Source organism: Adiantum capillus-veneris, chromosome 10 (assembly GCF_014529385.1).
Source record: "Adiantum capillus-veneris isolate H3 chromosome 10, ASM1452938v2, whole genome shotgun sequence".
NCBI classification, from domain to species: Eukaryota; Viridiplantae; Streptophyta; class Polypodiopsida; order Polypodiales; family Pteridaceae; genus Adiantum; species Adiantum capillus-veneris.
The window spans coordinates 128,359,910-128,504,088 of NC_140940.1; the positions used below are offsets into that span (position 1 = coordinate 128,359,910).

General features: G+C 42.7%; 2 protein-coding genes across 4 annotated transcripts; one reads left to right on the forward strand and one right to left on the reverse strand.

Moving 5' to 3' along the window:
* The first annotated feature begins 2,263 nt into the window (after positions 1-2,263).
* On the forward strand, positions 2,264-51,350 carry LOC147449636 (Vacuolar protein sorting 55 (VPS55) family protein). 3 transcript variants are annotated; one of them, XM_086522037.1, is made up of 5 exons: positions 2,264-2,408; positions 2,635-2,686; positions 48,863-48,902; positions 50,616-50,700; positions 50,790-51,350. In XM_086522037.1, the coding sequence occupies exons 2-5, from the start codon at positions 2,654-2,656 to the stop codon at positions 50,971-50,973; spliced, it is 342 nt and encodes a 113-aa protein (XP_086378163.1). In that variant the 5' UTR covers positions 2,264-2,408; positions 2,635-2,653; the 3' UTR covers positions 50,974-51,350. The 3 variants fall into 3 exon arrangements, with proteins under 3 accessions (XP_086378163.1, XP_086378165.1, XP_086378162.1); XM_086522036.1 differs by lacking the exon at positions 2,264-2,408 and adding an exon at positions 2,465-2,556; XM_086522039.1 differs by lacking the exons at positions 2,264-2,408; positions 48,863-48,902 and adding an exon at positions 2,433-2,556.
* A 46,671-nt stretch (positions 51,351-98,021) lies between these two features.
* Positions 98,022-106,054, reverse strand: LOC147449637 (thermosome subunit gamma). The gene is made up of 5 exons (XM_086522040.1): positions 105,503-106,054; positions 100,323-100,360; positions 99,224-99,506; positions 98,848-99,134; positions 98,022-98,742 (listed from the first exon to the last, which is right to left on the reverse strand). Exons 1-5 carry the CDS (start codon positions 105,893-105,895, stop codon positions 98,295-98,297), a joined length of 1,449 nt encoding a protein of 482 aa, XP_086378166.1. The 5' UTR covers positions 105,896-106,054; the 3' UTR covers positions 98,022-98,294.
* Between the last annotated feature and the right edge of the window lie 38,125 nt (positions 106,055-144,179).

A 144,179-nucleotide genomic window follows, 5' to 3' on the forward strand; every position in this document is an offset into this window, starting at 1 on the left:
AATATAGCAACTAAATTCTTCCATAGTAGGGGCTTAAAGGTAATCGACCACGAGGCCTCTCTTGAAGCCTTGAAGTGTCAACATCATTGAAACCTTTAACTTGAGATGATCTCCTAATAATATGAACGATCTGCCTGCCATGGACAAGGCATGTTCTTGTTATCTTGCATTTGATACTAATGTTAGCAAGTTGGGTAACCTTGTAGACCGTAACCAAGCTCTAGCCATGAGAGAGGGTCAAGGCTTGAGATTTCCACCACCCAATAATAGAGTAAATAATGCTAAGAATACATCTCATTGATGCGCTATAAGTAGGTGCTTGCCTATCCATACTGGCCCAGTCGCTTGCGTCCTCTGTGACGATGTCCTCACCCTTGAATGCTAAGCATATTGTCTTGCACATTCCAACACACAGTCTCACTTGGTCCAGCCTCTAGTAGCACTCGGTTGCACAACAATAATGGTGCATGTTGGTTTAGAGTCTACGTTATAGATATTGATGATGCTTCCAAAAAACTTGACAAAAGCGTCCATCTTACTGGAACATGAACTTCAAAGGTTGCACATAATTTTTAATGGAAGAAACCTCTTAGGATGAATTAGATCATGACATATTGATATCATTTGTTTGTTAATTTTGTGTGTATTTTACACATTATTTTTATGTTTTTGTCTCTTCTTATCAGTGTTACCTTTTCATAAACACTTCTTGTTTTACGCGCAAGTGTGGTTTCTTTTTCTTGTTTTACGACTTTAAAATCAAGTAGCATGTAATATTCCCTTCGCTCATGGCCCACTCCTTCATCTTTGCCCCCTCCCTCTTGTGAAGCGGCCACAACCCTTGATTCATTGGGTACCTTTCTCCCACACCCACTGACTCGCAATCTCCTTGTGAATTCTCTAACCCGTGTCAAACATCTTTTAAAAAATCACTTGGGGTAAGGGAATAGGTAAATGCATATGGAGAAAGGCCTTCCCATTTTCAAATTGCACTGAAAGGTGTACCTGTTATTACAGCTTGCATTCAAGCCAAACAGTTGGCAAGGAGGAGGGGGGCACTCTTGTTGTAGCATATTGTAATTGGTAGTAACCCATATCTCTTGAATTGCATGGATGAGAGAGAGAGAGAGAGAGAGAGAGAGAGAGAGAGAGAGAGAGAGAGAGAGAGAGAGAGAGAGAGAGAGAAGTGGCCATAGCACTTGGCACGTTGGAGACCTTTCTCCCACACCCCGTGATCTTGACTCACAATCTCCTCGTGAAGTCTCTCACCCATGTCAACGTCTTTTGAAAAGCCATAGGCAATGTGAGCATAGGTAGTTGCATGCTGAGAAAGGCCTGCCCTTTTTCAAATTGTGCTCAAAGGTGTACCTACCGTAGCTTGCCCAACCTACATCCAAGCCGAGAAGCTAGCAAGGAGGAGGAGGAGGACACTCTTATTGCAGCATATTGTAATCTGCATGGATGGGAGCGAGAGAGAGAGAGTTTTGTGCGAGTCCTTTCCTTATATAGAGACCAATGAGTAGGATCCAAATTCCCACTAGTTGGGATTTAAAATGAATTGGAGGGTGCCTACTTAATGTATACTTAATGGCTTCAAAAAAAAAAAAAATCACTACCTACATATTGCAAGGACACTCTAAAGAGAAGGAAAGGCCGAAGAGAAAATAAAGGAGAAGAGAAACACAAATGTACCATAGTGCACTAGACCACCTCTTTATATGGATTCAAAAAGTTTTTTGACTTTCCAATTTCATGTGTCTTTTCATTTCCTAAACTCACCCTTCACTTATGCATTTAGGATGTTTTGAAAGGATTTTTAATTTTTGAGATTGGGGGGCCTTAATGACTTCAAAAAATATATATTCACCACCTATACAGTGCAAGGACACTCTAAAGAGAAGAAAACACTAAAGGAAAATAAGCAAAAGAAAAGCACAAATGTATAGATGTGCACTCGACCATCTCTTCTTTATATGGACCTAAAAAGTCTTTTAACTTTCCATTTTCATGGTCTTTCCATTTCTTAAACTCACCCTTCACTTATGCACTTAAGATGTTTTGAAAGGTTTTTAATTTTTTCGAGATTGGGGAGACCTACTTGCTGAAGTCTGTATTATAATCAAGCCTTGGGTTGAGTTTATAACCTAACCTTGAGCTGAGTTGAGATTGGACATCTCAGGCAGTTCCACCATTGGGTCATCGACTCATCAAGTTCTCAGTTTACTGACTTGATCCGATGGTTGAGACTGCCCATGATCCGTGATGCACAATCTCAGCCATTGATCCTCATTCAACAATTTAACACCCCCCCTGACAAATATTGTGTATAGTTAGCGCGATTTCTCTAAGTCGTACCTTCTGTCTTTGTCTGCAACGCGGGAGGTGAAAAATGGCGATGAACATTCAGAGTAAGCTCCTTCTCTCGTGAAATGCCTGCAATGTAAGGAAAGCACGGGGTCTTTCCGCCTTAAGCTTGTGATTTTGTGTGTTCTCTGATTGTCTACTGTTGTGCGTTGTTGTGCGCGGGGGGTTGCTTCTACATCTATGCCATGCAGCGTAAGTCCTCAGGCCATATATCTTTGCGGGTTGTACTTGACATGCCATGCATATGTAATATCTGTTCTGTCTCCGCAGGCTTGCTGGTCTAGCTCTCATGTTCTCTGTTGGTGCTCTCATGCAAGTTCTGGTTAGTTTCTCTTGCATCTTCACATCAAACGTGTTCATATCCAGAACTTAGAAGGAACAATTTTGCCATAGGGTGTGTATGTTTTCATAGAACAAAAAATTTGATCTCTTTGATTGTTCATTTTTCATGTCTAGTATGCTTGAATCCTTTTGAGCCAAGTGAAGACTGTTAAAAGGATGTAGTCTTATGTGAATCCACAATTTTTTCAACAAATGAAGGATCATGGGGTGGTATGTTGGCTATGAACTTGTATGAGCACTTATTGATTTGTGGATGGTATAATAATCAAGGGAACATCAAACCTATTAAGAACTCAAAGAGCTTCTCATGGGATGCTTGACTTCTATCCTAAAGTTGCATTCAGACAGGGCAAAATAGGAAGCTGTAAAGACATAAGATGCTAGAAGTTTATGACGTGGCTGGCCGACGGGTCCTAAACCCTTTAAAAATAAAGCCTTGCGAATTCCTTACTGACGTGGCTAGCCGTACGGATTCTTGAAAAATGCGGAGCTACTGACGTGGCCAGCCGTACTTAGGGGTGCTCTGTTTTTGGACCCCCTTGTAATCATTTACAAGCAGAGCCAAGGCCTCTTCTGTGGCAGATTAGCTTGGGAGCACTGCAAAGAAAGGATCCTTAAGACATTGTACCTTGTGAAGCATCAATAATAAAGAAATACCAAAAGGGTCACCAATCTTTGTCACAAAGTGATGACGTGGCATGGTGCAAGGACAAAAGGGGGCTTAAACCCTAGCAAAAGAGGCAGAAGAGGTTTTACTAACGTATAGGACTCTTCCAAGTGACCCAGAAGGGGAGTTAGATTTAAAAACCTAACCCAAAAGTTGTCCAACTTATGGTACACCAATCGAGGGGCCTAAAACTTCAAATATAAAAGCTAGAACAAAGATTTGCGTAGCCAGTTGATGACGTGGTAGGCTATATGGACGCTTGCGATTTGCGCCATGAATTGTGATGACAGCTATTGATGTGGCACACGGTACGGATAGCCCATGGGGAGCTAGCTTTTGAGACTCCAGATGATTTTAGGACTTGTGCTTCATGTAATTGCTTTTGGGCAAGGCTAAGGGCCTTCTAAAGAGTGCTAGAGACTCTTCTTCTGGTTGATTAGCCTAGAGCTTGCCAGAGAGAGGACTTTACTTGTAGCACACATGGATTCAGTCGACGAATCTCACCACAAGAAAGTGTCGGACTCAATCACTTGGGCGACGAAGAAACCAACGGGGATTCCAATGGAAGCCGCTTCTTTTTCAAAGAGGAGCTTATGAAAGAATTGAGATGCAGCGTCAGCAGCTGGTCGACAATTGTGCTCGACAGATGTTACGGAACTCCAAGGATCCCCAGTACGTGAAATTCTTGACAAAGCATCCACTTGACGAGGTGCACTCCTGATGGCATGCCACCATCCATTCACCTCTCAAGCTGGCTCTAAAGAAGCAACCTACATTGGCGGGATCTAGACGGAGAGTGTACTCAGAGGATGGCACGCCTATGAAAACGGAAGGGTAAGGAGTGGCTTTGTCCAAAGCTAAGTATGCGATACTATGGAATTTTTGTCAAAGGTGGCAGCGGAAGATGCAATGAAGACAAGAACTGGCTCGCGCTCCGGTGGACACCTCGACTCCGATCTAAAACACCTGCAATGCCAAATACATGAACAAGGCAACATGTGGAGAAGAGAGATCATTGAGGTAGAAAGAGACAGGACATCTAAGAATGAGAGAGAGGGAGAGATGCTCTGTATACTGATAACAAGTTGCTCATACAAGTGACCAAGGATGCCATGCTTCATATGGAGTCATAGACTGCAAAGCTTTCGTAGGACATGTGTTTAAGTACATAAGTAGCACACATGATGGCCTCAAGCCAAAAATGAATGTGGCAAAGCTTGACTTTTGACCATAGCCATCTCCGTAAGCAACCTGTTTTCCTTTCAGCAACATCATTTTGTTGAGGTGTATACGGCACTGTGCAATGGTGTTTTATCCCACGACTAGCTAGAAATGCATTAAACTCATGAGACATATACTCCCCCCTCGATTTGAACGGAGGGTGTCTATAGTACATTTAGAGACATTTTGAGCCATAGCCAAAAATTGCTTGAAGCACATAAACACTTTGGACTTAGCTTTAAGTGGATACCCCCATGCATGCCTGGAGTAGTCATCAATGAAAGTCACGAAGTACAGGTAATTTCCCAAGGACGGAGTCTGCATGGGCCCACAAACATCACTATGCACAAGCTACAACCTGCATCTAGCCCTAACTGAACCATTCTTTGGAAACTTCGATCGTGCATCTTACCCAAAATACACCTTTCACAAACATGCTTCACAGGTGCTTCAAGAGGTGGCAAGTAGAACCCTAAAGTCTGTCGAGTATATCATTGATCCTCGTAATGTGGAAGTTTGTTATGGTTCATTGTTTCTTTATTTTGGCCTCCGCTAACTCTGTAAAGTGGCCGGTTTGATGGTGTGCTACCCGTAAATCAATCATGAGATCTTCAGGACGTGAAGGAGGCAACTCGTCTGGTACGCCCTCAGAGAAACAATCAACCTATGTTTGCAAACAATCTTGTCGTTTCTTTTCGAGGTCAAACTAACTCGACCTTCAATGGTCATCGAGTAAAAAGAAACTGGATTTCATCAAGTGGGACGGACTCGCCTTTCAGTTTTTCCGTCAAGTACAATCTCTTTGTCACGAGGACGTGGCAATTACTAACTTGAGTTGTTGGTTTCTTTCCGATGATTTTTGTTTAATTTTTGGGACCCTCTTTTTGAAGTTGCAAATGGTAGGACATTGTATAACCAGTGTGAAACGGTCGATGGTCGCGAGTTTCACCCGCAGTCGGGAAGGGCAGGTCACCACGAGCTGGTTGGGCTAATCGGCACTGGAATCCGAGCAGTAAAAGGGTGTCTAGTTCAGTTGAAAGTCATTTAGGTCCCTCGCGACACTTATAAGTTGGTGGGTACTAGGGAATTAACTCAAAAGAGGCAAACTTGACACATGGCGGCTCCAGATGCATCTGCGATATTTGCATGAAGAGGGGGCGTCCAAATTGAGAGAGGGGGCTGATTTGACTTGCAGTGTGTGCTACAGTGTGTGAGTAGTGGGTGTAGGTGCTCACAGCTTTAATGGAAAGCTTGCCTTCTCCCTTGCTCTATGTAGCGTGACGATTTGCTCTCGCACATCTCTCTCTCCCCTTTGCACATATGGTAATGCCCCTCTAGTTGGGCTTCTCAGATGACCATGTACAATTCTGGGGGTTTTATGCGTGTTTGCCAAGGCAAGAGCCTTCCGTATAGGAACGAGATTAGCTAATTGCTAATCCCCTTCAACTACGCGCAGTTCCATCGTGAAGGAATGCGAAAACGGAGAGTTTTCTCGCGTGAAAACTTGTCCGATTTGAAAGGGAATCGTCCCATTGCGTGCGGGAGCACCTCAGACACGCGCAAGGGTGCTCGCTCCGCTCAAAATGGTCCAAAACAGAGAATTACAGCCTGCTGTGTTTTTCTGCAGGTTTAGGGTTTCACACCTAAACTATTGCCAGGGGAGCCTCGAAAAGGCCTTGGGATGCGTGTACAGGGCAATAGGAACCTAACAGTGGCAAACCAGAAAATTACAGATGCTGAAATTGACCTGCAGCTCACTGGAAAGCTTCCATACCGCAAGGGAAAGTGTCCTTGACGTGTACTTTTGACCTACAAGGATATTTGCGCCGTTATGTTGGCGACATTGGGTCAAAAACCTGCAATTACAGCCATGGACAGGTTTGGCCAGCTTTGTGAGGGTTAGGTGCCAGTGTTCGGATCGTTTATTTGCCAAGGGAGCCTCGGGAAAGTATTGGGTGCTTGTACAAGACAATTTAGAGAGATTTCCCGCGAGGAATCTCGTCTAATTCAAGGGGCAAGTGACCCTACATGTGTGAGAGCTCCAAGGCTACCCAGAAAAGTGATCGGCACGCGGATCGGAGCGCAAAACAGAGAATTTAGCGAGCTGCAATTTCTTGCCAGGTTTTGCAAAGAGCTCTAAAGTGCGTGGAAAGTCTATGTTTGCTTGGGATTTTGTCCGTGGAGACTTCTACTGTGGTTATGTTGCCGAAATCGGATTGGAGTAGAGGAATTTCAGCGCGATAAAAGTGGAACAGCTTGTAGAAGTTTACAAGTTTTTCTCAAGTATAATGAGAATAAAGAAATACTGAAAGGGGCGCCAGTCTTTGGGGCCAACAGGGTGTCGTTGTCTACTTGGTAGCGCTCTAGCTGCCAGCAGGCCGTGGTTTGTCTTGAAGTGTTGAACTCCAGTCACAGGCTTATTCGTGAAGTTCCTTTGTGTCATAAAGTTAAAGTAAAGAGTTTCGGGTGAAAGCCTACGTACACCGCCCCACGGGCCGGTTTCACTCTTTGCCCTTGTCATTCGTCAAAGTCACTTTCTTAGCTCGATAGTCAACCACCGCGTGGTTCTTGTAGTACCAAGGGATTCCTCAGAGGACATCACACCCTTCCAAAGACATGATATAATAGTCCTTGAGCTCTAAACACCCTTGACATTGCCAATGATCGATGTAATGGCAACATCCCGTCCGGGTGCCGCTAGAATTGCCTGTAACAACTTTGGACACTCCAAGTCAAGATTCTACCGCGACATAGCAGAGATTCACTTCAAAACAGTTCACAGTTTACAATTGATTCAACACGGCCCGGCGGAGTTCCGTGCCTAGAGATATTGGCCCCAAAGATTGGCGCCCTCTTTTTGTATTAATCTGAGTTCAAAGTACAAGAGAGTGCGAGGGTTCTCACTCTCAGACTCTGCGTCCAGATGCTCTGAGTTGTGAAGGCCCTGCCCACCTATTTATTTGTTACAAGGGATGCCCAAGAGCATAGCCCCAAAGCTGCCAACTTTTAAAAGCCACTTAAAATAAAGCAACTAATTCCAAAAGCTTCTCAATCTTGCGTAGAATTCAGCCAGCCCAAAAAGCTCGAATTCCATACAACTTGGCCGCTTTTTAGGACGCAAATCGCGGAGATCCGTACGGCATGCCACGTCACCAATCCGCCGCATTTCACCGATTCTGCCACGTCAGCCTATCTCCGCAATTCACGGGCTGCCAGCCGGGGGGTGTGTGTGTACTCTGCTGCCCCATGTCCAGGGCCATGCCACGTCACCTATGTGTGACATACCCATTTCTTGAAAGCATTGTAATCGCCCTCGATTACCCCTGCAAAACAGACAGAGGCTATAAATTGTCTTAGCACAAACATTGACTGTTAGTACCGACGCACTAGGAACAACACTCTAGCACATGTACCAATCGACAATCACATCACAGGACCTAACAGGACATCACATGACAAATCACATTCAAAAATCATTCCAATCTCAAACCATGATTAATCGGCAACATATTTAGCAATCGTATCTAGATCCAGTCGGGATCTCTCATTAACTAATCCTTAATGCAATCATGTCTATAGAGATTATCAGACCAAAATGCTACAGTCATTTCGTCTATTAGTTCCAGTTCAGAGTCATACAACAGAATACTGTCCGCTCAACAGTATTCCTGAAACCCAAAGGGACATCAATGACTACATCAAATCAAGGTATCAGGGCAATCTATCGACAAAGGAGCGGAGTGACTCCCCTCTTGTGCATACCCGTTACACTAGATTCACCCATGCTGAAATTGGGGTTCTATCGGAGTAGACTGTGCTAAACCGAATGCTTCAAGGTAAAGGTTCACAATCTTAGGAGTATCTGTCAGGTCCTCCTCCATCCACTTCGCATCCAATGGGGGATAGTTCTTGAATTTAACCAAGAACCGCCTTATCGCTTTACCTTTTATCTTTCTATCTTTATGTGCCAATATCTGTTCTGGAACGAGTATCTCCTCGTTTTCCTTCACTTCAGGTTGCTCATCTGGCTCCCCATCATCGGGCACATCGCCTTTAAAAGGCTTCAGGAGACTCGCATGAAAAGCATTGTGAATCCTCCATGTATCGGGCAGCTTCAGTCTAAAGGAGACATCATTTATCTTTTTTTTTTAATCTGGAAAGGTCTATAGTATCTCATGCTAAGCTTTGGAAAAAGCCGCTCCTTTCCCTTTTTCTTTCTCAGGCCTGCCTTCTCAAAACGTAAGAGCACCCAATCGCTCTCCTTTAATTTCAAATCGCGACGATGTCGATCTGCTGCCTTTTTGTGTCTTTCCTGATATTTCTGTAAAGCCTCCCGGACCTTGTCAAAAGCTGCGTCCAAGTCCCTCGTATACTGAATCTTAGCTTTCATGCTTAAGAAGGGTGGAACCTTCGGAGCACCTTCAACAATCTCAAATGGTGCCTTCCCCGTCGAAGAATGAATCGTGTTATTGTAGGCAAATTCCACCAAGGGCAAATACTTTTCCCATTGAGACTTCTGATCCAAGATGTAAGACTTCAATAAATCCAGTACGACTGAATTTGCAATCTCCGATTGCCCATCTGTCTGTGGGTGGAAAGATGACGAGAAGTGCAACCGTGTGCCAATGTTCTCCCAAATAGCCTTCCAAAACAAACTCGTGAATCGAGGATCTCTGTCAAAGACAATTATCTCAGGCATGCCATGTAATCTGAATATCTGGGCAATGAACAGTCTCGCTAAGTTATCTGGCTTGATTGTTTTCTTCACTGGAATGAAATGAGCTTGCTTGCTAAATCTGCCAATAACAGTCCAAATACCATCGTGCCCACTCTGTGTCTTCGAGGGATCAAAAATGAAATCCATTGCGATACTTTCCCAGGGGCGGGTGGGAATGGGTAAAGGTTGTATAAATCCTTGTGCTTTATGCCTGTCAAACTTGACCTTTTGGCATACCAAGCAACTGCATACAAAATCGTCCACATCCTTCTTGAGTCTCGGCCAATAGAAGTATTTTTCCACACCTTTCAAGGCGGTATCAATGCCGCGGTGATCCGTAAACGGTGGACAGTGGCGTTCAGTTAGAACCTTTTCCCTCAACGGCTCTATAACGCACAACATCATTTTCTTCATCAAGTAGCCATCCCGAATGGAATATCCCGCTACTACCTCCCCATCCTATATTCGATTGAATATATCTGCAAAATCTGTATTTGTGGCATACTGATTGACCATATCCTCGAAGCTTCTATGGTGTATCGCGGAAATAGCCAGAACCAACGTCTTCCGGACAAAGCATCTGCCACCAAGTTCTTCTGTCCCTGCACATGGACAATCTGGAAGTGAAACTGTGACAAAATGTTCGCCCACCGCATCTGCTTTTCCGATAGCTGCTTCTGTGACAAGAAGTAGTGTAAACACCGATGATCTTTGAAGACCGTAAAATCGGCTCCGAGTAGGTAATGTTGCCATTGAGTGAGAGCATGGATAACCGCCAAAAGCTCTTTCTCATATATATGTGTTGTCAATTCCGGCCTTGAAAACAATTGGCTCTCATAGGCAATGACATGGCCTTCTTGCATTAAGATCGCACCCAAACTACGACCACGAGCATCACAATATACTTCGAATGACTTCTGCAAATCCGGCAAAGTCAAAACTGGTCTTGTAGTCAATTTCTCTTTCAATGTCTGAAAGGCAATCACCTTTCTGTGGGTCCCCACGAGAAAGGGACTCCTTTCTGTGTCAAGATATGCAAGGGGAAGCAACCTCTACAAACTTTCTAATGAACCACCGATAGTAAGAACATAAGCCCAAGAAGCTTCTAACTTCATGGGCATTCTTCAAATCGGGCCAATCACGAATAGTCTCAATCTTGGCCGGGTCCATCTACACTCCTGCTGCTGAGACGATGCGTCCAAAAAGCGTATCTCTGGTAGGAAAACTTCACTCTTCTTTGCATTAATCACCAACTTGTGATCTCGCAATGCCTGAAAAACTTGTAGCAGATGGTCTCTATGTTCTGCCTCATCCTTGGAGAAGACAATAATGTCATCAAAGAAAGTGCCCACAAAAGATCTGTACTCTCTAAAAATCCTGTCCATCGTTGGGTTAAAGGTCGCTGGAGCATTGGTAAGGCCAAAAGGCATCACCAAAAACTCGAATAAACCGAAGGTCGTCTGAAAAGCTGTCTTGTAGACATCTCCCGTGGTGATTCGGATCTGATGATATCCGCTCTTCAAATCGATCCTGCTGAAACAAGAGGATCCCTATAGTCGGTCTAGAATATCATCAATCCTAGGAATCGGAAATCTGTTGTTCTTGATGGTGATTTTGTTGAGAGCTCTATAATCAATGCACATTCTCCAAGATCCGTCTTTCTTCAAAACCAACAACACTGGAGAGCAGTAAGGTGAAGTATAAGACCCTTTTCCAAGAGGCCTTTCACTTCGTTCATAATCTCTTCATTCTAGGCTCGGCTCACACAATAAGGTGGCCGGTTCGGTGGTGTGCTTCCAAGTATCAAATCAATGGTATGATCCTCAAGACGAGCTGGTGGCAACTCGCTTGGCAGACCCTCCGAAAAGCAATCGGCATGAGTGTGGAGAAAATCTTGGCATTTTTTTCCTAGGTCAGACATATTTGTCCTATGTTCATTATTCAACTCATTATTCAACTCCCAGGAGAACATCACAACCTTACAAGGGCATTATGTAGAAGTCCTCGTGTCCCAAATACCTCTGACAATGCAACCGAAGTTTGCCAATGATAGGTGTAATGGCCACGTCCTTGCCGGGTGCCGCTATAACTGCCTTTGACTGTGGTCCCATCCGATCGGGTGTAATCTAGAGCCGCGTCGCCAATTCAGGTGAAATGAAGTCTGCCTTGGCTCCTCCATCAAAGAAAATCAGGGCTTCTTGGTCTTTCACTTTGCCCCAAGCTCGGCAAAGTTCTGTACTTTCATCAATCGTGCTTGGATCAGTACCCATGCAATCTGGAACCAGTCCTGCTTTCATCTTGCCTTTTTGTCCATGTTCCTCAGCTGCTTTCAAACTCTTTGGCCTTTCTTCATCTTGTTCTTTCCGTGCCTTTTTAGGGCACTTCGCAGAGATGTGCCCATGTTCCCTGCATCCAAAACACTTCCCCTCTTTGATGTAGTTGGCTCTCTCCCAAAGAGTTATCCGGGGTCGTGCATCCTTGTCTTTCTGTTCTTGGGGGCTCTTCTTCTTTCTACTTTCATTTTTAGAAGTCTGTTCGGTTCTCTACGTCATGATCTCATCTGTGGGGTAAGTTAGACTGCCTGAATGTATAGCAAAGCCCCGTTTCGCATGACTTATCAGTTCTTGAATAGCATCTGACTTTTGTTCTAAGCAATGATCTCGGATCTCTGTAGGAAGTCCGCAACTAAACCGCTCAATTTGTTCTTTAAACGAGATCTTCTTAAATGAAGAAGCGGGTAGAAAAGAGCTCCAAAATCTCTCGCAATATGCGTCCAAAGTATCTTTCTTGGTCATCCTCATCTGGAGATGATTCCAAGCAGTTCGTATGTCTCGTTCGTACTCCCAAGTCAACCAAGAAGAAATAAAAAGCCTTTAATTTCAGTCATTTAAATGGCACTTTCTTCTTCAATAGAAGAGTGGACCACCATGTTCGAGCATTTCCATTGAAGTAAGAGGTAGCCCTCCGAATCTTGGAGTGCTTTGAGTAATGCCCTCCAGAGAAAGCCATATCAAACTGTTGTATGAAGGCCAAAGCCCTCGAAGCTGAAGGAGTACGAGCGGAAGTGCGACGCGAGAGAGAGTGCGAGAAGAAGAGCACGACGATATGGTGAACTCGCTCTCCTGTAATGTGTAGAGCATAGTGAGTTCTTATTAGGTTTTTACAAAAGAATATGTGTACATACCTGGCGGCCTGTCCACTTACCTGGGCGACCACATTGGGCTTTATACCCCAACAACCTCCCACTTAAAGTCCAATGTGGTACTTTAAGTGTGAGAGAAGCTACTATACAAGCTAATATACAAGAGATGTAGAGAAGTGATGTACTACCCTACACCTAACTGCTTGCGAAAATGCGCAAAGCTCTCTGAGGGAAGTCCTTTTGTAAGTAGATCAACAGGATTTTCTGTGGTGTGAACTTTGACAAGCTGAAGTTGCTTATCCTCGAGCATTTCCCTGATGAAATGATACTTCACATCCACATGCTTTGTCTTTGAGTGATAAACTGGATTGCGAGCCAATTGTATAGCACTTTGACTATCACAATATAACACAGGCATCTCTTCTTTGATTCCCAAATCTGTTACTAGTCGATTAAGCCAAATTGATTCTTTGCATGCCTCTGATGCTGCAACATATTCAGCCTCTGTAGTAGACTGAGTAACACAATCTTGTAATCTAGAACGCCATGATACTGCTCCACCAGCCAATGTAAAGACATACCCTGACGTAGACCTTCGGTTGTCTAAGTCACCTGCATAATCTGAGTCTGTAAAACCCTTTCCACTTAGCTCCTGACTCCCATAGCATATACGCATACTCTTTGTAGCTTTCAGGTATCTCAATATTCCTTTCACTGCCTCCCAATGTTTCTTGCCTGGGTTTGACATGTATCGACTTACTACTCCCACTGCAAATGCAATGTTTGGGCGAGTAGCAATCATTGCATACATCAAACTACCCACTGCAGACGCATATGGAATCTTATCCATTTCAGTCCGTTCTTCCTCAGACACAGGACAATCTTGTTTGCTAAGTTTCACATATGGTGGCAATGGAACACTCGGTGCCTTTCCCTTGTCCATATTGAAACGTTGCAAAACCTTGTCAATATACTCTGTTTGAGATAACCAAATCAACTTCTTTGATCTGTCTCTCTCAATGCGCATACCAAGTATATGACTTGCCTCACCCATGTCTTTCATGTCAAACGATTTTGCCATCTTTGACTTCAAAGCTGAAATTTCTTCCAAGTGCTTGCCAGCAATCAACATGTCATCCACATACAAAATAAGGATCAACCAACTACCATCCTTAGCCTTCTTTGTATATAGACAGTGATCGAACTCACTATGTTTGTAGCCTTGAGAAAGCATAAACTTGTGGAATTTATGGTACCATGCCCTCGGTGATTGTTTTAAGCCATAAAGACTCTTTAACAACTGGCATACCCAATCTTCCTTGCCTTTCTCAACAAACCCTTTGGGCTGCTGCATGTAAATTTCCACATCTAAATCACCATGCAAGAACGCTGTCTTGACATCCATTTGGTGCAACACCAAATCTAATATGGCAACCAATGCAAGAAAGCATCTCAATGTAGTCATCTTGACCACCGGAGAGAAGACTTCCTCAAAGTCAATGCCTTGTTCTTGCTTAAAGCCCTTGGCAACAAGCCTTGCTTTGTACTTTAGCTGACTATCATGAGCGGTGATCTTATACCTGTAAACCCATTTACAAGGTAGAGCCTTTTTGCCCTGTGGTAATTTAACTAGCTTCCATGTCTTGTTTTTATGCAGAGCTGTCATCTCTGACTGCATGGCCAATTGCCAATTCCCGGAGTCCGTCATTTGCACTGCTTCCTTGTAACATGAAGGCTCATTGCAATCAGTCAACATGACATAGTTCATAGATGGAGCAAACCTATCAGGAGGTCGCGTGACACGTCCAGATCTACGCACAACAGGTGGCTCAGGCTCAGCCACAACCTGTGGTTCCACTCTATCCTGTCCTTGCTCCTCTTGAGCCCTGACATTTTGGCTTGCACGTGCAGGTCCATCTTCTTGGAAGATAACTCTTCTAATCTCCTCAACCCTCTCTGGTTTAGAATGATATTTGGATTCATTAAAGTGAACATCATTGCTGCGGACAACCTTTCTGGATTCGGGGTCCCAAAGTCTGTACCCCATCTCACCAGAATTACCATAGCCTAGAAAGATGCACTTTCTACTCTTTGGCTCAAGTTTGTTCCTAAATTCCTTTGGAACGTGAGTATATGCCTCACAGCCAAAGACTCTGAGATGCTTGTATGAGGGCATTTTGCCTGACCATACCATCTCTGGCACTGAATCCTTCTGCAAAACCTTGCTAGGAGATCTATTTACAAGATGAACAACTGTTGATACAGCTTCAGCCCAAAACCCATTTGGCAGCTGTGCATTAGACAACATACTTCTGACCTTCTCTTGTATGGTCCTATTCATCCTCTCAGCAACACCATTTTGAGGAGGATTGTAAGGAGCAGTAAGTTCACATTTTATACCTTTTGACTCACAAAAGTCCTGAAAGGCCTTTGAAACATACTCTCCACCATTGTCAGTGCGTAAGCATTTAAGCTTCTTGCCACTCTGATTCTCCACAAGTGTCACAAACGTTTTGAAAACACTAAACGCTTCATCCTTGTGCTTGAGAAAGTAAACCCATACTTTCCTCGAGTAATCATCTATAAATGTCATAAAGTAAGAAGCTCCCCCTAGAGATAGGTTAGGCATAGGTCCACACAAATCACTATGAACAAGTGCCAACTGTGTATCTCTTCTACTGCTTCTATGCTTATGTGGCTGCTGCGTTTGCTTACTATACAGACAATGTTCACAGAATTCAAAATCATTAAATGAAAAGCCAGGCAAATAACCAGAACGAGACAAGATTTCCATTCCCTTCTTGGACATATGTCCTAACCGGCTATGCCACAAAGAAACGTTCCGCTGCTCGGTTACATTGATTACATTTTTAGAGACATTTGATACATAAATCATGTAAAGTCCTCTAGACTTTACTCCACGTGCTACTGTCATAGAACCCTTGGATATCTTCCACATGTTCTGTCCAAAAATGGTGACGTAGCCAGCATCATCAAGTAAACCTGTGCTGATCAAGCTCTTTGTAATTGCGGGAACATGTCTCACATTCTTCAGCATGAAAGAAGAGCCATTCTGAAACTTCAATTGAACATCTCCAACACCTAAGATCTCACATGTCTGCCCATTGCCTAGCCGAACATGATCTTTAGTGGTCACATAAGAGGTAAACCACTCCTTGTTTGGAGACACATGAAGTGATGCCCCTGAGTCTATAATCCAGTCACTCAGTGCATTTTTATCAGATGCTGTAAGAAGAGCTGAGTCCATTGTATTCTTCAAGAAGTAGATGTCTCTTGACATTAGACTGTCATCCTCTGCAACAGTGTTTGTCACATTTATTTCTTGAATCTTCACTGAGGACTTGTTCTTCTCACCATGGTCTTCAGCTTTCTCTTTGCCTTTTTCTGCTTTCCATTCTATGCAGTCTCTTTTCATGTGACCCTTCTTGCCACAATGGTAGCATTCTATGTCACTCTTGCCTTTAGCACTGCAGGACTTGCTACGAGACTGATTCCTCTTTCCACCTTTGTACTTTTCTTTGGTCCTTCCCCTGACAACTAAGGCTGTTCCTTTGCCTTTGTCCATTGTCTTTCTGTTGGTTTCTTCAGTAAGCAGACTTCCTTCTAGACCTGCTATGTTCAAACCATCTGGAGGTGCAGAATTACTCAAATGTGCGAAAAGTGTCCCAACTTTCCGGCAATGTGATCAACAGGAACATAGCTCTAATAGGTTCATCAAACTTGACACCTTGAGCTGACAACTGACTGTAGATGGTGTTGAATTCATTCAGATGATTGGACATAGGGGTCCCTTTTTTCATCTTCAAGTCAACAAGCTTCTTAAGCCAGTATACCTGTGAAGCTGCACTCTGCTTCTTATAAAGATCACCCAGCTTTAACCATGCTTGATAAGCCGACATCTCGTCTGCTACATTGAAGTAAACGCTTTCTGCCAAAGTCAGCATAATGGTAGAAAGTGCCAATTCATCCATTTCGCTCCATTCATCTTCATCCATATCTTCTGGTTTTATCCCCTTGAGCTTTATAGGTTTTATCTGCTTCTTTTGTACCAACACGTGCCAAATCTGCTGCTTCCACAATGGGAAATTGGTTCCATCCAACTTCTTGATATTGTAAAGAGCAGTGTCCTGTGATCCAGCCATAGCTACGCTTCACAGTGGTTTACTTTCCTCGGAAAAATTCGGCAGAGTTTCCCCTGTAAACTGACCTCTGAACCAATATCAACCTATCAAATGAACCAAGAAAGCTTTAGATTTTGCATAAATTTCAGCAGAGTCTCCTTTGTAAAATGGCTCTGGTGTACTAAAAAACAGAACAAAAAACAGCTCAAAAAACACTCTCTCTCTGACACTATAAGCTGCGGGTAAACCTGTCCTGCACCTGTACTGTCTCTGACTGTCCTGTCACTGTCCTGTAAGCATAGACTGCGACAATGCCTCAACGGCAATAAAGCAAAGATGCAATCCCAACTGTCTAACTCACAGTCAATACATCCTAGCTGCCTATCTAAGGGTGCTCGAGGGATCGCTCCAAGACCTGTATCACCGAAAGGATCTCAACATTCGAGAATCCCCCAGCTCAATAAAACCTCACTCGACCCTCAACAAAGGCTGCAGTAAATCTGACAGTACATAGACTTCCCACAAAGTCATACATCCACAAATTTCCCACTGTATGCTGTAACCGCTGCGGCGATTGTTTGCTGCGTGAGTCACAGCCAGCAAACCCTCAACAGACATACATCATCTCTGACAATACATCCATGTGGAAGTACCTGCAATGTCAGGATGAAATCTGGAATATCAAGCAGCAAACACAAGCTACCTGATGAACTAGTGGATGTCGCCTACAGTCTGTGTGTAGATGCGCCCGTGTCGTATGTGACACGCCTCCAAGAACTGTGAGCCGTCCTTCGATGTGTAGACAGCCACAAATCAACACTCTGGGAGTGTCGATATCCTCAACACCTGCAGTCGTAGGCCGAAAACCCCAAATTTGCAGAGTCAGATCTGCACCCGTTGAGACCACGTAGTCGAAAATGGCCTGCGCAGACCTTTGTCGAAGCCGAACGGTGGCCGGGATGACCACAGGATTTGGGGCCGTGTCTTCGCCTGTCGAATTTCACTCCAATCTGAGTTGGTGACTCTAGCCTCCTGCAGTGCTGCCCCGAGCCTCGATCTGAGCTCTGATACGAGTTGAAGGAGTACGAGCGGAAGTGCGACGCGAGAGAGAGTGCGAGAAGAAGAGCACGACGATATGGTGAACTCGCTCTCCTGTAATGTGTAGAGCATAGTGAGTTCTTATTAGGTTTTTACAAAAGAATATGTGTACATACATGGCGGCCCGCCCACTTACCTGGGCTACCACATTGGGCTTTATACCCCAACAGAAGCATCTCGGAATCCAAAAAAAGTGTCAAATTTAATCGACTGTCCACCTTCTTTAAATTCTCGAACTTTCTTGCTTTTATCCTTGAGAAAGTCATACTGGTTGGCTTTATAAAAGTGCTTCTTCTTTGCATAAAATCTGTGATCGTCGGAGTCCGAACTATTCGAAGACGAGTCCTCTGTAGAATTGCCAGAAACTGGGCGAAACTTAGGCTTCTTTGCTCTTTCCAAAGCTTTGCTTTTTGCTTCGCTTTTTCCCTTTCCTGTCTTCTTCGCTCGAGTCAAAAGAGCTAGAAGAACTGTCGGAAGAAGAAGAAGAAGAAGAAGAAGAACTCGATACTCCTTCAAATCGCACATGCTTCTTCTGCTTTCTTGTCGAGGCAAAAGTAGATTGACGACCCAAATAACCCAGGAAGTCATTTCCTTTCTTCTGCTTTTTGTCGTGCTTTTTGGCTTTGTTTGTATCAACCACCTCTTTCAATTCTTTCTCTATAAACATCCTCGGAGTAGGAGGTTTCTTGAGTGCTGGTTTGAGGGGTGGCTCTGTGGCTTTTTGCCACTGGGTGTGCACTTCGTCGAAGGATGTCTGAGTCAAAAATTTAGTAAATTTCGGATTCTTCGCAAGGTTGATCATCATCTTTGTCGCATCGTCAACCAATTGTCGACGTTCCATCTCTTCAATCTCCGCCTGAGTAGGCCGAGGCGGGCCGTACTCTTCGTGAGAATCTTCTTCGTGATCTCTTCTAGCATCCCAAGATGCTGAGGAAGTCGATTGTTCATTGTTGGAAACCATAAGTGCCGCGAGAAAAGGATCGGATTTCCCGATAGAAGAGAAATCGGCCGCGCTCTGATACCACTATAACAAAGTTGGACAATCCAAGTCCAGATTCTACCGCGACACAACAGAGATTCACTTCAAAAGAGTTCACAGTTCACAATTGATTCGACACGGCCCGGCGGAGTTACGTGCCTAGAGATATTGGCCTTAAAGACTGGCGCCCCTTTCAATATTTCTTTTTGTATTAATCTGATTCAAAGTACAAGAGAGTGGGAGGGTTCTCACTCTTAGACTCTGCGTCTAGATGCTCTGAGTTGTGAGGGCCCTGCCCACCTATTTATTTGTTACAAGGGATGCCCAAAAGCAGAGCCCCAAAAGCTGCCAACTTTTAAAAGCCACTTAAAATAAAGCAACTAATCCCAAAAGCTTCTCAATCTTGCGTAAAATTCAGCCAACACAAAAAGCTGGAATTCCGTACAGCCTGGCTGCTTTTTACGACGAGAATCGCGGAAGTTCGTACGCATGCCACGTCACCAGCTCGCCGCATTTCACGGAATCTGCCACGTCAACTTGTCTCTGCAATTCACGAGACTGCCAGCCAGGGTGTGTGTGTACTCTGCTGCCCCATGTCCAGGGCCATGCCACGTCACCTATTTGTGACACTGCCTCCGCCTTGGCCTCAGTCTATCGGGTGTAATTCCAAGTCGAGCCGCCAATTCAAAGAAGTTGGCCTTCGCTCCTCCATCAAAGAAAAATGAGGGCTTCCTGGTCTCCCACTTTGCCCCATGCTCTGCAAGGTTCGGTGTTTTCGTTCATCTGATCAAAGTCGGCGGTCCCCACAAAATCTGGTTCCTGTCTTGCTTTCGTCTTTCCTTTTCTTCCGCACTCGACTGTTGCTTTGTAACTCTCTGGCTTATCTTCTTTTGGTCCTCTGGTTCATCTTTTTTTCAAGAGTTCTTGTCCATCTCTTTCTGCGAATACACATTTCACTTGTCTGCACTCGTCTATACTTCCAGCTTTCCTCCTGACCTGAGAGGAGAGTCAATGGCCTCATGCCATCTAGTATAAATCTCATGAGTCAGGTAATTCTTCAGGTGTTTCGCCAATCTTGGGTCTCTGGAGTACTTAATCAATCTGTTTACACATATGCCAATCTGCAGTTGATGTTTGTACTCCGTTCTAGCAAGCTTTTTCCGCCAAAAAATTTGCCCAAATCTTCATTCTTTTCTTCAATTCCTGTGCCGAATTTCAGCTTTTCTTTGCCTTCCCATTGAGAGGTGTTATCTCTGTCAGATTCTCCACGAGAACCCATGTGTAATCTGGGATTTTTTATGGCTTTATGCCTTGTAAGACAGAGCAATGAAGACAATAGCGCGCTCGATGCGCGATGTACGAAGGGTGGGAGTGGCTAATAAGTCCGGGGTCGGGACACAGATTCTTTCACAAAAACTTGCGTGTGCTGCAAAAAAAAAGGATTGGATCCTCTGTAGAAGGAAAAATCTTTCTGTGCTCTGATACCACTGTAACCCGCTTGGACACCTCAAGCGAGAAATCAATAGCAACACACTAATAGAAATTTCATAATCATTGAACTTTTTAAAAGAGAGAGAGTCGAAACGGCCGGGCAGAGTTCCGACCCAGAGGTATTGGCCCCAAAGTCTGGCGCCCCTTTCGGTATTTCTTTTTCATTAATAATTGCATAGTACAACTCCTGAGGGACCCTTGCTCTGAGCCTCTGCGTCTGCTCCCCAGAGTGAGGCCCTAAGGGCTCCTTATAAACATTACAAGGGATGCCAAAAGCAGAGCCTGAAAAGCTTGTGACTCAAAAGCATTCAACCCAAAAAACAATTGGTTCCAGAAAACCGCCAAAAAGCAGCCAACGCAATTGACGAAAATCCGTACAGCCTGCCACGTAGCATGTCAACGCAAAAAGCGGACGTATGTACTGATGTCACGTCAATAGTCCGTACAATGGCCATGTCAACAGTCCGTACAGTGTCTGTCAGCAGTCCGTACAGTCTGTCCACGTCAACAGCCACATCATCTGTTCTGTTCGCAGGGTCATGCCACGTGATCATTTTGTGACAGCATGTCAACGCAAAATCCGGAAATCCGTACAGATCTACCACGTCATCAGCTATCCACGCGTGTGTGTGGGCTTGCTTTATTTTTAATGTCTTTATGTCACTTGGGCCCCATCGGACGGGGTCGTATAAGCTGGTTGGAACTCTTCTTTAAAAATACGCCACTTGGTAAGACTTTGTAGGTTGGTACACTTCTTCTGCTGCTGCTTCTGCTTCTTCACTTAGGGTTTAAGCTTCTCGGCCGGGATCTGCAAGTTGGCTCCGTTCTTCAGTGGCTTGACACATCAGCAATTTGTGACACCATGTCCGGGCATTCCCTTATAGATTGACACCGCTCTTTGTACCTTGGAATGCTCTGAGTAACGCCCTCTTGAAGAGGCGATGTCAAACTGTTGAAAAAAAGCGAGGGCTTTGTGGGTATCCCTAACGGCTAAAAACGTATCAAACTTTAGAGCCTGCCCACCCTCCTTGGCCTTCTTGCCCTTATCCTCAAGATGGTCGTACTGGTTTGCTCGCTACAGATATTTTCTCTTCGTCGTGTACATCAGCTCATCGGAATCTGAACTCTCGGAGGACAAAAAGTCCTCAACCGAACTGTCTGAATGCTTACGCAAGATTTCCTACGGGATTTGTTCTTCTTTGCCTTCTTCTTGCCTTTCTTTTTTTTTTTTGAGTCTTTCTCCGCTTCCTGTCTTTTTTGTTGTCATCAACTTGTTCCAAAAGCAGGTTGTACGACAAACTTGCGATTCGCGCTGATTGGTACCACGTGGCAGCAATACGGATTTCCGTAGTATGTAGTGACATGCTGACGTGGCTGCTGTACGGATTTCCGCCAATTGCGTTGATTGCTTTTTGGCAGTTTTTGGGACCAAATGCTTTTGGAACAAGTTGCTTTTGAGTTTAACTGCTTTTGGGGCATCCCTTGTAAGAATAAATAGACCCTAGTGCATAGTTACCTGGAACGGGAATGGGAACGGTAGGGTGCGGAACGGGTCGGGAACGGGGAGGAGGAGGGGGCCCCGGAATGGGAATGGGGCTGGAACGGTCAATTGAAGTAAGGCTTGAATTACCTCCATTTGGCTTAGTCCCAAATCGACTCCTAAACACCCCCAAAATTGCCCCCAAATCTACCCCCAAACCTGCCCTCAAACTACCCCAAATATGTCCCTCAAACAGCTCCAAATCTGCCCCCAAATGTCTACTTTTTTGCCCCCAAATGCCTACTTTTGCCCGTTCCGCCCCGCGTTCCGCCATTCCACCTCATGTTCCGTCCCGTTCCGAAACACAGTTCCGGTTACACCCTGCTCCGGAACGGTGTTTCGTTCCCGACTCCGTTTCGGGAACGGGACTCATCCGGAACGTCGTTTCGGAACGTTTGGGCTGCGTTCCGCCTGTTCCCTGTTACACTACCCTAGTGGCCTCACTCTGAAGAGCATCTGGACGCAGAGTCTTGAGAGCAGAGGTCCCTCGGGTGTTGCACTTTGCTCAAGCATTAATATAAAAATAAATACCGAAAGGGGTGCCATATTTTGGGGCCAATACCTCTGGGCACGGAACTACACCGGGCTGTGTCGAGTCAATTTTTAAAGTTGTGAAGTATTTTAAGTGATTCTCTTGTGTGTCGTGCCAGATTAGCGACTTAGGGTGTCCAATCTTGTTACAGTGGTATCAGACCATTAGGCGTGTGCTTTTCTCAAAGCATACCGGTCCTATCGAAGAGCAGATAGGGCACTTGGTCCCTTTGGAAATTGTTATTGAAGAATCTTCGTGAGTATTTTAAGTGATTCTCTCGGGTGTCGTGCTAGAAGAGCGACTTGGGCTGTCACGTGCACATCTAACCCTATGTGCAGGTGGACAAGCTACTTCATGTCTAGGGTTCAGTTCAACCTCGGAAGTGTTATGGTACCTTTGTGCGTCTGTTCGCAGGCCGTGCATGTCCATGCACTTAGAGTAGTTGCATATCCTCTGGTTGCACATAGCATGATCATCAGATTACAGTCAATAGCCATCATGAGCATTTTGCAGTGCACAGAACCCATTTTCCCTATTTTAGTCATTTTTCACTTATTATTAATAAGCGACTTTGTTGGGAAACTGGGTAGGGCAAATTGGCTAAGTTACTATATAAGGAAACTAGCGCTAGCACTTTCTGGCAGAAGAGGCAGCAGGAGTCCACAAACTCACAGGCACCTTCTCAACAAGACTGACAGGAGGAGCGTTTCCAGCCAACAGCAGATCAAGACCAGCATTTTGGCAACAGGACCAGCCAACAGGAGGCCTAGCGTTTCCAGCCAACAGCAGATCAAGACCAGCGTTTTGGCAACAAGACCAACCTAGCGTTTTTCACAAGATCAGCCCTGGCGTTTTGCAGTTTGCAGACCAGATCAAGACCAGCGTTTTGGCAACAGGACCAGCCTAGCGTTTTTCACAAGATCAGCCCTGGCGTTTTGCAGTTTGCAGACCAGCCCTGGCGTTAGTAGACCACAGAAATCAGCCTAGCGTTTTTGCAATTGCAAATCATCCTCAGCGTTTTGTAGATTCCTGGCGACAGGATCAGCCCTAGCAGTAGCGTTTTCAGTTTTCAGCACTTAGACTGTGCAGAACCAGCCCCAAACCTTGCAGATCTCACCTTCCCGCAGCAGATCCTCGCCGCACGGTCAGATCAGCCAGAGTTAGCAGATTTAGCCCACTTTTCGCAGATTTCAGCATCTGCGTTTTCAGCGCATCGTCGTCGCGTCGTCGTCATCGTTGTCCTTGCCGACATAGAGTCAGAATTCACTAGATAGAAGATTTGCAGATTTCAGCCCGTCTTGTCGTCGTCTTCATCGTCATCGACATCGTCGGCAAGTTCATTGCATTATGACCATTGTACCAGATTGTGCAATCAATAGCATAGAACTCTCTCACCATAGAGAGTGGGGCCCTTGAAGGAGGGTTTGACAACATTCTGGCGTCGTATTCTCTTCTCTCTTTCTCAGTTTCAGCATCTTCATTTATAGTGTCATTCACTTTGTTTGTGGTCATTTGCACTCTCTCACTAAAGGAACGGAAGGCTCTCCCTTCCATAAGTAAAAGGAACCCTTGAGCATAGTTCGGAGCACTCATCTTGAGCAAAGTTCAACATTCACTTTCGCTGCACTTACATTGGTATCAGAGCTTTGGCAGTGTTCTGTAACACTCAAGGAAAGAACCGCAAGATTTTTTTTTTGCATGTTGTGTCGCACGTAACCCAGGTCCACTTGGGTGTGTCGATTCCTAATCGTGTTTTTGAAGAGTGACAGGAAACCCAAGAAAGAAGGGTTTGTCCGGCCTCCCCTTGTTCCTCTTTTCACTCATTGAGAGCGAACCGTGCACTTAGCGGCCGGCCAATCGACGTGAGGTGGGAAAAGCAACCTTGGAGTGAGCGCAAGGCCACCAAGGGGTGCGTCCGCAGGGAAGAGTAGAGCTTGGGTCAGAGAAGATCCTTCTCTAACACAGATTGCAAGCTAAAGAAAGACCTCAAGAACCTCAAGAACTCAAGGACTCAAGAACCCAAGAACCTCAAGAACCCAAGTTCCTCGTGGACTCAAGTACCAAGAACTCAGTGTATGGTCATCACCCGAAGCGGAATGGATACTTTGCGTTAAGGTGATGAGCATGAAGATGGTGAAGAAGAATTTTCCCCACCAGGAGGTTTTTCCGACCCTCCCCTTTCCCCATCTACGCCACCGTTTGCACCAAATCCTATGGAGGCTTTGGTCAAGACGATGATGGACATGATGGTACAACAAGAACTGCAATGCGCAACCTTGGATCGCGAGCGTGAGCAAGCGCGCTTGGTGGCCGAGGAAAGAAAGGCAATCTTGGATCACGAGCGCGACGAAAGAAAGGCAATCTTGGATTGTTAGCGCGAAGAAAGAAAGGCAGAATTGGATCGCGAGCGCAAAGAAAGAAAGGCAGAATTGGATCGCGAGCGGGAAGAAAGACGGTTAACCTTGGAGCGTGAGCGCGAGCAAGCGCCCTTGGCGGTCGAATACAAACGAGCGGCCTTGGAGTTAGATCGTGAGGCATAGAGAGACCAACGCATGCAAGAGTTGGTCCTATAGGTACTCACCTCGAAGTGTCTTCAGTGAAAGAGGTTGGTAGTTCATCAAGTAGCACGAGCAGAGATTCGGACTTCAACAACCCTGTCACTGAGAAGTTGACGTTCAGTAAGTATGATGGTAAGATGGATGCTACTATTATTCATTCTTGGTTGTATCAATTTAATGCTTACTTTGCGACAACCAAGAAGACAGCAAATAGCAAGGTTTTGACGGCAGCTATGTACCTTGCCGGTGATGCCATTAATTGGTACCACGCATGGCAAGAGGCACATTTGACCGCGCACCTAGAGGAAGCCAAGAAAGGGGCACCCCTTTCTTTCAATTGGGTCGACTTCCAAGACAAGCTCAAGGCGCGGTTTATGCCACCAGAGTACCTTGCACGGTTGAAGGACGATGGACCTTTCCAGATAAAAGAAAAGATAAATGATGTCTCCTTTAGACTGAAGCTGCCCGATACTTGGAGAATTCACAATACTTCTCATGTGAGTCTCTTGAAGCCTTTTAAAGGCGATGTGCCCAATGATGGGGAGCCAGATGAGCAACCCGAAATGGAGGAAAGCGAGGAGATACTCGTTCCAGAATAGATACTGACACATAAAAATAGAAAGATTAAAGGTAAAGTGATGAGGCGGTTCTTGGTTAAATTCAAGAACTATTCCGAATAGTATCTCATGCTAAGCTTTGGAAAAAGCCGCTCCTTTCCTTTTCGTTTTCTTTAGGCGTGCCTTCTCAAAACGTAAGAGCACCCAATCGTTCTCCTTTAATTTCAAAGCGCGACGATGTCGATCTGCTGCATTCTCATGTCTATCTTGAGATTTCTCTAAAAGCCTCTCGAACCAAGTCCAAGTCCCTCGGGAATTGGCCGGCTTCAAAAATAAAATCTTATCTTTCGTGCTTAGGAAGGGTGGAACCTTCGTAGCACCGTCAATAATCTCAAATGGTGCCTTCGCCGTCGAAGAGTGGATTGTGTTATTGTAGGCAAATTCCACCAAGGGCAAAAACTTTCCCCACATAGTCTTCTGATCCAAAGAAGAAGACTTCAACAAATTCAGTAAGACTGAATTTGCAATCTTAGATTGCTCATCTGTTTGCGGGTGAAAAGATGATGAGAACTGCAACCGTGTGCTAATGTTCTCCCAAATAGCCTTCCAAAACAAACTCGTGAATCGAGGATCTTTGTCAGAGACAATTGTCTCAGGCATGCCATGTAATCTGAATATTTGGGCAATGATTAGTCTCGCTAAGTGATCCGGCTTGACTGTTTCTTCACTGGAATGAAATTAGCTTGCTTGCTAAATTTGTCAATAACAGTCCAGATACCATCGTGTCGACTCAGTGTCTTCGGGAGATCGAAAATGAAATCCATTGCAATACTTTCCAAGGTTGGGTGGGAATGGGTAAAGACTGTAACAATCCCTGTGCTTTATGCCTGTCAAACTTGACCTTCTGGTATACCAAGCAACTATGTACAAAATCATCCACGTCCTTCTTGAGTCTTGGCCAAAAGAAGTATTGCTCCACACCTTTCAAGGTGGTATCAATGCCGCGGTGACCCGTAAATGGTGGACAATGGCATTCGGTTAGAACCTTTTCCCCCAACAGATGTGTAATGCACAACATCGTTTTCTTCATTAAGTAGCCATCCCGAATGGAATATCCCGCTACTACCTCCCCATTCTGTATTCGACTGAATACATCTGCAAAATCTGGATCCATGGCGTACTATTCGACCATGTCCTTGAAGCTTCTACGATGCATCGTGGAAATAGCTAAGACCAATGGCTTCCGGGACAAAGCATCTGCCACCAAGTTCAAATGTCCTTGCGCATGGACAATCTGGAAGTGAAATTGTGACAAGATGTTAGCCCATCGCATCTGCTTTCCGATAGCTGCTTCTGTGACAAGAAGTAGCGTAAACTCTGGTGATCTGTGAAGACCGTAAAATCGGCTCCGAGTAGGTAATGTCGCCACTGAGTAAGAGCATAGATAACCGCCAAAAGCTCTTTCTCATAAATCTGTGCTGTCAATTATGGCCTTGAAAAACAATCGGCTCTCATAGGCAATGACATGGCCTTCTTGCATTAAGACCGCACCCAAACTACGACCACAAACATCACAATATACTTCGAATGACTTTTGCAAATCCGGCAAACTTAAAATTGGTCCCGTAGTCAATTTCTCTTTCAATGTCTGAAAGGCAGTCACCTCTGTGGGTCCCCACGAGAAAGGAACTCCTTTTTGTGTCAAGATATGCAAAGGGGAAGCAACCGCTGCAAACTTTCTAATGAACTGCCGGTAGTAAGAACATAAGCCCAAGAAGCTTCGAACTTCATGGACATTCTTCAAATCGGGCCAATCACGTATAGTCTCAATCTTGGCTGGGTCCATCTGCACTCCCGCTGTGGAGACAATGTGTCCCAAAAAGTGTATCTCTGAAAAGAAAAATTCACTCTTATTTTCATTGATCACCAACTTGTGATCTCTCAATGCTTGAAAGACCTGTAGCAGATGTTCTCTATGTTCTGCCTCATCCTTGGAGAAGACTATAATGTCATCAAAGAAAGTGCCAACAAAAGATCCGTACTCTCTGAAAATCTTGTCCATCATTCGGTTAAAGGTCGTTGGAGCATTGGTAAGGCCAAAAGACATCACCAAAAATTCATATAGACCAAAGCTCGTCCAAAAAGCTGTCTTGTAGACATCTGTCGGCGCGATTCTGATCTGATGATATCCGCTCTTCAAATCGATCCTGCTGAAACAAGAGGATCCCTGTAGTCGATCAAGAATATCATCTATCCTTGGAATTGGAAATTTGTTCTTGATGGTGATTTTGTTGAGAGCTCTATAATCAATGCACATTCTCCAAGTTCCGTCTTTCTTCAAAACCAACAATACCGGAGAGCAATAGGGTGAAGTACTCGGTTGGATAAGACCCTTTTCCAAGAGGTCTTTCACTTGGTTCATAATCTCTTCATTCTGGGCTCGGCTCACTCGGTAAGGTGGACGGTTTGGTGGAGTGCTTCCAAGTATCAGATCAATAGTATGATCCTCAGGACGAGATAGTGGCAACTCGCCTGGCAGGCCCTCAGAAAAGCAATCGGCATGAGTGTGGAGAAAACGTATTCGACCTTCAATCATCATTCAGTTTCCGAAACATATTCGACCTTCAATCATCATTTAGTTTCTCTCCAGAAAAACGAGTAAAGAAACTGAATTTCATCAAGTACAATCTCTGTGCCCTTCATTTGTCAAAGTCGCTTTCTTAGCCTGATAGTCAACCACGGCGTTGTTCGTGTGGTACCAAGGGATTTCGAGGAGGACTTCACAACCTCCTAAGGGCATTACATAGAAGTCCTCGTGTCCTAAACACGCCCAATATTGCAAATGAAGTTTGCCAATGATCGGTGTAATGGCAACATTCCGTCCGGGTGTTGCTAGAACCGCCTCCGCCTGTGACCTCAGCCTGTGACCTCAGCCTGTTGGGCGTAATTCCAAATCGACCCGCCTTTTCAAGTGAAAAGAAGCTGGCCTTTGCTCCTCCATCAAAGAAAATGAGGGCTTCCTGATCTTTCACTTTGCCCTAAGTGCGGCAAAGTTTTGTACTTTCGTTCATCTGATTCGGTTCGGGCCCCACACAATGTGGTACCAGTTCTGTTTTCATATGCCAATTTGTAGTTGACATTGTACTCCGTTCTGGCAAACTTGTCTGAAAAAAATTGTCCAAATATTCATTCTTTTCTTCTGTTCCCGCGCCGAATTTTCAACTTTTTTTTGCCTTCCCATTGAGAGGTGTCATCTCTGTCAGATTCTCCACAAGAACCCATGGTTAATCTGGGATTCTCTATGGCTTTACGCCGTGTAAGACTTTGTGAAACGTGGATCTCTATCAGAAACTATAGATTCAGGCATACCATGTAATTTGAAAATCTATTAGACAAACAGGTTAGCCAAATGGTCGGCTTTAAGTGTCTACTTCCCTTGGAATAAAGTGGGCCTGTTTGCTGAATTGGTCGATAACTGTCCAAATGCCATCATGCCCACTCTGAGTCTTGGGAAGATCAAAAATAAATTCCATTGCTATACTCTCCGAAGGTTGGCTAGGAATAGGTAAAGGTTGTAGGAGACTAAGTGCCTTATGCCGAACAAACTTGACCTTTTGGCACACTAAGTAGCTGTGAACAAGCTTGTCCACATCGTTTTTGAGCCTTGGCCAATAAAATACTTCTCCACACCTTTCAAGGCGGTCTCAATGCTGCGATGGCCTGCAAAAGGTGGACAATGGCACTTTGTCAGAACCTTATTCCTCGATCTTTGAGTAATACACTTCCCCCCTTCAGAGCATAGCCTGCAAGTGTCTCCTCACTCTGCAACTCGTCAAAAATGTCTGCAAAATCTCGATCGGTTGCATATTGATCAACCATATCCTCGAAGTTGTGATGGTGAATCACCGAAATACCCAATATATGTGGCTTGCGAGACAATGCATCTGCCACCAAGTTCTTCTTTCCCTTAACATGGACGATCTAAAAATAAAACTGCGACTTAATTGCCCTTGGTGCTTAGCTGCCTCAAGGGGAAACTTTCCAGGAAATTTCCCAATTATTGTTGGGTAGCACAAGAGATGGCAGGTGGTAGCACTGATCCCAATTATTGTTGGGTAGCACAAGAGATGGCAGGTGGTAGCACTGAGCTTTTGGAGCAGCGAACAAAAAAGAGAGAGAGAGAGAGAGAGAGAGAGAGAGAGAGAGAGAGAGAGAGAGAGAGAGAGAGAGAGAGAGAGAGAGAGAGAGAGAGAGGATGTTACCCTTACTAATTTGATAGTACACTAAAATCCAGTGTATATTTTATATGGTTTTAAAGCACATAGGGTATGTTCACACCTTGAGTTAGTGGTGTGAGTTTTTACATAAAGAGTGAGGAGAGGGCCTTTACACCCAACAACCTCCCACTTAAAGGCCTGAAGTGGTATCTTTAAGCTAACCAACTCCCACTAACTGTATGCAATGCTCATGCTGAGCCTTTGCAAGACTCTTAGTAAGAGCATCAATAGGGTTATCTTGGGTTTTGATCTTAGTCAGTGTGACAAGACCATCATCCAAGACCTGTTGTATGAAATGGTACCGAGGTCCGAACATCTATGTGTTTGGTACGGCATGAAACATGGCATCCTTAGCCAGATATACTGCACTCTGGCTGGAGCATGTGCTGGAAGACCAAAATCTCTGACTAGACGACCAAGCCAAATAGCTTCTTTGACAGCCTCTGTGGCTGAAATATATTCAGCCTCTTGATTTTTGAGTGTCAAGATCTCTTGCCATGTCTGAATGTCAGAATCCTCGTAGTTCCATTGTACCCTTTCCATAACATATACATTTCTCCTGTGTACCTTTTAAGTACCGAAAAATGCATTTCACTGCTTCCCAATGTGGTTTGCCAGGATTAGACATAAATCTACTGTCAACTCCCCGTGCATGAGAAATGTCAGGCCGTGTGGCAATCATGGCATACATCAAAGATCCGCAAGCTGATGCATAAGGTATACCCTTCATAGCCTTTGCAGCTACATATTCTTTGTGTCAAATCAATTTTGCTAAGCTTCGTATGTGGTGGTAAAGGCACACCCAGAGGCTTAGCATCAACCATATTAAACCTTTCAAGTAATTTGCTAATGTACTTGTCTTGAGAGAGAAATAACAAGCGTTTCTCTCTCTCTCTTCTAATCTGCATGGCCAAAATGTGTTCAGTTGCCTCCAAATCTTTCATTGACAAGGCTGAATTCAGCTGCCTTTTAAGAGCATTGACAGTACTCTTATGCTTGCCTGCAATCAACATATCATCCACATATAAGACTAACACAATGAGGCTTCCATCTTCGGCCTTTTTTGTGTACAAGCAGTGATCCGAATGGCTGCGTTTAAATCCACGGTTGAGCATAAAGGTGTCAAACTTTTTGTACGAGTGTCTTGGGGCAAGCCCATATAAGTTTCGTTTTAGTATGCATACCAAATGCTCTTTTCTTGGAATGAATAGCAAGCTCCCACTTACTCTTGTTCTCACATGATTGTGCCTCTTTATATGCTAGAGGCTCATTTTCATTTGTCAACGAAATGCAATCCAAAGATGGTTGAAACCTCTGTGGTTGCCTTCTGACACGTGTAGACCTTCTTACCCAATGGTCCATGTTTTGTGGCAATGGCACACCATTATTAGGTGGCTGATTGTCAGCATTTCTTTGCTGCTATAATCTATTTTCAGCATGTTCTTCATCATGTCCTACCCCATCTGGTGCATCCATTGGCTGTCCATGATCTTTTGGCAGTAGCACAACGGGTTGCTGCTCATTTTCAGCATCATTAGGAACAAAATCTTCATCTAATGGCTGATTTATGGCTGGCTGTTCATGCTAAAATTTGACCTTCTTCTTGTCAAAATCACTTTGTGTAGCATTATTCAGCAACTTTGCGTCATTAAACACTACATCTTGGCTGCGTACAATCTTGTTGTTCTGAGGTAACCAAATTCTATAACCCATCTCTCCCACATGTCCATTCCCCATGAAGATGCCCTTGATGGACTTCATGTCAAGTTTTGTCTGCAGTTCTACAGGTACATGCACAAAGTCCTCACAGCCAAAAACACACAAATGATCATGTGAAGTAGGTTTGCTTGACCAAACCTCTTCAGGGATGTCATTCTTTAAAGCACAATTTGGAGAGAGATTGCATACCTGAACTGCAGTTTTAAGAGCCTCTCCCCACAACTCCTGTGGGAGATTAGCTGTGGACAACTTGCGTCTGACTCTCTCACAAAGTGTGGGATTATATCGTTCAGCCATGTCATTTGATTAAGGGTTATAAGGAGCCGTCAGCTCTCGCTTAATGCCATGCATCTCACAAAACTTGTTGAACGCATTAGAGACATACTCGCCCCCATCATCCGTTCTAATTGCTTTCAATTTAAGCCCTTTTTGTGTGGTAACAAAAGCATGGAACCGTTTGAAAGCATCGAACATTTCATTTTTGCCCTTAACACATACACACATGACTTTCTACCAAAATCATCAATGAAAGTAGCAAAGTACTGTGCACCCCATATGAATTAACATGCATAGTGCATACATTAGAGTGTACCAAATCAAGAGCATTAGACTTCTTAGCGACACATCAGAATAATAAGAAGACTTCACATGTTTCCCATGTATACAATTGTCACAAATTGATGACGTATCAAGCCACTGAAGAACGAAGCTGACTTGCAGATTCCGGCCGAGGGGCCTAAACCCTAGAAGTAGCAGAAGAAGTTGAAATTCTCACCAACTTACATATCCTCACTGAGTGGGTCTCTTTTTAAAGAAGAGTTCCTACCAACTTATGGGATGAATGTTTGCGCTTTGCTCAAGATGAGTGCTCCGAATTGTGCTCAAGGTTCCTTTTGTTCTTATGGAAGGTAGAGCCTTGCGTTCTTAATGAGAGAATGCTATGATCACAAACAAAGTGAATGGACACTGTGCGTGCAAGTGTATGAGACTGAGAGATAGAGAGAAGAGAGATATGACACCAGAGACGTTGTAAAACCCTCCTCTGAAGGCCCCACTCTCGTCTGCGAGAGTGGTCTACTTATTGATTGCACAAGTGGTACAATGACAATGCATGGAAATTGATGCAACTTGGGACTATGCCGGTGACGACGACGGGGATGGCGACGACGACTTAAGGGCTGAAATCTGCGGTCTTCTATTTGCTGTCCATAAAAACGCTCTGGCTGAAAATCTGGGACTGTTTCGGGACTGCTGAAAACGCTGTTTTGGCTGCGTTTTTGAAGGCTGACAATGACGACCTTCTGCAATGTCTAGGGCTGAATCTGCTGCTGTTCATGAATGCTGAAAACGCTGCCTTGTTTGCTTCACTGAAGGCTGAAAATCCAAAAAACCCTGGCAGCCTTGTAGCATTAGTGTAAACGTTGGGAATCTGGGGAGGTTGGCGATGAAGCAAAGCTAAAAACGCCAGGCGAGGGGGTGGTGTGGGTGATGACCAAAAACGCTAGGCTTAGGGGATTCTGGGGCTTTTCGCTTGGCGAGCACTTGCTGAGAGAGGGGAGTACCTGTTGCCTGGGGCCCTGTTGTGCTCCTTGCTCATCTGCCAAAGAACGCTAGCTTTGGTTTGCTTATATATTTTCTTACCCAATTTGCCCTACCTACTTTTGTTGGGAAGTCACTTAAAAATAATAAGTGAAAAGTGTCAAAAATAGGAAAAATAGGCTAAATGCACTGGAAAAAACCCCTAACTGATTCTAATTGATTGTGATGGGAATACTAATGATCATATTGTGTGCAACCAGAGGATATGCATCTATACTGAGTGATTGGGCATGCACGGTCTACGAATAGACTCACAAAAAGTGCCAGATCACTTCTAAATCTAGACTGACTGGACTGATTGAACCCTGTTATGGTGTAGCTTGTCCACGAACACACAGGGTTGGATGTGTCACGTGACATCCCCTGCTTTTCAAAGTGAGGTACTGGTACCGAACTGTATCTGTATGGCGTCGAGGGAGATCGCCAATAGCATCCGGAATCCTGGAAGGGACTCTTCGCCGGCCCACTTTGATGTGTGGGTCGTGCGGTACTTGAACTTCATAAAGGTCTGCAACGCTTGCTTCTTTGGGCCGCGCCGAAAGCGACAAAGTCTTGTGCGGTTCCTTCAATGCTTCAACTTCGTCGAGAGTCATCCTTCTTCCGTCTTCAAGAATCTCCATGGCTGAAAATTCCTGAAACCACTTCCAACACAAAAACATGAACATACCTATTCCATGTAAAGTGAGTGGAAAACATCTTGTTTTCCTCAAAAGACTGTGCATGCAATGTAGATGAACAAAGAGATGGAGTGCCAAACCGTTCGCCACACACACGCAAACAATGAGATCGAATCTTTCTCTTATGATCTAGAGCAATCAATTGTGGCAAAACACAATGGAAATGCCCATGCTTGGTGCTCATACTTTCATGTGCTCGTTCGGAAACTGTGTCATGCCAAGGAAGAGACATGGAATGTGACTTCCTTACATACTTACTTTTCAGCTTTTCATGAAAAATCCGCATACATTCGTGCTTATCCATGAGAGAAACGTGCTCAACATACAATATTTCATGCCTAGGAGAAGGGGTCACATAAAGATGCTGACTAAAATACAGGAAACGATCACGAATGAAACATTCAAACAATGCGTGCGTATCAATCATGCGAACACATAATACTTCCTGTGAGGGTTCTTTGGACCTAGGCTCGAGAGCCAAGATCGCTTCTTCCTGAATGATCAAATCGTCCTGTGGGGGTTCTTTGGACCTCGACTCGAAAGCCAAGATTGGTTCTTCGTGATTGATCGAATCTACAACAAGGTTAGCTTCGCTAGAAAAAGTATCCACTAACACATCATCCTTGTGAACAATCACACTATCTTCATGCAACTCATCATGCTTGTGAGAAATCACATCTTGATCATGCAAATCATCATACTTGTCTTTATTATCCAAATCATCATGCAAATCATTGTCATGCAAATCCTGTGTGTCATGCTTTGGAGAAGAAGAGACTGAGAGAGTCTCCTTTTCCCAAATCTCTTGCATCTGTGCCTGAACTTGAGAGAAGAGTCGCAAGAACTCTTTCATGTGTTGGTCGCTCTTTTCTTTGATGGCTTTGTTCTCGCAATCAAATTCTGCTTGTCTTGCTTTGTTCTCGCGGTCAAATTTGGCTTGACTTTCTTTTTCTTCCAAGCGTGCTTGCTCGCTCTCATGCGCTATGGCTGCCATTCCTTCTTTGTATTCACGATCTATGGTTGCCCTTCGTTCTTCGTAGGCCTTTCTTTCTGCTTCTCTTTCTGCTTTTCTTTCTTCGCGTTCTAACTTTCTTTCCATAAATAACTGCCTCAACTCCTCCATAGGATTTAGTGCAATCCTTGGCGTAGATGGGGAAGGGGGAGGGTCGAAAAAACCTCCTGGTGGGGAAAATTCTTCTTCGCCTCTCTCATGCTCATCACCTCCAAGCGAAGTATCCATTCCGCTTCGAGTGATGACCATTCTGCAATCGTGGGTTCTTGTGGTCTTGAGTTCTTAAGTTCACGAGGAACTTGGGTTCTTGTGGGTCTTGGGTTCTTGGGGTTCTTGAGGTTCTTGAGGTTTTCTTTCGCTTGCAAATCGTGTTTGAGAAGGATCTTCTCTTCACCCGAGTTCTACTCTTTTCAGCGGGCGCACCCCTTGGCGGCCTTTCGCTCACACCAAGGTTGCTTTTTCCCACCTCACGTCGATTGGCCGGCCGCTAAGTGCATGGTCCGCTCTCAATGAGTGAAAAGGGGAGGTTGGACAAGCCCTTCTTTCTTGAGATTCCTGTCACTCTTCAAAAAACACGATTAGGAATCGATACGCCCAAGCGAACTTGGGTCCGTGCGACTGCAACAAGCAAAAAAATAAAATCTTGTGATTCTTGTGGTTCTTTCCTTGAGTGATACAGAACACTGCCAAAGCTCTGATACCAATGTTAGGTGCAGCGGAATGATTGTTTGCGCTTTGCTCAAGATGAGTGCTCCGAACTGTGCTCAAGGTTCCTTTTGTTCTTATGGCAGGTAGAGCCTTGCGTTCTTAATGAGAGAATGCTATGATCACAAACAAAGTGAATGGACACTGTGCGTGCAAGTATATGAGACTGAGAGATAGAGAGAAGAGAGATACGACACCAGAGACGTTGTAAAACCCTCCTCCGAAGGCCCCACTCTCGTCGGCGAGAGTGGTCTACTTATTGATTGCACAAAGTGGTACAATGACGATGCATGGAAACTCATGCAACTTGGGACTATGCCAGTGACGACGACGGGGATGGCGACGACGACTTAAGGGCTGAAATGTGCGGTCTTTTATCTGCTGTCCATAAAAACGCTATGGCTGAAAATCTGGGACTGTTTCGGGACTGCTGAAAACGCTTTTCTGGCTGCGTTTTTGAAGGCTGAAAATGACGACCTTCTGCAATGTCTAGGGCTGAATCTGCTGCTGTTCATGAATGCTGAAAACGCTGCCTTGTCTGCTTCATTGAAGGCTGAAAATCCAAAAAACGCTGGAAACCTTGTAGCGTTAGTGAAAACGTTGGGAATCTGGGGAGGTTGGCGATGAAGCAAAGCTGAAAACGCCAGGCTAGGGGGTGGTGTGGGTGATGACCAAACTCTAGGCTTAGGGGATTCTGGGCTCGCCAAGGGAAGCTTAGAGAGGTCTTGCTGAGAGAGGGGAGTACCTGCTGCCTGGGGCCCTGTTGTGCTCCTTGCTCATCTGCCAAAGAATGCTAGCTTTGGTTTGCTTATATATTTTCTTACCCAATTTGCCCTACCTACTTTTGTTGGGAAGTCACTTAAAAATAATAAGTGAAAAATGTCAAAAATAGGGAAAATAGGCTAAATGCACTGGAAAAAACCCCTAACTGATTCTAATGGATTGTGATGGGAATACTGATGATCATGCGGTGTGCAACCAGAGGATATGCATCTATAGTGAGTGATTGGGCATGCACGGTCTACGAATAGACTGACAAAAAGTGTCAGATCACTTCTAAAAATCTAGATTGACTGGACTGACTGAACCCTGTTATGCTGTAGCTTGTCCACGGACACATAGGGTTGGATGTGTCACGTGACATGGGACCCCGTCCGATGGGGCCTAGGAACCTAAAGAGATTAAAATAAAGCAAGACCTACTTACACACATAGATAGAGGTGTGTAAAAGATGATGACGTGGCAGTTGTACGGATGCTCGCGTGGCAGCTTGTACGGAATTCCTTGATTTTATGTTGGCTAGATGACATGGCAGCTTGTACGGATTTCCGTGATTTACGCTCGGTAGTTTTCAACGCCAACTTTTGAGCTAGTTGCTTTTGAGTTTCAATCTTTTCATGTAAGCTGCTTTTCAAGGCCAAGGGCCTTTAAATAAGTGCAAAGGGCTCAGTCTCTGGCACGCTTCAGTGAGAAGGTGCAGAGCGCGAGTACTGACATTGTACTGAGCTTAAGTGATATAAAGTAATACCGAAAGGGGTGCCAAGGTGTGGGGCTAATACTCTCTGAGGTCGAATTCCGCCACTCCGTGTGGCATGTGCTCTCTCTCTCTCTCTCTCTCTCTCTCTCTTTTTCAGTTTCAGTTGTTATTGAAGTGCTAAAAGTCTGTTCAATCTATTCTTTTCTATTGGCACATGGTGCCTGTAACAAACTTGGACAATCCAAGTCAAGATTCTACCGCGACACAGCAGAGATTCACATCAAAACAGTTCACAATTCAGACTTGATTCGACACGGCCCGGCGGAGTTCCGTGCCTAGAGATATTGGCCCCAAAGACTGGCACCCCTTTCGGTATTTCTTTTTGTATTAATCTGAGTTCAAAGTACAAGAGAGTGGGAGGATGCTCACTCTCAGACTCTACGTCCAGATGCTCTGAGAAGTGAGGGCCCTGCCCACTTATTTATAGGTTACAAGGGATACCCAAAAGCAAAGCCCCAAAATCAAAAGCTCTTAAGCTTTTCAAAATAAAGCAATTAATCCCCAAAAGCCTTGCTAAATCTGCCAGCGTAAACTCAGCCAGCATAAAAGCAGATTTCCATACGCATGTCAGGGCTTTTTACGGTGCAAAAAGCAGGATCTTCCATACGGTCTGTGAGCAGAAATTCCGGAATTGCCACGTTAGCTTGTCTCTGCGTTTTAGGGTGCTGCCAGCTAGTGTGAGTGTGTCCGGGCATGCCACGTCGCCAGTTTGTGACATATCCCCCTCTTGAAAGCATCGTAATCGCCCTCGATTACGCTTGCAAAACAGACAGAGGCCATAAACTGTCCTAGCAGACACTGACTGTTAGTACCGATGCACTAGGAACATCTAACACATGTACCAATCGACAGTCACATCACAGGACGTCACTTGACACCACAAGACATCACATTACAAATCATAAAAAAAAAATCATTCCAAATTTGATACCATGATTAATCGGCAACGTATTTAGCAATCGCTTCTAGATTTAGTCGGGACCTCACAGATACCCGATTAACTAATCCATATTGCAATCATGTCTATAGAGATCTATGAGATCGAAATGCTGCAGTCATTTCGTCTATCAGTTCCTGCACTTAAACAAGTCAAGTACAAACCAATCAGTATCATTTTAGTATCGGGAATTCCAGTTCATAAAGTCATACAACAGAACACTTTTAGCTCAGCAGTATCCCTGAAACCCAAAGGGATATCAATCACTCTATATCAAATCAAAGTATCGGGGCAATCTGTCGACAAAGGAGCGGAGTGACTCCCCTCTTGAGCATACCCGCTGCACTAGATTCGCCCATGCTGAAATCGGGGTTCTATCGCAGTCGACTATGCTAAACCGAATGTTTCAAGGCAAAGGTTCACAATCTGAGGTGTATATGCCAGGTCCTCCTCCATCCACTTCGCATCCAATGCGGAATAGTTCTTGAATTTAACCAAGAACCGCCTTATCACTTTACCTTTAGTCTTTCTATCTTTATGTGCCAGTATATGTTCTGGAACAAGTATCCCCTCGATTTCCTCACTTCGGGTTGCCCATCTAGCTCCCCATCATCGGGCACATCGCCTTTAAAAGGCTTCAAGAGACTCACATGAAAAGCATTGTGAATTTTCGAAATATTGGCAGCTTCAGTCTAAAGGAGACATCATTTATCTTTTCTTTTATCTAGAAAGGTCCATAGTATCTCATGCTAAGCTTTGGAAAAAGCCGCTCCTTTCCCTTTTTCTTTATTAGGCGTGTCTTCTCAAAACGTAAGAGCACCCAATCGTTCTCCTATAATTTCAAATCGCAACGGTGTCGATTTGCTGCCTTTTTGTGTCTTTCTTGAGATTTCTCTAAAGCCTCTCGGACCTTGGCAAACGCAGTGTCCAAGTCCCTCGTGTACTGGACGGCTTCAAAAATCTTGTCTTTCGTGCTTAAGAAGGGTGGAACCTCGGAGCACCTTCAATAATCTCAAATGGCGCCTTCCCCGTCAAAAAGTGAATGGTGTTATTGTAGGCAAATTCCAGCAAAGGTGAAACCTTTCCCATTTCGTCTTCTGATCCGAAATGTAAGACTTCAGCAAATCCAGTACGACTGAATTTGCAATCTCAGATTGCCTATTTGTCTGCGGGTGGAAAGATGACGAGAACTGCAACCGTGTGCCAATAAATAGCCTTCCAAAACAAACTCGTGAATCGGGGATAGGTAAAGGTTGTAACAATTCCTGTGCTTTATGCCTATCAAACTTGACCTTCTGGCATACCAAGGAACTACGTACAAAATCATCCACGTCCTTCTTGAGTCTCGGCCAAAAGAAGTATCGCTCCACACCGTTCAAGGTGTTATCAATGCCGCGATGACCCGTAAATGGTGGACAGTGGCATTTGGTTAGAACCTTTTCCCTCAACGGCTGTGTAATGCACAACATCGTTTTCTTCATTAAGTAGCCATCCCGAATGGAATATCCCGCTACTACCTCCCCATTCTGTATTCAAATGAATACATTTGCAAAATCTGGATTTGTGGCGTACTGATCGACCATATCCTCGAAGCTTCTATGATGTATCGCGCAAATAGCCAAGACCAACGGCTTCCAGGACAAAGCATCTACCACCAAGTTCTTCTGTCCTTACACATGGACAATCTGGAAGTGAAACTGTGACAAGATGTTCGCCCACCGCATCTGCTTTTCCGATAGCTGCTTCTTTGACAAGAAGTAGAGTAAACTCTGATGATGTGTGAAGACCGTAAAATCGGCTCCGAGTAGGTAATGTCGCCACTGAGTAAGAGCATGGATAACCGCTAAAAGCTGTTTCTCATACATCTGTGTTGTCAATTCTGGCCTTGAAAACAATCAGCTCTCATAGGCAATGACATGGCCTTGTTGCATTAAGACCGCACCCAGACCACGACCACAAACATCACAATATACTTCGAATGACTTGTGCAAATCCGACAAAGTCAAAACTGGTCACTTAGTCGATTTCTCTTTCAATGTCTGAAATTCTAGCATTTCCCTTGAAGAAAGAGGTAGCCCTTCGAATCTTGGAGTGCTCTGAGTAATGCCCTCCAGAGAAAGCTATGTCAAACTGCTGTATGAAGGCCAAAGCCCTCAAAGCATCTCGGAATCCAGAAAAAAGTGTCAAACTTAATTGATTGTCCACCTTCTTAAATTCTCTAACTTCCTTGGTTTTATCTTTGAGGAAGTCATACTGGTTGCCTTTATAGAAATGCTTCTTCTTCGCGTAAAGTTTGTGATCGTCAGAGTCCGAACTATGTGTAGGACTGTTAGAAACTGGGCGAAACTTATGCTTCTTTGCCTTTTTCTTGCCCTTTCCGAAGCTTTGCTTTTTGCTTCGCTTTTTCCCTTTCTTGTCTTCTTCGCTCGAGTCAGAAGAGCTAGAAGAACCGTCAGAAGAAGAAGAACTCGATACTCCTTCAAATCGTACATGCTTCTTCTGCTTTCTTGTCGAGGCAAAAGTAGATTGACGACCCAAATAACCCAGGAAGTCAGTTCCTTTCTTCTGCTTTTTGTCGTGCTTTTTGGCTTTGTTGTTTGCATCAAAAAGCTGGGTAATCTGCGTATCAACCACCTCTTTCAATTCTTTCTCTATAAACATCCTCGGAGTAGGAGGTTTCTTGAGTGCTGGTTTGAGGGTGGCTCTGTGGCTTTCTGCCACTGGTTGTGCACTTCGTCGAAGGATGTCTGAGTCAAAAATTTAGCAAATTTCGGATTCTTCGCAAGGTTGATCATCATCTTTGTCGCATCGTCAACCAATTGTCGACGTTCCATCTCTTCAATCTCCGCTTGAGTAGGCCGAGGCGGGCCGTACTCTTCGTGAGAATCTTCTTCGTGATCTCTTCCCGCATCCCCAGATGCAGAGGAAGTCGATTGTTCATTGTTGGAAACCATAAGTGCTGCGAGAGAAGGATCGGATTTCCCGATAGAAGAGAAATCGGCTGTGCTTTGATACCACTATAACAAACTTTGACACTCCAAGTCAAGATTCTACCGCCACACAGCAGAGATTCACTTCAAAACAGTTCACAATTCACACTTGTTTCGACACGGCCCGGCAGAGTTCCATGCCTAGAGATAATGGCCCCAAAGACTCGCGTATTAATTGGAGTTCAAAGTACAAGAGAGTGGGAGGGTGCTCAATCTCAGAATCTGCGTCCAGATGCTCTGAGAAGTGAGGGCCCTGCCCACTTATTTATAGGTTACAAGGGATGCCCAAAAGCAGAGCCCCCAAATCAAAAGCTCTTAAGCTTTTCAACATAAATCAATTAATCCCCAAAAGCCTTGCTAAATCTGCCAGCGTAAACTCAACCAACATAAAAGCAGAGAGGGGTATCCTGAAATGCTTGCGACGGAAACCCTAGCAGATTACGACTTGAACATCTCTCACCAGGTGTCTCTTCTCAAGTTGATAACCTTGGAGGTTCGGTGTGATTGCTATGACTTGGGACTACCATCACCGCCACAAGACACTGTCTGTCCAAGAACTCAGTGTCTTGTCCAAGAGCTGATGGACCATGCAGTGGTCGGCTACGACCTTATGGAAGGAAGCTAACCCTAATTTTGGTGTAGGTTTCAAGGTGGAAAGTCGATTGACTTTCGAGAGCGATTGATGTCGAGATTTCTTTTTAACTTTGAATTTTTTCTGAGAATTTGTCTGAGCACTTGTTTGGTGATCCTGTTTGGAATCTGTTTGCAATGGATGGTATCTGTTTTAAACTTGTCTTGGTGCCGATTTGAACTGTTTGACTTTGGTTTTAATACTGGTTTCATTGATTGGTGATTTTACTCCCGGGTGAAGAAGTGAGAAATACTGTTTTGGTATTGTTTGAACCTCGGAATGACGCAGGCCGATGTTTGGGGAGCGTTCCGTTGTATGTTTGAAAACCTCGGAACGACGCAGGCCTATGTCTGGGGAGCGTTCCGTTGTATGCTAGAAAACCTCCCAACAATGCAGACCGATGTCTTGGGAGCGTTTGGTTGTATGCTTGAACCTCCAAGCAACACAGGTTGCGGTCTAGGAGGCATTTGGTTGTAAAAGGCCTCTATATCTCTCGGCCCGGACCTTTTTAGGTTATGTGGGAGGAGTGATGAGGAAGTCGTTGGATATCTCTCGGTCCGGACCTTGTTAGGTTATGCGGGAGGAGTGTTCATCGGTGACTTTATGCTTCTATGTCTTGTAACATGCATATGTGAGCATTTGTGTTGCATTGATGTGCCAACCATTGAATATTCCTAATTGGATGAGATTGCCTGGGAATGTAATTTTAGTGCATCAAGACATTCGTGGAAGATCAGTGCGATCTAGGTGTGATAGCTAATTTTACTACGCTGGAATATCAAGAGTTCCAAGTTGGAGGAAAGAAGAAGCCAACTCCTTGATCAAAAGAGTCGAAAGGAGAAGCCAACCTCTTAACAAAAAAGAGCAAAGTGATTGTCCCTCAGAATTTTTTTTAAAGCTAACTCGAGTTGTTTTGCAGATATGCTGTAATCGCAGACGATTACTTTCTTTCAAGAAGGGGGGATGTCACAAATTGCTGACGTGTCAAGCCACTGAAAACGTAAGAGCCGACTTGCAGATCCCGGCGGAGGGGCCTAAACCCTAGAAGCAACAGAAGAAGTTGAAGTTCTCACCAACTTACAGATCCTCGCTGAGTGGGCCTATTTTTAAAGAAGAGTTCCCACCAACTTATGGGACCCCGTCCGATGGGGCCCGGGAACCTAAAGAGATTAAAATAAAGCAAGACCCGCCTGTACGGAATTCCCTGATTTTATGCTAACCTATTGACGTGGCAGCCTGTACGGATTTCCGTGATTTACGTTGGGCAGTTTTCAGCGCCACTTTTGAGCCAGTTGCTTTTGAGTTTCAAGCATTTTAATTGCTTTTAAAAGCCAAGGGCCTTTAAATAAGTGCAGAGGGCTTAGTCTCTTGCAAGCTTCAGTGAGAAGGTGTAGAGCGCGAGTACCGACATTGTACTGAGTTCAAGTAATATAAAGAAATACCGAAAGGGGCGCGAAGGTTTGGGGCCAATACTCTTTGGGGTGGAATTTTTCCACTCCGTGTTGCGTGTGCTCTCTCTCTCTCTCTCTCTCTCTCTCTCAGTTTCAGTTGTTATCGAAGTGCTAAAAGTTTTTAAAGTTTGTTCTTTTCTATTGGCACGTGGTGCCCATGTTGTGTGCCAAAGTTCCATTTGGGAATGGACTTCCGCTATAGCAAAAAACGAGCATGGTAATGCTTTGCAATACAAATAGTACAAAGTCCCCTTCTTGCTACAATCAGCATAGAACCCTTGTGTACTTTCCAAGACCCACCACCAAACATACTGAAATAGCCTTTAGCATCCAGCTACTCCACAGATAGTAAACTTTTCTTAATGCCAGGGACATATCATACATCGTGCAAAATCAGCTCTTAGCCATTTTCAAGAGCCAAATGAATGGTGCCAACACCCTCTATCTCACATGCATAGTAGTTGCCCAAGTAGACCTTGTATGAAGAAAACGTCTCCAAAGAGGGAATAACATGAAAAGAGGCACCACTGTCCACTATCCAAGATTGGGACAACCCATCATGGGCTGAAAGTAAAGCATCAATCACTTCCCTTTTGGTGATGTGCATGTCACCTGCTGTTGCCATAACATTTCCATCAATGTATGAGGTTGCAACAAGCACTTCTTCGGTGTTAAGAAGCTCTTCAATGACCACACTAGATGCTACATTTGCTTTAGCAACTTCTTTTGAGGAAGAGTTGTCATTATCTTTCTTATCATCCTTTGTTTTCTTTCCTTGTTGTTTCTTTCTTTCTTGCTCTTTCTTGTAGTATCGACAATCGGACTTTTTGTGCCCTTTGCGCCCACATTGATAGCAAGTCACATCCTGTTTTTTGCCCTTGCTTCTATTCCTCCTTTTGCCTTCATTGGTTGCATTTCCCCTCTTTTCGGATCTGCCTCTAACTTGATAAGCTGAGCCATTGCTTTGACTTCCTTCTCATTTCTTCATTCAGGATATAACCTCGAATACCATCAAAGGTTAATGCAAGGTTGTTGCTAAGTGAAACAACCAAAGATTCCCAGCTATCAAGCAAAGTCATCAACAAGAAAATAGCCTTTAATTTATTGTTAAAGTCTGGCAGGCCTGAATTGTGCAATTGACTCAAAATCCCTGTGAAAGCACTCAAATGCTCAGATGCTTGCTTAGATTCATCCAACTCTATGTTCACAAGTTTACACATAAGATGCACTTGATTCACAATTTCATAGGAGTTGTATTTTAATAAGTTTCCTTCAGCTTATTCCATACAGCATAAGCCGTATCAAGATGCTTAATGTCTGTAAGTACATCATCAGACCCAACCATTTTAATGTATGCAATGGCCTTCTTATTGAGTCTAGACCAATCCTCATCTGGCATGGTTACAAGCTTAGTTTCCAAGAGCGCATCATCGCAATCTTTGAGAAAAAAAATGCCTTCCATTCTGTCCTTCCACAGTTCAAAGCCAGTGCCGTCAAACCTCTTGATTTTAAAAAGGGATTTAGTGTCACTGCTACTGGAAGCATTAGTAGCCATAATTTAGCAATGCACTAGAGAGTCGAGACACCAATGCTGTAATTTTCAACAGCAAATAACCAACTGAATATTCGGCCAAGAACAATCAAATTTCCGAGCAAGTTAGAGAGCAAAGATCACATGTACAATAGTAAAAGTGATAACTTTCAGCAGAGAGACTGAAAATTCAGCATACAAAACATGCATACATTGCCAACGAGTGGCTCCCACTTTAGCAATATCACCAAGAATGCATTTGCAACAATCCCAGATCTGCAAATGATCTCTAGAATAACTGCAACATGGATATTCAGCAATTTAATAGCTTGATGAGAGTTGTCCAACACATGTACTGCATACATAAAAGTGCGTATCAATTTCTGATACATGAATCAACAATAAATCTTTGCAATTTCTTGTTGGGGTCAGCCCGACTTGGGCGCCTTGTATGTGTGAACATGATGTAAAGAGAGCCTTATTTATAGGCTTAGAAGATCTAATGAGAACTCTCTTTTCATTTGCTCCATCGGTGCCTTATCCCCTATCCCCTCTCTCTCTCCTTGCTCAATGTCGCGTGTAGGCTTCAAGCCCTTGTCTCTTGGAGCTTCTGCTCCCTACATTTCTCCACAATCTCACACGTGGGAGGTAAAACCACAATTTACCATACAAAATGTTGCATCAGTAATGTCCCCAAAGTGTATTACACCTATCAATTGTGCCAAAATTCAGAAATTTCAGCAAAATCCCCAAAATTTCTCGCGTCAATTTTATCAAAATCCACAATTTCAGCAAAAGCCCCAAAGCTTCTTTGACGAATTTGCTCCAATTGCATTAATACATGATCCCTTGAAAAAATTATGAGCAATTTCTACAAAGTTTCAGCAAATTTTGCAAATGCCCCAATTTTTTGGGTTCAAATGTGCACAAATGTCAATGAAATTGACTCCGCAAATTGAAATTTCACTTGTACATGAAAAGCCCCAATTTTTGTGAAGCTTTTATGCACAAAACCTGCAATTTATTGATACAAATTCTTTTGTTGTGAAAGAATAACGCTGAAGCTGAAATTTCCCACGTGAATTGAAGTCTGACTTATCTTGCATGTGAGGGCTTGACCTGCCATGACCCCGAAAACCACTTATTCTTGCAGCATTTGGCTATCGCTTGCTGTTGCTTGTGCGTAGAAGCACGCGAACCATGCTCCGATACCTGTTTTCTGGGTAGTGCAAGAGATGGCAAGTGGTAGCGTTGAGCTTCTGGAGCAGCGAATGAGAGAGAGAGAGAGAGAGAGAGAGAGAGAGAGAGAGAGAGAGAGAGAGAGAGAGAGAGAGAATGTAGACGTTGTTACGCGCTCTAATTCGATAGCACACTAAAATCAAGTGTATATTTCATATGGTTTTAAAGTACATAGGGTATGTTCACACCCCGAGTTAGTGTTGTGAGTTTTTACATAAAGAGTGAGGAGAGGGCCTTTACACCCAACGATTATGGCATAAAAAGCATTCGAAAAAATATATATCCCTTGCTCCCTATTCTCCATGAATCGCTTGCAAAATAAACATATTCGAGAATGTGAAATCCCTCTTCCTATGGTGTGTGTGTTGAGGGTACTGCCATGTCCAAGGGTGGCTCCCAAGAACACCCTCGCACGAATGGTAGCAATGGTGGCCGAGAGATAAGCTAAAACTTGAAAAACACACCCAACAACCATGTGACTGTTGCTAGCATCAACCTCCACACACGAGAATCCATATGCAAATCACGAGAAGAAAAAAAAGGCTTACAAAAGATTCTCAGCATTGGCTTGCATGTGCCCCCCTTGCTCTCTTCTCTTGCTAGTATCGTCCCGTACCACCCTATGTAAGAGGGCAGAGAGCCTATCGGGCTAGGGCATCAGGGCCTCACGAGCTCTAATGGTTTTTTGCACGTTGCCATGATGTATGTACGAGCAGGAAGAAGCTCTGATACAATGTTAGTCCCTCGTCGCTAGTCTGATCCATCTTGTACACATGACATGACACAAGCCATACTCACACAAGACAAGCTTAATATGGGCTCACCCCCAAGCTTAGGAGCCTATAGCTAACGGGCTAGCCTCTATCGCAAGGGTTGGTGTCCCATACCCCTGTGGGTAGAGCTGCCAAGGGCCTAGAGTCCAAGTGTGGCGATCTCACAAGATGTCTCACAAATTATTTAAGGACTTCTTAACCACCTTTCTTGACCTTCCTTAAACTAAGGATGCGTTCACACTGGTCGGATATATTGCAGGCGACCATCTTGATGTCCGAGGACGCAACAATAACCTTCTGCAACAAGTCTAGCTTTGTAGCGATCAATCTCACCATTTTGCTTACGTTTCAACTTGTAGACCCACTTCGTACCGATGGCCTTTTTGCAAGGAGGCACATCACATAAAGTCCATGTTTCATTTTCAATGTGTATCATATTCTGATTGCATTGTAGTCATCCAATTTTTTGAATTTTGTGGTTTATTGAAAGAAAGAGGTTTTTCTTCATCACATAAACTAGAAACAACCAAAGCATAACAATCGGATGCATATGATGCATGGTGAGAACTTGAACGAGTACGATTAGACATTGGTGCATCCAATTTACTGTCAAGCAAAGTATGCACCATCCATTTTGGCATACCCCATCTGCATCAGACTTCAATTATAGGCTGATTTGTAAAATTTTGTGAAACCTCCATAGGTTGTACATTTGCCTCGCTGGAACTGACATTCAAGTTTCCACCATTAAAAAGAGGCAATAAAGTGTCGTAAATGTCTTTTGAGCTTACATTATTTTCTTTGGTAAATGATAACAAAGGCTGAAGAGAATTTTCCACAAATCCAACATCTCGTGAAACCAAGATACGTTTTGTTTGCGGATCGTATAAGCTGACCTTTGCTTTCAAGATTGTAACCAACAAAAATGCATTTGACGGCCTTATCATCCAATTTTCTACGCTTAAGCAACCAAAAACGCACATGTGATCAATAGATGGCTTCTTACCATGCCATGTTTCATAAGAAGTCGTAGACTGTAAAGCTTTAGTAGGACACATGTTAAATACATAGGTAGCACACATGACAATCTCAAGCCAAAACGAATGTGTTAAAGCTTAACTCTTGACCATACATCGTGCCATCTCCGTAAGCGACTTGTTTTTCCTCTCAGCAACACCATTTTGCTGAGGTATATACAATATTGTACATTGGTGTTTTATATCCTGTGACTAGCCAGAAATGCATTAAACTTATGAGACATATATACTCCCCACCTCGATTTGAATGGAGGGTGTCTAGGTGTTTTGGCATGCCTAACATCCGTCACTTCAATTTGAGAAAGAAGGCAGTGATTGTATGATGTCTCAGAGCTTGAACATACGAAAAACGTTCTAAACAGTTCCACAGCTTTTTTAACATAGATGCCATGACAGTACAGTAATTGTAATGAGACAATGGCAAATATGTGACAAATGGGTTGTGACTAACAAAAATGATTTTTGCTTGATCTTGATCCATTTTTGTTGTTATGATGCGATAGACGCATGTTGTTGCGTGTTTGGTCATGCATAACATCTGTCACTCCAATGTGAGATACATGCTCTGAGACATAGATAATCACTGCCTTATGAAAAATGTTCTGAAAATTCGTTGGGTGTGAGAGCTTTTTTAATATATATGCATGACATTACAGTATAAGCATGAGACAATGGCTGCATGCGAGCTATATTTGAGTTTGTTTTTTGTAAATGTTTCGTCTTTCCATTGTTACCTGGAATTGGGAGGTGATTTCAGAGTAGGGTGTGAAACATTTTTGGGCTGGGGATAAATGTCTCTCATGTCTTGGCCCTAATAAAGGAGTTTGTCCTCACGATTTTGCATCCTGGAGCTGTGTGCAAGACATAGGGCACCGTTGTGCTTAGCTGTGATCAGGAGCAGTCTAAAATGAATACACATGGGAGCCGTTCAGGGCTGACACATATTTTACTTCAGTTTGCAACTGTGAGATATTGTGGTGCAAGTCTTTCACCCCCTTCTGTGGTAGCTGAGGCTCGTAATAGCTAGAGCTTGACAATATTAATTGAAAAGCCAGAATTGTTGTGACATTGGACAAGGTTCAGAGTATTTCTTCAGATGAAATATTATCGTACTGATGAGAATAACTTGTGAAGTCCACATCTATTAGGATAGAGAGCTTCTTTAGCAAAGCATGCCATACAAACCTCTGTCAGGTGAATTTAGACTTTTAGTCACTTTTGGTTTACGTGCTGAATTCCAAAAGCATTCTTTTTATAATGCAAAAGTTTTTAGAAGTTCAAAGGCTCTGCATGATGACACAAGCTCATCACCGTACCCTCACATTGACAAGGCCAATCTTTGCCTGGTTTTCCTATGTATATGTTTTTGTGAGCATGTGTTCTTTTGCACTGTGTAGGCCTGTGCTATTTACAATAACTGGTGGCCCATGCTGACAGGTAATACAAAATTCTCTCTCTCTCTCTCTCTCTCTCTCTCTCTCTCTCTCTCTCTCTCTCTCATATATATATATATATATATGTTATGTGTGTGAAAGAACAGGCCTGTCCCCAGAGAGAATACAATGCTGGATACAACCGAGCATCCATGATGCCAGATGATTGTAAAACTATAGAAACTGGTTCTCTAAAGAAGTGGAGAGGACTCCCAGCAGCTTCTGAAAGGTAGGTTGACTGCACCAAAGGGGCTAGAGAAGAAGCGCAGCTGGAGTTATCCCAAAAGATACTGCAATCACTCTGACAGCAGGTGAAGATGAGTGTGAAGAAGCCTCTTGGGAAAACACTAGGCGGACTGCATAATAAACTACACAGAGGCTCGCAGACTGGAATGTGTCTTAGGGGCGATACTTTGCCAGCAAATTGCCACTAGAGAAGCTCAAAAAGGAAGAACATTGATGTTGAAGCCAAGGAAACATGCCAAGAGGGTGACCCCTACAGAATGCTTGTGGAGAGTCAGCACCCCACCCTAAAGAAAACTGAAAAAAATGCAGCAAAACTAACACAAAAGTCAAAAACTGAAAACAACGGATGATGAAAGGGAGGGAGAGAGGAAGGGGGGAAAATTGATCACAACAGGAAAGCAAGCATGCCCCAAATCCCTGAACTCACCCTCACTTGTACATGAAGCGACACTTACACCCACACCCCATGCACAGACCAACACACATACAAGACAGATGTGAAGCACACAGGGTGACACATGGGAACAACGGTGGCTGGCCACATGAGCAGCGACAAGGGGTGCGTCGTGCACAAAGGGGCTCTAGCAAACCATTTATGTAGGAGTGCTCCAAAATTGGAAATGCCTATTCAATGGACTGGTCGTCCGGACACACAGGTCATGTGAACATGATCACAAAATTGCCGGAACTAAATTCCTTGGCCTCTATAGAAAAACCATGGTTCCGAAGACGTAGTAGCAGCATGTCCACGTGGCACATAGAGGCATCTTCACATATTGTAACTGTACTCCCCTATGCACAAAGTTCCACATCCATTAGAGTAGAGCTCCATCCCCCTCTGCCATCATACTCATGTAGTACACATGTACACACAACCCCACATCAGTCTTTTATTTTATTCTGTAACTTTTGTTCCTTTTTCTGGATACCTAGAGGACATGTCACACACACATGTACATTGTTTTGTCTCATAGGCCGATTTCAGCCTCTAGAAAACGCTAATAAAGCTCTCTCTCTCTCTCTCTCTCTCATAGCAGGTCTTGAGTTCAACTCTCGTCAGATAGATCTTTGAGGTCTCTTGGGATAGCTTCCTACGACATTAAAATTCTCTTCTTTCGGCGGGTGTGTGTGTGGGTGTGTGAGTGTGCTAATAAGAAGAGGAAAATGGTATAACCTTTTTGTCACCCAAGTGTGGTAGATTGGTTATGCTATTTCCCTCTTGAATACCATGTCTTGAGTTCAACTTCTCATCGGATAGATCTTTGAGGTCACTTGGGATAGCTTCCTACGACGTTAAAATTCTCTTCTTCCTCTCTCTCTCTCTCTCTCTCTCTCTCTCTCTCTCTCTCTCTCTCTCTAGCTGTCTCTCCCTTCTTCGTAATCAAACAGAGAGAAACTTCTGTTTTATGCTTTAAATAAGGCAGCATTGAAACTAGAAACCATCTCTTTTTCTTCTGTTTTATGGTTGCAGTTCTAATGTATATCTTGGTACCCATGCCTTGCTTATTCTTTGGTGGTGGTTCGGTCGATTTCATAAGTTCAAGAGATGCAGGAGAGTAAGTGACATTGCAATGGAGTCATTAATGAGCATTCCGTTTTGTCATTCAACTGAAGCTGATACAAGTCTCTTGTTTCTTGAAACCAGCTGGGGTGATGCTGCCAAATTCCTAACTGGGTTTTCAGCAGTTGGGAGCATTGCGATTCCTGCTATCTTGCACCATGCAGGGCTCATCAAAGCCGGGGCAATGTACATTGAGTTCGCGTCATTTTTTATTCTACTCTGCACAGTGCTCACATTCAACCAAGTTAGCAGAGATGACAGCTGGTGAGAAATTTGTAATGTGCCTTCTTCTTTGACGAGGTGCATTTTGTATCAGCACATGAAAGACATCCCAGATTTTGTGTAGCAACAAAGGCTTTGTTGTACATAATACGTCAGCCTATTGAAGCTGTTCTTCCGTCGTATAATTTATGTAAGGTGATGGAAGATGACATTGTGAAAGGTTATGTGCTTGTTATACAAAGTAAGGCCACTACTGGCTTTGGGTTGCAGCAGCCTCAAGTTAAATGCTGCGGTTGCCCATGTACACCAAATTGCAGAACATCTTCCTTGTGTCCCAATCTTTGGTTCAGGAAGGGGACCTGTTCATCATTTTTTTGTAGCTATTTTACCTTGCATAAAGTTTCTTTTGTGACGATAGACAAATCTTATGCGTGAGACACAAGGAAACTTTCAGATTAGGACTTCTTTGTGTGAGAACAGTCGGTGGTAATGGCTACGGCCTCTATGATTTTTGTCCTTGTGATGGGAAGGCCAAGAAGACTTTTGTTCAGTGTAGATGTTGACAAGGTTAACGTGTAATGTGGTTGGTCTCAATGTTGGATTTTCCAGCCTTGGTTTGGTGTCAAGCCCGTGGGAACATACCCTTACAGCAAGCAGATATAGCTCCAGTGTAGGTGGAGTTTGCATGGTAAGTTTTTCAACTTTATATATGTAAGGTTTTTAACGAGGCAACATAGTGCGTTCTATTTTTATACTCTCTCTCTCTCTCTCTCTCTCTCTCTCTCTCTCTCTCTCTGTGTAGTTCACTCGTCAAGAGCGTGTTATGACAGCTCCTCGCCGTCACCCACCTTAACCCACACGTTTCATGTGGTATTAGAGCGTTGGGAGTAGCTTGCGGTGTGGCGTTTTGATGCCGCCATCAGTTGTGGAGCCCATGAGGGCGTTGATAGGCAGTAGAGGCACTCTGCAGGTGGCATATTGAAGCGCCATCTCGGTGGAAGTCGTCGCAAGCAGGGCAAAGCTCCTAGGTAGTAGCAGGATGGCATCTCTAAACGCCCTTGCTAGCAAGGCATCAACAGGCGGGTAGTGAAGGTCGTGCAGGTGGATGAGATTGTTTTGTGCAGCATATCAAGACGTTACCCTAGCCAGTTAGTGGCGAAGTTGGCTTTGCCAGGCATTGCATATCAAAACGTTGCTTGGTGCACTTTAAGCAAGCCAAGGCTTGACGACAGTGTTGCATTTCAAAAGGCCTTGACAAAGGTGGTGTCTTACAAAGGCGGTGTTTTATCTTGCATTCTAAACATTGTGACAGCAATAGTCTTGGCATATTGAAACGTTGCACTAGAGAATTGCTACTTGATTTTGCATTGCAAATTGATAGTTTAGCAAAATTATCCAAAGGTGTTTGCTTAGCTTTTAATAACGTATCAACAATATTCTAATAGCATATCAACACGTCCTTGCTTTGGGCTGCAAGTGCTACACAAAGACGAAGACATACCAATACACTCTTCAAGATGATGTAATAACCAACTACAACTCTATTTACCAGGCTTCTTAAAGACTTCAATATAGAGTCAAAAGTTGACAAATTCAACGGATCTAGCTTTCACACTCGGCAAATAAAGGTAAATGGTTATTTGATGCACAAAAAACTTTGGAGTGTAGTAAAGCCCCTATCAACAGACAAATAAGGTACATCGGTTGCAATCACTGAAGCTTTATTTGCTGAGCAACAATGGAACGATGAGCAAGCATTGGGTATTATCCTAACTTCTCTAGAAGACGATGTTGTTCATTACTTGAATGATATTCCATCTGCTAGTGCTACTTGGATAGAGCTAGAGACTCTTTTCGATGCTAAAGCCAAAATATTTCATGATGAGTCTCAAAATGGAAGTATATTCTCTTGTTATGCGTGCTTATAAAAACATAGCTGCAATAGCCAATAGATTGAAGAGCTTAAGAACGCAATAGTTATGTCAAAGCCATAGTGCTAGATCAAGATCTTATAGCTGTTTTACTAGATAGCCTGCCTCATGAATCTCATCAAATTGTAACGATTTTATAAGAAAAAGATCCGTTGCCCTCTTTGGATGGTATCATAAACTCCTTCCACGAAGAAGAAAAAAGAGTATCACGTGTGATTTTTTCCATTATTCCTAGTGTATATGCAATTAGTAATTGTGCTTCTGCCTCAGCTTCATCCAGGCCATCCATTTGTGGTACCAGATCTTGTGCCATTTATGGATGCAACAATCATCAGGCGAAGGATTGTTATAGAAAAAATCCTTGTACGCAATACGGTAAGACAAATCATCCCTCCATTAAGTGCTTCAAAAAGAATAAATATCAGATCCATATGGTTGATGGTGATACAAAATTTGAAGTACTTTCAGTTGACAGTAATGTTCTTTAGGTCAAATTTTTTAATGTTATTCATAGCCAAATAAATTTGTACGGGTTATAGACACTGCCACACATACATGGTAAGACCTCTCAAAAATCTGTTTGATTTCAAGTCTTATTTTTCTAAACCACTTCTCATGAGATTATTGGGTAAACTTACACCCAAGGTTTGGAAGTACGCCAAAAACTCCATTTGATGGTAGCTATTTTTGACTTACACCCTATCTGTGTTTGAGGGGGGGTTCATTATCATAGCACCAGGTTATGGGTATACCAAAACTCTTGGTTGTGAGAGAACCTAAAACTCATGGTTGAAGAAAAAACTTGAAACTCTTATGTCATGCGAATGGTTAGTCTAGTTCAGGCTTAATGGGGGGATTGTTGGGTTTTCAAGCCCCGGTTTGGTGTCAAGCCTGTGGGAACTACCCTTATAGCATGCATATATAGCTCTAGTGTAGGTGGAGTTTGCATGGTAAGTTTTTCACCTTTATATATGTAAGGGTTTTTACAAAGCAATATAGTGCATTCTATTTTTATATAATTCTCTCTCTCTCTCTCTCTCTCTCTCTCTCTCTCTCTCTCTCTCTCTCTCTTTCATCGTCTCTACACGTCAAGAGCCCGCCATGGCAGCTCCTTGTCTCGTCACCCACCTTAACACTCAAAAGCCGAAAGACACTTTAGCGACTTGTTTGCAGCCCATTGTGAAGGAAACAAACCATCTGTTTGAGGCCATAAGAGACTCCACCAACCCTTAAACCGGTTTGGTGATGCTTAATTGTGTGAGTTTTGACTTTGACATATGCTGCCTAAGATGATTCAAGACATGCACTTATACGAGTATGAAGATGTCTCACAAATGAGACTCAAGTCCTATTTCTCCATAGCCAGCCCAGGGGTATCCGAACCGCCATAGCTTTCCAGGCTACGTGTTCCGTCTTGGACTCGTTGCAAGATTGCACCGAAGTGACGATCGTTTTGGAAACGCCCTTTGAGAGAAAGAAGTCAGTTTAAATTTCAGCAAACGAAAGGGTATTCACCTGAGAGATCCTACTAAGGGCATCGGCGGCTACCATATTGGTAGCACGCTAACGGTAGCATATCTTGAAATCGAACTCTTGCATGAGTTTGGCCCACCTTGCCTTTCGACCATGAAGGTTGGGCCGATCACAAAGATATTTCAAAGAATGGTGGTCTGTCCATACCACGAAGTGGGCACCAAGAGATAATGGTGCATAATCTTCAAGGCGCCAACAATTCCTTCTCCTATGTGAAATAACGTGTCTGCGCGTCTGTGAGCTTGCAACTTTGAAATGGTATAGGCCGCCCATCTTGGTAGAGGACAACGCCGATTGCATAGTCACTCGTATCCGTTTCTACTACAAAGGGTTTGTTCAGATCCACAATCTATAACATCGATAGTAACAAGTCGTTTCAATGTTTGGAAACATTGATCGAGCTCGTCAGTCCATTGAGTAGACGGGCTGATACTATGTTTTTTGCTTTAGACACTCTTCAACAAACGGGTAAAGGTTTCAACAATACAAGTGTGGTCCTTGATAAATTTTTGAAAGAAGCCAATAAAACCCAAAAATGATTTTACTTGCTTGATCATGTGAAGAATGGACCAATCTAGTACAACACGTATCTTTTCGGGATCAATACGAATGCCATCGGTGGAGATGATATTACCCAGATACAACAATTCCGTGCGAAAAAATTTGCACTTAGTTTGTTTCGCATACAACTTTTTCCATCTTAAAATATACAAGACGAGACGGAGGTGTTGCAGATGCTCCTCGAGTGTTTTGCTGTGAATCAAGATATCGTGAGGAACACAACAATGCACTTTCCCAGATACGGACGAAAGAGATCATTCATCATTGCTTGAAAAGTGGCAGGAGCATTGGTTGACCCAAAGGGTAAAACAAGGAACTTGATAATGTCCATACCGTGTACGGAACGTGATCTTTGGGACATCACAAGAATGTACCTGCATCTAATGGTACCTAGAACGTAGACCGATCTTAGTGAAATAACGAGCACCAGAGAGTCGATCCATAAGGTCGTCCATGCAAGGTAACATATACTTATTGTTGACGATGACCTTATTGAGACCTTTGTAATCTACACAGAAGTGAACTCCTCCGTCCTTGTTTTTGGCGAGAAGAACCAGAGCGCCCCATGGAGACTTACTAGGTTCAACAAAATTTTCCGCAAGATAGGCTTGAAGCTGCCTAGCTATTTCGTCCTCCTTTTTTGGGATGAACGCATGAGGTTGCTGAGAGATGGGATGGCTATCCGGCAAAAGCTCTATCTTGTGATCAAGATCAGGCCCACGAGACGATTGAAGCCCATCTAGTAAATCCAAAAGGGATACGTCCATAAATTCAACCAAAACGAAATCTAAATAACACTTAACAGTGACATCATGATCAGACAGAGACTTAAGAGTTTCCAATGCATTAACATCACTTTTCGAAAGAAGAGAATGACACTGAGACGAAAAAATAAAGCAAAATTTTTCATCCAATAAATTGCAAGTTGTACATCGGGATCATGAGACAACATATTAAATTCATTAGCTGAAAGTAGATTTACATCATAATTGGTGGTCAGTGAAGAAGGAGATCCCTTGACCACATGGTACACACCATCAAGCTCACAGAAAACTGTATGAGATTCATAATCGATAGATAGACAAGCTATCTTATCGTAAAACCATGGCATGCCTAAAATAACATCTACATGTTCAAGGCCCATGATACGGAAGGCCAAGACTTCATGATAACATAGGAACTTGGATTTTGAGGTCAAGTCGCGACACAACCTTAGTCCCATTGATTACTCGTATGCTTTGCATAACCGACCACATACAGATGGTCTGTGGGAGACGTGTCGAGCATAAGTGCCTGTACCACACGAGAAGAAATGAATTTATGCGTATAGCCATTGTCAAATAAGACCGTTACAGCGTGGCCATTGATCTCTCCTTTAACACGGAGAAGATCATGTGGGCCATACACAGTCTTATTAATGCGACAACACGGGTAGCTAGGTGCATTAACATGAAAAATCTCCGAATCAAAAGAAGACAAAGTATCTAGATTGTCGATGGCGTTTACCAAAGTATTTGTTGGTGCAAAGGTAGACATCTTCTTCTTTTGCTTGGGACACGTCTTATCACCGCGGAAGTGGCCGATCTCTGGTGGCAGTCAAAACATCAATCTCCTTTTGATCCTTCATACAAGCTTCCTTTGATTTGCCATCACTCTTGGATTTCTTCCAAAGAGGGTCCGATGACTAAGACCGCTGCCAAAGCGTTTGAGCGCTTGAATTTTGACGTGGAGGAACCAGGGCAAGGAGTCTCCCCACCCATCGGGCCACCTCAAGAAACCGCCAAGGTATTATCATAATCCTTGGCGAACTTACAGATGTCTTTGTGCGCTCCTTGCCGCACTGTCGAAGCAAGGGACTTGCCAATACACCGTGTGCGAGCCACAAACGGCTCCAAGCACACAACAAGCCTAAACTAGCAAGCTCAAGAGAACAAAGGGTGTGTCACTCACCGCTCTACGCTCGCCTTCGTGGTGGATTCCTCGCCGCGATGAAGAAGAAGCTGCAGTCGTGCCGCGCTCAACCGCTTCGCCGCCGTCGTGCCTTCGTAATGCTCGATCGCACACACACTCTCCCTCTCTCTCTCTCTCTCACACACACACACACACACACAAGGAGGTGAAGAAGAAGAAGATGGAGATGGAGCAAGAGCACTCTTCAATTGCACAAATGAGAGAATGAGTAAAAATTAAGTTTAGTTGGCTTTTATAGGAGCTCACCCCATTCACACTTGGGCGCCCATGCTTAACCAACTAATCCCTTGAATGTCCAAGTTAAAGTGCGCCTCTCATCGACGATCACTCTACCTTTCCCTATTGGACCGACAAGCCCGGTACCTGACTCTACCAAATACATAATACACGTCCGTCGTAGGTGATAGGGTGTCCATGAGCCGTGAGGGTTAACATGCCCCCCTTCCTGATGTAGATTCCGTCCTCGGAAGGTATTGAGTTGAAGCTGGGTCGTCGAGGTGGAAGAGCATTTGAGATGAATGTCTTTAGCCTTCTTCAGTCACTGCAAAATCAAACAACATTGGCACAGTAATTGCATTCTCTTAAAAAGCATATGCAGTTTTAGGTAGACACATTGATTGGTCAAAGAATTTCAAACAATTTGGTAGCAATGAACATTAAATTGCAATGTAATCAAATGCATAAACAAATGTAAAGGTAGAAAATTAAACAAGTCTGGGGTCACTAATTTGACGGTCGAAAGGCACTAGAGATCAAGTATTAATACCATGGGTAAGCTTCTTAATTTTCTGTGGTCAATTAAGTTGTTTAATCGCGAGAGCCAAGTATTCATGTTCAAGGGCTGACTAGAGGCTATATCTAGAAGACTTTGTAGTTAAGCTACCATAAAAGGAATTTCTCATGAAATCATCGCCTGACTGATTACTTTTTCTTTGACCCCCCAAGGTCTTTTCACATTGATTCAATTATGATATGTGTGCTTATTTTGTATGCCTTGGGTTTTTTGCTTTTCAAGGAAAAGCGCCCACGCTGGGAACCTCTAGGGCTCTAGTACCATAGGCGATACATGTGAGTGAAGTACCAATTTAAGCAGGGATTTCTCTTCCAGCTTAAAATTTTACATTGTGGCACTTTGATTTTTTGCTTGTTCATTTTCAGCATTTAAATTTTGTAACTTTGGGGGGTCATATAACACTGTTACATTCCCCAGGCTCATCACATTAGTAAACTCCCTTTATAATACTTAAGCTAAAGGTCACTAGTGTTAAGCCCACTAGAAAGCCCTAGTACATTTCATACAATGCTGCCTAAATCGGATTAAGAACCTAAGTAACCATTGCTTATTAGGAAGGCATTCCCCATGGTATTAAGAGAAGATCTCTAACACCTAACTTGGTCAAACTAGCTTAGTCGGACTGCTTGATTTTTAAACCTAGACAAGTGATTATGACAAAACATTACATTGAATTAAATGTTTGATACTAAGCCAATGCGCTGAATAGTATGCTACCAATCACAATCAAAGCAGACAAACATGGATGCAAAAAGATAAGGGCAATGCTAATGGACAAGAAACACCTGTTTGTGTCGATGGTCGCGCTTGATTTGAAGAGTGAGTCGAGAGAAAGGTTCCATGAAGGTCCAAACCCTATCAATAGCAACACGCTCCTGTACACACTAGGAAACAAAAGGAATACCTCCAGGAGGCACATCAGTGGGAAAAATTAAAACTCCTAAAAAACAAACTCAAAACACAATCTAGACCCCTAACCTACCTATCTGTCACCCCTTTTAGAATCAAGGAAAGAGGATATTATATAAACCGGGTGGCCACCCTAAGGCTAGGCCTCTATCCTCATCATCTAGATAAATAAAATCGTTGTCCGTGAGGCCATAGTCTTCCTCGGTCTCTATTAGTTCCTCTTCATCATCCTCTTGTGCAAGCATGCTAATCAATAACCTCGTGATGCGTGGATACTCATCTTGTGCAAAAGAATAAGCATGTGCCATTGGAGACACATTCGCTACTGGGTAGGGATCACTAGTTAGCCATAGACGTATCAGCGATTCTAACTCCTCAAAATTTCTCTCACATGCAAGGCTCTCTATCAAATCCCATTCGCAAGAAAGTATAGGGTAGCATACGTAGAACACTTGTTGAAAAGACAAGGGGTACCTTTCATCAAAAATAGAAGTGCATGCCTCTGGTGAAGTAGCCATTTCTGACAAGACAGATAGATTTGGTTAGGCCTTTAAAACATAAGAGTTGTTTTTGTGTGTTGCTTGAATTGACACGGTGAATTTGGACTTATATGTAAGATCTGATAGGGTGCTCTCTCATTGCTAGGCGCTCTTGCTCTTTACTATTTTTGTTTTTTTGTGAGTATAAGGCTATATATATACATTCCCTAAGATCGGAGATTGAGAGGTCAGGGAAAAAGGTTGAGAGGGAAACAAATGAATGATGACTGTCAGCAAACACTCCCCCCTTCCTTGGGTAGATCATACCGTTTGAAATGAGCTTGTCACCCTTTGAAACCAATTGTTCCAGTTGGTAATAGGTGAGGATTTTTGCCAGTAGTTTGTTATTACCCTAGGTGCCTTGTCAAGCTGCAAGGGTGGTAAGGTACTCTCCCATGATTTTATTTTCAACGTTGTTGTAGGTGGTGAACTTACCCCGGAAGGTGCAAACTCTTTCGTGCTTGGATGGATATGTACAGTGGTAGGTGGAGGTTGTGTCGAAGCTTCTATTTGCGTATAGGAACTACATGAAGAGCAAGAAGCTTCATTTGATTTCCCTGTTCCTGAGCTAGGTGGAACAAATCGTTCTTTCTTTGGTACCCAAACTAGCTCGGGAGCGGGTGTATAGCATTCCATGATTTTTTCCTTTCCGCGATTTTCAATTTGTTTTGGAGCCACAGGATTGGGTTTACATGGGTCAGGTGATAGGTAAGAGTACAATCTACGTTTTGGCACCCAGATTTGATCATTTCCTTGATAGTAGCCTTGGGCTTCCAATAGTCGTTTAGGGATCCATCGCAACATTTTCTTACTTTTCTTGGAGCGAGTGGTACATTTCTTACAAGGCTTCTGTTTTTTAGCACTAGGTATGGTCACTAAAGAAGCTTTAGGGACCCACTTGTATGTTTTCTTCGTTACATTAGGATGAGTCTTGTCAGAAGCGATATGCATTGCTTGTAGCATATTTAAGGGTATAGGCATTTCATCCCCCTCAGAGGTTACCCAGGTCGTCCCCCTATTTCCCCAAGTGTCTATGGTTGATGCTAGGTGGACCCAATCCACATTGTCTGATTCCGTCATACCCGGTAACACATCCATGTAAGGAGAATCTTGGCCAATGTCTGTATCCTTCTTACAAGTGTAACAATATTGTAGTGGGGCCGAGTGAACTGTGGTGTCAGAGCGATGATCAATAATGGTTTTACTCCCTAAGGGGTGTACCTTACCAGTCACCAAATCCACTCTAAGGACAGAGTCTTGGAATTGCAAATAGACATGATTTTTAGACCAATCATGAACCATTTGTGCTTCCCTCATGAATGGTCGTCCTAAAATCATTTCATATGACATAAGGTGTTTAGAGAAATCCATTACAATGAACGTATGTCGTACCTTGTGTCCTAGAACTTTGATCTTAAGATCCTTGAGCATCCCCATAGGTTTGGCTATGGTACCATTTGCCATCTTTACCACAATGTTAGTAACACTGAGGCGGGGTTTTCCCATGGATTCCCAACAATCTTTTGTAACGATGCTAACTCCCGCACCACCATCAAGAATTCCCTTTATAGTTAATCCCTTGGTAGTGATGGGTAGGGTCGCATTAGACTCGTCGCCTTCAAAATACTGCCCTAATTCGTTAATGGGTACCTCGATCACAGACTCGTGTCCATCTAAGTCAAGTGATTGCACATGATTTTCCTCATCAATCATAATCGAGTCAGGCCTATTTGGTTGCGCAAAATGCGGTAATCCCGTTCGTAGCTCTCCGTTAAGGAATGCTCGAAGTGCAAGGAATAACTCAGGATCTCCATACAGCTTTGCTATGATCGTGGTTCGGACCTCAGAAGACATGAAGTCCACTAGTTTGGCAACATTCATTGGTGTTTTACAGGGTGTAGGTCCTTGACTAGGAACTGGTGAGGATGGAATCTCATATTCCTCAATGGGATCAGGTATTCCTTCGTTAAACATCCTTTCCAACAAGAAGGGTGTATGCTCACTTTCTGATGTCCTGTCCTCACTCCCTTCTTGGATGATACTAGATATGGCTAACGGTCTATGGTTCATGTGGGGTGGATGAACTTGCGTGGGAAACACTGTGTCATGAATTTTGACATGCATGGGTTCTGGTTCTAGTTTCCTTTGAGTCTCCTCCACTAAACCTCTTAGATGTTTCACCTGCTTAATCTCGTCTACTGGGTTTGGGTACGTCCCAATCTTCTTTTTACGATTCTTCCCTTTTTGCCCCTGCGATTTATCTTGGGGGTCTTGGATTGGATTTGGAAACACTTGTGGTGTTTTCAGAGGCTCTTTATGGTTTTCTCTTATTCGGTTTTCATTTGGTTCCATGTTACGGTTTTCTTTGTCGGTCTTTCTCTTTGTGGTATTGGTTCTAGTCTCCATTGTCTCGATTGAATCTGAATCATCCTCGAGGTCATTCATATACATGGGGTCATCTCCTGTTCCTATGTTTGTTTTGGAACTTGGCTTTGAATTTTCCGTATTCTGCGACTTCTTCCTTCGTGTCTTCTTTTTCTTTGCTTGGATAACTGACGCGGTATCTCTCTCTTCGAGGATATGGCCTGGCCCTTGGAGCATGGACCGTGTAATCGCATAAGCGGGTGCGACGGGTGGTATTAGTGATGTCACACTAGCAATTTCGACCAAATTCAGGGGTGTGATTTTAGGCGCATTTGGGTTATAGGGGCTTTGGGCAATCAAGTGATCTATGCCACAACGATTACATGTGAATATTGGCATTGCAGACGTGCTCCCTTGATTCATTTGCATCTGTACAGCATTCTTTTGCAGCCTAATAGGGCACTCCGCTACTCGATGTGGTCCACCACACTCGTAGCATTGAAGAGGTGGCCTCCTAGCCTGGGTGTTGATATTTTGACCTCTGGATGCAAGAGCAGCAGCTTGATAAACCGGCTTGACTTGTCCCCAACAATCTTCCATGTAGTATATAGGACATTCTTCCAATGTATCAAGACCGTAGGCAATACTAGTGTCTATTTCCTCCTCACAACCATCTGCATAAGCATTAGATGGATCGCAACCCACTTGGTTCATAGGGGCGACTCTTGGATGCGGGGGCTGCGGTCCTAGCACAGGAGGTGGTAACGGTGTAGCTTGTACAACATTTTGAGATCTAGGGACCATGTGTTGCGGTAGTTGCTCAACCGGTGGAGTAGGCATCAATACAGGAGCTCGAGGCGCATCCGTCCAGGCTACAGGTGGTCTATTTGCCATCATACGTTTGATCATTAAACAATCCTTAGCTTGGTGACCATACCTACCACATGCGTTGCAAGTTCCATTAAATTTTACTCTAAACGTAGGGCACTCACTAGTGCTATGTGGGCCTAAGCAAATGGAACACCATTGTTGCTCCCTTCTTGGATACATGTGACTATTTTGAGGGGGTCGATTATCCTTAAGAGACTCTTGGATTGCCTTGGTGAGGTCTGTCAAGAATGTCTCAAATACCTTTGGCTCATTGGCAATGGGCTTTGCAGTCATGGGTTCATACTCAATGGCTTGTGAGCTAGTGGATCTCGTGTCGGTAGACACCCTCATGCCTGCTATCATCAAGTTGTCCTCTAATTGGATTGCATTGGCAGTGACATCTTCCCAGGTTGTGATACCTCTAATCACTAGTCCATTATAGATTCCTTCATTCCTCAACCCTCGAATGAATCGATCAAGCAGTTGGTTATTGTTGAAGCGCTCATTTACAGGGCAGCGAGAGTTTAAGTGCTTTAGACGACTAATGAAGTCCCTTACTGACTCTCCTTCCTTACGTTCGGCCTTCTGTAGCTGAGATGCTACACCCCAAAGAACACCTTCTCGTATGTACTCCTTTAGAAACAACCTTCGAAGGGTAGGGTAGATTCTTTTCTCGTCCACCCTTAGGGTCCTATACCAATCTCCAGCCTTCCCAGTTAATGTCAAGCTTAAGGCATTGCACTTATGTAGTTCGTTGCGTTCCCCTAAGGAATCACATACTTGTTCAAACACTTCAATGTGTTTTCTAGCATCTTCGTCCCCATTGAATTTTTGCGTGAGTTTGGCAATTTGTACTGCCTTACTTCTAGGCTCTCTATCAGATGCATGACGCATATTTTCCGCGATAGATCGACCTATGGTTTGAGCAAACGCTGCCAAGTCACCTATGTGAGGAGGTAGGGCCGGTGGAGGTACTCTTGGAATCATATGTGGGAGAGGAACGGGTACCGGTCTTGGCATATGTGTAGATGATGCAGGATATGGAACATAACCGGGCATAGGTCCACTCGGATAAGAGCTAGGGAGCGGCACTCGAGGAGCATAAGCAAGTGGTACAATTGGAGGTGTGGGGGCCATGTGTGCATAAGGGGCTAGAGGCACATACGGTCGAGGCCCCATATTAGGTACTACAACACTAGATAGTGGCACTGCGCTAACCGTAGATGTCATCGGTACATTCTCTGTTAGGCTTATCCCTGGAGTGAGCACTGTGTTTTCCTTAATAGAGGGTTGAGCCAAGTTAGGGAAGCTAAAGTTGTCGCTCGGAGGCTCAGATTGCATAGAGACCCCAGGTGAAATGACGTAAGATGGGTCCATGGGGCTCATTAGAGGAGTCTCCATTTGTGATAGAGTAGGCTGTTGAGCCTTACTCGTATCCAAAAATCTCATGGGGCCAGTTGAGAGTATATTTACCCCTCGGTTTTGCCTTTCTGATTGAATAATGCCATGGATAACATTACAGATCATTTTTTGTTGATCTTCGATGCTCGTGGCACTAGAGGTGGATTGTACAATCTCTATCCATCCTACATGGTAGGCGTGGCCAGAGTGTAGATCCGTCAACACCTCAGTGTGGAGGTCGTATGTCCAATGATCATTAATGAACAATCCTTCTAGAGTCGACGTGTTAACGGTTTCTTGTGAGGTAGAAGCAATGTTGCTCCCCGTGGTTTTACTTGTCACCAACGGTACTCTAGAGGGAACTTCTGAAGGAGGCAGCTCAACAGGGCCTTCTTGGTAAGAAGTTGGTAGGATATCCACATGGACACTCTTTGGGGGTGTGGGGTCCACGTGCGATGTGAAAGGAGAGTCCACTTCCCCACCCCCTTCGTGTGCTTCATTTGCATCAGGTTCCGAGCGAGTAGCTCTACCTAATGTTTCCATGAAACGGCTAAACATACTAGTACTAGGCTGTGGAGCTTCGGGAGGTGCATGGCCTTCTCTCTCAGTGTTTTGGGTAGGGTATGCTTCCATGATTTCTGAGTCGGAGGAGGAATCACTAGCGGCTATTTTAGGGTCTTGGGTGGTGCTACCTTGTGTCCCCGCTGAGGGTCTAGAGCTTATCGTGGATGGGTAATGGGTGTCTGTATGAACAGAGGCACTCTCAATATGCTCGTGTTCTAGCACCCTCCCAGAGCGTAAGTGCATGTGCTTTTGATACCCTAAGGTGTCAAAAAGCTGCTCTAGGAGGCCTTGTGACTAGTTTTTAGCGTGTTTTTTGTTTGTTTTTTTGCTAGATTTTTTAGAGCGTGTCGTGGAATGGGCCGTGTGATAGCTCGAAATGAGCGTATCGGTCAGAGGGTCGTGCCGTGCTTTACAGCCCTCCGTTTGGTCACTCTATGCCCTCGGAATCCCTAAAACTGTCAATTTCCAGTAGGGAACTAGGCCCAAACTAGAAAGTCTAAGGGTGCAAGTGGGAAGAGAAAGGAGGAGAGTGGAGGACTTGTCCCACATGCTCTCATTCTCTCTTGAGGGAGTAGGGTATATATATAAGAGTGAGTCTAGTATATATCATAAGACTGAGGACTGAGGCTTGGGCTTGGGCTTGGGCTTGGGCTAATGATCCCGATCCCGACCTATCTTTTATACAAACCAACCCGTCCGTTTTAAGAGTCACGTTTTTTATTTTCAAAAAATTTAGCCGCCCGCTCACTCGCGTTTTTTATTTCCGATTTTTTTTAATAATTTTTTTTGTCGGAAATTTTTTTTCCCTTTTTCTTTTTGGTGCAGAAAATACAGAAATTGAAAACGCAGATATGCAAAAATTTCAGAAAACGCAGAAATTGAAAAAACGCAGATACGCAGAAAATTGAAAAACGCAGAAATGCAGAAATTGCAGAAAAAAACGCAGAAATTGCAGAAAATGCAGAAATTGAAAACGCCGAACTTGAAAATGCAGAAATTACGGAAATTGAAAAAACGCAGACAATAGCAGAAATTGAAACTTGACAGCAAATGCAGAAAACGCAAAAAACAGAAATCTCCACACACTCCTTCCCTGCCTTTCCTATGATAGAAATTGCACCACAAGGAAGCGTAAAGTGCTAACCGAGCTTAGTGTGGGGCATATCCCCGGCAGCGGCGCCAAAAATGTGCGCTCCTTGCCGCACTGTCGAAGCAAGGGGCTTGCCAATACACCGTGTGCGAGCCACAAACGGCTCCAAGCACACAACAAGCCTAAACTAGCAAGCTCAAGAGAACAAAGGGTGTGTCACTCACCGCTCTACGCTCGCCTTCGTGGTGGATTCCTCGCCGCGATGAAGAAGAAGTTGCAGTCGTGCCGCGCTCAACCGCTTCGCCGCCGTCGTGCCTTCGTAATGCTCGATCGCACACACACTCTCCCTCTCTCTCTCTCTCTCTCACACACACACACAAGGAGGTGAAGAAGAAGAAGATGGAGATGGAGCAAGAGCACTCTTCAATTGCACAAATGAGAGAATGAGTAAAAATTAGGTTTAGTTGGCTTTTATAGGAGCTCACCCCATTCACACTTGGGCGCCCATGCTTAACCAACTAATCCCTTGAATGTCCAAGTTAAAGTGCGCCTCTCATCGACGATCACTCTACCTTTCCCTATTGGACCGACAAGCCCGGTACCTGACTCTACCAAATACATAATACACGTCCGTCGTAGGTGATAGGGTGTCCATGAGCCGTGAGGGTTAACAGTCTTCAATAGATGTAATTGGATTGCATAAAACCTTGTTCTGATATGCTGGCGGAAATCCGAAAAGGTACAACATTTGCACGATGACCATAGGGCTACGTTCATCAAGTGCCTTCATCTTATGTAGAAGATCTTTGAAGGCATGTGAGTAAGCGTCCAAAGTTCGCTTTTCCATTCGAAAAATAGTTTCTTGAAGCACTCGATTCTATCGACCTACGCAAAGCGGGCGCATAAAAGTGGTTGAAACTCTACCCATTGGCAAGTTGTTGGTTGTGGTTGTAACCCAACCCACCAAGACTAGGCCTTTCCCTTTAGCATAACCCGAAGCTTCCCAAGACGTTGGGCATCAGTAAAACAATGCATATCAACGAAGGCGGTCCATTTCTCCAACCACGAGTCTATAGCGGCACTCTTTCATTTCCCCTTTGAAGGGGTTAGGATAGAGCTCAAGAGGCAAGATATACCCATGGTGACGGGCAAAAATGGGACCTTAGAGAGAAGCTCCACGAGTTCCCTCTATATCTCCGCTAACTGCTACTGCAGTATAGCAACGAGAGATGTGTCAGAGGCAGAGGGTGGGAAAGAAGAACCCTCGGAACAAAGCCCGTGCATGTGTGTGGAATCGGGAGGAGAAAGAGGCGTCTCATCCATAGGTTGATGCATGCTAGTGGGCCATTCTCGTGCGGAGAAGCATCGTGTGATGCCATGGTGCTTAAGTAAAGATAATAAATGGGAGTATGTAGTAGAAGCTCACTTGGGAAACGTGCCCAAGACGTAAAATAATAAGAAATTAGTAGTAAGCAGTAGTGGATAGAGAGAGCGTAGGAGATACTGCGAGAGAAATTGCTTACTCATGAGATAGAGCTTTCGAAGACACGGATGTCGGGTTCTACTTGCCGACGTGTCTTATACAGGTCGGTTTACAGTAACCTAGGTTGTTTTAGATCGAGGTCGATCATTTGTGTGTTTCTTAAAAAATGTGGATGGTGCTTTTGGCTAGAAAAAAAGTGGTCGAGTAGGAAAGCGTTAAAATATAAACCCTTAATGCTCAAGAGATAATGAGAGTTGACTGAGAAACTTGCCACCTTCGCATAACCAACTCTCGTGTGCTGACTTGGACCTGCCGCCCCTCCTCACTATCTCACACGAGCATGGGCAGGAGGGGATCAATGGCCCACGCCCATTTTGGGGTTTGGGTGTGATCTGAGCCGTCCGATGCGGTTTGTGTAAATTCAGGTGCAACAAAACTTGTAAAATTGGGCTCATGCCCGTGTGAGATAGAGCAAAAAATTGCCCGATTCTGTCAAGGCCTCAATAAACCCTTGAGTACACATCTCGAAGCCATGAGACCTACATCAATTCAGGATGCCCTTCTCAGGGCCAAGACTCTTGCAGCTGAAGGAACCAACTTTACAAGGAACTATAATGGATTTAAGAACTTCAGGGGAAGAGCTAGGGGAACTTTCAACCAAGGATATCAACAACGTGGAGTAACTGTAGCTGAACTTGGACCAAACCTTCCCAAATGTTAGGTGCTATGGATGCAATCAAATGGGGCACTATAGAAATAACTATCCAAAAGAGCAAAACCCTCAAACTCCTACTAGAGCCATTTTCTAAAATCAAGGAGACAATCTAAGAGGAGGTAGAAATGGAGGACGAGGTAGAGGAAGAGCAAGAGGAGCCAGAGCTTAAATGAATGAGGAAGATGAAAGAGCCACTCGTTTGGCCACAGTTAGCAATCCTAGAGCTTAGCAACAATAGGAAATTTTATAAACCACTATAAATCCATAATGAAATTTTTGAGATACTTATATATTATAATGATATACATTTTTTTTCCCACATTGCTTAAAGACTCTAAAGTTAAGTTAGCATTCAATCAAGAAATTAAGGGTAGATCTAGCAAATGAGAAAGAGGTTCTCGTCAGGAAAGTAGAATTCAAATCTTAGAAATAAGATGGTTATTTAAAAACCAACTCACATTCCTTGTGCACAAGATAGACTCAATTGAAAAATGACCTAGATATGAAAGTATTAATGTACGAGACTAATAGGAAGCCAAAAGAACTCTTGGTATGATACCTCTTAAAACCCCTTACATATTGTTGGTCAACCAGGTTAGAGCACAGAGGGGATACCTCTGGTGCAATTGTGGAAGCTTGTGCCGAACACAGATTGCTCAGAATGGCAAGAACATGCCGAGCGCGTTCAGATTGGCAAAGTTGGAATACACAATACTTGTCGGAACGCTAATTGCTCTGAATAGTCAATTAGAAAGAGCACGTTTATGTTGACAAGGTGGATACAAGGATCTTTTATGGAATGGATTTAACTTGGTTTTTGAGATGATACAATTGGTTTGTAAAGGTTTTTAAGATGGTCTCAACACTGAGAGTTTCTTGGGAAGAATTGAGTAGCAAGTAATTAGTAAGGAATTGTGGAAACTCCAACCAGATTGTATCTTTGAAAACTAGAAAGAATAATTAGAGTAATCAGGAACACTTGGTAAAGTGGAAAGACTATCCAACCAAAGATGCCACTTGGGAAGATGAAACCTCTTTTCTCAAAGACTTTCCCAGTTACGATTGAAATGAGGGCATCTCAAATTCTTAAGTTGGGGTGATTGTAAGGTCTCCATCTTTCTAGTTGCAGAGGAATGAACTCAAAGTTTTAGGAGAATTGGACATACAAACATGTAAAAAACTATCTCAAAAGCAATTAAAAATGGTATTTTTGGAATCTTAAGCACAACAAACCCAGGGCTAGAAATTTTCAAAATTAAGTTCGGACATAAATTGACCCCGCTAGTCCCTCCGAAAGATTCAATGTCAATTAATTTGCTAAGAAAAATTGGATGGTTGCAGTAATCATTTAAGCATAGACTTTTACTAAGATCTCCCAGATATTTACTAGATATTTATCAATTAAGAAAAAAAAAGGTCAAAATTTAGCAAATTTGATTTTTAAAGCTGACAGGTGTTGGGAGGGGTCATCATTGACCTGCCAGGGACAGGAATAGCAACAGGGAGTGCTAGGAGAGCTGTAGGGCTACCTTGGGCTACAAGCTACTGCCATTTCCAGTCTCTAAGTGCTAGAAACCTATAAGTAGAATCCCCTTGCTTCACAATTTCACTTAGACTTGAAGACCTGGCCATTTCTCTCTCACATAGAGAGAAATTCTACTCAAAAATCACTAGAGAGCAAACACTCTAGCTATCAATGGTAATTAGCGTAATCTCTTTTTAATCAGCAACATTATGCTAAATTACCTCTATGTTCTTAACTAATCTAATTAATTAAGAAGATTAAACCTCTTTACATTATAAATTACTCTCTTAACTCTTAATATTTTTCTCATTACTTGGATTAACTCATTACTTGGATTAAAATTAGGGATACTAATCTAATTAATTATTAAACCATATTAGGATTGAAATTTATCTTTTTAGTCTTAAATAAAGAATAATTATACTAATTAAACTTAGATTAGTACAAGATAATTGTTAGAGCTTGATTAGGTTGTTAAGAAGCTAGGAAAATTACATCGTAATTTTTTGATTAATTTCTATAATTATTTGGACAAAAATTAGTTGTTTTAACCAAAAAAACACTAATGGAAAACCTACTTAATAAACTCAAAAATTCCTAAGCTAAGTATCCTAGTTAGGAAACACTGTTGGAAACATGGAGTAATTATTAAGCAGAAAATAAGTAGATTTAAAGCTTAATAAAGATGGGAAAATTAGGAAAAAGATGTAGAAATTTATAAGAAAATTAAGAGAGCTTAGAAAACCCTTAAAGAAGCTATGATAAAATTATCTTACCCATATAAGCCAATAAAAAATTACTAGGTCAAGGAATTATCATCTAGGACTACAAATTTAACCTTAGCTGGGTAAAAGATGAATTAGATTGAATACGAATGTTAAGTCAAGTTTTTGAATTATTTTCCTAATAAATAGATGTCTTTTTTTTATAAGAATAAGAAGGCGTTGCTCCAAAAAGGGCCCCAACCAATCCTCAATCTAATGATGAGGGTAGTATTCCTAAAAGAGCTAGAGCATTGCACGACGACGAGGTTGCACCTAGTAGTAGGCCTACTGATGAGAGCATTCATGCCCCGACACACTGCAATAAATGTCCGATCAGTCATAGGTGGGTCTTCATTATAATTAAGTTTAAATAAATTCAAGTTTTTCTTTAATTATTAACATTGCATACGTAAAAGAGGATGTAAGGAATTAGGAAAAGTGAAACGGGCTAAAAACGGAAAGTGTTTGGGTTAAGTCTGGTTGAATAAGGAAATATATGATTGATCATCCTTAAGATAACTTGTCTCAAGATACCTCAGACTCCTTGGTATATTTTGATGAATATTTTGGCATATGGGTGTCATCGAACTTTGGGTGATGGGTTTCCACCCTGGAGTATGAATAAGGAATGGGTGTCGTTTTTTCACTCTTAGGTGATCTTGAGACAAGAAGAGTATTGGTCATGGTTATTATGGTCAATGTTTTTGATTGACAATACCCTGTCTTAAGTTTAAAGATGTTTGTTTGCTAAAAGAATCCTTTCCAATGTTGTCTTTAATACTTGATTGAAGGAATCATTGTGACGGAAAAAAGAAACCATTATTTTAAATTTTAAAACAATGTGATAGTAATTAGAAAACAAAAGAATCATGTGTGAGTGCAGGGTGGTAAGTGGGGATTGACTAAGGTTGTCAATCACGGACGGGTGGACCTGATTAGTCAGGTAACTATCCATCCCCACGCACCAAAAACATTTAGAAGACTTCTGCAATTGAAAGAGGAGTTCACCACCAGTGGCTGTGCCCTCACATCTGTTAGGGGGGAAAAAACGTTGGTTGAGAATACCTTACCTCACATTGTGGAAGTTATAGTGCTGAAACAGTCTTGGATTTTTAAGATGTTGTCTTGTTTCCGCTATGGGACATGACTAGGTCTTCTTCTAGGGCTATAGAACCAAGTCATTTTCAATGGTAAAGTTCTATTCCCTGGACCCTTCTTACTTAGGGATTCTGACTTTTAATAGGCCTAGAGACCTGTCAAGGACCCCATCCCAATTTTGGTATTGGTGGATTGTGGATCTCACAACTATCCATGCCTCCCCTTTTATGTCCTATTGTTGACTAAAATGTGATTTGTTGCTCTTACAAGGTCCGTGTGAGGTTCATATTTTTGCTAATGCTTCTCATTTTCATTCTCTATGTAGATGATTTGTTGATCACTAGACCAAATGAGACACATATTGCTGAATTTAAGGCTGATTTGAATGCTACTTTCAAGATAAAAAGACTTGGAGCTGTTACATCATTATTTGGGTATCGAGGTTAAGCAGTGTGATGGTGGTATTGCCTTATGTCAGACAAGTTACATAGAAACATTACTATGCATTAGGGAAAATTTGAACTCTCAAAGGGGCCCTATAAGGATGTTTGACTTTGTCTCTCTTGTCCAAAGTGGGCAACACGGTGAAGTCCATGAACGCTTTGTCAAAACCCTAACAACCAACATATCATTGGAAAGGTCTTAGAAAGTAAGTTTTAAATCCCCAAACTCTGACAAATTTGGAGTTGATTTGTAGAAGTTATGGCCTCCCCACTAAAATTGAATTGTGTTTCATTTATAAGATGTAGTTGTCACATCAAAAAATGAAATCTTCTAGAATATAAGGAATCTGATGGCATGCTATATATCAATGGATAGATCTCAATGAGTAAATTCAAATCCAAAAGGTCCGACAAGTTTTGATTTTATTTGTAAAAATTTTACCATGCGGCTGCTTTGGACAAGAGAGAGAAAGTCAAAGTCCTTCTAAGGCCCCTTTTAGAGTCCAAATTTTCCCTAATGTAAGTTTGGATTTGAGGATTGTAAACCTATTAACACTCCCATGGAAACAGGTTTGAGATTGAGTCTTCATGATTCTGGTAATCCTCTCAATGTCACTCTTTACCAAACTAATGTTGGCTGTCTTATTTATGTATGCAACACGAAGCTGTATATTCAATTTGCAGTCTCACATGTCTGTAGATTCATGCATAGCCCAAGGTTTAAACATTGGCAGGCTGTCAGGAGGATTTTTTGCTACTCGAGTGAAAATATACGTATTGACTTGTTTTACTTGAAGCAAGGATCATTGCCGCCATATTTACATGATTTTTGAACTTAGATTGGGCTATTTGTTTTGACACATGAGTGTCCACAAGTAGTTTTTTGTTTCATGCTCAACAGTTCATGTATCTCATGGTTGAGCAAGAAGAAACCTATTGTGGCCACTTCTAGTTGTGAGGCTGAGTACATGGTAGTCTTCACAGCTACGCTTGAGTGTGTATGGCTCAGATGCCTTATCGATGATTTGGGTGTTGAAAATGACACTATCAACACCATCTACACTGTCAGTCAGAGTGCACTGGCAGTTGCAAGGAACCCAATTTTTCATGCTCTCACAAAGCACATTGAGGTGCATTATCACTATGTCAGTGAGAGACTTTTAGCAGGAGAGATCAGCTTGGCTTATGTGCTAACACAGGACAACCTTGCAAATCTTTTCACAAAGGCATTGTCTTGTGAGAAGTTCAAAGATTCCGCAAAGCCTCCCCTCTGTGGATTGATCATGTCCTCAGGACATGGCACTTCCCTATACTCTATGTGCCAACTCTCATTCACCGCATCACTCCCAGGGGGGATTTGTTACCATATACATGTGATAATGATGTGTAAGAACACACTTAGGATTGCTGGGGAATTTTTATAAAATTGTGCATTGTATATACTCCCATCACTCGAGGGCTATCTATCTTTCATTGCACACTAAGTAATAACTCTCTATTGTGTGCCTTAATCTTCCTTCGTCTTCTTTAAGCTGTGTATGTTTCCTTGCAACCCTATTTCCAACATAGAGGCCATATTTTAGAGAGGTGGTCTTCACTATCAAGCTTTTGGGGGCATCGGAAGAAGATCTTCTTGACCTGAAGCTTAGCAAGTATAGCATGAACGGCAGTGGGCTGGGAGGCCACTGAAACAAGGGTGATCTCTTAGGAGAGTGACTTGCCAGGAGGGGGCAAGGTCTGAGAGAAGGTGATTCAGGGATCAAAATGAGAGAGAGAGGAAGTGTTGTAGTCTTGTGGAGCCTCGGCCCATCTCTCTTGGTACTTTGCTTCTGGTCTCCTAAAAGGCACAATCCTATGTGTACAAGAAGATGCGAGCTCCTGATGTTTCTCAATTTTGGTCATCAATTTAGAGGCTGTGAAGCTTGAAAAAGGCAATATTCATTTAAGGTTGTTGGTGTGGCACACATGCTTGTGGATACATAGTTTTGGCGGCCTCAATAGTAGAGCAACTCACATAGCTATAGCTATGATGGGCTCTTACAACAATAGAAATGCGGGCCCGCTTTGAAGCCAACTGGCAAGGTGGAAATGTAGGAGAAACGATGTCATAAAATCTAATATCTAACCAACCCAAAAGATTTTCTCATATTAAACTGATCATTAATGTGGGAGAATAGATGGGAACAAGGATTAGAATATAGAAATATGCTTACGGGTCTATCTCAACATGGGGCCAATGGTAAAGGGATCCAAATGAGAGATGATTTGCCAAAAGAGCAAGGCTAGCTAATGGAGCTTAAATACCTTAGGGTTAGCTTTATTAAAGACCTCCAATGATTAGTGTTAAAAGTCCTTTGATCTTAGGCAAGCTAGGGCTGTGCTTGAGGTGGGAACTCGGCCCAAGCTTGAGGTGCTTGTTGTGCTTGCTGACTAAGGTGCTTGAGGAGCTTGAGGTGCTTAATGACTAAGGTGCTAAGGTGCTCCATGAATAAGGTGCTTGAGGGTTAAGGTGTTCCACAAAGTCAACATGATCCCTACTCATGAGGGGGTGAGCCCTCTTTGTAGGAGCTAGAGAGAGAACACACACACCCTCACACAAGGCAAGCTTGGTACAAAAAAAGAAAATATGACACTTGTCAAGCTCCTCCTCATGTTGTGCCTAAAGCCTATTGGTTGGCCTCCCAAGGGGTCCAATGTTAATTTAGTTAATTTAATTAATTGTTTATGCATTTTATCAAGTCCTCTCTCTCAAAGGGAAAAGGGGGACACTTGTCCCAAGGCTAAGCATGTGATTGGCCAGGCTTGAGGAGGTCCAATCAAGTGCCAGGTAGTGCTAGAAGAGGGGGTCGACCAAAGCAAGGAGGGGGCTAGCTTGGGAGGTATACTCTCTCTCTCTCTCTCTCTCTCTCTCTCTCTCTCACTCACACACACACACTCTCTCTCTCTCTCTCTCTCTCTCTCTCACTGAGTCACACACACACACACACACACACACACACACACACACACACACACACACACACATACTCTCTCTCTCTCTCTCTCTCTCTCTCTCTCTCTCTCTCTCACACACACACACACACACACACACACACACACACACACACACACACACACACACACACTCATTGTGTGAAGTGCAAAGTGTAAGAGCTCCATCTCCTTCTCCAAGCTAGTAGAGAAGTTAAGAGCTTACATTAACACTCTTGGCTATGGAATGAAAATCCAACCAAGAGCCATGCTTCAATGTTTAAGCTTGCCATCTTCTCCATCTTCAATACTATGCTATTATGTATGCTAGCAATAAGAGTGATGATAAGTGAGGAACTATTTCTTTCTCCTATGAATGTTTCTTCTTCCTCTTCCCTACCCTCATTCCCCACTAGTTCTCTCCACCTTTGAAGGTGTTTGAGGCCTTGGGACAAAGGCTGGGGATGGTTAATGATTTTTACAAAGTCTATGTTATGCTTGTGATGCATGAAGCTTTCCATCTTCATTGCATCACCTAGGTCACAATGAACACAAATATTGTATTGTACCAAGTCTGAGTCTCTTGATGGGAGAATCTATAATACAAAAGCTTATTGGAGGGGGGACTGCTGGCTCCACATAAATCTGGTCCTCAACTATTGTCAAGTTCTCTAAACTCTCTCTCTTGCAAAAGTATTGTTCATGCCAAGTTAATTAAGTATTATGATTAAGTTGCTACTGCTAAATAAGTTCACCCTCTATGTTCTCAAAGTAGTCTCACAATTCCGCTATTCTCAAAGTTCATAGGCCATTTCCATTACATTGGTATCAGAGCTATTGGTTTCTCTTTTCTTGCGACTGGTTGGTCCTGTTTATTGCAATAGGGTAAGTGGGACAGGGGTCTATTATCTTGGTTGAGAAAGACTTAGTTCGAGGTTCACCATTGGGAACTGTAGTCTTAATAACGAAGCCTCTCGGGGATTGCCTTTGGCTCTACCATTATTGAGCTACAAGCAAGCTCAACAAGAACCATAATCAATCGAGCAATGTTAGACCCTCTCCACTAGTCTTTGCAATCAACTGTGTCTAAACCACGGGTGTAGCTACTTGAGGACTGATTTCAAAGGTAAAGAAGAGTAGCAACTAAGGTTTTTGAGGGTATCAAAGCACAAAGTAATTCTATACCTAAGTATAATTAGCATGGTTGGAAATAACCAAGAGAGTAGAATGAACATTGATAGATTTGATTTTGCACATGAAGGTTCTAATGATGATGCCCCCCATGTTTGTTAATTATCTTGTTACTAGGTTGCAGCAAGCTATGGGCAACACTGCTTTGCAAGCCAAAGTTACTTAATAACTTCATGCTTATGGGATTTCCCTTCCTCTCCAAGAGAAGATAGAGCTTAGGAGGCCTCTTGATGAGACCCCCAAAACAAGACTCTCTCACATAAGTGAGGAGGAATCCAAAGAATGAGAAAGAAGTGAGTCCCTAAGTTTTTCTGAAGATGTGGCTCCACGAACATGACGGTCTAGATGGTTTCCAACTTGGTCAACCCACAGTCCTTCTCCTCGTCACTCCGAAAGGGAAGAGAGGAAACAAAGGAAGAAAAGGGTAAGAAAGAGGTCACCCTCTTCTCCTTCTTCTTCACCTTCCTCCTCTTCCAATGAAAGAAATAGCTATTCTCCTAGAGAATACAAGAGGGGATGACATCACAAATCTTACCCTGCATGGCAAAGGTCCCAAAAACTCAAGAAGTTCAAAGAGGGAGGAAAGAGTATCTCTTTTCCCACCTATGATGGCACCTTTGGATCCACTGACAAAGTATTGGCCTTCATCCAACAGTTTGATGCGGCCTTTGGAGACGAGGCCTTCATTGAGTCCTCCAAGCTACACCATGTAGCTATGCACTTCTAGAAGTCTGCTTGTCAATGGTGGGCTAGCCTTCATGGAAAAAAAGAGAAGACCCAAATACAAGGAAAACTCTACGAGTTTCCATCATGAAGCAATTCCTTGCAAGCGATGCAAAGGACAAAGTGCTTACTGAATGGAAGAGTTTGAAGCTTCTCTCCCATGAGTCTATCCACAAATATGTGGACAAGTTTTGAGATTTACATCTCAAGGCTACTGTCTTTCAAAAGATAAACTTTGCAGAGCAAAATCAACAATTTTGTGCGGGATTCCCTGAAGAGATGGCCGAGTACGTCAACTCCCAATGGCATGGTTCTATCACCAAAGTAATCCACCACACTATGGTTGCTTTGTGCATCAATTTCCAACAAGGGGCTAGAAGGAATATCAAGCCCATGGAAAGCAAAGACAAAAGTGATGCAAAGGGGAAAACCAATGTCCAAAATTCTTCCCAAGGCAATTCCAACTACTACAACAACAACAATCGATCCAAGGATAAGGGAGTTTACAAAGGTCAAAATAAACCTCTCCTGAAGAGCTTGAAGCTTTTTGCAAGGACCACAAACTTTTTAAGTGTGGGGAGCAAGGACATGGCTATCGTTCTTGCCCCAAGAGAAATGCCCGCAATGAGACTCCTAGAGCTTCCACTATTGAAGCTCCAAAAGAGGATGCTCATTGCAAAGGATCACCTCTCTCCTATGCTTGGGAAAAGGTAATGGAGCATGATGGCTTCATCTTGTTTGACCCTGGCTCTACTCACAATTTCATATCAACGGAGTTGGCCACCAAGTTGGGCATTCAAGCTTTTGAGATGGGAGATATCGTAACGACCGACATAACTTTCAAGGGACAGCAAGCCTCCGTTACTCCCTTAATTGGGAAATTGAGGCTTCATGTCCAAAGCTACGTCGACAAAGAAGACTTTTTCATCTCTCCTCTCCAACATGAGGATGCTATCCTAGGGGCACCACGGTTCAATTGCATGGCTACCAACATGAAGTTCCCTGAAAGGAGAATCTACTTCATCTACAGGGAAAAGAGCATGTATATAGATGCTAGTGAGTCTGGTCGTACTATACCACTTGTAAATCCTCCTGCTTTTGATAAATCAATAAAAAGATTAGTTTTTGCGTACAAGAGTTTGATTCCAAGGTGTGCTTATCGATGGTATCCCTATGGACTTACCTCCAAAACGAGGGGATGATGACCATTGAATTGAGCTCCTACCAGGAAGCTGATCGCCTAACAAGCCTCCTTATCAATTTTCCCAAGCTCAACAAGAGGAGATCATGAGGCAAGTACAAGAATTGTTAGACAAAGGGATGGTGAGGCCTTATACCACACATTTTGAAACATACTCTTGTATGTACACTTTCATGGTAGGCCAATAGAAGTATGTCTCTACTCCTTGAACAGTAGGTTGAATGCCTCTATGCCACGCATAGGGAGGAGCATGGGATTCATCCATAACTTTCTCACCGAGGGAGTGGGTAACACATAGCCTATTTCCATGGAGAAGATAACCATCCTGCAAGGTGAATGGTTCCTCTTTCTTTCCCAAAGCAAGGGATGACATTATGTCTTTAAGGTCAAGGTCAGTAGCATACTCATCAAGGTCAGTAGCATACTCATCTATCATAGAAGATAGATCATTGTGAGTTGCTATAGGCACCGCATCAACTTTTGATCATCGTGAAAATGTATCAGTCACTTGATTGTGCTTACCAGCAATGTGAGTAATATGGAAATAAAACTGCGAAAGAAAATTTACCCTCCTCATTTGTTTGTCAGAAAGCTTGGTCTACGTCATGAAGTACCTTAGACTTTGGTGGTCGATTGGCAAAATAAATGGAGTCCCCAATAGATAGTGTTGCCATGTGTCTAGGGCATGTAAAATAGCTAAAAGCTCTTTCTCATAAATGCCCAATATCCGTTCATCCTTATTGAGCCTTCGACTCTCATATGCTATGGCATGCCCTTCTTGAAGCAAGACTGCTCCAAGGTAATCACCACAAGCATCACATTGGACCTCAAATGGCTTTGAGAGAGCCGAAAGGATAAGGACTAGTTGGGAGGTAAGCTTCTTTTTTAGCTTGTCAAAAGCATTTTGCTCCTTAGCAGTTCATGAGCACTTAACGCTCTTCTTTGTTAAGTCATGTAATGGTCTTTCTATTTGAGAGAATTTTGCTATGAACCATCTATAGTATGCACACATACCAATAAAGCTTCTTAGCTCATGTAGATTCCTTAAATTAGGCGATGCTTTTATTACCTTTAACTTTGATGGATCCATGCGGATACCAGCTTGAAGATAATATGACCTAAGTATTGAATGTCTTGAATGAAAAAATCACTTTTATTTTGATTGATAAAAAGCTTGTTCTCCCTCAAAGCTTGAAAATCACCTGGAGATGTTCCTTGTCTTTCTCCAAGTTCTTGGAGTAGATGATGATATCATCAAAGAACACTCCAGTGAATTTGCAGTAGGGTCTAAAGATTTTCTCCATTAAACAGTTGAACGTGGCTGGTGCATTAGTCAAGCCAAAAGGCATGACTAGATATTCATAAAGACCAAACGTTGTACGAAACAACACGGTCTTTAGGATATCTTCATTCACTATCCTTGTTTGATGATAGCCACTTTTAAGGTCAATCCTACTGAAGTAGGTAGAGCCTTGTAGCTTATCAAACGAATCTTCTACCCGAGGCACGGGAAATGTGTTTTTGATAGTGATATGGTTTAGTGCTTGATAGTCCACACACATATGGTATGTACCATCTTTCTTTTGCACTAAAAGGACTGGAGAACAAAAGGGAGAGGAGCTCAAAAATACTAAGTACGATAGAGGGAAGCAACCTAGATTACTCCAGCCATTGCCAATCCCTAATTCACCATGGGAGAGTATATACATGGATTTTATCATTGGATTACCTAATTCTATCCATGGGAATACAAGGATATGGACAATAGTCGACATGTTTAGCAAGCAAGTACACTTTATTCCTATCAAAAAGACTATTAAGGCATATCAAATGGCAACTCTCTTCATATCTCAGATTTTCAAACACCATGGATTTCCAACATCCATCGTGTCAGATAGAGATCCTAGAATGACCATTAATTTTTGGAAAGGTCTCTTTGAAAAATATAGGTACAAGATTGAATTTCTCTTCGGCCTATCACCCACAAAGTGATGGACAAAGTGAGATAGCCAATCTTACAATACTTGATCTACTAAAGAATTATGTTACACAAGTAGATCAACACTCACAATGGGAAAAGAACTTGCCCCTTGTAGAGTATGCGTACATAATACTGTCCATACTTCTACGGGAAAAGCATCTTTCGAAATCATTGAGGGAAGACCTAAAAGTACCTTGCTACTTAAAGTACATGGGAAGATCTTCGCTACCGATGAGTATAGCCGTGACCTACAAGAATCTTTTCAAAATATTAAGGAGGCTATATCCATCTCTCAACAAAGGCAAAAAGCTGTTGCTTGACAAGCATAGAAGGGCCTTAATTTTTAAAGAAAATGATTGGATATTACTTAAGTTTCCCAAGGCTCGATTGAGGCAAACAATGGGCAAAAGCCCTACAGGCCATCAAAAGTATTATGCTAAACTAGTAAAAAGATACTATAGTCCTTTTCAAATCTTGAAGCCAATCAATGAGATGGCTTATCAACGCAAGCTTCCCAACCATTGGCTCATACACAATGCTTTTCATGTGAGCCTACTTAAGCCATACAAAGGAGAGCCACCAAGTGAACCAATTATTGAAGACCCTCCCAAAATCGAAGACTAAGAAGAGGTGTTACAACCCAAAGATTTCCTTCGGCATGAAGACAAGGTACTATGACATGGTAAGATTATCCGATTGTATCTTATTAAGTTCAAAAATTATCCTTTTGAAGATGCTAGATGGATGCAAGGAATACAGCTTAAGAATAGCATGAACCTTGTGACAACTACGTCTCCCAAGCACCAAATGGATTGGTCATCCATCTTGGAATGATGTCGTAGGGTAAAAAGGGATCCTCTACCCGCTAAGAAACATTGACTAATGACTAAGGATTTATCTCTTCTACCTCATAGTCGAGGAAGACTATGATTTCAAGAGACAGGAAATTTCATAAAATCTAATATGTAACCAACCCAATGATTTTCTCATATTAAACTGATTATGTAATGTGGGAGAATAGACGGGAACAGGGGTTAGAATATAGACATGTGCTTACAGGTCTCTATCTCAACACGAGGCCAATGGTAAAGGGGTCCAAATGAGAGATGATTTGTCAAAAAGCAAGGCTATCTAATGGAGCTTAAGGACCTTAGGGTTAGATTCATTAAATACCTCCAATGCTTAGTGTTAATAGTCCTTTTACCTTAGGAAAGCTAGGGCTATTCTTGAGGTGGGAACCCGGCCCAAGCTTGAGGTGCTTGTCGTGCTTTTGCTGACTAAGGTGCTTGAGGTTCTTAATGACTAAGGTGATAATGTGCTCCATGACTAACGTGCTTGAGGGGTTAAGGTGTTCCACATACTCAACGTCATCCCTACTCATGAGGGGGGCAAGCCCTCTTTGTAGGAGCTAGAGAGAGAACATACACACCCTCACACAAGGCGAGCTTGGTACAAAGAAAGCAAATAGGACACTTGTCAAGCTCTTCCTCATGTTGCCCTCATGTTGTGCCTAAAGCCTATTGGTTGGGAGATGAAGAAAAACTGTACTTTGTTGTGTGCGCCACCATGCTTTGCTTCCAATGAAAAAGCCAAGATGGCTCTTGATGTTGTAGAGCATTGTCTTTCCCACCATTGAACACAATGCAAGTTGCATTCTAGTTAGCTTGCGCTTCGTCGGTCCCATATATCCATGGAAATCCGCTTTCTCACATCCATGCCCCTCCATAAATTTATTTATGCATTGCTAAAAAGGGAGTTGTGCTTGTTGATGGTACATCAAGGGAATCATCACCATGACATGAGGGATGGTACATCCAAAAGACTCACTGATCAAACCAAAGAGATGGTTGCGCAAGTCCTCAGTGAAGATAGACATGCAAGTGCATGTGCTCTTTTACCTATGGGGAAAGCCCATTGTTGCATTGTTGGAGATAAGCTTTGTAGTCAAACCTCTGAGCATCCACATGAAGTTTCCTACAAGTTGGGGGGTTCCTTTAGGTATCCAAATCTATTGTGTAGAGGGTGTTTTGGGTTGTTGTGGCTTAATTTGAGCACATGTCTATTTTGGTATCCACATTTGTCGGGTTTTTTTAGTCCGCCCTAGCTTATTTGAAGATGTTGAGCCAACAATTTTGAAGATTTGCTTGATGGTAGGTGGTTGTGCTTCCGAAACAGATGATGGGTCATCCATGAGTTGTACTAAAGGGAGAGGGTTACTAGGAGTTGCATTTTCAAGTCTATCACTAGACTCTATATTTGCTATTTTTGGTATTATCAGTGGTACTTGCTGGTGTGCCTTTGTTGTTGGTATATGCCTTGTCCTTGTTACTATTATGCCCGAAAAGATATATGGTATCTTCCATGAAAGAAAAATTGACATATGTTACTTAATTATTAGCTGTAAAGTACACTTGGTTTTTGGACCAGTGTATATACGTCTTGTATTTGCGTTGCCATTGTGTACCAAGTATTAGCTGATTATCAGGGGCATGTGGAGGAAGTACAAAGAAATGATGGGGACATGTGTATCCATTGATGTGTATCATGAGCTCCACATAACTTGTAGAAATACTGACAGTCCCATCGAATCCATTAAATGTTCTTTTAAATGGTTGTAGGACTAACTTTGGCATTTTTTGGTACAGATCCCAACTGATTGTATTTGAATGAGCATCAGATTCAACCAACACGTGTATAGATAACATGTTGGCTCCTAGTTTTGCGAAAATATATGGGTCCACAATTCAATGGTTGTAGGACTAGATTTGGCATTTTTTTGGTATAGATCCCAACTGATTGTAGTTAAATGAGCATCGGAGTCAACCAACATGTGTATAGGTAACATGTTGGCTCCTAATTTTGCAAAAATATATGGGTCGATATTTTCTTCATCTTCCTCAATGCTTGTAATGTGATGAATTTGCACAGTCTTGTGTGTCTCAAAATGTACTTTTCTATATTTTCTCTTTGATGCACGCTCTCTGGCTTCTTGTTGTGCCTCTTGAACCTCAAGATCATGCTTTTCTTTCCTATTTTTACTCGCATGTGCTCTCTCAATCATCTCTTGAGTCAGTGTGGCAAGTGATATTTGTTAAATCGGTATCCCCACTGATCCAATTTGGCATTTTGTGTTCATCCAGTGTAGCAAGCTTATTGGTTCCACTCAGTGATATATAATGAATCATGAATGGTCCCTTTCCTCGCCTTTTCAAATTCTTTGTTTTTTGCTAAAGAGTACATGTAAACAAGCACATAATCTCATGGAACAAATTCTTCAGGCTTTACATGCTTGTCATGAAACTCTTTTAGGCATCGTTTTTGGACGTATATTGTGATGATTGCCTTTAGCCTAATTTCATCCAAATTCTCTAGGTCGTCCAAACGGTCAGACCATTCATGTCCATTTTATTCAAGTTTATTTGCTATACACAGGGTTGGAATAAGAAACTTTATGGGTAAAATTGCATTAAGTTCAAACACCATGTTATAAGGTGTAGTCCCTAGAACATTTCTGTACGCAACTCTATATGCCCAAACAACATAGTGCAAATTTTGATCCCAATCCGACCTATTTGTTGTTCACAATTTTGGTTAGAACCATACACAAGAGTTTGTTGGTACTTTTGGCTTGACCATTAGCCTATGTGTGATATAGAGTTGATTTTTTGTGTATGACCACAAACTCATCAAATAAATACTCGATGAATTCATTAACAAAACGTGTCCCTTGATCATTGGCAATCTCAATAGGTAAACCATACCGTGTGAAAACATTCTCATACAAGAATTGTCTCGTAGTGTGTGAATCATTCTTTTGTGTGTCTTTGGCCTTGATCCACTTGGTCAAATAGTCTGTAGCAACTATAATAGATTACGCATGATTTTTATAAGCTGGTGGTGCTATGGGACCCACAAAATCTAAACCCTACTTGGCAAACACGCATGCTCCTATCATTGGTCTCATAGGCATGTTATCCTTTTTATGTGGAATTTTTGTTGTTTGACATTTATCACACCACTTCACATGCTTCACCATCCACAAAGAGTGTTGGCCAACAAATTTTGGCAAATATTATAGCCTTAGCCATTTTTCAGCGAAAAATAACCTCCTACTTGCCCTGAATGTGCTTCTTGCAAGATCGACAAGTATTCACTTTTTGATGCACAAAGTCTGAGGTGGTTATCTTCGCAAATCTTGTACTGCTCGTTGCCATTAAATTCATACGATTGTGCTTCAGCCTTGATAGCTTTTATTCTGGTTTTAGAGATGTTCGCAAGAAAAGGAACCTGGTTCAAACAATCCACAATACACTTACTCCAATGAGGTGATATGTTTACCTGAAATAGTGTAGCATGTACATGATTTGCAATTCTTAACATACATGTGAGCATCAAATTTCATACTAGGACAGAAAACTCCTATCTTCATCAAAATTAGGTAGGTTTTGATTTTCCCATGATGGAGAAAGTCCATTGTGACAAGAGCTTCCCTCAGGTACAAAGGAACATCAGAGGCTTTGATACACAATTTTAGGACGCCATATGAATTCTTATGATACAGTCATACGTTGAGCAATTAAAAAGGAGAGCTTTTCTTGATCAATCATCTATCAACTATTCTCTCTAGGTCTATCGACAATTGTCCTATAGTCAAAATTGGAATTTTACTCTCACTCCATCGAGGTATCATTTCTAGGTTAGGAGATATGCATCTAGCATATCATCTTCAACTTCTTCTGGGTTCTCTCCATTTACCAGCTGAGAAAGGTGATCAGACCGTTGATGGGTCGTTCTCTTCTTTACCACAACTGTGGAATCAAAATTAAGCAAGATGATGAACCATCTCACTATTTGGCATGTGTTTCATGGCTTGTTAACAAGATACAATAGTGCTTGATGATCCACAAAGAAAATGAACTAATTGGCTAGGAGTAATGCCTGAAACTCTTCACAACATAAACCATTCCCAATCCTTCCCTTTTTGTAGTAGTGTAATTTCATTTAGCATTGTTCATTTGATGGCTAGCATAGCATATGGGAAAGTCCATAGTCCCTTCTCCAGCTTGTGTCAAGATACATCCAATGGCAAAAGCAGAGGCATCCACATGTACATAAAAGATCTTGCTCCAATTTGGGCCTTTAAGGATTCGTACTGATATTAATGCTTGCTTCAATTTTTGAAATGTTTCCTCACAATATTTTGTCCAATCAAAGGTAACAATCAAACCATAAAGAGTCTTAGCAATGACTGCATACATATAGATAAACTTCTTGCAGTATCTCCAATGTCCCATGAATGATTGAACCTCTCTCACTGTCTTTGGGTGTGGCATGTCCACAATCACCTTGATTTTGTCCATATCCATGGATATTACATTGGCGGATACAATATGTCCCATGATTTTTCCCCGCTAACCATGAAAACCAATTTTCTAAGTTCAGGAAAATCCGATAGGTCGACATTTCCCGAACACTCTTTTTAGATGCTCTATAAGGTCTTCACGTAACATTGAATGCACACATAGATAATCCATATAGATTTCTAGAAATATATGCAAGTATTCTTTGAAAGCATGAGCCATGAGTCTTTGGAAGGTGGTCGATGTATTTGTCAACCCAAAAGGCACCACACAATATGCAAAAATATCCCACTCAATGCAAAGGCTGTTGTGTTGATCTTTTGATTTAATAGCCAATTGATTATAACCCAAAAATCCATCCAAAAAGCTATATGTGCGCTTCCCTACTACTCGTTCCAAGACATGGTAAGTATTAGGGAGAGCACATTAGGAAGAGGAAGGGGTCTAGGAGGTCCTCTTTATTTTCCATGAGCTTATGGAGGTGATTAATATTTTGACGAATAGGTATAGGCCATGTGTGCAAGAATGGTGGGTGTGTAAGAGATGTGTAAGAGTGGTCAAAGGATGCCCTTTCCCCCCCAAAAAGGAGGTGGACAATTTTATGAATTTCTGCCTTCCAAACCTCCCACATGCAATCTCTGATTTAAGCAGAGATGATAGATCTACAATCGATGCATTGAGCTCTTTCCATAGATGTGCTGCATGATATGGTTTTACTCGCTAGATTTCAAATTGCATTTTGGGGGGGAAATTTGAATTCAAATAAATTAGCCGTTTTGCCTGTTTGAATTCAAAAGATTTCCTTTGATTACTTTGTTAATACTAAAGATTTGACTTCCTTAAACTGCCAAATAAAGAGGCCCTCTAGACCTCATTCTCTTCCTAATGATAAATGTCATGAATGATAGTTGCGTTCACTTTTTTGAGATTGATGCACACTCTTGAGTCTTAACTTTCCATTCTTCTTAGGTATCACCACAAGTGGGGACACCCAATTTGTGTGTTTAATTTTGTAAACAAATTCAGCTTCCTTTAGGTTATTGATTTCCTCTTTGATTTTCTTGTCAAAAGTTTCATTGTGAGTGTAAGGGCGTTGTCTACTCGGATTAGCATCAGGTGTTAAAGGAATTGTATGCTGACATATGGCATGATCAACCCCTTTCAAGTCCTCATAAGACCAACCGAACACATCCTTATACTCTTTGAGCATTTGAATCAATAATTCTTTCTCATCTGGAGATACATCTGTAGCATTATAAGTAGGCTTGGACTCTTTTCCCAGCTCTGCTAGATCTATTCTTTTTGCATCTTCAGGTCCATCATAAGATTTCCTTGGTTTTTCCTTCTCCCTAATTGGCTATTCAAAAATGATTTTACAATCCTGAATAGTGTACACTTATTCCATCCTTTTCTGTCTTTTCTCTGTTTTCATTTTCACTCTCCATTTTTGTTGTCCACACCACTTTCAACGTCTGATTCAGTTTGCTATATTTCTTTTTTTGCTCAACCTTTGTCCATCGGGGCTCGTCAACAATGTTCGACTCCTTCAATGCGTCCTTGGGAGGTTTTGTCATTTGTCTTTTGTTTGGTTTCACTTTATTTAGCTGAGATGGTGTTGAGGGTTTTTTGGTTACTTTGTCCTTTATGCAATCGAGGGCTCCCACTAGTTTCAAGTAGGATTGTTTCCCATCAATACATGACATTGGGTTGTTTCTTATTCCCCGTTTTATGCGCTTGTTCTTGTAACATTGTTGTCTATTGGGATTTTGATTTGGCAAATCAAAGCACTTCTCAAGTTTTGTTTTGAGATCACTTTCACGACCTTCTTATTTTTCATCATCTGCAGCAAAGTCTAAGTATTCTTGAGTGTCAAAGGTGTCATAGTACATTCATTACTTGGTTCCCTATTCCTCTCTAGGATGTTGCTCAAATCCTTTTCCGTGGTAAGATTTCAAATAGAAATCTCATCCTGGATATGCAAGCTTTGTATTTTAGTCTCTAATTCTCGAATCACTTCTTTATCCCTAATTGTTTCCGAAATATCTCTTTCCAGGTTCACTCTGATCATGCAAAAAGGGACCAAGTCTAGACCGTTTTCATCGCAAAACCTGGTAGGTGTGATCTCATTGACACACACATCTAAGGTGGCCAAAATTTGAGTCCACTCTAAGAGTTCCATTATTTCTTTGGAAAAGGGTTCAGGTATATAGTTAGAATCTTCAAATGGTCTATCTTGCTTGCGCTCATCTTTGACAGAACTGTCATAGTCTGAAGCTCCACACATCCACTGGTGAGCTCTAGAGTTCAACCATGCAAATACTTCAGACTACAATAGTTGTCAAATCAAAATCCTCTACAAGTGTTCTTCATATGTCTTTGTAGCTAGGGTCGCTTAAATCAACATGGTAGTGGTCTCTGTGTGGAACAAGTAGATATAATCATACCCCCAATCCTGAACCATCTTTAACTAGTGCATGAACGACCTTTCTAAAATAACATCATAGTTATTCTTAGTACCAAAATCTACTATCGCAAATGTATGCTCATACTCAATTCAACAGGAAGTCATCACCAATAGGCTTTGCAATATAGCCATCAACTAGCTGCAATTTCATCTGTGTTCTTCAAAGGGCAGGTTTTTTCCATATCTCTCAAATGTATTTAGTAGCGATAGCAACCCCTGATTCACTGTCCACGATAGCAGTGGTTTCTACTCCTTGTTGGTACTCTATGGGCAATGTTGTGTTTCCATCTTTGCCTTCACAATAATCACCAACTTTGTTTATTGGAACTGGCTTTGCATTCTTTTTTGGGTTGGTTTCAATCCTCCATTTCTTGATTTAGGGTTTCAATCGAGTTTTTGATTCCCATTTTCTCAAGACATTTTCCAACATCCTTCCACATCTGTGGTCGCCATTGTTAGCGTACATCTCGCTGGTGTTGACATGAGTTCTTGCAACCCCTGTGTATGTATGATTGGCTTGAAGGTTCCTCATTGTGATGGTAGGATCATAAAATCCAATTTCTCTTCATATGGCCCTAAGTAAGAAGGCAACCCCCTAAAGATTTCCTCCCTATTATCCCCCGATTTCTTTGTTCATTGGTCACCATACATGGATTTCATGGTGGTTGTCTAGTCTAGCTTCATAAGCCTTCAAAATGTGTTTTGATGGCTTGAATTTCTTGTCGACTAGCACCCAACCTCCAAAACTAGCTTCCTTTGGCTCTGTTTCACTCGATTTTTGCTCAGTCTCAAGTATTTCCTCTAGTATGACACTAGACATGGGTTGCTGTGATTTCTCTCGAGCTTGTGACACCTCAATTGTAGCAACCTTTAACTTCTTATGATACTGGTCTCTCACTCTAACGCGTGTGGGTTTTTTTATTGATTTCACACTAACAGGTTTGTGAGAGTCTCTACCCCCTTTGTCACTTGTCACTTTTTGTTCTGCCCGCGCCCTCGTCATCACTTTCAATGGTATTTTTGTCTTTGAGTCTGATCCACTTGAAGATGGTAAGACCTCCACAATGTTCATCATCACTTTTTCTCCTTTGTCTAGGGTCTCTGAGGGAAGTCTGGGTATAGGTGTTTAATCCCACACTCTCCACAATATCCTCCATCACTCTTCTTCACATGGGGAGTATTGACTACAACATCCGCTTGGTCCTCAGGCTAGTCCTCAGGCCAGTCTCTAGCTAAATGTCTCCAACACATCTGAAATAGGGTTGTTATTTCGATCCTTTCAATATTAGTTTATATGGGTAAAGTTGGATCAAACCATTTTGAATTGTAAGCCCTTTAAATTGGCTTGGTGAGAATGAATCGGGTGTATGTGTGGGTGTATGTCCGGTTGATGGTTAAACTTGTTACTCAACGTATATCATGATGTTTGAGAAGTGTATAGTGTACAATAATTTGGATTTAGGGTTGTGCTTTGTATATGAGTGTGCATGTGAGGCAAGAAAGAAAGAGAGATTTATTAGGACGAAGTTGGATTGGGTTATTTTGAATTGTAAACCCTTAGCTTATTGCAAATAATTCGGGTGTATGTATCATTATCTGGTCAGTGGTTAAACTTGTTGCTTTTAACATATATCATGATGTTTGAAAAGAGTGTGTGTACAATGATTTGGGTGTATTTTTGTGCCTGTATATGAGTGTGCATGTGTATGAGTGTACATGAGTGAGGCGAGAAAGAGGGAGATTTACCAACTGAATGTTGAATTGGATTATTTTGGATTGTAAACCCTTAAAAGTAGCTTGTTGCCAACGATTCGGGTGTATGTATCATTGTCTGATTGGTGATTAAACTTGTTGCTTGACATATATTATGATGAGTATATGTGCAATGATTCGGGTGTATTTTTGTGCTTGTATATGTGTGTGCATGTGTATGAGTGTACATGAGTGAGGTAGAAAAGATTCATGTGTAGCATTGTCCGGTTGGTGGAATTACTTATTTCTCGACATAGATTATGATGTTTGAAAGAGTGTATTTGTATAATGATTTGGGTCAATTTATGTGCTTGCACTCATACGTGAGAGAGGGGAAAAAGAGAGGGACTCGTAAATAATAGATTTTTTATCGAGGTGTGTTTTCACCAAGGGGAAATTTAGAGAGAGAGAGAGAGAGAGAGAGAGAGAGAGAGAGAGAGAGAGAGAGAGAGAGAGAGAGAGAGAGAGAGAGAGAGAGAGAGAGATATTGAGGGAGGATCACGAGAGAGAAAGAAGGAGCAGACCCTCAACTATGACGGGTTGAGAGAGAGAAATAGTCTTTTTGGAAGGGTTGAGAGAGGGAGAGAATCTTTTTGGAATTTGCTCATCGGATTCCAAAAAGGCGCTCACCAGAAAATGCTTGCCCAAAAACTACATTCAGATTTGTGTATGCTTGCATTGGCTACATGTAGACTTATGGTATGCATTGTTTTTGATCGACAAATATTTCAATCGTGAGTCGATTGCATACAATTCACAAGTAGTCATTGGTTACAGGTTCCATGTACTTTTGGCAGTTGAGACTTGCATCAGTGTGACAATTGCAGAGCACAAATGTGGTTACACTACAGCAAGAGGTTTTATGCAATGATGTGCTTGAGCACTATGAGTGTTGGTGATCTCTTTTGAGAGTGTTTTCTCCCCATAGGGAGTTCCTTTTGTTCTAGGTTTGGTGCACTTCTCGTGGGCATTGGTTTATGCACATTGCCCTTGTACATGCTATAGAACCATAGCTTCACTTATGGCAGTTAATATGTGTGACAATTGTGAGCCCACGATGATGATTCATATGACAAACGGTCTCATTCATTTTGAAACTTGAGATGTTGGCATTGTGGTCACATATGGCACATTAGATGACATTGATTTAGATGCATGAGGCAGTGGTACAGATGTATGCATGATGCAAAGACGGTTTTGACACAAACTAGAGAGATGAATTTGTATGCTAGTGACAGTGATGTCACATTTATCTCTAGTGTTCCTCTTGCTTTTATTTCTAATAAAGATGCCACTTGATCTCGATGGTTGCTAGATGAGTATGCAACATTCCACGTCACATCATGTCGTGAGTGGTTTGACACTTTTGCGAGTGGGATCCTTGGTCATGTGCATCGAGCTAATGGATTAGCATATGACATAGAGGGTGCAGGAGATGTATGGTTGTCATTACCCACAATGGTGCATCTCCTGCTCCCTCTTGCATCTCAAGAGAAAAAGGATTGTCCCAGGGGAAATCTGCTGCCCAGGGTAAGGATAAAATTGTACACATGGTGCAAATAGCTTCCGCTAGAATCCTCTTCTCATTATTCCAATGTGGAAATAACACATACCGAATCGGTTTATGAGTGTCGTATTAAGATCTCTATGTAGCAACCGACTTTTGGCCACACGAATTTGTGAGAATGCATGGTCCTATCCAAGGTCACAAGGTGAGAATCTTGGTAGATGATGGGGCATCTCACAATTCCATTAACTATAAGTTATTGAAACGTCTCAATCTATCCTAAACCCCTAGTGCCCACCCATGGCTATAAGGTGCCTATGATAAATAGCAAGAGAATCCTTGAAGGTGCATTATATAAAGGCAAGAGTGAGCGCTCCCTATTATCAACGAGTTGTGGTGAGAGCTTGGAGATCCACGACATCAACGCTATGGTGTACGGCTGTGGGCGGCGAAGCGGGAACAACAAGTGCTATATAGCACAAACCGTAGAAGACTGTAAGAGACCTGTTATGCAAAAAATGACACTGATAAAAATCCTAGACAAATGACAAAATAGCTTGCACAGTACTGTCTGTAGTGAAAATGGAGTCCAAAATGAGCCCAAATGAAAATTTTGAGCAGGCCTCGCTCTACGAGTCTTCCCGAAGTATTTGTCGACCTATTGATGCTCGCCAAATCTCACAAAAATTAGAGAAAGTGAGAAAGCATGTGCTGGAGCTGCTGGTGACTAAGCCCGGGAGAACACAACCTACCTTGATACACACACAAGTTAGAGAAGACGAAGGAACACAGCCCGGGAGAACACAAGCTACGACCATACCAAGCATTGATCAATTGGTCAAAGAAGTGGTAAGGAGAATGCACCAAAGCTATAAATAGAACTTGAATGCATGAAAACAACCAACAAGGAGATGTGACACTTGTAAAGGGGATCATCCCACCCCATGGTGTACCACTCAGCCGCGGTAAAGCATAAATGAACCAATCACAAGATGAGCGAGTGCTATTTAGAACTATGTGCGAGAGAGACCATACAGACCCCAAGCAGGGCATCGATTGTCACCTCCAAGATTTTCAATGGATCAAAATAGAATTGTGCCAAGTGTTAAGAGACTACAACCATCATATGTGCCACAACCCATGAGAAATCAATACACATTGGATGAGAACACCTTAATGTTTATAGTCATTCAAAAGTATGGATCCAAGACCATTCTTACCAGGCAAGAACAACCACCGGCTACACCACCAGCTATGCAACACATAGGACCATGCTATGGGGATGGAGGCGATCATTGGGCAAGGAGTTGTCCACACAAGGGTGAACGTAGGGAGATTTTTGTATTCTGTGAGATGAATGTGCAATCACTTGTCATGTTCTTGTGGATTGTCCCAAAAATCTTGATAACAAGGTAAAAGCAACAATGAACGTTTTGAAAGTGTTACCTTCTTCAAGCGCATTTGAGGTAGAATCCACAGTTCCTATGAATGTGGTGACAAAAGCTCAAGCTCAAGAAGCTGCCAAAGACAAACCTATCAAGGAGGAACATAAACTGCCTGTTCAGATGGAAATTGAGAGCATGTTGGTGAGACACAAAGGAAATCTTGGAAGGCTAAACAAGAAAAAATGAAATAAAAAAGGTTGAAAGAGAAAACTGCCTTAGAAATCGAGTTGCAACAAATCAAAGAGCAGTTAAATGAGAAAAGGAAAACAGGGAACAAACGGAGAAAGAAAAATTATCAAAGATATCATCAAGAGGACCAGTGTTTATAAACAAAGTTTTGGAGCTATTAGACACTATGTTGTAACCATTTGAGGCTAGAATGAAAACCAATCAGACACAAGAATAGAGATGGTTGACTTATCCACATCCTAAGATTGAGATTTGAAATGTATAAAAGCCTCATAGAGATAGCTCAAGCTCTAAGGAGCCAAAAAAACCAAATATCCCTAAACAAGAAGTGTTGATCCACAAAACGGACAGAGAAATTGAGCACAAGAAAACTGAAAAAAATGATCACATGAGACCACAGCTAGAACCACCATTAGCCAATAGGGTAGTTGCTAATACCATAGATGACTCAAAGCACAAGTGATAATGATAATTCCGGAAGTGGAGGAACCATAGCCACAAGCCTTATGGAAAATGATAAGGAACGAGAAGGATGTTAGTACGACTTTTCAGTCTACACCTATCACGGAGAACAACATGGATCACGAGTTCTACCCAAGATATATACAATCTCTATACGGTAATGCAGGGACAAAGGGATTACAATAAGAATTGACGTGAAAGACCATAGCTACAGAGATATTAGTCGAACTCTTGTGGAAGAATTTGACTCAACAACAGCCAACAAAAAGAACTGGTGTGAAAGACCATAGCTATAGAGATATTTGTCAAACTCATGTGGAAGAATTTGACTCAACAACAGCCAACAAAAAACAAATACCTACATAGTTACACACCAAAGCATATATTTGAATGTGTGGAGCATCCGAATGTGAGAGCCTGATTAGAGAGCTTAGAGAGATTGGTAGAGGACAAAGATTACATCCCAGAATGTAACATTTAATGGTTTAAAAACTTATGTGTAGCGGAAATTAGCATGAACATAGTGGGCATTTCATTAGAATAGATTCCTAATGAGAATTACAAGAGTGCTTGGGTGGAGAGAGCAACAAAAATCATAACACCTAGTTAGATAACATCGACAATACTTTCAAAAGAGAGAGAAATTAAGCTAATGACAACAGTTGAGGACCGGATTTGCATGGAGCCGGTTCCCCCTCCAAAAGGCTTTGTATTATGGTTTCTCCCATCAAGAGAGACATTGTACAATACAATTCTTTGTGTTCCTTCAAGACTAGCTAGTGCAATGAAGATGAAAGCTTCATGCACTAAGCAAAACACTTAGCAAACACAACTTGAATCATCTCCGTTCTCAGACCCAAGATCTCACACACCTTCGAAGATGGTGAGAGCTAGCAGGGTATGAGAGTAGATTGAGAGGAAGAAGGAGTATCTTACGAGAAAGATGTACATCTTCTCACATAATCACTCATATTAGCATAGCTTAGCTTAGTAATTAGCTTGGTAGAGGAGATGAGCATGCATTGAAGCTTGGCTCTTGGTTGGATTTGCATCCACATGCCAAGAGTGTGTTGATGTAGGCTTCTATCTCACAAGCTTGGAGTAGGTGATGAGCTCTCCATTAAAGCTTGGGAAGAGATGGTCTTCTCTTTCTTCACACATGAGATTGTGTGAGTGTGTTGTGATAATGCCTTGCAAAAATCAGCCCCCTCTCTCTCTTGGGCGAGCCCTCTTGCTATTTGCTCTTGCTGAGCCCTCATTGGCTCTCCCCAAGTCAAGCCAATGACTATTAAGCAGCATAAGTGATAGCCTTTCGACATGTGTCCCCCTTTCCCCTTTTGAGAGCTTTAGGTAATTAAATAATTAAACTAAACTCTCATTGGACCCCTTTGCCTCCTGGCCAATAGGAATCAGGCAAGCCATTGGGCTCCTGAATGCTCATTGGACCCCTTGTGAGACTGCCCAATAGTCTTCTAGGAGACTTAATTCTCATTGGTTTCTTTTATTAAATGTTTTTAAATTAATTAAACTAGATTTACTCTAGCTTAATTCTCATTGGTCCACTTCAAGGGTCATCCAATAGAAACTGGGCACACCTTGTGGGCATCTGGCCTAGGGAGCTGACATGTGTCCCTCATTTCCTTTGTGTAAAGGGAGCCTCTGTGTGTGTGTGTGTGTGTGTGTGTGGCTTTCTCTCTCATCCCCTAGAAGAAGGGCTCCCCCCCTCCCATGTAGGGATATGTGTTGACTTTGGAGAGCACACAAAGCATCCAATTCCCTCTAAGCTTTAACCCTTTGGACACAACCTTTGAATTTTGGAACCTTAGCATTTTGGAAGTCTTAATGGGCTGAACCTTAGGGTCTTTTTAGCCCATTGCTGCACATGTCTCTTTTGCAGATGCCCCCCCCTTTGGATCCCTATTTTCCCTCCTTTGGATCCCTACTGTGGCCGGTCTGCTAGCTTAACCAATATTCTAGCTTTTTCTCCCCTGGCACTTCCCCACATTAAATGATCAGTTTAATATGAGAAAATCATTTAGGAGAATTAGATATTGATTATTATGACACAGAACAATTTCTTGAGCATTCATTTGAGCTGTTTGGATGGGACCAATCTTCTCTACTCTTGATGTGTGCGTAAATGAAACAACACCTACAAAGTTTTGTGATGCAAAAGGCTTTGACATAGCTCCCTATTTTATGATAAAGGTGTTGAAGGAAGGTAATGAAAATTGTGAGTATAAAAGCAAAAAAGGTGAAACAATTAACTATGTTGGGGATCATGATGCAAAAGCACAAACGAAGGAAGGAAAGAAACCACGAGAATATGTCATCATTGAATATGTTTACCAGAAATAGCAGCTCAACTTTGAACAACGAAGATCGGTCATGTAGCACAAGGCTCCACCCAAAGGCAAGCAATCACAACCAAGAGCCAACAAAAGCCAATCACAATCGAGGGTGATATAACTTCATGATGGATACCTCATTTTCTACTATAAAAGCAAGGCTTTTACAACAGTAATTATATGGATACCAAAGCCATCAAGTCATAGAGCAAGAGGAGCAAATGCAAAAGATAATCACACAGAGACCAAAATCAAGGTGGGTTTTAAAATTGCAATGGGAAACTCAATCGCAGAGAACCCACAAACATTACAACCGCTTCTCATGGGAGATAAAGCAAATGCTCCATCGGTCCCCACTACAACCATATAACTTGTTTCATGAAGCAGTATCAACAAACGACAAATAAATCAAGAGGAGCAAAAGTATGCTAATCTGCTGGACAAAATGGTGGCATCCAAAGACCAACACAATGAAAGAGGCTTAAATCTTAAGAACCTATGGAATTGGATTTCTGGCCTTAAACAGGAATGTCCAAGTCGCTATTGAAAATACATAACATAAGATTTAGATCCGAGAAGTTAAACCACTAAATAAGTGAGGCGTTAGTCCCAAAGCTTCAAGTAATATTCTTTGTGGTATAAAAGTCTTAGCTATTTTAGGTACTACTCAGCTAAAGGGTTGAGCATATTTACGTTGTGTCACTCATGTATCGGTTCAAATCCGAGTGGCAGTACATGAGATAAGAAAGAGAAGATTTCATTTATGTAAACTACAACAAATAGGCAGGTAAAGTGAAAATGAAGTCACCAAATAGATTTTCTAATAATCCACTCTTAACCGATTAATTTGGAATAAAGCCTTCTTGGCCCCCGTTCTCATTTGAAGTTGGCTAATTTGCCTAATGCCACGTTGGAAGATTGCATGCTAAAGATTCTGAAGCGAGTGTGTTTCCTTAACAAAGGGGAACTTATCAAAGCTTCTTTCAATTTACACTTTCTAGACCCCTCCAATGATGGACTCTACATTCAAACCAAAGGAGTCATGGAGTTTGCGAAGAGTAATCTGGCATACTATACGGAGTCTATTTGGAATGTTTTTAGACCTTACCTAAAATGTGTTTGCAAATTTTTAAATCCAAAAGAAACTTGTGGATCTAGTATTATTTGGTTTGACCATGTAGTGTGGTATGCTCTAAACCACTTGGAGCTCTTTTGTTCCCAGATAAACCGATTGACTAAATTGGAAGACATGCTTTACAAACTCAACCTACACCAGATCAATCATTGATTTGACAAAGGAGCATAGTTGCCTGCCAAATCTCCTCTGGTGCCCCAACAATGCTCTCATCAAGAAACACACTCAAGAATCCCAAGTATCTAGTTTGCCTCGCGCGCTCCTTGCTTAAGAAAAAAAGCAAGCACATGCTCGAAGGAGAAGGAGCTTGCTATGATAGGCCTATGTACAAGACCACTCTATTCAATGGTATCTTGCCAAGAATTCACTATCAAGACACATCTGCCACCTTGAGCAACCATAGTATCAACAGAGGTGACCAAAAAGCCTTGTACCAATTGCCAAGCAACTGAACACAAAGCTGAATGCAGCTCTCACAAAGACACTGTTCCTGAATCATCAAAGTATCAAGTGCATTCACCAACCAATCATCTCTAAAGCTCCTATCTCAAGTAAACAAGAACGTGCTAGAGGTTGGGTCTTCAGCAACTCTCACACCAAGGTTGCTCGAATGATAAAGAGGAAGAACTAGGTCCATGGACATCCAACAACACTCCCAGCGCTGCACTGCTACTTACTCATGCACCGCACAATTGAAATGTGAGAAACCTACACCTGCGTCAATAGCCTCATCTTCTCAGGATTGTACCGAGAAGATGGAGAATCTATGTCCCCAAGGTTCCTTCTCAAGGCATAGTCACAACCCTCTTCTCAATGGCTAATATCAAAGCTAATCAGCCCTCCAAGCATTGCCTACAGGAGAGAGAGCTGTTCTCGTGTCACTGGCGGAACAAGGTTTTGCATAAAATCTCTCCAAGGAAGCAAGCCTACATCAAGACTCAAAACTTCCTCTTTGCATGAGCGTGTGCCAACAACCTAGGGGGCTGCACAAGGAGAGCTAGGGACACTAGGGATGGCGAGATATGGGGAGGCAGCAGTAGCAACAATCCAGTTACCTTTTTAGAGACCTTTTATAGTTCTTGAAGCATTGATTGGTGAGATGGTTTGATATTTAAGGATGCTACCTTGATCGCTGTCAAATGTAGATACATCTTAGAGAAGTGCCATGTAAGTCCCCCTACCCCATTATGAGATGGTTTCTTGTTTAAGTTTGCTTGATCATTCACCAAATGTGTGGTACATATCAAATAGCCATGTAGGTCCAAATCCCTCTCCCCCATACTGACTTTTAACACAAAAACCAACCAAAATTGACAATCTGACTACAATTTCCGGCCAAAATGCATTGAGCACTAGCTCATGAAGCCAAGATGCCCTCGTTTCCTCATTGAGGCTCTCGTCACCGACCTCTGCAACAAGCCTGAAAACGGGACAGCTCCAATTGAGGCTATCGACACCTATTTCTGCAACAAGCCTGAACAACAGACCGCTGCTTCACAGAGTGTCGTCTAGTGCACAACGAAGCCTAGAAGGAGCCAACTCTGCCAAAAACGGCAGAGTTGGCGTCGGCTATCCCTTTCTTCGCTAAGAGAGACGGACAAAAGAGCTGACACCACCAAAATGAGGCATCCCAACAGCGTGCAGAACTGCCCTAAGAAGCTGAGAGGTTGAAAGTACTCCAAATATCTTGATTAAGGCCGGCCTTGGCACAGATCCTACAATCATCATCAACTCTACTACTAAAATAAGACACAGAAAATTAACCAAAAAAACAGTAAAGCTCCACCAAATAAAACTGCAATCACAGCCAGATTAAAAGGCCAGAATACACAGAGTAGCAATGTTACTAAGAACGGAATCTACATAAAATTTCAGACCAATCTTTACAATAGTCTTGGCCTGTTTGGGAAGTGCATTGCACTGCCTTGTTAGTACAACAACACACGCAAAAAGCGCCTGCATTGAGTTCAAAACCCATGCACCAATAATTTTGTTAGCTAAAGAAAAGCACCTACAAAATCTCTGGCGACTTTACACAGATGACTATGTACACAACAAATAGGGGTGTACAGCTTCAAATAGGTACTACAGCTGCGAAGCTCTCTCTAACAGCTGAATGACAGTAACAATCAGCTCTATCGAATACTTGTTTAATGAGTCCAGGAGCACTTCCCAAAACCATAAATCAATAGCCAATACCCATGAGAAAATAAACAGGGCAGAGGTCTGGTATCTATCAAGAGGCCATCCTGATATCTTGGCCATAATACTTAAAATGGTCGAAAGCGAGCCATCCACCTTTTGTCGCCTACTTTTGATTGCCCAAGCAGTCTGCCACTGCACCTTCTTGGGAACCAGACCAAATTGCTCCCGCAAGCGGCGATCCATGTCAGGCATATGGCCACCACCATAGAATATGGCAACACGCTTACAACCATCGTGGAAAGCTTCCCTCAACTCCTCCATGGCAGCTCTATTTCGCTCTCCAATAATCACACTCTTCTCGACCATTGAAGCGGCACCTTCAGTAAAACTGCAATGAGGACAATATAACAAACCGCTGTGAGAATTTAACAGCGTGCATTTTAGATTGTATGGCTGAACATGTCTGTAGAAGTAGATAGAAATGACCACTTACTCAGTTGCAATCTGCTTAGCAAGAAAAACCTTGATAGCCGCTGACAAATCAAGATCCAGCAATGCCTTCACCTCTGGTAGCTGATTTAATGGGGTATCTGGTGGAGCGCACACGCTCTCAATCACAAAGAGCCCAATCAAAGGCATGGGTAGAGCCTTTGACACCCACAACAATCGGGCTCTCCAAGGGTCCACGTTTTCAGGCATTCCTGTCGCGCGGGTCAAATTCTTCAATGAAACAAGAGCCATATCTCGAGCAAAGCTAAAGAGGCTCTCTCCTCGTGCAAGCTGCAGCAGGACAAAAGAGACCAAAAATCTATAAGACATTTATTGCCTTAGCATGCCAAGGCTGAGGAAAATCTGCTATCAATGCTGACCTGCAATGTAGAGAACGTCTTGTAATCCAAATCTGCATGGTACCAGTTCTCTTTCCGGTAATCCAAGCATTCCAGCTGAAAGTCCAGTTTCAGTACGAAGGCCATCGTACGCTGAATCAGACCAAAAAAACTGAAATTGCGTTTGCGGCCTCCAGGCAACCTTCGAGAAGGCCTCCAGCGGGTTCTTGGGTTTCTGTTTGTTTGCCTAGGATCCTTGTCAGCCACCATCTCATACAACACCCTATCATAAGCACCCAGGTCCTCTTGCAAAGCTGCAAAATAGCTGCTTTGACAGAAAACTCTTTGTTCACCACACGTGTAGGCTGGATGAAACACTCACAGTATAAAGTTCATACGTAATTCCAACAGCATATTTTCCCAAGTGATCTTTTTAAGTCTACAGCTTTTCTTTAAAACAATCTGAAGGCTCACGTTGGCATATTAAAACAAGGTGAAGCTTCACGTTGGCAATTCCAAAACAAAGAAAGTCTAAAGAAAAGGACGTGACATGGAAGGGACTCATTTACAAGCTTCAAAAAAAGGGCATACAAAAGGTTGGCATTATAAAACAAGAAAGCACAAGCCAGATGATGCCTTAAATGAAGGGACCCATTGACACACTTAAAATAAGCGAAATAAAAATCTGTATGCCTTTCCCCTTCTCCTCTAATGCATGTTTTAGCATGCCGAAAACATAAAAGAGCTTCCTCCCCCAAGAAATACAGCTGTAAAAAATTTCAGAGCTGTGAAAGTAGCCCTTGTCTTAAAAGCACTAGTTTATAACTTGTGGTAATCTTGATTCGTTCTCTGCCTTACATCTGCTTTGTGTAGTGGAACGACTTTATTCTCGTTTAATTCTTCTTTGTATCTAAAGAGAGTGACTATGGTGCACATTCACATTAATTTTAACATGTTTTGTGTTATGCATTATCTGTTCAAACCTAGTAGAGAGAACACAGAAGGATAACCAAGTCAGGCTAGCACTGTTCAACCAGTCAACTATGAAGCATACCCTGGCACTCAAGCACTATGCATGAAGGACATAAGCTGTTTTCTACAATTTAAGGAGCAATCATTTTGAGTGGTTACATAAACTTACTCCTTATCTGCTATATGAACCGCTGACACCAGATCAACCTGAAAAAGATCCAAAGTATCTGTAAGAAATATTTCTAGATATGAGCATATTCCTTAGAATGTTGGAACTTGCAACCCACAAGAGGGGCTAAAGAACTTAAACAAAACACACAAGATAGTATGAATGAAAGAAGATATATCAAGGCTAATATCCTTTTCCTTTATTTACTTGAAAATTAAATACAAAACAGCAGATACTCAAAAATTTAATGATTTATACAAGACAAATTAAATGAAAGACTCCTCATTGTACAAAAATTCATAGTCTTTTGTCATCTACGGGCCAATTTCATATTTTTTCCAGTTTTGACCAGGGTGCCCACCCCAATTGTATCATTTTGTGCACTACAGTTAGAGCCAGCATTTTGGGTCTCTCTCTCTCTCTCTCTCTCTCTCTCTCTCTCTCTCTCTCTCTCTCTCTCAGCCGGAACAGGAGCTGGGCACGAAGATGGCTTTCTACAGAGAGCATTTTCTCCAGCTTACGGAGGACAGTTTTGTGACGAGGCCCACATACATGGACACCCACTTGTCTCACGGGATACGATGTGCTATTGGCCAGATACGCACATCTTCACACCAGCTGCGGATCGAGACTGGGAGATACAGCGGTTTACCAATAGAGGCCAGGACATGCCCCATGCGTGACATGGAGCTTGAGACAGAGTTGCACTACACATGCCACTGCCCCGTCTCAACGAGATACGAGGCCGCTTCCACTGCCTGTTCAGAGAGGGATTTGGACCACTCTCCAGAGTCATGCGGTACGAGGATCAGAGATGCCTGGGTTTGTTTTTGCTCGAGCTGCGCAGACACAGAGAGAGCCTAACGAGAGGACAGGTTAGGCAGTCTCAACGGCAGATCACAGACTTCTTTAGAGCAGACACTGGACACCCAAAGGAGCTACCACCACAGCAGAGTTTGTCGCCTTACACCAGAGGCAAACTGATCGATCGAGCGACCGAGATGGGGAGATCCAGACGCCCACGACTGCGGAGGACTACACAGCATCGACGGAGGCTGCATCAGAGGATCCGGATCACTTTGGCCCGACATGCATGACGCCCGGTCAAACTACTGACCATGGAGGAGATTGATGAGATCCGCCAACGACCAATGCTAGATCTCTTGTGATCTCTCTTGTGATTTAGCTATCCCAGCTAGCTGCTTAGTTCACACCTAGCAGTTTAGGATTCCATAGCATAGTATTTTCATTTTGTCATTTTGTTACTTTTGTTACTCTGAATTTGTATCAGATCCACCACATTGTAACTCTTATGGTCTCATAGGTCACTTTGGCCTTTTGAAGACGTTAATATAACATTTCATTTCATTTCATTTCTCTCTCTCTCTCTCTCTCTCTCTCTCTCTCTCTCTCTCTCTCTCTCTCTCTCTCTCTCTCTCTCACGTTTTCTTCTCTCTAGCACAGAATCTAATAAAATAAAAGTGGACATAAAACGCCCCAAACCTTATGATGGTTGTAGCAATAAGCAGGTGGTTGATCAATGGATATTCAAAATGGACAATTATTTCAATAACTTGGACATAACGGACCAAAAAAAAGTAGCTTTAGCTACTAGCCTCCTGAACGACATTGCCTTTCTTTGGTGGCAAAATCGGGTTGCCTTAGGGAAACAAACGCTGACGTGGGAAAAATTTAAGCGCGCAATGTGCAAAGCCTTTGTGCCAACAAGTGCTGATTTTCATGCACGTTCTGCGTTGCGCCACTTAAAGCAAACAGGCTCTGTGGCTGCTTACATATCTCAATTCCAACGACTGAACTTGGAGATAATGACCATTAGTGCCGACGATAAATTGCACTTTTTTGTCGATGGACTTGAGCCCACACTGCGGGACGATGTACACAAGGCAAACCCCCCTACAGTTGAGGATGCCACTTCATACGTGGAACAGGTAGGAGACTTTCGCAGAGACCACTTTTTTCTTGGTCAAGCCGGTGATCGCCCATTTGGTCGCGGATTTCGTGCCCCTTTTCGAAATCAACGCGACGTCTCTTATTCAGGCAACAAATCACACAGTGGTTCTAACGTTTCAAAGTCCTAATCAACTGCTAGTTCTTTGTCCCGATCTACGTTCCCTCTATTGTCAACGGTTTTGGGACCTCGGCAATCAAGGAAAAAATATCGAAAGGGGCATTAATCTTTGGGGCCAGTGCATCTGGAAGCGGAACCATAGTTACCTGGAACGGGAACGGGGAACGGGAACGGGGGGTCCGGAACAAGACGGGAACGGGGAGGAGGAGGGGGGGCCGGAACGGGAACGGGGCCGGAACGGGAACGGCTAGAGTAAGGCTTGAACTACCTCCATTCAGCTTAGTCCCAAATAACCTCCTAAACAACTTAAAAACTGTCCCCAAATCTACGCTCAAATTGCACCAAATATGTTCCCCAAACAACCCCAAATCTGCCGCCAAAAGCCTACTTTTTTGCCCTAAATGCATGCTTGTGCCCGTTGCGCCCCGCGTTTCGCCGTTCCGCCTCATGTTCCCCCGTTCTGGTTACACTCCGTTCCGGAACGGCGTTCCATTCCCAGCTCCGTTTTGGGAACAGGACTTGTCCGGAGCGCCCTTTCGGAACGTTTGGGCTGTGTTCCGCCCATTCCTTGTTACACTGAGCAGAACTCCTAGCTTCATGTCGGCTCTTCTCTCTCTATTCAAGTTCAATTATTTGCAATTTCTATTCGAATGTTGCTATTGATTTCTCACTTGGAGTGCCCAAGCCTCTAATACTTCGCCTTTACGTTTTTGCACATCTCTCCTTTCGTGCCTTCTCTTGCACTAGGCAACTATCCACTTGCAATGTCTTTGCAAGGAGATCACCGTGACAAGGTTGCTCTTTGAGGTTCCACATTCCAAGGTTGCTATATACCATCAGAGACAAGAGATTATGCACTTGTTGCCATTGTTTTAAGCCGTATCCGTCCATCTTCCACTGCCACTTCCAACACCTTCGTCCTCAGTTTCCTTAATCCGATGCTTTTGTCAATAGTCCCTGGCCACCCTTGGATTGTACCTTTAGCAACCAATTCATCAGAACTCCTCGCCATCTTTGCACTTTGTGCTTGACTAGTTCAATCAATCTCTATGTTAATAAGTTAGTCTTTCCAGGCTTGATTTTATATTAACTAAAACTGGTTACAAAGAAGATAGGTTATATCTCCTTTGATGGACATGCTCCTGATCTATATCCAACACTCACTACACTTTCCCTATTTGAATCACTAACTCTTTTCTTCAATAGTCGTCTTGGCTTTCTTAGCTGCACAACCCTTCACTCTTTTAACTGCGGCCTTGGCTTGAGGACCGGAAGCAGCCTTCATGCCATCCCATTGCTTGAACAACGTCTTCATAGCCTTCTCCTGCATATGCTTGGCATATCTTGGATCCTATAAATACTCCAGGAAGTGATCAAAACAATTATCAACTTCAGATTTCTTTTCATTGTGACTCTCTAGATCGATGGAAGCATGTCCTTTACTTGTACGCTCTTCGCCTGCTTCTTCCTCCTCTTCCTCTTCCACAATGACTTCCACTTCCTCGTACTCCCCTTTGTGAGCATGTTCAGGTATTGTTTCCGTATTGCAAATCTGTTGCAGTGTCTATAGAAGAAAAACCAATTGAGCTCTGATACCATTAAAACTGGCTGGCATTTCAAAGACTGACTGTAGATAACTGCAAAGACTCAAAACAACATTTAAATGCAAAACACCTCATTCAACAAAACATCTGCAAGAGATACGCTGGCCCCTTACGTAGGCGCCCCTATCGGTATTTCTTTATTATATTGATGTTGAAACAAGACACTACAACTACTCTCTACTTGGAGAGGCCACACTTGGCATGTGAATATAGCTGGTGCATTATCTAACTTAAATAGCTCTGATTGCTAGAAGCAACTCAAAAAACAACTGCTTAATTAAAAGTAACTCTGCAAAAGCAGCCAATGCTGGGTGTCTACTAAAAAGCATCAACCTAGAAAAACTGCCATGTCAGCCATCTTCCTACAGTGTGCCACATCATAAGCCTATTCGTACACTACAGCCACATCAATATTTGGTGGCAGGAGCAGACACATCAAGTAGCAAACGAAACTGGAGAGAGAATGAAAGTTGTACAAGGACATGATTTTTCTATCTTTATAAATGATCAGCAACAGGATGCAATGCAATGGTGTTAGTGTGACATGAAACATTTCAAAGTTTTTAAACCTTTTGGGTTTCCGGGTTTCAAGGTTTTGAAACCTTTCGTTTTAGGCCAAGTAACAACAGATATCTTACATCTGCAGTGAGTGAGCACATGGGGTAGACGGGCCAGACCGAGTAGGGAAGGTGGAGGGGAAGGGAAGGAGTGAGTGAGTATGGGAGATCAAGTGTCATATAAATATATCACGTCAATAAACTTTGAACCTATGAATTTGAATATAGAAAATACCAAATTCAAAAATTAACTTAAATCTAAACCTTAGATCAAGTGGTTTGAGTTTGGTAAGAGTATATCACCTCTCTGGACAAAGCCACTAGTGCCCCCATATCTCAAAGGGTAGATCTTAGAGAGTGAGGTCTATATTAACTTTTGTGGGTATGCCCAGCCTCTCTACAAAGACAAAAAAACACCAAAGAAACACATACAAACATAACATTGACACACCCCTCACAAAAATACGCACATGCAATCCACACACACACACCCCAAAAAAATATAAAAAATATACAATACAAACACAATAAAACCCCACCCACCTAATGAATAGGAAAGAAAGCACATAAATTAGGAAACATGGACGGAGGGAACCGAGTGTCATGGACGATTCCCTTTCTAGCGAAAAACTCTCCTCATTGTACATCTCCCTTTTGTAGGGAAATATCTATACATTGATGAGTTAGTATGAACAAAAGCAGGAGTAAAAATATTCTCTCTCAGACACTTATAAACAGTAATGACGTAATGCTCATCATTGAAACATCCTATGGTTGATGCATTCTGTATTGTAGAAATACATTTTGGATTTGCAGGCTGCACTATATCATCATGCTTAATTTTCCTACTTGGGTAGGTATGTCATTTTGACATCAATAATTGCAGCATAACAAGACAGAAGAGATCACCAAGAATAAATGCAAAATCACCTGCAAATTTGGCTGAAATAATGAAGAGGGGAAGGGCTTGCCATACGAGATCGTTGCAGTCTGCAGATTGAGCCCCTCATCGCCATTATCACGGAATCTGATAAAATCTGAGATTGACTTCAAGTCGCTCGGTCCTTCAACAATCAGTATGTCATTGGCCTCAACCAGAGACGACATGGATATGAAATTTTTGTGCTGCACCTTCTGGTGAAGGGTTGCATTTCTCCGGAGCTTGTTACCGAAGAAGCAGCAAGGTGATCTGGTGATGCAGACCCGCCCTCGGCTATGAAAGTTTCCTATGCAAAGAGTATAGTGATTTTGGACACCTGTGGGTGCATCCCGCCATTGTACAACAAAAGTAAGAGCAGAAGATCGAGCAACTGCGGATGCCATGTTTACTTGTTGTTCCAGCGGGCTTAGGTTTAGGGTTTGGTCGACTGCAGCAGCTGTACTGAGGGGGAGAGGAAGGAGTTGGCTCAAAAGAGTCCTCCCTCTCCGAGATTCTTTGCACGCCCTTTACTTCTCGACCATCGAGTATCTACCTATCTGTTGGGAAACAGTTGATAAAGTGAGAAAAGAGCAGGCAAAGCCACGTCACTAAATGGCAGAAGCAACCCTCTGCACACGCGTCTTCACAATTTTTGCCGTGACAGCCAAAGCCTCACCGGTGGGATCCACCGTCAAAAAATTGGAAGTTGGAAAACTTGGACATGAAAAAGTAAGGGAAAATTACCAAAATACCCCTCTAATTTGTGGAAATTCCCAAAATACCCTTGTATCTATTTCGGTTGGATTGTTCAAGGTTATTTAATCTTTATTCCTTTTTTATAATTGAGATCCATTTTTGCATGGTTAACATGTAATTTGCCACAAATTACCTCGCAAAAAAAGGCAATTATGTCTAAAGATAATGAAGCAATTCATCTCCAAAGCCTACATAATCAATTCAAATTCTGGATTTAGCATCTTATATTGATAAGCAATGAGTCTTCTTATGAAAAGCTACAAATTTTTTAACCTTTGGAGAAATTTAATTTCACAATCAAGGGTATTTTGGGAATTTTGGAAAATTTGAAGGGCATTTTGGGAATTTATGACAAAATATTGAGGGTGTTTGGGGAATTTTTGAAATTTGATGGGTATTTTGGGAATTTCCACAAATTAGAGGAGTATTTTGGTAATTTTCCCAAAAAGTAAACTGAGACATGTAATCTTAGATCGTGGGTCATTGAAAGCCGTTGTAAGCATGTAGTTGGATCATGCACCATACAATGGGGGACGTGTGTGTGTGTGTGTGTGTGTGTGTGTGTGTGTGTGTTATCGAGAGGCCATTTTGGTGTGAAGATTTGTGCTCCACTCAGCCATCCTACCAAATCTTATGGGACATAGGGCATGTGTGTGTTACTGAGAGGCCATCCTACCCGATCTTATAGGGCAAACCTCGTGCGTCGATACCCATCTAGGTCTTGGCCTCACATTACTCCCCCCTTGGAGAAGCGTTTTCATCTTCAAAAATGAAAGTGAGGTACTTCTTCTTAAGAACACTAATATTTTTCCAAGTGACATCTTCTTCAGGTTCTTTCCATTTAATTAAAAGCTTGACGACGCACATGATGACGAGTTCGTAAATTGTGATAGTCCAAAATGCATTTGGATTCATGCGATTGAATTGGAGGTTCATTGAAGTCGATCAAAAACTTGATGGTCAATTACGTTGTCATCCCTATGCAAGAGTTTATGTAAACAACTTACATGAAAAATCCCTATGTTGATGGTCAATTACGTTGTCATCCCTATGCAAGAGTTTATGTAAACAACTTACATGAAAAATCAGATGAATACGAGAGTGCGCAGGTAAATAAAGTTTCTAGGTCATATTTCCAATTCGCTTGAGTATTTTGAATGGACCACAATACCTAAGAATAATTTAGGTGTAGGACCAGTTTTCAGACTTTCTAAATGCTCTGAAACATATAAGAATGTCTCTTCACCTTCCATGAAAGTGATTTGCCAACGTTTCTCATTACCATACTTCTTGTATCAGTCTTGTGCTCGTCGAACATCTTGACGAGCAATTTTTAGTATAGCTATATAGTCTTGGATAAAATCCTTGACTTGCTGAATTTTCTCAATAGCTAACCCCACCGTAATTGGTGATCTAGGTTGAAAACCATACATAAGCATGAAGAAACTAAACTTAGTTATAAGATGTTTTCACACTACTGTAAGAAAACTCCAAAATAGGGAGATAATCTTCTCAATCGGCTTCTAGCTAACATATGCTCTAAACATATCCTCTAGCATATGATTAACATGTTCAGTATGTCCATTTGTCTCTAGGTGATTTGCAGTACTATAGTTATGCTCCCTACCATTTAAATACAACCCTCCAAAAATGACTATTAAATCGTGATCACGATCACTCACAATGTTGTTGGGCAATCCATATATAACATGTGCAAATTGTCAACAAACAACTTGAATAATTCTCGAGGTTTAATAGTGACCTTGGTCAGGATACACTTACAAAGTTTAATTAACCTATCTACAATCACCTATACCAAGTCATGACCTCGTATGGTGGTTGGTAAATCCACAATGAAATCTATAGAGATACTCTCCCATTAACCATGGGGAGTTTCCAAAGGATGCAAGAGACCTTCTACCTTCAGGCGCTCCATTTTATTAGCTTGGCATTTTTGGCAATGCAAACCATAGTCTTGAACATTCCCATGTAAGCATAGCCAGTAAATACGAGTGCATGAGTTTCCTTTATGCATGAGTTTTCTATACTTGGACTGTCATGACATTCATAAAGAAGTTGGCGTTGAATGTTTGTGTCCACGTAAGTATACAAGCTCTCTCCTTGCGGAGTAGGTACCCATCATCAATGGGGAAAAATTTCATCTAGTCAGCTCATCACTCAAAAGAGGAGAATCGGGTGCGGAGGAAATAGACACATACCAGCATTAGAGTGAGAAGGATTTCTCTATTTTACACGGTTCTTTACCTTGGAGTATGCATCATCATGCTCACATATATCCTTCAGATTTTCAAAAATTCACTTTTAAATTTCGTGAATAGAAGAAAGTTGATCTGAAGCATTCTACTAAGACCATTGCCACCATATTGCATCGTCATTTATGATACCGAAGCTTATGGGTAAGTTTATCTCACAACTCATCCATTAGTGGCAATGGATACTTATTCTTAGTAGCAACCGCTTTCAGACCATGATAAACTATGCATATGTGCATACTACCGTCCTTTTTTTTCTCCATCACAATGGGAGACACTCATGGTAAAGAGATAGGTTGAATATACCCTCTTCTGAGGTAGTCAGTAAGTGACGTTCCACATCAATAGCCTCATAATGGCTCATTCTATAGTGTGGTTTACCAATGGGCTTACTACCTACAACCACATCTATGCCATGTTGCACAAAATATGTCACTAGTAACCTACGTGGTAAATCTTCAAGAAATACATCATTGTATTCATTTAAAATTTTCTTTAATTTATTAGCAATATTTACCTCTTGTGGGTGGTGACAGAGGAGAAGCAAGAGAAGTAAGAGAAGAGCAAGCATGCAACGTTGAGGAATCTTTAGAGATAATTGAATTATTATCAACATTTGATTAAAAAATGACACAAAAGTAGCATAAGAAGAGTTCTTCTATTTCATCATTAGAAGCGAGCTTCATAAGTTCAATTGTACAAATAAGTGGTGACGAAGGCACATTCTTTTCCCCCAACAACATCACGTGGACATCATTGGATTCAAAGATTAAACTATCATGCTCATAGCTACGATGTAGTGATGATCCTAACCCATACAACCACTCTTGGCTTAACACATTTGCTCTATCCATGTTCATTATTGGAAAATCCAAGGTTGTCTTATACCCTTGAATCTCAAGAGATATCCAAATCACTTGTGTATCTCACACTTCAACATCATGAGTATGTGGGATGATTTGTTGCCCTGTGGCGTGCCCAAAAGCATTCCCTCTTCAAGGCCCTCAAAACTCTCCCCATGGCCACCGTATGAATTTCAAAAAAACCTTGTTTTTTCCACCTAACTTCCACTGCATGCCATTTGTGACTCAATAACCCAATGCCCATCTTGTAAAGCCACCCCCAAGGAGTCGATCCCCAGCTACAACTCACACCGATCCTGTCACATCTTGATCATCATGGGCCTGCCAACCAATGCAACCCAAAAACAAAAAATCTGGCTAGCATTGCATTGCCGCTAACTGGACCAAACTTCATTGGGCCATAACTCGTTGACCGGGCATCCAATTCACGAGCAGTCGCTTTCTGATAACACCTCATGTTAAGCACTAGCCGCACAAACCTTGTTGAGCTTCAAAAACCAAATGATGGCATGCTTTCCAAGGAGATCAAGTCGGCTCAAAATCGGCCCATATCAAACCTTCAAAGTTGCCCATAACTTGCTCCATCTGGGATCCGATTCTCGATCTAAAGGGACCGATGTGGCCCACAACTCGAGCACTTCACATTTACCTACTAGAACCAGCCCTAGCCATCTGTCCCCATTTGTCCTACTCTTCGGAAATCTACAAGCCTTCCAACTTGGAACTTCAATATCTTTCGCATCGGGGCTCCATTTGAGGAGCCGTCTGGACCGGCTTCTAAAGCACTTTGAATACTACATTCTCGGGTACTAGCACAACACTTTTGATGCTTCGAATTTCCAGCTCAATTGTCCTTTCTTGGAGCCTTTTTGACCCAAAAAACCACATTATACATGCATTGTCACTGTTCCTTGCGTGTCCAAGCCTCACATACCATCTTTAACCCTTTGTCGTGCACCTGTTGGCATCCATAACACTGCTTGGCACACATTTCAACATCGACCAACTTCGGTCGCATCATCATTGCCCACCCCCTATTGAACATTCATGTTCAACTAAAAGTAGCTTTCTTGAACTTGAAACCCGCTTCACTTTGCGCCGCATCATCAAATCGAAAACCAAAAGCACTCCATAACCACAACCATATGTACCAAACCTGACACCTATCACCCGCCACTTTTGCTGAAGCGGGTTGCCCAACCTCCTGCTTTACAACATGGTTGCCACCTGGGTCAAACACTTGAACCCCCCCCCCCCCCCCCCCCTTTACTTGCAACAGTTTCCCATAGTGTCTCAGCAACGCATATGCCAACCACACACCCAAACTGCCAATAGCATACCTTCACTGCTCAAAGCTCCCATGGGCACATTGATCACTCTCAACCAAGCATCACAAACTACATCACCACTCTCATCACACATGACATCACTCACATTGAACATATCATGCCCTCCCTCCCAACCAAGCAAAGCGAGATCCTCCTCAAGAAAATCCTATACCTGCTCGACAGCCCATTGCAGAACTGCTTTTACCAACATACCTCTCAACCACCACACACAAACCTCCCTGGAAAGCTTGGATACAATCCAAGATTTCACCTCACCCACCTTAGCGCATACCTGCTGCATTGGAAGCACTTCCATCTTTGGCTCCATGCCTGCCTCCTCACCTACAATGCACTCAATTCCAACATCATCGAGCTCTCCCTCATCAATTGGCCCTTCAAGGTCTACTAGCACCACTTGTTTGTCAGCCTCAATTACGTGCTCTTCAACCATCTCTTCTATTGCATCATTCTCTGCCAAGGAAGAGAAACTCATTCTCTATCGCATCATTCTCATCTTCTTCCATAGGCAAGGCTACTATATCCATCTTGGTGAGACTCTGTACCTGCTACACTGCCCTTGTATACTCCATTGCAACCTTCACCAACATGGTCATTAGCATGGCACCGCACACCACCTTTACCTGCGCATACCATCACTTGTAGGCTCAGACTCCCCCCTTTGGCTTCCATCTAACATATCGGCTTGCATCATACCCTGCTCCTTGCACACACTCACTACATCTCCATGCACATGCAAGAGATCAAACTCTTCATACCTTGATTGAGAAGACTCGGTCTCCCAACTCCTAGTAGCATCTGTAGAGCTGCAGTCACTTGGCTCAACCTCACCCTTTGTCTTGAGCTTGATAATCTCCTCGAGCTTTACCGCTTCGACCTCATTTGCAAACCACACCCTTTGACCTCTAGCACTCTTCAAAGGAGTCTGTACAGCCAACATAGAAACCACTCTTTCTTTTTGCAACCATAGAACCCTTGGTTCTTCTCGCACCGGCACCTCCATTTGCATCAATCTTGGCTCGACTACCACCGCATCAACCTGTTTTGGCACCACAACACTTGGTAAACCTTTCCTAGCTTCACACTTTTTCAACATTTTCTTGGTTCGCCCTTTCGCTAGAGCTATTGCTTCTCATATGACACCGGGCCATCAATTTCTACTTTGTCTCGCACTTCCTCATGCAAGCAATCTAAAAACTTACTCAACTTCAAAAAATCGACATTCTCAGTAGCGATCACCTTCACAAGCTTTCCCCAAAGGGCTTCGAACTCCCATTCAAAAACTTCCCAAGATTTGCTTCAATATGTCGAGTTTCCGCATCACTTCATCCAGCTGCACATCCGACACAAACTTGATTCAAAAAGCCGCTTCAACACTTCATGATCGGGCTTCACTTCTTCAGGTAGCCTGTTGAACCACCACTTTGCCTTACCACCACGAATTAGGCAAGAACAATGCACCGCACCATCTTCTCTCAACACACTGCTCTCTAGCAAAACCAAACCGTAGTCTTGGAGCCAGGTTTTTGCATCTTTGACACCTATGAAAATTGGAAATTCCGCCAATGCCATTCTCAACAAAACCTGCTCTTCAACACTTACATTTCCAACACCACTAAAACACCATCTTCACCTTCAATCAAGAGCATTAGTGTGCTCCTCCGTGGGGGCACCAAAAGATGGAAAGGGGGAAGAGGGTACACGCCCGAAACACACACAAGTGCCTCTCTATAGCCCAAGATACACAGAACATCCCAATTCACTAGGATTCACCTTCAAAATCCGCACAAATCCACTTGTACACACTTGTCTCGGTGTACCAACTCACACACATGCTTCACGGAAAGCTCCAATGCATGCCGCACCCACAAGACCCTGTTCCACATCTCTCTCTCTCTCTCTCTCTCTCTCTCTCTCTCTCTCTCTCTCTCTCTCTCTCTCTCTCTCTCTCTCTCTCTCTCTCTCTCTCTCTCTCTCTTTGCACATAGTGACCTCGGTGTGGTTGCACTCAACCACACAAACACCAGAAACAAAAGCAAAGCACAACAAAAAAGAAAGGGGGAGCGGGGAATCAACACAGAAAAAGGGGGGCAATGGTGATCTTCGCTTCATAAAACATGTTTACAAGCTGTGCAGGGCACACTCCTCCTGCACTTCCTCTTCTGGACACTCTCCAAAGGCTCTCCAAACCATGGATTCTCCAAAATGACAGCTTCCAAAAATCTCTTGGCCAAAAAGCACCAACTACAAAAGTCCTCCCTGCCCTTTTACAAAAAAAATCCCCTTATATGGAGCTCCTTCTCAAAAAAGAAAAAAAGTCTTTTTGGCTCGTGCAGTTTACCATGGGCTCACTTTGATATTTTGACCCACCTCACATTCACTTGGCCTTATATTTTTAGCATATCTGATGGGGGGTTGACAGCTCGGTAGTATTCAACTCCTCAACTGCATGTGAAGCACCTCATTGAGCCTCTTTGGTTGTCACGATGACGTGACAACCCCAAGAGAGCCCATCTATCCTCAATAAAAGATGTTGGCCATTTATGAGCCTGTGAGGATGGCCCCTAACGGATAGGCCACGTCATCATCTGCCTTGCGCCAATCAGCCACCAGCGTCACTGGCAGGCTCGCCCACACACGCCAAGATGGCCACCGACCATCGCACATAGCGCTTGGGGTGTCGCCCATGGCCATACGCCATAGCCTTGAGCTCGTGGATCTCCCCTAGCATGTGGGACAATTTTCTTCCATGTGGCACGCCCAGAAGCATTCCCCTTCAAGGCCCTCATACTCCCCCATGGCCACCATATGAATTTCAAAAAACCTTGTTTTTTTCACCTAACTTCCACTACATGCCATTTGTGGCTCAATAACCCAATGCCCATCATGTAAATCCACCCCTAAGGACCCGATCCTTGGCTACAACTCACATTGATCCCATCACATCTTGATCATAATGGCCCCACCAACCGATGCGACCAAAAAACAAAAAATCCGTCTAGCATTGCATTGCCGCTAACTGGGCCAAACTTCATCAGGCCATAACTCATTGACCGGGCATCCAATTCATTAGCAATCACTTTTGGCTAACACCTCATGCTGAGAAATAGCCTAGAAAACCTTCTTGAGCTTCAAAACCAACTGTGGCATGCTTTCCAAGGTGATCAAGCCGGCTCAGAATCGGTCCATATCAAACCTTCAAAGTCGCCCATAACTTGCTCATCTGGGATTCGATTCTCGATCTGAAAGGACCAATGTGGACTGCAACTTGAGCAATTCACATTTACCTACTAGAACCAGCCCTGGCCATCTGTCCCCATTTGTCCTACTCTTCGGGGATCTGCAAAGCCTTCCAACTTGGAACTTCAATATCTTTCGCACCGGGGCTCTGTTTGAGGAGCCGTCTGGACCGGCTTCTAAAGCACTTTAAATACTACATTCTTGGCCACTAGCACAACACTTTTCATTCTTGGACTTTACAACTCAATTGGACTTTTTTGGAGCCTTGTTGGCCCAAAAAACCACATTATACATGCATTTTCACTGGCCCTTGCCTGTCTAGGCCTCACATACCATCTTTAACCCTTTGTCGTGCACATATTGGCATCCATAGCATTTCTTGACACACCTTTTGGCATTGACCAACTTCGGTCACACCAACATCCTAGTTCTGTGGACACAGAGGATGTTGAGGATGTTGCAGGTTTTGATGGCTGGATTGCTATTGTTAGAACTGTTTTGCCTACGGCTGAGCAAGCTCATTGGGATGTAAGAGATGCGCATGTTCATGCATTGATTGTGTTTTTTGTGAAGCGCACTATTACTCCCCACATTCATTCAAGAAAATTTGCAAAACAAGCTTCGGATATTCTGGCTGGTCTTTATGCAAGTCACAATGAGGCTAGAATTGCTTTGTTGCGTCAAGAGCTGGAGTCGAAGATTATGCATGAGGAAGATGAAATGGAAAATTTTCTTGCTGGTATCAAGGATATTAATGAGAAACTCATTTTTGCAGGCGAAGTCATTTTTGACAGTTCCCTTGTGCAGACTGTTCTTAATGCTTTGCCAGATCTTTACCAGACTTTTGCTAGAACTTGGAGACTTATGACCCAAGGAAATCTTAAAGTTGTCAAGTTTGATGCATTATGCACATTGTTGTTGCAAGAGTTGCTTTCCAAAAAAAGCAGGGCTAAACAACGTGCAATTGAACATGTTTTTATTGCCGCTTAAGGAAATAGGTGGCAACAACAATGTAACCACTTTTCATGGTTCTTCTGTACTGAAAAATCTTCTATTTGTAATGTTTTGCTGGCAGCACTTCATCTGGGAATTTTGGTAATAAGGGCAAAAAGAAGATGCGTTGCCATTATTGTAAAGCTAATGATCACTTGATCAAGCAGCAGTGTCCAAAATTGAAGGCAAAAGAGGCTAAGAAGAAAGAGCCTGGATCAACTATAGGGTCCAATACAAGTGCAACTATTGTAGAATCTTCTGTGAAAAGAGATTATGATGCTGATGTAGATGCAGAGTAGGACTTTAGTGCAGAGTGTACTTATGATCCTACTGTCCATGATGCATGTATGTCAGTTGCTGCAGATTCACATGTGTGGTATTTTGACAGTGGTGATGCAAAGCACATTACCTCACATCATGATTTGTTTACCTCTCTTGAGTTTGTCTCTCATGGGAATTTAGTCACTTGTGCCAACAATGTCTCTTATCCAATTCAGGGAGTTGGAAAGATTGTGCTTACTGCTGCACACGACAGTTCTTTTACACTTTGTTGATGCATTGTATGTACTCGGGATCATAAAGAATCTTTCGTTTGTATGTGCACTTGGTAGACTTGGACTTGTATTCAAATTTGTGGATGGCAGATGTACAATACATGATCTCAGTTTTGGTGATGCAATTTTTGCATTTGGCATTTTATGCCGTGTGCTGTATAAGCTCACTTTGTATGACAAGTGTGGGTAGAATTTTGCAAACGCAATTGTGGATTATAAGGCTATTTTAGATGCAAAACTTTGGCATGCACGTTTTGGGCATCTGAATTTCTCCAGTGTGTTGGGTTTGCAGAGATCTCATATGGTTGCTTCTTTGCCACCTCTTGAAGCACCTATCAAACATGTTTGTGAAGGTTGTATTTTGGGTAAGATGCAGCATTCGAAGATTCCAAAGGATGGTTCAGTTAGGGCCACGCTGTGTAGCTTGCACCTTGTGCATAGTGATGTTTGTGGGCCCATGCAAACTCCGTGCTTGGGCAATTACCTTTACTTTATTACTTTCATTGATGATTACTCCAGGCATTCATGGGTGTATCCGCTTAAAGAAAAGTCCAAAAAGTTTATGTGCTTCAAACAATTTTTGGCTATGGTTGAAAATGTCTCGAAATGTACTATAGACACCCTCCATTCCGATCGAGGGGGAAGTATATGTCTCATGAATTTAATGCATTTCTAGCCAATTGTGGGATAAAACACCAATGTACAGTGTCGTACACGCCTCAACAAAATGGTGTTGCTGAGAGAATAAACAGGTCACTAACGAAAATGACACAATGTATGGTCAAAAGTCAAGCTTTGCCGCATTTGTTTTGGCTTGAGAACGCAACGCATAAAATTGGATGATAAGTTTGTCAAATGTATTTTTGTTGGTTATTGTACTGAAAGAAAAGTTTACAGATTGTACCATCCGCAAACAAAGAGTATCTTGGTTTCACGGGATGTTGTGTTTTGTGGAAGATTCTATTCAGCCTTTGCTGTTATGTACTAGGGATAATTGTGTAAGCTCACATGACATTTATGATAGTTTGTTGCCTCTTTTCAGTGGTGGAAGTTTGAATGTAAATTCCAATGAGATAAATGTACATCCTATGGGGGTTACTAAGAATGTTATAGATCAGCCTATTACTGATGCAGATGTACATGATGTACTTGATGAGGAAAGGGTTGAGAATGAGCAGGTTAGGGGTATGCCAAAATGGATGGTGCATACTTTGTGTGATAGTAAATTGGATGCACCTTTGTCTAGTCGTACTCGTTTAGGTTCTCGCCATGCACCCTATGCATCAGATTGTTATGCTTTGGCTGTGTCTAGATTATGTGATGTTGAGGAACCTCTGTCTTTTGATGAAACACAAAATTCAAAAAATTGGATGGCTGCCATGCAATTTGAATATGATGCACTTATAGAAAATGACAGATGGATCTTATGTGATTTGCCTCTTGGAAAAAAGGCCATTGGTACGAAGTGGGTTTACAAGTTGAAATGCAAGCCAGATGGTGAGATTTATTGCTATAAGACTCCACTTGTTGTAAATGGCTATGCACAACAAAAAGGCATAAATTATGACGATACCTTTTCTCCCACTTGTGTTAGCATCAAGCTAACCCATGTAACATTTTTTGGGAGCTTTTATTGTAAAAACACTTATTCTTTTGCTAAATTGGGAATACTGTAATTCCTATTTTTGAAGTGGATAGTGTAATCGATGAGCCGGGGTTCTAAGCTTCCAGATTGTATCAATTTATCCTTAGTTAGAGCTCCCACATTATTAGTTTTGACTAAAGAAACCTTGGCTAAGGTATAAAAGATAATTTTTGTAAGTTATTGTTAAGTTTTGGATAATAGAAACACAGCATGAGCTAACGACGCTCACTTCTCTCCTTCTTGTGCTTCCTACTCCCTTCCCAGTTGACATATTACAGTGTCGTCTGTTGCATTGCAACCGTAGGTAAGAGCTCTACGCATTGACGTAAACATATCATGCTAATCTGTAGCTTTTGATGTCATCGACCCGCATCCTAATTTCATCATAAGTAGGAATTTAAGCTAGGAATTCACAAAGTAAGCATAGGCGGGGTATTGAGGCATCATTGCTAAGCATTTAGATGCATTCAGGGTTAAAAACGACTAGGTCAAAAACTTACTGCTGTTAATAATCACGATTTTTCTACTTCATCAAAAGTGAGATTTGAGACCATAAGCATGTGTGCTTAGGTCTTATATACATGTCCTAGAAGTTTTTAACATTCGGATGTCGTTTGATGATGTAACAGTTATGCTTTGTTTGTCGATTAGTTGAAGTGCTTTTGATGACTTAGGTCATTTGAGTGTAGGTTGTGTTAGATGTGAGTTGTCTATTGTTTTCCATGAGATTGACACTCACTTGTAGCCTCTATGCACTAGTCGAGTCAGCTTCATCCCATGGATTGACAGTTATGTTCGTGGTTCTTGCTGTGTCTGCAATAAGATAGGAGTGAGGTTAGAAACCCATCCCACATTTGGCATCGTTGTCAGGGACGAATAAACCTAAACTAGGGAAAAACAAGAGCGTCTTATGTAGTTGTCCTTTAACTTCCTCTAGGATCACCTAGAGTAAAACTTTCTCTTTAAAACCGCATAGCTTAAGAGTGTCGTCTTTTGCTGTGTAGAGGTAGCTTGGAAGTAGATTGTACTTGCTAAGTACTTTGTAGGATTGTAAGATTAGATTATGATATTTTGAGAATGATTGATGGACAAGACATGTCTTAAGATCAAGGCTCAAAAAACCATCAAAAACAAGAAAAAAAGTGTTTGTGGACACTTTCCACAACCCATTTGCAGTAGAACCTAGGAGTAGGGTAAGTAGAATCCGAGGTTGTAAAGTGTGAGCTTTGCCTAAAGTGTGAGTCAAGGAGAGAAGAGTGGAAACATCCCACATGATGTGGAGTAAGGATGTAGAGCTACTTAAAGCTCATTTCATGAATGAATAAACACAACTCTATTTTGCACTACATGCTTGTCTATGGTGAGCTTGTGCTAAGCTAAGTCAATACTCAAGATTGTGTTTATGAGTCCAGGCTAATTCTATCTTGGAACCTAATTCACTTAAGTGATAACCTTGCTTACACACACCCACACCCACACATTGACGCTATGTTTCTCTTTCATCCACCATAGCTAGCACAATCCCATTCCCAACAATTGGTAACAGAGCTTTAGGTTATGCTAGCTAGATTTGTCATTATGCATTAGTGTGGGTTCATTATTAACATCTCCATTAGATTGATTAGCATTTCATAATTATTGTTACGGCCCATTGACATTTTCATAACTAGTTGCGTCTCTCACTAATTAAGCACTAATCTAGCTATGTGTGGGCATGTCCTTGGCACACCCAAGAGGCCACTACCCTCCTTGGCTAGGTAGACTTGATTAGGGAGAGGATTAGCATCCTTTTGAATTGCATTTTAGATTGCCCTTTTGCATCAATTTTTGCATCATTTGCCTCTTCAATTAAATTCATTGAACTCATTTTATTTTTGCATTGCTCACCTCATCCCAAAGTGCTCATTTCAAGCTTTCCATAGAGCCTTCAAGCTCTGTAGTCCGAGCCTGAGAACTTCATTAAACTCACCCTCAAAGTTGCCTATATTTAGGTGTGTGTGTGTATGGAAGCCTGCTAGCTTGAGTTTAATAGCCTATCTTTAGGAGCTCCTTCACAAGCAAGCTCGTGGGCTTTGTTGGTTAGTGCACCACAAATGGGGTGTTGACTCGTGGGGTCCGAGGCTCAAATCCATTGGCTAATTCAAGCAAGCTGGGCGGATCCGAAACTTCTATCAAAACCGGCTTTTCGGAGCTTGTCAGGTCCGTTGGGGAGTATTCACGCGCACAACCTTTTTGGCCTCCGACGGTGACCGACCTGCCCTCGCCTGCCTGACTAGTTGCCCAGATCTGCCCGCGTTGCCCGCGCATGCATGTGCTGCCCCCGCTTGCCCGAACTGCCCGGCACCCGCCCGGCCTGACCCCGCCTGCCTGAGATACCCGATAGACCTCATCAAAAGTGGTTCATACCCCTTTGAGATCTGCCTACTTGTTGTTCCCACTGCGTGGCCAACTTTCCAAGCACAAACTTAAAAACTCAACTCATTTGTGCTCAACACCCTCTCAAGTCTTGCTAAGTGTTGAATAACCCCTCAAGCTTAGTAGGCTCTCATACGGTGAGATCCTCAACGGTTTTTCAAAGACCCTCTCACACCCCACAAGAAGAGGTTCTCACGTGTGCACACTTTATAAACTATCAATGGTCTTGGAGTTGCTTTCCATGCAACAGAAGCTCAAGTCACTTTAACCCCCTCGAGCCAAAAGATCAAGGCCTCATCAACCAAACTGTATGTGAAGAATGACTTCACCTCAAGTGAAGAGGTACTTCACATTAAGAGAATTTTATTAAGAAGACATTAAAATTAAAATCTTGCAGCCAAATAAATATCGTTTTTCTTTATTTGGGCACCGTGTAAAGAGGTAGACACTGGCTAGGAGAGTCTCCTAAGCTAAGACCCCTCTATTAGCACAAATGGGGGACAAGGGAATAGAAAAATTCAACAGGGAAGGGTTTCACACCTGGAAAGCGAATTTAAGAGGTTACCTTATGAAAAAATGTTTGTGGTTTGTCATCAGCACTGCCTTAGAGCAACAAGCCGAACCCGATGGAGTGCACACTAGGGCATCTACACTCATAGCAAGTGCACATCATTTGGCCAAAGACGAACAAGCGTTAGGAATCATCATCACCTCCTTGTATGACAATTATGTGCATTTCATAGATGAATGTACGCATGCACATGATGCGTGGCATGTTTTAGAGAGCAATTTTGGAGCCAGGGCCAAAAGAAGTAAAGTTAGTCTCAAAAGTCCACTTTACAAGATCACCATGATTGAAGGGGAGGACATTGCTAGCCTAGTAAATAGGCTTAAGAGCATTGTCACGCAGGTCACTTACATCCAGGTCGAAGTACCAGAAGACGACAAAGTGGCCATAGTATTGAGTGCACTTCCACCTTCTTATGACCACTTAGTCACAATTTTTGAAGAAAAAAAACCGGCTCCACCTTTTCAAGATGTCATCAACTCAGTCCAAGCAGAAGAAAGAAAGCAAAGAGGTTCATTAACTCCATCAGGAGGGGCCTTTGTCACAACATCCTCAAGGGGAAGACATTCGCCATCAACATCATCAACCGAAAGAAAGTGTTATGAATGTGGAAGACTGGGACACATAGCGAAAGACTGCTACACAAACAATCCTTGCAACAAATGTGGTAAGAAGGGACACCCGCCTTCTCGATGCTACTCAAATGGAGGCAGTAGCGGTGGAGAAAGCAACAGTAGAGCAGAAGCAACAGTAGAAGCTACGAAAACAAGAGACTTAACAAAGGATCAGCTCACATAGTAGAAGACGAAGAAGATAAAGGAGAGACCAACCTTGTCTTTTATGAAGACGTGCTTTGAAGATGCAGCCTCTCTACTTGTAGGGGAGGAATTTTATTTTCCTGTGTGGATATTATCATCCTGTGTGGATTTTGTCAGCCTGTGTGGATTTTACCATCCTGTGTGGATACTAGCTTATCATCTTGTGTGGATAATGCATCTTCAGTATTTTGTCATAGTCCAAACCTCAAGGGGAGGATTGTAAAGTGTGACCTTTGTCCTAAAGTGTGAGTCAAGGAGAGAAGAGTGGAACTATATGTTGAGATGTCGAGCTCTACATCTTGAGCTGGCATCCACTACGGGTCTTGGCCGCTTACGGAATTTACTCACTAGCGCGTTAGGTGACCGACACGGAGGATCTCTGCCAGTGATTCTACAACTGGACTACACTTATAGTGCCAGCCTAGTATGCTTCTAGCGAGTTCACACTTAGTGACCGCATGTACATATGTGCTACTTTTCAGCTTTAGCACTTAGTCATTTTGTACTCTCTTTTCTTAGCGAAGAAGAAGAAGAAGCTTTCTATCTCTGTGTGTTTTGTGCTTGTCTTGTGTAGCTCTCTTGCATCCTCATTCTTTACATGGTATCAGAGCCTGGTGTAGGTAAGAGAGGCTAAGAGAGCAAGAGCATCACAATCTCTTCGTTCGCAATCCACGTACCAGGTCTTCGGCTGCGGCTAACCTTGCTCTTTCTACGACGGCAGCAAGCCCGCTCTATGGACTACAGCAAACCAGGGAGTCAACGCCCCGTTCTCTCTATTGACGGCTATAGCGAGGAGGTGACAAGTCAACAACAAGTCAGCGGCTACATTCGAAATGGCTACTCCCCCTCCTCCTTTCTCTACCTCGTCCTTAGCCCTTGTTCCCATGGCTATGGTCATGGACGAAACTCCTGACTTTCCTTCCGTAGATCTTGCACCTTCCCCCTTTGCGGCTTTCATTAGCCATAACAAGCCACCCGTCGACGTGGTTTCCTTTCCTGGCTTTGTCTTGGCGGCTAGCCGCATCAACCCTCCCTCTCTAAACCTTAGCACTCCATCGCTAACCTCAACAACCCCCCCCATTACATCGACTTTGTTTAGTCCGGAGGAAATCTTGGGTCTCACCGCTAACCTTCCTATCGAGGATCTCGACCAACTCTCTATTCCTTCTACCAACAATTGCGGCAAAGATAACCCTTCCCCTTTTACTCATCCCGGCTTGGCGAGCTCTTCCAAATATGGCTTTGCGAGTTCCTCCTACCCTAACCAAGGTGGCATCTTCTCCAACTTTCCTCAAAGTGGCATCCTCACTAATCCCCCCCTTACATTCCCCTCTTCCTTCAGATCTCTCTCCGCTAACTCTTCGAATCTCTCTCCCTATCCACCGTCCCTCCCCATCCTATCCGCCATAGAGAAACCCTTGGAATTCAAAAAAATTGTATCCCTCTCTTTGGAAGAATTTAAAGCCCTCAATCTCAAGCTTAACAAAGCCAAATCCCATCTCACGCACCTTCAAAACCTTCATGCGAACCAAAAGGCCCCTCATAGTCTTTGTATGAAAACCCCTCGTCTTACCTTGGAAGACATCCATGCACAAGCGCTTTTAAGCGCTAAGCTAGAGGCACTAAACTTACAATTTCAACTAGATTGCATGAAAGCATACATCCAAGCCCAAACTTTACTCATAAAAAATCTTCAAAAAAGCTTTGATGACTACCACGACATAGTGGAAGAGAGGCTTCTAGAACTCAATAAAAAACTTGCACCCATCTCCTTCCCTAGAGTGCTACCTTCAGCTTGGGCTAACCAACTCCTTCTTTGGAAACAAACCTCCCTCAATGAGTTTGATGTGCTCTTACAGAATGAAATTCTTCAAACTCACTTGGCCTCTTCCTTGAGCATGGCGGCTCATAGTGCTAGGAAGAGAGCACAAATATCTCGCCTAGAAGAGGTGGAATCCCTACCTAAAGAGGAAACGGTGGGTGTATTGGTACAACACGAGGTCACCGCCCAAATGAAAAAACTCCTCTCACCTCCTCTCAAACCTTCTTTCCCCAAGCGTCCTCACCTCACTACCCACCCAAAGCCTTCCACCTTCCAATCCAAAGCTTTCAAACCAAACCCTCCATTGGCTAAAAACTCCCATGAAGAATTCACTCGGCAACCATTTAAGAAACCCAAAACCTCCCCTCCTACTTTTTACCCCCGCCACTCCTCCCCCCCTTGTAATCTCCCTATTTTAAAAACTCCAAAAAATCCATCTCCCACCTCTAGCAACCCTTCTCACCTACCTTCTCTCCTCCAAACTCCCAACTACCCACTCATTTCTCCTTCCCCTAAACCCTCCCCCTTGCCCCATACCAAGCCTCTACATCCAAAGGTTAGCCTACCCAAAAGCTCAAAAAACTTGCAATGGAAGAGAACGAACTAGGGATAGAGCACCCTACCTCTTGGGTCCATTTGCTCTTCCCTAAACCCCCCCTTTTTCCTCACCTTTGGACCCCTCCTCCTTGTACTTTCTCTCTCCTCCCCCATCCCTCCCACTTGGAAAAAAAACGTCATAAATTTTGGCTTCCTCGTACTAATCCTCACCTCTTTAAAATTTTGGTTCTAAGCAATCTTTCTACCTTCACTCTTGAAAACAAGATTACAAACCTCTCTTCACATAACCTCTCTAGTCACCCTCTCTCTTCCTCTGAGCATAATCTTAGGTCTTGGGCTCAATTATATCCCTCCTTCTCCCCCACCCCCTCCTAATTCCATTCTTAAAGCCTACTCTAATTTGCAAAGAAACCTCCATCTTAAAATGTTCTTTAAAAACTCTTCCCCTCCCTCTAACCTCGCTCTATCTATTCCTAATCCCGCTTGGAATCCACCTTCGCCTTCCTCCTCTCCAAACTTTGCCTTCAAACAAGTGTTCACTCTCCTCAATTATCTTCTCTCCTTTATTCCTCCTTTTCATACCAAACTTTATTTCATTAATGCCCTTTCTTCCTTAAAGAATAACCAAAACATTGTTTTCAAACCCGCAGATAAAAACCTTGGACCCATTGTCCTCTCCAAGGATTGGTATGATAAAGAAGCCTTTCGTCACCTCATGGACACTTTTACCTACTCCAAGATTTCTTCCCCTTCTCTAGCCTTTGTTGCCTCCCTCCTCACCTCTATGATTTTGGGCTACCCCTTCCTCTATAGCAATGAGAGGGATTTCATCCTCTCCTCTTCTCTAGTTAAACCTAAACCTTGCCCATTTTTTCTCCTACCCAAAATCCATAAACCCTTTCTTGTAGGCCGCCCCATTTGTTCCTACAAAGGATATGTATTAGAAAATGCCTCCAAATGGCTCCACGCACAGCTCTACCCTATCCTCCTATCCAAAAAACAACACCTAAAGGATTCCCACTCCCTTATCTCGGACCTCGCCTCCACCCCCTTTCCTCCCCATATTATCCTCTTCTCCTTTGATGTAGAGTTCCTCTATCCTAGCATCCCCATTATAGAGGGACTCTTAGCTCTCAAGAATTCCATCCAGGATTTTTTCCCCTCTCCCAAAGTGCACTTCATTATGTCCCTAGCCTCTCTCATCCTCAATCATCACTATCTCTCTTTCAAAGGAGAAGTTTGGCATCAAACCAAAGGCACAGCTATGGGATCAAATTTTGCAGTAGTGTACGCTTGCCTTTTTCTTTTTTCCCTCGAAGAAGGCATGAAGTTACTAACCTCGCCTTCCCTTCTTTATTTCAAAAGATTCATCGATGATGCCTTTGGCGTTTGGGATGGTCCTGCTTCTGGTTTAAAAAAGCTTCTTCAAAGCTATGGACATCCCCTCCAAGAGCATATCAAAATCTCCTCTTCCATCTCCTCTCAAGAAGCTTTTATCTTGGACAGAGCTAATATAGCGAAACGCATTTGGTGTCTTTTTCCCTCTCCCCTCTCCCCCCCCCCGCCCCCTTCCTTTTTTGCCTTAGCTTTGTCACAAGCAAGTTTCGCTCGCCATGAATTATTTTTTAAGATTTTTTTAGGATCATGCATCTTCAGTATTTTGTCATAGTCCAAACCTCAAGGGGAGGATTGTAAAGTGTGACCTTTGTCCTAAAGTGTGAGTCAAGGAGAGAAGAGTGGAATTATCTGTTGAGATGTCGAGCTCTACATCTTGAGCTGGCATCCACTACGGGTCTTGGTCGCTTACGACATTTACTCACTGGCGCATTAGGTGACCAACACGGAGGATCTCTGCCAGTGATTCTACAGCTGGACTACACTTATAGTGCCAGCCTAGTATGCTTCTAGCAAGTTCACACTTAGTGACCGTATGTACATATGTGCTACTTTTCAGCTTTAGCACTTAGTCATTTTGTACTCTCTTTTCTTAGTGAAGAAGAAGAAGAAGCTTTCTATCTCTGTGTGTTTTGTGCTTGTCTTGTGTAGCTCTCTTGCATCCTCATTCTTTACATGGTATCAGAGTGTGGTGCAGGGCAAGAGAGTCTAAGAGAGCAAGCGCATCACAATCTCTTCGTTCGCAATCCACGTACTAGATGCCGAAGTTTCTGAACAGGTCTCCAAAAGTATACAGAGGTTTACTGTACAAGTACAGTGGTTGTATGTACGCTTGATTGTGGACACTCGTTGACTGTTAAAAGTGTTACAGGTACCACAATAGCAGGTTCAACAGATTTGCAAGTTTTTGTAGATTGCAGCTATTTTGTCTTAGTGCTTCAAGATGTATGACGGTTTCAGTCAGATTGTCAGTGAGAAGCTTGAGAAAAATAACTACCCTGCATGGAAGTTCAGAATAACTAATTTCCTAAAATGGAAAGGTTATTGGGACTATGTAGAAGGAGACAATGAAAAGGAACCAGAGATTCCTGAGGCAAATGCTACAACAGAGCAAAGAAAAGCTTTGAGGGACTGACAACAAGGCCAGAGCAAAGTGATGTATTGGCTTTCTATGAGCATCACAGATGGCATGATGGGCTATCTCTAGGATGCTGAAACCCCGGCCATTGCATGGAAAAACTTAGGCAGAGTGTTCGAGGTGAACACCAAGGCCAGGAAGCTTCAACTAAAGTCGGAGCTAAATCAGGTTAAGAGGAACAACCTCTCCATCAATGATTATGCCTTGAAGATCAAGAGTATCATTGAGGCTCTTGGATCTATTAAAGTCTCAGTGGAAGACGATGACATTGTCTGTGCATGCTTGGAAGGTCTAGGAGATGAGTATGTACATTTCGGGTCTTCCATGAATACAAGAGACGACATCCCCGTGTTCCAAGATTTGATTTTCTATGCTTATTCTTGAGGAGAAGAACCTTGGTCTTCACACATCTTCTTCTCATGGCAAAAATAAGTCTGAACAGGCCTTCTATTCTAACTCCAACAGAGGTAGAGGTCATGGTCGAGGCCCAAGTGGTTGCAAGGGCCAATCTTGAGAAGGTCAATCAAATCAAAACAATACATGTGGCAAGGGAAACCAGTCTCAAGGTAGGGAGAGTCAAAGAGGTCGTGGTGCAGGATCAAACAAGCAGCAACATACTGCAGATAGCAGAGAATGTTGGACTTGTGGTGAAAAAGGTCACATGTCACGTGACTGTCCAAAGGGAAAAGCAAGTGGAAAGAGAGAACATGGAAACTATGCATCTACTAGCAGAGATGCAAGTGACAGAAGAAGCGAGTGCATGTTTGTTATGCAGCATGTAATGAATACAATGACTACAGAGAATTCCACCCAAGATGATGTTTGGTATGTGGATTCAGGTGCCTCTAATCACATGACGTCTCGTGGAGAGTGGTTTAGATGTCAGCACAAGGGTCCTACGGGGCAAGGCCCAACCTAGGGGGTCAGGGACCTAGGCCAAGGGCCTGGACTGGACCAGTGTGGACTGGGGATCCGCTTAGGGCAAGAGATAGGAGCTAGGCCTATATAAAGGGCGATAGGAAGGAGGATCCTACATCTTAGTCCCCTAGTTCTTACATTGGCCTGGACTGGACCAGTGTGGACTAGGGATCCGCTTAGGGCAAGAGCTAGGAGCTAGGCCTATATAAAGGGCGGTAGGGAGGAGGATCCTACGTCTTAGTCCCCTAGGTCTTACATTGGTATTAGATCTTAGGGGAGAAGGGGGAGGAAGAAGAAGGAGGCATGGAGGATCTCAGTTTGCGAGGCGAGCACTTCTTGCCATGGATCTTCAATCTCTCTCTCTCTCTCTCTCTCTCTCTCTCTCTCTCTCTCTCTCTCTCTCTCTCTCTCTCTCTCTCTCTCTCTCTCTCTCTCTCTCTCTCATTAGCCTTGAGGAAAGCAGATGGCCAGAGGGATTGTATGCATGCTTTCATGATGCTCTCAATCGATGCTATGGAAGTCGACAGAGGACAGGGGTCGCGGGACCGAGCCCTTGCATGAGAACCACATGGAAGTCGGCAAGGAACAGAGGGCACAGGCCGCGGGAAATGACCCCTATGTCGGGAGGGAAAAGAGTTTCAGGTACTCAGAAACGGTGGGTGTTGGGCTCGTTGAAGTCGCCCGGCCCTGCTGGTAAAATTTCGACACGGTGGCTCGCCTTGGTTGGGTCTGTAGCGACGGGCCTCTCCTCTTCTTCATCGACGCATGCAGGCGGCCACCATAGCTGTTGTGTAGGTGTTCATATTTTTAAAGGTTGGCCTTCACACTTTGCCAACCCCTTGGACATTACAAGGAGGAGTTCCCCCCAATCAAACTTTGAGATCATCCACCGGCCATGCACGGTTTCTGCAAGGCATCCAAGGTGGTCTTCAAACATACTAGGGGCCACCATGACCACTGTCTTCATCGACGGTCTGCTATGAAATTGTATAGGTCTTTACCACTCTATTAAAGACAACGAGACTCTGCATTTCAAAGAACGATGTCAGGACCAAGGTGGATAAAGGTCATGTTAGCATTCACAATTGGGAAGTCAATGGCAAGGCCATGTCTTCCAGCATGGAGCAATCCCGACAAGGAGATTACAACAAGGATGAAGTTATTGGTTGATTCAAGACGCGTTGCTTGAGGTAAATTAAGAGTTTGTTATCAAAATTTTGTGTGAGCAAAGCTTATTACAGATATACAACAACCGACAAGGCGGCAATAGACAAGGATAAATCCTACCATGGTAAGGACCATGGTTAGGGCTACAAGAGTCAACATAAATCATCGCCAAGGTATGAAATAGCTTTTGTTTGGTTTGATTATGCTTTCAAACATGCTATGTAGCTCTTGCATGCAGGCACAAGCATAGCTTTTGACAAGTTCCGTACGCAGTCAACTTTTTTCCATTGCTTTGTTTGAAACGAGCCACTATTTGGTTGAGAGATCAACATCGAGCAGGGCTTGACTACACAATATTCAAGCCATGCAAAAGGAACTGATACTTACAGGGATCGGCACGGCCAATAATTCTTACTGCTCAAGGGTACAAAGTTGTTTGGCATGGCCACTTCTTGGTCGATTCGACAAAGCTCTTTTCCTCATGACTCGGCTTGATTGATGATGCCAAATATGTTCCGCATGGCCGACTATTTGTTACCATTGGCAACAGTCGACGGTAGATGTGATTCCCGATCTCTCGCATATTGATTTTCCAAGTGCTGACATGATGGCACTTTGCAAGTATTTATGGCGGATAAGCCATGGCTATGAGCTAGAAGGGATCCAGTTTAATGAGCCAAAAGGGATCTAGTTTATCACATACACCTTAGTCTACAAGGACACTAAAATACTTATCGGAAGTACGACTTCCATTTCGGAATCTTGCATTGAACTTTTTATGATACATACACCAACTCTCTCTGGTGCAACACAAATGGCTATGAACTACATTTGAATAAGCTTTTCTTCCAACATCTCCAGACAACTGGTTACAACAGGATGACCAGGTTAGACCATGTTACATTGGAAATTAATGCTTTTGTGCAAGGCAAAGTTCTTTGACAATTTTACATGAAGCAAGAATTCTCCCTTGGGCCAAGGTACTGCCCAATGACTTGGAATCATGGGCAGTGGCACACAAGTTTGAAAAAACTGGCAAAATAGGGCATATCACCTCATAGAATCCCTACCAGTTTAGACTGTGCAAGGCACTAATGGTTTTGGCCCTCACGTTTGAGGCCATCACTCTCACCAAGGGCTTAAAAATCTGTATGCAAGGCATGCTAGCCAGGTGGCATGAATTCCACCGCTTTAGAGATTATGCTTCCGCTATCACACCAGACACTCTGTCACAGACAAACTAAGTTCTGGAATGTTTAAATTTTTGGTTGCTATGAACACATAATACCACTAAATGGAACCTAAATCTAGGACTTATTTCACAGGCAAAGTGCCATATTAAGTCATTTTTGTAAAGTCACGACCCCATACATGGTAAGTGGGTCAAGCTATGGCTTGTGTTTTTTGTTCCCTCTCTCGATGAGAGTGTTATACAGGCAGAGCATGCTTATAGGATAAGCTGCACGTCAGGCATAAGATGCGTTAGAGCACACAAATTGAGCACAACATATACAAACTCGTCACTTAAGGAAAGTTCCTCAGCCCAACATTCTCTCTCTCTCTTTCTTATTTCTCTCCATGATATTGAAAACTTTCTACGCAGTTTTTGATACATGTTTTGTTTGGGAGTCAGCATGAGCCAAGGTGCTCTAACTCTCAGTTAGAAATTGGGCAAGACGCCCTCTACATTAGTCTTCATCGTTTTGTCAATTGAACACTAATTTCCATAAGGGCTATGCGCCACACACGCTGGCTAAGAGTCATTGTCAGATCTCGGGTATGACCCAACTGTTGGCATTTCTTGGGGGATTGTTCTTAAGATCAAACAGATCTACCCACCGACTACACAACGACGTTAATGGACAAGCAAGAGTCTTGTCATTACGGATGTTATGGTGTCATTTTTTCACGACATAGTTTTAATGCGACACTCAAGTCAAGTTTCTGATAACCATAAACTCAACTCAACTGATTTCTACCACGGATTTTAGATGCAACATACCGTTGCGACAGCATGGCTGTCCATAAGTGCTAGACTCTCCACTTGTGTGGATCTCCTCTTCTCTCTATAGCACTACGAGTGTCTATGGACACATTGTTTTGGGGTAAGATCCCACGGGTGCTTACTAAATCACCCCATAGACATTGAAGATCTCAGTTTGATCTATTCCCGTTACACTTTCAAGGAAATAATTTTGCAATCTACCAGGCGACATCGGAAAAATTCAACTTTTCAAGTTGATTCTCATCATTCTGTACATGGTTACCTATGTTGGTTATCGTTACCTCTTAGTTGAGCAGTTTTTACATAGGGTCTTACCAAGGGGTTGACTACGTAGATTCTACCCAACGGGTTTGGATTGCAAAGGTAACACCCAGGGTTCCCAGTGCAATGGTGTTTGTTTTTTTTCAGGTAGGGGACGTGCTCCTCTCCATTTGAATACGGGTAAATGTACATTACGTTCAAATCTCCAGGTACGCATTTATTGATTTGGTGTTATTCCATTTTTAGTATGCTTTGCTTGGTTTTTTCAAGATGTATAAGTACGCTTGAATGTTACACAGCCATGCCAAGGGCATGTCGGTACAAATTATTTTGGGCCAAGTGTCCAATCGATCTTTCTGCCTTATGTTGTTATGAATCCACTTGTAGGATTTGATTTGGCACAAGTTGTCACAGGGGATACAACATGGTCTAGGAACTCAAGGAGTTCAGTTTAGCCAGTGTGGAGCAATGAATGAGGGTCCCTCTCACTCTTGTCATAGAGTGTTTAGAGCTACCTCCACACACAAGTACATCTTGTACTTGAAGGATGTTCTTTTTCCAGACATCCTTAGTTGAGACATATTTCACATGTGGCGAATATGAGTCTCGGGGACTTACACTGGTGCCCCTATTTCAAATATGTGTCACGACAAAGTCCCTAGGTGCTGGTCAAATTTGTTTTCTAGACCATTTTCAGCACGACGTATCAGGCGCAATTTCAGTGGGGCCAGAAATTGTCGGGTACTTAGAATGACTTGTTCAGCTACAAGTATTACTAAACAACATTACAGATGGTTGTTTATACATATAGCAAGGCTATAAGTTGTTAATGAAAAAGTTTCACTGTCTGTACCTAGAAGAGATCAATGTTTCACCTTCTATTGTGATTCAGACGTTTTAGCAAGGCTTGCAAAGGATTGCAACTAAAAGTATTTAGTTTCTTTTCAGAACTATTTACATTCCTTCTTAATGCGTGCTAAGCACATCACATTTGCCATAAGTATTGGCAAGGACCATTCTGGATATACACGTTCAGGTTTGTTTTTGCTAAATGCATGCACACTAGGTGTTATGGGCCCTGGTGTTTAGCAAAGGCTGATTTGGAACGGCATGCATATTCCTCAAGTTGTTACTTATGAAACATTTTTACACTCTATGTGCAGTATATCTAGGAGATTACTTTTTGGGTCTACTAATCACCAATAGAGGTCATGGCTCGGTTTGAGTGATTGTGGATTTTTTCAGGTTAACCACGATGGTTATTCCGGACATTGTTGATTCCTCAACAATGTCACACGATATTGTGATTCCCATTTACCAGTCATCTGGGATGACTGTTTATAAACCGTGAGGAAAACACACCTCAGTACTGTCAGTTATCCAAGGGTATAGGCAAATTACAAAGAGTAATCTTGTGCTGAAGGATAAGCAAAGTGCGTACGTTAGCACCAAGCACCAAGCACCAAGCGATCCAATTAGTAAGCATTTATTGCTCTTCTTGGAGTTTACTTACTATCAGTTAATGCATATTGCGACTCGGTAGTCTCTTCATGTATAAGTCAGGTTCTCAACCTTGACACTCGTCAGGTGGGGTTGTTTACTGATGCAATTTGAGAACAAGTCAAGGACTTACACTTGGTTAATGATTTAGGTCAGCAAGTTACTTCACAGAAAGTGAAAAGCGGTACTCTTTCAGGTATATCTTTGCCGTGATAACTCGTTTAGTATGCTCATGTGCATTCTAAATGGAGTCTACACACTAGATGGTTACAAATGAACAACAATGTGGAAAATCAAGATGTTACTCTTGGTTTCATTGAACCTCCTGCAGAACCGTGTTCTAGTCAACCAAACAGCTGGATCCATGAAGGATGCCACTTGAGAGAACATTAGTGTTCTTACGAAGAACCTTCCCACTTTTATTTTCGAGGACGAAGACTCTTCCTTAAGGGGGAAGTAATGTCAGGACAAGGGTCCTACGGGGCAAGGCCCAACCTAGGGGGTCAGGGACCTAGGCCAAGGGCCTGGACTGGACCAGTGTGGACCGGGGATCCGCTTAGGGTAAGAGCTAGGAGCTAGGCCTATATAAAGGGCGGTAGGGAGGAGGATCCTACGTCTTAGTCCCCTAGGTCTTACATTAGAGATATGCGTAAACCAGATGTGTCAGGCTATGTGCAGACAGGAGATGACACAGCTCACCCCATTGTTCATGTAGGGGACATACCTCTAAATACAAAGAATGGGAAATCAAAGTACTTAGCAGATGTACTTCATGTCCCAAACATTACAAAGAATCTTGTTTCTGTTGGACAAATGGTTGAGCAGGGTTTGCAGGTTCGCTTCAATCCGAATGGCTGTTATGTAGAAGATTTCTAGAATGGCTGTAAGCTGATCACAGAGGGAAAATGTGTGGATAGAATGTTTACGCTGAATGTAGACACGCCTGAGGTAAAAGCTGCATTATTTGCACAGGGCACAGGTGTTGTGGTTGATGTTGACATTTGGCACAAACACATTGGCCATGTCAATGAGCAGAGATTGCGCAGCATGCAATCAAAACAGATTGTAAAAGGTTTGACCAAATTCAAGGTGGATGGTATGCATAAAGTGTGTGCAGCATGCCAGTTTGGAAAACAGTCAAAGGGCTCATTTCCACATGAGCGCAATGTATGTAAAAAGCCACTTGAGGTGGTGCACACAGATGTTTGGGGTCCAACTGATACTGCAAGCAGGTATTATGTCTCTTTCATTGATGACCATACAAGGAAAGTATGGGTCTACTTCATGCGTAACAAAAGTGAAGTGTTTGGTCACTTTCAGGACTTCAAAGTCATGATTGAGAAGGAGACATATATGAAAATCAAGACATTGAGGTCAGATGGGAGGGGAGAGTACTTCTCCAATGATTTTTCAGATTTTCTGCGAATGCATGGTATACGCAGGCAGATTACATGCAGATATACTCCACAACAGAATGGGGTCACCAAAAGGAAAAACAGACACATTGCAGAGGTTGCACGTGCATTGGTGGATGAGAAGAACATGCCTCATTGTTTCTAGGCTGAAGCTATAAATACAGCTATGTACATTATGAACAGGACACCTACAGCTATGGTGCATGATGTAACACCTGACGAAAAGTTTACAGGTACAAAGCCTGATTTGGCACACTTGAAAGTGTTTGACTGCATAGCTTATGTGCATGTACCAGATGAGCTGCGTAGGAAATTGGATCCTAAAGCAGAGAAATGTATTCTTGTGGGATATTCCCTTGAACAAAAGGGGTACAGGTGCTACAATCCTACTACACGAGAGTTACGAGTGAGCAGAGATGTAGTCTTTGATGAGATGAGCAGCTGGTACAGTAATGCACATGGAACTATTGGGGCTGATGTAAAAGATGATGTGGTTGTACAAAATGAGGCCACAGTCTCACAGGTTTTGAGTGGACCACAAGAGTCCTCTTCTCGTGGCTCTGTTGAGAAGCCATGGAATGGTAGACTACGTACGCAGGTTACTTCACCAGTAGGTACAGGGAATGTATCACGAAAAGGAAAGGAAAAGGTTGATGAACCTCCCTTTATGGCTGATGCATCAAAACCAATCATAAAAGGCATAGTATCATCCACCATATCAAAATTCACAAGGGATGCATGCTCTTCATCTTTATGCTTGGAATCATTAGAAATGTCCTCAATCTCATCAAACAAGCCAAATGTAGACACAAAATCTTCATGTGACACCATCTCATGCATACCAATGGGATATTGATAATCATCAAAGATCTCAATTTTTGCATTATCAAAAGAGTGAGACACCAATGCATCATGTGTAGCATGAGTACTTTCATCACTATGGATAACCATGGGGAGCTCATCAAATAACCCATATGTAGAGACATAGTCTTCATTCACCTTAACATCATTCATAGAAAAGGACTCCAAATCAGCATTCAAGTCATCAAAATCAGTGCCTCCATCACCAAGATAAGTATCCATGAGAGAATTTGTAGCATCCAAACCCACATGAAAAGTATCCATCTCATCTACAATTTCATCTTCCACACAATCACATGATGCTTCATTATCGCAGTTGACTTCTTGGTCACAAAGACCTACCTCAAGCTTCCACAATGCATACTCTGCCATAGGCTTACCCAAATGAGCTTCTTCATATTGGAAGTTCACATTCACAATTTGCATGACCTCATCCCTTTTGCATGCGCTATCAAAGACAATGTCTTTCTTATCCCATAGAGATGCATACTCATTAACACAACCTGCTTCTCCACTTGCAAGACCTTCGCTAAACTCCAAGAGAGAATACTTTGTCTTTTCCCAACTACCATATATGTCATACATAGCATCATCCATAAGAAACTTTTGAAGTACTTTCAAGAACTCAAAGTGCCTATATTGGCAAGCCAACAAGAAGAGCAAACCTTGCTTATAGTCATCTTTCTGTCCACAAGTATCAAATACTGTTGAAGATGATGAAACAGGAAACAGAAGGAAGACAACAACTCAGAGTAGGAAGAAGATGGAGAAGGAGAAGACACAGAGCTTGTGTACGAGATCTCTGTAGTCTGTCTCTCTCTATTGGAATAATAGTATTTACAAACTCAGAGCTACAAAACTTATATGAAACCCTAAGAGATAAGGTGTCCTTTCACACCGGATGTCCAGGGGGAAAAAACCCAGTGGGAGAAAAGTACCCCTGGTGAAGCGCGTATACACACTAACACTACTACATGTCTACAAATCCCCCCTGTAGTGATAGTGTGAATCCGTACAAGGTAGCAGATCATCATGTGTATGAGAGTAAGCCCAAAGCTTTTCGGAAAGCTTCAAACTTTTCTCGTGATAACGCCTTCGTAAATAGATCTGCAATGTTATCCTGTGTAGGACAGTAAGTTAGTGTGATCTCCCCTGCATGTAGCCTTTCCCTGACATAGTGGTAGTGAACCTCTATGTGCTTTGTTCTTGCATGAAATACTGGATTCCTTGCAATTGCCATAGCACTCTGACTGTCAGTGAAAATGGTAGTGGGTGCCTGTTGACACTCACAAAGATCTGCCAATAACCTGCGTATCCATACACAATCAACTGTTGGCGTGAAAGCTGCCCTGTACTCAGCTTCACAAGTTGATGTAGCCACTGTGGGTTGCTTCTTGCTTAGCCAAGATATACATGCATTTCCCAAGAAAAAACAATTGCCACTTGTGGAATGTCGTGTGTCAAAATCACCAGCCCAATCTGAATCGCTGTAACCAAGATGCTGCATAGAACTGTGCTTTCCATACATATCCCCCCTTGGAAAGAACATGGCAAGATTAGGGTACCTGAAAGGTAATGAAGTATGCGCTTCACAGCCTGCCAATGATGCATACCTGGGCTGTGCATAAATCTGCTTGCTTGTGAAACCCCAAATTGAATGTCTGGACGAGTGTTGCCTGCCAAATATATCAAGCAACCAACCGCTGCTGCATAAGTATGTACATCAAAAGTTTCTCCAACATCATGCATGCTCAACTTTGATCCAGTTTCTACGGGTGTAGAGATTGGCTTACAATTTTGCATACCAAACTTGTCCAAAATTTTATGCAAATATTTTGCCTGCAACATGTATATGCCATCCTCTGATTGCACAAACTGAATACCCAAGTAATAATGTAGCAAACCAAGATCAGACATCTCAAAGGTTTTTCTCAAAGCATTTTTAAATGCTTCAATTTCATCTGCACTATTGCCTGTAAGAAGCATATCATCCACATAAAGTGTTAGCATAATGAGAACTCCATCTCTCTTTTTGACATACAAAGTACTTTCTGTTGGACTATTCTGAAATCCCTGGCCAATCAAATAAGTATGTATCTTCTCATACCATGCTCTTGGAGCCTGTTTGAGACCATACAAAGCTTTACGCAATCTACATACCTTTTTCTCTTGACCTTTTACAACAAAACCACTTGGTTGACTTACATAAACTTCTTCCTGCAAATCACCATTCAAAAAAGCAGTTTTGATATATATCCAACTGATGCACTTTCCAACCATGATGAGCAGCAATTGCAACTAGTGATCTAACTGTGGACGCACGAGAAGTAGGAGCAAAGGTTTCATCATAATCTATGCCTTTCTGTTGCGCATAGCCTTTTGCCACAAGCCTTGCTTTGTACCTGTCAACAGTACCATCTTGTTTCCTTTTTACCTTAAAAACCCACTTTGTACCAATAGGCTTTTTACCTGTAGGCAAGTCCACTAGATCCCATGTATGATTCTTATGAATAGAATCAATTTCTTGCTGCATAGCATCTTTCCACTGAATACACTCTAAAGCTTGTTCAAATGAATCAGGCTCATCTGCATCACAAAGATTGCTAAAGCAAGCCAAATCTACTTGCTCTCTGCCAAAAGTAGTACCAGCACGTGTTTTTCGTGGCAATGGTGCATCCAACTTGCTAACCTGCAAAGTTTTCTGAACCCATTTAGGCAAGGTTCTTTCTTCCCTGAGAACTTCTTGCTCTTCACGCACAATTTCCTCTACATCATGAGGTGTCACATGCTGATCAAAAGATTGATCAAGATTATCAACCTGTTGTGATTCTTGATTCTCCACAAAAGAAGGAAGCAAACCTTCAAATACATCATGTGTCTGCATATGAGGTACATCAAAAGCAACCATAGGTTGAGCAGTAGTTTCTGCAAAAATTACATCACGACTTTCAAAAATCTTGTTTGTAGCAGGATTGTAAAGTCTATAACCTTTACTTCCACTACTGTACCCCACAAATATACATTTGATTGCCTTATCATCAAGCTTCCCACGTAACTGCTGAGGGATGTGAGCATAAGCAAGACAACCAAAAACACGAAGATAACTGACTGAAGGTTTTTTGTCATACCAAGCTTCATATGCAGTAATGGTCTTCAAGGCACGAGTAGGACACCTGTTCAAAACATGTGCTGCACAAGCAACTGCCTCCATCCATAGCTTATGAGGCAAACTCTTAGCCTTGAGCATACATCTAGCCGTCTCCATTAAAGACCTGTTCTTCCTTTCTGCAACACCATTCTGTTGTGGTGTGTATGGCATAGTGCATTGGTGTTTAATGCCTTTCTTTCCCAAAAAATCCTTAAATGCACCTGACATGTATTCACCTCCTCGATCGGTACGAAGAGTCTGTACTTTGCAACCTGTTTCATTTTCAACCATGGCGACATAATGTTGAAAAACTGCAAACACATCTGACTTTGCTTTGAGTGGATACACCCAACAAAACCTGGAAAAGTCATCAATGAAGGTCACAAAATAAAGGCTGTTTCCTATAGATGGCGTCCTCATAGGACCACATACATCACTGTGTACAAGCTGCAACTTTCGTGTCGCTCTAACTGAACCATCCTGCGAAAATGCAAATCTGTGCATCTTTCCAAGAACGCAACCTTCACATACATGTCTTGGTGGCATCTCCAATAAAGACAAATCATGCACCATATTATGACGTTGTAAAGTCATCAAACTGCCATAACCAACATGCCCAAATCTAGCATACCACAACTCAGCATCCTGCATGGCCCGAGTCTTTGTTTCTACAATACATACCTGAATCTGCTTTTCATAATGATCTAGCACAAATAGTCCATTGTCCAGCGTACCTGTAGTGATAAGAGAATAACCATTCTCTCGATCTCGTACAACACATCTGTCATCCTCAAAAATGACCCGAAGACCATTTTTTGCAAGAGAGGATACAGACAACAAATTCTTCTTGATCCCTGGAACATATAAGACATCTGGCAAGCATAAATCTGAACCATCTGAAATGGTAATCAAAATCTTACCAACGCCTTTGATTGGATAAGAAGCATTATTTGCACATGTCACCTTCTTTCCTGCTGGAGCTGCATCCAATGAACAAAACAAATCCTTCCTTGAAGTAATATGCCTGGATGCACCACTATCAAAGTACCAAATCATTTGTGTCTTGTCAACACTATAAGCAGAAAAATCTGAACATACTACAAAAGCATAAGAATCCTGCACAAAGTTTGCAGACTCTTCTTTAGCTGTAGAAGAATCACCAGAAGCTGAAACAACCAAACTTGACTCTTTCTTCTTTTCTTTAGCAATTCGCTTTTTACACTCACTAATGTAGTGACCAGGTTTCTTGCAGTAGTGACATTTACCTTTCTTCTTGGACTTGTCCGAATCACCTTTAGACTTCTCTGAAGATTGTCCTGCACTAGACTTGGAGTGATGAGCAGTCTCTTTACCCCTGTTTTTGTTCTGTACAACAAGAGCATGATCCATACCATCCACCTGTAAAGACTTGTTCTTACGTGATTGATCCTCCTGCAATAGCAAAGCCACTAACTCTTCAAAATGAAGAGGGTCAGGATTAGCTCGCAAAGACAGAGTCAAAGAAGTCTGAAAAGTCAAATAAGATGGTGGTAGTGAATTGAGTGTTTTGGAAACCAAGTCCTTCTCTGGAATCACTTCATCAATGCTAAGCAATTGCTCTTTAAGATCCCTGATTTTTGTAAGATGCTCGACAATATCGTCACCTTCGTCCATCTGTATTTTGTCAAGTTGTTTCTTCAAAAACTCTATTCTGGCAGCGTTTCTTCCTCCAAACATAGCTTGCAGAGTGTTCCAAGCATCCTCAGAAGTTCTACAAGATCTGATATGTGGTGCGATTGTCCTCTTTATGGTTAAGGCAATCACAGCCATAGCCTGTGCATCTTTAGTATCCCATCTCTTTTGCTTTGGAGTGACTTGTGAGGGCCCTGCACCAACAACTGCACCACGACCAGGCGTGGCAGGTGCAATGCTACCTGGACGAACTTCATCTCCAGATACATAATCCCACAATCCTTTACCAACCAAAACATTTTTGGCCATAAAAGACCAAAGAGAATAGTTGGTACCATCCAATTTGTCTTCGGATGTGAACGCACCAAAAATCTCTTTCTCCGTAGATTGAGCCATACTGTAGATGCACACAAGAGAGAAAAAGAACCTCCAAGAGATTCACAAATCTCCTCTCCAATCCAAGCAAAACTCTACACAAAATCTCAGCACAAAGCTAAGACAAGCTGCTTCCCAAAAGAACTGTTTACCTGAAGAAAATCTGTCAGAAAGCACACCCTCTTGATCTAAACGCCTCCGAAAAGTAACTTCTGCTACGCTGCTCAGAACAAAATTCTGAGGGTTCGAACGGCTTTGAAAGGGGGGTAAAGCCCCAGGTCGCCTATTCAGAATACTCTCGGAACGTCGAGGATGCTCCCACGAGCAAATTTTCCGAAAACTGCCTGAAAAGTGCGATTGCGCGCGCGGACGCGAAAACGCAAGTAGAGGCTCTGGAAATCACCAAGCTCTGATACCAATTGTTGAAGATGATGAAACAGGAAACAGAAGGAAGACAACAACTCAGAGTAGGAAGAAGATGGAGAAGGAGAAGACATAGAGCTTGTGTACGAGATCTCTGTAGTCTGTCTCTCTGTATTAGAATAATAGTATTTACAAACTCAGAGCTACAAAGCTTATATGAAACCCTAAGAGATAAGGTGTCCTTTCACACCGGATGTCCAGGGGGAAAAAACCCAGTGGGAGAAAAGTACCCCTCGTGAAGCGCGTATACACACTAACACTACTACATGTCTACAAATACATTATCACAAGCTTCCAAGTACTTGTTCAAGTGACGAAAATCCTGCAAAATCATCTCCAAACCAAGATTACACAAGGCCTTGAGTTGATTCCCAAGTGGACTCCAACCTGACAATCAAAGCAGCAAAACACTACTCTCTTCTCCTCCGTGGGGGCACCATTTTATGTGAAGGATTGGGGGGCTGACCTCTACAACACCTGAAACCAACACCAAGAAAAGAGGATGAAGAGTATATCTCTCTCAAGATAACATGGGCTGATCTTCTCTCACAAATTTTGACGGCCTCACTCGCACTCGGCCTCGACTAGCTTCCCTCTACACTGCTACGACTCCCACTATACTTGGATGCACCAAAGGAAGCAAGGGAACCAAGAAAACCAAAGTAGAAAAGAAAATAAAAACAATGAAAATCTCTGCACTTTTCCTCATAAAACCAAGAGCTTCACTTCCTTTCAAACGCCCTTACATGTGCTAGTAGAGACTCCATAGGCGCTCTCATATATACACATAGCTTGACCAAAACCCATCCAAATCAAGCTCAATTTGAAAACCCACAAAGTTTAGAAAAAAAACTCAGAAAAAGTGATGGAAAACTTGCGAAAAACCTTGACCTTTTGCGTATGTACAAGCAAGGAATTGCAGCGCATAGTCTACCCTCGACTAGATGCACCAAAGGGAACCACACACAACATGGCTGCCATACCTCAAACCAAGATGAAGAGAGGTCAATATGTAGAGCTAAGCACCCACTTTCATCATACCATTGAGGAGAGACACACTCTCAACTCACCACACCAGGCTCTCGCAAGGCAAGAGGGGCACCTCTACACCAAAACCCCCACCCTTCACCACAGGTTGCAGCAACACATAGTTTCTTCTTCACAGCTGAATATCCCTCTTCAATCACGACCCCAAGCTGATAAAATTTCAGTTTTTCTTCATATTTTTAACTCACACTTTGAAGTCTCGACACTTCTATGTACAAAAACAACAAAACTATGTACCCCGCACAACTGGCCCGCATGCGTAGAGACAGCTGGAACACACCGCCTTTGTACACTTTGTACAAGCATGCTTTATTTACATATAAGGCCCCCAAAAGAATTAAAAAACGTATCTCAAAGACTTTGGGGTGGTCCGCACCATTTCGCCAAAACACGTCACATATTGCCCCCCCCAACAAGCATGGAACACTTTCAAGTGTTTCATGTACATATTCTATCATCAAGTAGTCACTTTATGTAGCTTGCATCCCAAAAAGGCACCAATTCTCATGATAAACACCAAAAAGGGTGGCTAATCTCACCACTCACCTCCATTCTTCATGTAACAACCATACACATGATATACCAAGAGCTACCTCGCTTGAGGCAAAAGCCCATGCACTTGTGAAATCAAGTATGTCCCATTTACCTCTATCAAACACATAACATTGCATGCCATCATTTGAAAAACGAACATTCTCAAAATTAGTGATATCATCATGGTACCTCCCAACATATCTATCGTATACCTCATCATAAAAAAGAGAACATACAATGAGTTGGCTACCATGTTCATAACGATTCCATTCAAAGCAGTTCATCTCCCACAAGCTATTGGCTTGACAATCATAAACACATGGTAAGGATGCATCACAATATTTCTTAAAGTTACTCAATATCCTCTTCACAGAAACATCAAAGCATCTCTCACTCATGACACAATACATATTATCCTTTCTTGGCATAACTAGAGACAAACTATCATCAAAGCCTTGTCTCTCACCATCCACAATAACATCATCTCTCATAGAATCTTCCTCATTTGTTTGCATCTCAAAACCAATCATAAAAGGCATAGTACCATCCACCATATCAAAATTCACAAGGGATGCATGCTCTTCATCTCTATGCTTGGAATCATTAGAAATGTCCTCAATCTCATCAAACAAGCCAAATGCAGACACAAAATCTTCATGTGACACCATCTCATGCATACCAATGGGATATTGATAATCATCAAAGATCTCAATTTTTGCATTATCAAAAGAGTGAGACACCAATGCATCATGTGTAGCATGAGTACTTTCATCACTATGGATAACCATGGGGAGCTCATCAAATAACCCATATGTAGAGACATAGTCTTCATTCACCTTAACATCATTCATAGAAAAGGACTCCAAATCAACATTCAAGTCATCAAAATAAGTGCCTCCATCACAAGGATAAGTATCCATGAGAGAATTTGTAGCATCCAAACCCACATGAAAAGTATCCATCTCATCTACAATTTCATCTTCCACACAATCACATGATGCTTCATTATCGCAGTTGACTTCTTGGTCACAAAGACCTACCTCAAGCTTCCACAATGCATACTCTGCCATAGGCTTACCCAAATGAGCTTCTTCATATTGGAAGTTCACATTCACAATTTGCATGACCTCATCCCTTTTGCATGCGCTATCAAAGACAATGTCTTTCTTATCCCATAGAGATGCATACTCATTAACACAACCTGCTTCTCCACTTGCAAGACCTTCGCTAAACTCCAAGAGAGAATACTTTGTCTTTTCCCAACTACCATATATGTCATACATAGCATCATCCATAAGAAACTTTTGAAGTACTTTCAAGAACTCAAAGTGCCTATATTGGCAAGCCAACAAGAAGAGCAAACCTTGCTTATAGTCATCTTTCTGTCCACAAGTATCAAATACATTATCACAGGGTTCCAAGTACAGTTTGTTCAAGTGACGAAAATCCTGCAAAATCATCTCCAAACCAAGATTACACAAGGCCTTGAGTTGATTCCCAAGTGGAGTCCAACCTGACAATCAAAGCAGCAAAACACTACTCTCTTCTCCTCCGTGGGGGCACCAGTTTATGTGAAGGATTGGGGGGCTGACCTCTACAACACCTGAAACCAACACCAAGAAAAGAGGATGAAGAGTATATCTCTCTCAAGATAATATGGGCTGATCTTCTCTCACAAATTTTGACGGCCTCACTCGCACTCGGCCTCGACTAGCTTCCCTCTACACCGCTACGACTCCCACTATACTTGGATGCACCAAAGGAAGCAAGGGAACCAAGAAAACCAAAGTAGAAAAGAAAATAAAAACAATGAAAATCTCTGCACTTTTCCTCATAAAACCAAGAGCTTCACTTCCTTTCAAACGCCCTTCCATGTGCTAGTAGAGACTCCATAGGCGCTCTCATATATACACATAGCTTGACCAAAACCCATCCAAATCAAGCTCAATTTGAAAACCCAAAAGGTTTAGAAAAAAAACTCAGAAAAAGTGATGGAAAACTCGGGGAAAACCTTGATTTTTTGCGTATGTACAAGCAAGGAATTGCAGCGCATAGTCTACCCTCGACTAGATGCACCAAAGGGAACCACACACAACATGGCTGCCATACCTCAAACCAAGATGAAGAGAGGTCAATATGTAGAGCTAAGCACCCACTTTCATCATACCATTGAGGAGAGACACACTCTCAACTCACCACACCAGGCTCTTGCAAGGCAAGAGGGGCACCTCTACACAAAAACCCCCACCCTTCACCGCAGGCTGCAGCAACACATAGTTTCTTCTTCACAGTTGAATATCCCTCTTCAAGCACGACCCCAAGCTGATAAAATTTCAGTTTTTATTCATATTTTTAACTCACACTTTGAAGTCTCGACACTTCTATGTACAAAAACAACAAAACTATGTACCCCGCACAACTGGCCCGCATGCGTAGAGACAGCTGGCACACACCGCCTTTGTACGCTTTGTACAAGCATGCTTTATTTACATATAAGGCCCCCAAAAGCATTAAAAAACATATCTCAAAGACTTTGGGGTGGTCCGCACCATTTCGCCAAAACACGTCACATATTGCCCCCAAAACAAGCATGGAACACTTTCAAGTGTTTCATGTACATATTCTATCATCAAGTAGTCACTTTATGTAGCTTGCATCCCAAGAAGGCACCAATTCTCATGATAAACACCAAAAAGGGTGGCTAATCTCACCACTCACCTCCATTCTTCATGTAACAACCATACACATGATATACCAAGAGCTACCTCGCTTGAGGCAAAAGCCCATGCACTTGTGAAATCAAGTATATCCCATTTACCTCTATCAAACACATAACATTGCATGCCATCATTTGAAAAACGAACATTCTCAAAATTAGTGATATCATCATGGTACCTCCCAACATATCTATCGTATACCTCATCATAAAAAAGATGACATACAATGAGTTGGCTACCATGCTCATAACGATTCCATTCA

Excerpts from the sequence above, each read along its gene's own strand:
- LOC147449637 (XM_086522040.1), bottom strand. The coding sequence starts at position 105,895 with ATGGCATCCGCAGTTGCTCGATCTTCTGCTCTTACTTTTGTTGTACAA. Across the intron at positions 100,361-105,502 it reads TATTTCAGCCAAATTTGCAG|GTTGATCTGGTGTCAGCGGT; the intron begins GTGATTTTGCAT and ends GATCTTTTTCAG. Across the intron at positions 98,743-98,847 it reads GCTAAGCAGATTGCAACTGA|TTTTACTGAAGGTGCCGCTT; the intron begins GTAAGTGGTCAT and ends TCCTCATTGCAG.
- LOC147449636 (XM_086522037.1), top strand. The coding sequence starts at position 2,654 with ATGTTCTCTGTTGGTGCTCTCATGCAAGTTCTG. Across the intron at positions 2,687-48,862 it reads GTGCTCTCATGCAAGTTCTG|GCCTGTGCTATTTACAATAA; the intron begins GTTAGTTTCTCT and ends TGCACTGTGTAG. Across the intron at positions 50,701-50,789 it reads AGTTCAAGAGATGCAGGAGA|CTGGGGTGATGCTGCCAAAT; the intron begins GTAAGTGACATT and ends TCTTGAAACCAG.